This window comes from Pagrus pagrus (genome assembly GCF_965226575.1).
Source record: "Pagrus pagrus genome assembly, chromosome: 14".
In the NCBI taxonomy this organism is placed as follows: domain Eukaryota; kingdom Metazoa; phylum Chordata; class Actinopteri; order Spariformes; family Sparidae; genus Pagrus; species Pagrus pagrus.
The window spans coordinates 21,364,544-21,479,585 of NC_140198.1; the positions used below are offsets into that span (position 1 = coordinate 21,364,544).

The window sequence follows — 115,042 nt, forward strand, 5'->3', positions numbered from 1 at the left end:
TACGGCACAGAGAAATAAGCCTCATCTGGCTTTGGCCGCACAGTCAACACTTTAATAGGATCAGCTCATTCATCTTGGTCTGGTCATAACAAAAGAAATATAAAAATGTGCCAGCCTTATCCTTTAAAACACTGAACTGTGGATAACAAGTTTTCTTTGCTCACAAGAGCTACTGAACTGAATGAAACCACTATGACAAGTGGTATTTTGGCCATGGGAAAGGAAGGTCAGATTAAGCCACCACTCTTTCCTCTCTTGGCACAGACTCACTGAGTGGGAGCGGTGACCTCATCCCGTCCTGCTGCACAGGAAAGGTGGATCAGATAGCGGGGACACACACCTGCGTGGACACAGGGTCGAGCGAGAGAGAGCGACGGAGCGGAGAGACAAAAATTAGAAAGTTAATGTATGTGCAGTACTGTAGATATGACAGGAAGGGGACCGAATCCAGAGAGATGAAGTGATAACAGCTGAATGAAATAAGACATGGTGGAAAAAGACACATTAAGTCCTTTTTGGGACGGAGCTGCCAGGATATACGGAACTAGGATATTGTGTTGCCCGGCAGTCAAGAAATCATTTCAAGACATGTTTTCCAGAGGATTGCACTCAGATGGAGGATACTTGTTATGTTACAGTATTCACCAGCTTTTTTGTTTTAAGTGATGAAATCTTTAAATTAGTTTCAGTCCACTGCACATGCAAACATGCCAATTTGGCTAATTTGCTGCTTTGATTCACATCGGAGGCGTCACAGTCCTGCGGTCAACTGTATGTGTGTGTTTGTCTAGGAGAGATTGAGGGAGAGAGACCCGGCCAACGAGACCAATCATACAGCCAATGTAGACAGGACCCACCATTAGCTCCAAACGATGCATTTCCAAATGACCCCGCAGCTACCACTTGTTAGCTAACCACTGTATCACACTTATTCCTGGGTTGTGTTCACGATGGGTCCAAAAATAATTAAAATGAGTAAAGAATATCAGATGATGTCAGATTAAATCATTTCTAAAGGCTTTCCGAGAATTTACAGCTCTGATTTAATCAGCTCTGTATAAATGCATCGAGCTGGAATAAATACAAGGCTTATCTAAGACTTGACAGGATATAAATCAAGGAGGTGTGCTAAAGGATTGAAATGTGGACCGGGGTTATCGTGGTCACGGCTGTGGAGTTTGGGGTCAGAGGGAGGAGCTGACAAACAGGATAGACACAGGAGCCAGATAAATCCTGGTAATTTACAATACATTTCCTGATAAATGTCTGTATGTATACACATGAGTTTATGTATATGCATGTGTTTGTATTTGACTGAGAGGCAGAGAGAGATCCTTACATTTATGAATGTGTGCGGCAGCGATATAAATCTCGCGCTGGTCTCCTCCGTCGTGGGGAGCCCCACCAAAAGTGTCACTCCTCAGCCATCTGCTATTGGTTAAAGCTGTGTAATTGCAACTCTGTGGCAAGTGTTCACACAAGATCGATGACGAATAAATTCAATCACACAGACTGAAAGCACTGTCGCACACATGGATGAATGCAGGCTCTACAAAGACAAGGACAGGAAAAAAATGTGAGAAAGAAGTATTAAACTACTCCTCTTTCTTCAGGCTTGTGCTTAGCTCTTGTTTCACCAAGAAATGGTGAATTTATTTGTCTATTTATTCTGGTGACAAGCACTGAGGACCAGGGATTTGTGCATTTTAAAGGGACAGTTGACCCCGAAATCAAAATACATATTTTCCCTCTTCCCTATAGTGATAATCAAGTTTGAGAGATGTTGGCCATAGAGATGTCTGCCTTCTCTCCAATATTGTGGAGCTTAAAGCACCAATACATTTGAAAAACTCAACAGCAATGTCTCTTTCAAGAAATCTGCTAGCTAATTAAGTTAGCAAACATTACAGGTCAGCTGAGGAGGATAGTGAGGAAATTAAATGTTCACAGTTTGCATAATCCAGTTGAAAATCGTATTAATTTCAGGCGCTTGAAGATCCAGTCATCACTAAAGCCTCTTTCATGCAAGAGACAAAAAAACAAAAGATATAAATAAAAAAATAACAAACGGAATTATCAACAATGTCATATTGACATTTAAGACGCCATTGCCTAAAATAGATGCAGCAGGACTCAAAAATGACATTAAATTTACCTTGTACCTTGTATGTGCTATTTGATTCATTACATCAACCCATGCTTTGAGTAGGGTAGTCTTTGTGAATGTTTTTCCCCCAGTTTAAAGCTAGACAATGTCAACTAGTAACAGTGAAAAGGCAGCAAAAACATCCTTTCATTTCTTGGAACAGCTAAAAAGGTCAAACTTATTACTTATACTCGTGTAGAATGAAGTACGTGTATGAAAGTAATCTTTTGCCACATCATATTCTCAACATTATGAAGTCAGTCTAACATTTCATCATGTGGTCAGTTATACTTGACTAATGTATGTAAACTTGCCACTGTATGACTGCCGGTTACGTGATCTTCATCATGTAACCGTGTGCTTGTCTTCGCACCCACGTGGTACTTAAACAAATAGCACTACTTCTCCTGGTGATAGGGACAGAGTTCCATTACAGAGGGAAGCGTATCGGACTCACATGTTACAAACTAAGAGTTCAAAAGGTTTGAACAAAGAACTGCTGTTGCGGTTGCTTTTTATAATCTATTTTCCATGGTTATATACTGTATTTGGTTTGTCTAGATTCTTGTTTGTTTTGTTCTGTCATTAGCATTAGTATTTTGTCCATGAGTAGATGCAGCTTCCCTCTGCGCAGTGCTACTGTTGGGTGTAGTTTGGTAGAAAGAAAATAAGTCCACATTAGCTGCTCACATCAACAACTGTGGATTATCTTGAGTAAATGTGTCAGAATTTCTGGAAAAACACAGTTTTTCAAATGCCATCTAGTTCCATTATATTTGAGAGGATGCAGACATTTCTATGGCTGATATCTCCAAAACTATGCAACTCACACAAAAACAACCTAGATGGATAAATAGCACTAAGTAAGAGGAGAGATACTGTGTGTATTTTTTATTTTGGGGTGAGCTGCCCCTTTAAGCTGTCTTTCCTGTCTACCAAGCCTTTTCAAGTGCAGCTTATATTTCCAAAGACATGTAGTACAGTCTTCATAACTCACAACCAAGGAAGTAAAGGCACAATCAACTGCTGGATCATTTTCTTATCTCAACTATAAATTGCATCTTTCATGTTAACCCTTTGGTATGCTTTCTTTTAGAAATGCGAGCGTATCTGCAGGGGCCTCGGGTTCAGTCAGGAGGTGAGAACCAAAGGGTGAGAACAGGAGTTGGTTTACACTTTGTATCCACTGGTAATCTTATCTCACACATGCAATCATCCTATAAAAATAAAGTTCAACTCACTATGATAACAGCAAAGACCGGGAATATAATAAATTTGATGTTAAATATTGTTGGGAATTATGTCGTCAGCCTGTTAAGAAGGGCAACTCAAAAAAAAAACATTGATAATAGCGTATTTATAGCTTTTTCTCAGAAAAGAAAGGGATTTCAGCTGCAGTGCAGTATAGCTCTGCAGTACAGGAAGACCATTACAGATTATTTACTGTATGTTGACCCAGTTAATTTTAGGAAAACAGTCTACTTGAAACGGCACTTCAAACCACTTCCTCTTGCTTGTTGCTCCTCTGGGACTTGATTTTATACTTTGTTAATTCTAAGTATGAGCACATGACACTAATACTGCCATGACTGATGGTTCAATCCCCAAGTGACCATTTTCACAATATTGGGAAAACAGAGACATTATGTTTGTTTGTTTTTCATAGATCATTGCAACAGTTTTTGAAAATGACTTCCCTGCAGAGTTAAATGAGCCTGACTCCACAGTGTCTGGTCTTCCTGTCATGGTCGATCTGCATTACTGGTTAAAGTGTCAATGGACCATTTTCCCCCATTGGCGGCAACGTACACACTCATCCGTCTGGTGGCCTCCTAAAGCCAGAAGGCATGGATTGATTGCTGTCCTTGTCCACCGCCTCCAACACCCACCCACAGACCCCTCCCCATGTTCACACCTCCCACCTCCACACCATCTCTCCCTCCTCCTCCGCATCTCCCCCCTTCTCGCTCTGCTTCAGCGATGCAGGTGGAGGCTTGACCTAAAATCTGGGGTGATGAATGACTCCATCTTGCTGATGCTAGCAGTCCAAAGTGTGTGTGTGTGTGTGTGTGTGTGTGTGTGTGTCTGAAACTCTGCCCAGACTGCTGTGCTGCTTCCTCTCTCAGGTTATAGTCCTAATCTTTTACATCCAGACTGATTTTTTATCAAATGAAATAGCTTGACTACAACTTCAATAATAAAGCTACTTTAAATTACGCTAATATGCCTGACGAATTACAGATAACACTACATATTGAACTGCTTGTAGCAATTGTTAGTTAATCGGTAATCAGGCCCTTTAAATCCTGATGAAATGCTTACATCATTATTATTATCATGTGTCATCATAAACAAGTTTATTGTTGCATTATAAGACAATTTTAAGCCCTTTAAAGACATTTTCATAAAAGTTTATAGACGGTGCAAGAACATTAATAAAAGCCTTGTAAGTTTCTTATAATTACTTATAATAGGATTTCAAAGACAGAGTTTAACATTTTTATTTCTATAGTGCCAATGCACAACAAAGATAAGATAGAGAAAGAAAGCCCATATTTTTTGCTGGACACCACCCTCGACAGCCAGCAGTTGAATGATGACATGCAGCTAGACATGTCATCATTGGTCAGATTTGGCGGGGGCCCAGAGAAAACTAGGGAGTCGGACATTGTCTTAACAGATGTACACACCGATGCAACATTAATTTTAGTGACTTCAGAGAGAGCCAAACGGGAGTCATTACCGCTGACATGTATTACGATCTTACTGTATTTACGAATAAGTTATAACCTTAGCCAGCAGTTTCAAATTTGATTGGTGGTGAACTGTGGGCTTTGTCTGCGGACTATGACTCTTTCAGTCACCTCCCTGGTTTCCCGGCTACCGGCGATGGGTGGGAGGAGCTACACTATGTTGGTCCACGGCAGCTACTGGGGCCCGGCTAACTACAACAGCTAATGATTTGGCATCCATGGTGCTGAGCTGCATCTCCAATTCAGTAAGTATAGTTAGAAGTTAACTATGTTGTAACAACCATTATTAATAAATGTGAATTTAACAGTTACTTACTGTTCACAAACTATACTTTATAAAGTTTGTATTAAGCAATTGTTTATTGCAAAGTTGCAACTGATGTTTATAACACTTTGTAAATGGTTGATTAATGGTTTATGAAGCATTTTTTGTTTAACAGTGTAATAACTATTAACTAAGGTTTAACTAGAAATTATCCATTTATTAATGATGATTATTATAAAGTAACCAACTATGCAGTTATTAACAGTTAACTATTCTCTTTTCGTCTACTGGATCTAAAGCAAGACCACTGCCTTGTTAGGGTTAATAAATCCTTTATTACACACTTATTAACAGTTAACTATGCTTATTCTTGCTAATAGGCATCTTATAAGGACTTATAAGACTTATAAATGATCTCTCCCTGTTTTTACCATTGTCTAAAGGGGTTCTGCAAGGTTCAATACTGGGTCCTGTCTTATTCACCATCTATATTAACAATATTACACCCTCTTTAACAAATTGTAACGCCCCTCTTTATGCTGATGATACAGTCCTGTACTGCTGTGCTAAAACTGCACATAAAGCCATTACAATTCTCCAGCAAGCTTTTGACAAACTGCAAGATTCTCTTATTAAAACTGAAATTAGTCCTCAATGCAAACAAAACCAAATTCATGATATTCTCAAGAAGAGATATTGCAGACATTGATCTGCATGTTACCACTCTAACAGGACACAGTACTGAAAGGGTTTCTGAATACAAATATTTGGGTATCTGGTTGGATCAGAAACTCACATTTAAATTTCATATTAACACACTTGTTAGCAAGCTAAGACAAAAAAATGGTTATTTCCCGAAACAGAACTACTTTCCCCATGTTCTGTAGGAAACGGATCATTGAAGTTGTCTTTTTATCTGTCCTGGATTATGGTGATGAGCTATAGACATGCCTCTGTCTCCACTCCACTAGACTTGGTTTATCACTCCGCCCTCAGATTAATTACTGGTGACTGTTATTCCACACTATGCATGGGCACCTTTAACAGTAAGATGTGACAGCCACTGGTTTCTGTTTCTTTTTAAAGCCTTGAAGGGCAGCATGCCACCATATATCAGCTCTTTATTAAACTGGTCACAGAGTCACTATTCAACATGCTCTAGTGATTGTATCATGCTCCAAGTTAAACACTATTTTGGGAAAACTGCTTTCAGTGTCAGTGCTCTATACACTTGGAACATTTTACAACGTACATCTAAACTTGATACAGTTATACCTATAGGTCAGTTTAAGACTTTGATTTCAAACTACTCAGCATTTGACTGTAACTGTTTTTAACTACATGCTGTCCTGTATATTTGTATGCGATTTATCTTTTATGCACCTCAGTTTTATTTGCGTTTTTTCACGTTTGTTTGCAGTTTCTTATCATTTTCAAGCACTTTTTTCCACTTTATCTGTATTCTGTCATATTGCTTCTTATCTGCAATTATTTTTACGTACCCATTCTGTTTACTCGCTCTGTGATTATGTTCGTTGTTTCTGTTTGTGATCACATTTTTGCACCTATTCTGTGTTTTCAATTTGTGCTCTCGACATCATTGAAAAATTATTTTTCCGAGATTTAAATAAAGGTTGAATGGATGGATGAATGAATAAATTATAAGAGCTTATTGCCTTTTAACTAGCACTCTTTACAAGGACCTTGATGTAAAACCTTACCATTTTTAATGAAGCTTTAATTTTTTTATACCACATAATTGAATTTGAAATCATAATGTTATGTTGCACAGTTTTGTGCAAATCCATGATTATTAAATCCATAATTATTCAAATCAAAACACACAGAGACAGTTACTAGAAGCCACACATCTCAAATACACAATTGTAATTTTTATGGGATAGATGAAATGCAGAATTCCTATAGGGGACGTTTATCGTTTTGTAAGATTTAAGCGGTGTCCTTCTGAATCACATCATAATATTAATCTCAGAAGAAGTGGAATAATAGAAACGATCTTGTTAATGACTCATTTCCATGCATAATGTACCATGCTGAGCTAAACTCCTCTTTGGATGGTGCATGGTGCGCTCCTTTGTCTCAAAGACTACTTCCACTGAACGGAGCTGGGGGGCACCAAAGTCTGCTCTCCAATCTCCTCTCTCCACAGCCTCCCCTCTCCCTCTGTCCCCCCTTTTGTGTAGCTACTATACCCGAATAAATTAGCAACCCAAGTCGGTGAGGGGAGGAGGAGGAGGAGGGGAGAGGGGAGAGGGGGGCTGGGCCTTGTGGCGGAGGAGTCGGCTTTCACTCGGTGAGGTGCGCGGTGCCTTGAAGCGGCTCTGTCTCAGCGCGCGCGCACACACACGCACGCACACACACCGCGTCTGAGTGACTGGATGCTGAGAGAGAGAAAGAGAGGAGAGAATCGTTTCAGATCAAGCGAGAGTGGACCGGGGAGAGCACTGCAGCGCTACAGACGGCTCCTTTCTTCCTCCGTGGAGCTTTTTCCAGCTGATCCAAACGCGCTCACCTGACACTGGGACGGAGGCGCAAAAAAGATAAATAAAAAAAAAAAAGACTACACAGAGCCTTCACTGGAGGAGTAACGCTGTGCGGGATCAGAAAATCTGTGGAATTGGCTCAAGTGTCATTTTTTGTGGATATTATGTAAAAAAAGAAAAAAGAAAAAAAGCCCAGTCCAGCTGGCCAGCGCGGCTCCATTCAAGATTTTGTCCCGGTGGATTGTCTGTCGTTGGGGGGTGATCGGAAACCCGTTTGCATACTAATCAGGTTTGGAGAGGATATCCAGAGCGCACATCCAGAGCTGCGGAGCGGGTCAGATGAATGTAAGTGACAGCTCCTTTATTCTCATCCTCAGTGTGTGTGTGTGATCTGCGATGCATCTGATCAGTGCGGGGTGATAAAGGTGGAGAAACGAGCTGTGGAAGCTTCTGGTTCCCCACATAGATGGGTGCACCCTGCATCTGCACCTTGCATGCATGAGCTGGTAGCCGGTCGGGCTGCTGGAGACCATAGTATAAAAGGGACTACAATAGTATGGCATGATCAATTTATCATGTTGATGCAGCGTTGCCTCATATTGATTATTGATCACCGTTCACAGCCATTCCAGCTAAACAGCCAGATTGGAAAAAGAGAAAAGCCTCTTTTTAGGCTGAACATGAAAGGGAGTTTGGTCTAGTAGGCCGTTATAAAGCCTTATTATGTCTTATGGAACTATTTAATAAGAGTGAGTCAGTGGTTTCCTCTCCGGGGTTGCCAGTTAAAAGCGAATACACTTTATTTTGGAGGGAGGACTGAACCACTTAATGGGAAACACCATGAAGTGCACAAAGTGTGCCAGCATACTTTGGACTATCTCCTGGGGAGACCGACTGATGTGGCAGGGATTTAGGAAGACTGTGAGGCGTCATTAGTGGAGAGAATTAGAAGTATGGTTGTGCGCTTTTGAGCAAGGCACCCTCTCACTTCTTTTTTTTGCGAAGACAGAACCAGAAGACCGCAGAGGGACTGTCTCAGTAGACAATAAAGACCAAGTTACACACAAAAATAAGAAGTCCAAGAGATATTTTATGTAGTTTTGTTATCCAGCAAATAGATTCTGACACAATTGCAATTTTCTTTCCTTCAACATAAAGTGTATTTATAGCAGCCAGTTCTGCCTGTATATGTTTACATGGCCAAAGAGCTAAAAAAGGGAACCCAGGGGCATATTTAAGCACCCAACCACAATAGTTATTCCAGTCATATCTGGTGTCTGCTGGCATCCACATGAGCTCCTGGTTTTTCTCCTTTAAGCAGGGATACGGATCTTTGCATTATTACACTATCCACTTACACGGTCCTGTGTGTAGTATACTGGCCTCAGCCTCTGGTCTGCACACAACCAGTAAGAGTTTGGTTTTTCTCGCTGAGAGATGAGGCGTGCAGCAAGACATTTTCTAACAGGAACCATATGGATATCTGTCGGTGCAGCTGCAACCGAGCAGAGCCTGTGTTTGTGCAAACAACATATGATTACTCACATCAGCTGCTTTACAGGAGCAGGACTGAAAGAAACTCTGGAAGCCTTCAGAAATCATGGCAATTAAGACATTTCTGAAGAGTTTCGTTGTTTCCTTGTTTGATTCTTGAGAGCATAATTTAGATTTTTGAGCCTGGCCCAGCAGTTAATGTGACCTGAGAGTGACTGATTTTGGAGTGTGGCAGCTGGCGTTTCCGCCTTGACCCCTGACCTCCCTGTGAAAGATGTTTCCATTCATCCTCATCCTCATTTAATTATCAAGAAGAGCTGTGATAATTAATGTCACTTCAATTAATACCTGTAATGGGACAAGCATGTCAAGGCAGAGAGAGCGAGTAAACAACCGTGCTGTTTACCTTGAACTTCATGTGGATCAGTGCAGCTGAATGGCCGAACATGATACAGGACCAGGGGATTGATTCTCATGCCATAATACATGCACTTCTTAGACAACAACATCTGCTAAAAGACTTACTATTACAATTCTTGGGGGAGGCTGTACAGTACCCTCTACCCTCCAACCCCCAACCCCTTCATTGTTCATCGGATTTTTTGGGCGCATGTTGGCAGCAACGTGGCATAAACCTTGGCGTGGATTCTGCATCTTATTCCCCTACTTGAATCTTAAAATCTTACATCTGAATCATGCAGGCTTGCTGGGAAATATTGTTGAATCTCTGGTTTAAGCTTTCATCATTTAGACATTATTTTCCCAGATTAAATATAATACATCCATCCACTGTCTCTTTTTTGTGTTTATTCTAATGGTATTACTTTAGGGAATGTCCAAGTTATTCTTCAGCAAATCTCAAACAATCTCGAGAGTTTACTTAAAACTCAGAAGATATACAGAGTAATCAAATTGCGCATTCGCCACCCACATTGACGCCGAGATCCAGCTTGTACTGTATACACCGGTGTCCTGTTCGTGGCTCCCACAAAAACCCACATAAGAAGAAACATTTGTCTTTTTCAGTCAAGTTTCATTACGTGCATGATTTTCCTATAACCCCTTCACAAATTCAGATGTTTGAATTGTTAATTAAGAATACAAAGTCACTAAACTATTGCAGAGGGGACTGCAGAGAGTGAAGGCTTTGGTGTAATATCTGCTTCAGCTTATCAACTCGAATCTCGGAGTGCTGCCAGCAGAGAAATTGAGTGAGGGGGGAAGAAACAGAAAGCATCTTCCCACCCAAATGTTGCAGCTCAAACAAGAATCTGTCTAATTGTATCCCAGAACTGTTTTTTCCTGGGTTTTGTTTTTTGTGCATGGGAAATCAGCGCCCGAGTACAAATATCGGAAAGTGACTCACACACTCCCTCACACCGTCTGTGCCCCCCCTCACTCTCTCTCTGACACACACATACAAGCGTACCCACATGGTAGGTAGGGCATTATATTAAGGTCCTTGTAGTAAACATTAGTTAATAGGTAATAAGGCCCCTATAAGTCCGTATAAGATGCTTGTTGGTATGCTAACAGTAAAAGCATAATTAATAAGTGCGTAATAAATGATTTATTAACCCTAACAAGGTATTTGTCTCACTTTAGATCGGTAGCTACATGCCATTGGTAAACCTTTACTAAGCTTTTTTGTTGCTTTATTAGGATTAATTAATACCTTAATATGTATTTATTCGTAGTTAACTATGCATGTATGCAGCTATTGGATCTAAAGTGAGAACAATGCCTTATTAAAGGTGTGATATGTTAGAAAATGAGTTTAAAACGTCAGATTATCAACAGAATGTGAAGAAATGAATGTTCGTCAAAGACGTCTGTGTATTGTGTTGAAAAGATATCTGCCGAGCTAAAGATAGGGGACATGGAGCAAAGGGCTTTGTAGATGTCTTATAATGTAAGAATGAACATGTTTATGATGGTGTTATTAAACACATATATAGTCAAATTAACACATAATAATGTTAATGAGGACTTACAAGGGACCATCTTCACTGATGATTATTAAAAGGACCTTAACGGGGCACTATGTAGGGAATAATACAAACTGGGAAATATTTATCTTTTCCATAACTGAATAATCAAGCCGTTCTCAGGGGAAAATAAGGTCCCCAGAACACTGTTTGAAGCTAGAAAGGTGACAGGGTCCACCAAATGTAAACAAGACAAAGACAGTCTGAAATTGTGTTGTCCTTTAAGGTCACGTTCGTTTATTCAGATTATTCAGTTTATTCAGTCATGAAAACAAAGAGAGTTTGTTTATTTAGTTTGTTTAGGCATACAAAATCAGCCAGTGAAGATCTTTCTCTTCTGATTAAAATTTCTCTCCCCAAACTGGACCTTGCACCTTTCAAACAAAATGTCACCATCACTCAATTACATCCTAACTAAGACCCTCACCCCTACCCGAACCAAACAACCAAATTAGCACCTTAAAAGCAAGGAGAGCCATAAAGAAACATCGACCCTCACAAGTATAGAAATACAACCCACACACACTCTCCATAGTGTTGAATGGGAAGCTGATGAGAACCACCAAAAAATAAATAGTAACATAAATAAGATTGCTTTCCTCTTCCTGGCACCACAAGTAGCAAGAGGAAATATTTACCCTCCATCTTTCACTCACTACACTACGCTCCTGATGCCTGGGGTTAGTGTTGGTGTTTTTATTTACCTCTCAGACCACCGTCTCAGACATAACATAAACCAAAGACTCAATATCGAGGGGATTTTGTGTGATTTCGGTTTATAAGGCAGCATGTGAACTATAACCAGTGTTAAGCTGCAGAGGGAGTTTCCTGGAAAGCCACTTGCGTTTGCATCATCCATCCACAGGAAGGCCAGGCTGCGGTTATTAATAGCTTTAGTTGTAGAGTCAGAAAAATATGATTCCCATTGATAAGGAATCCCCTCTGCTGATTGTTCCACATTTCATTAACTTCACCCCTCAGGGCCTCTTGGTTGCCATGGCAGCTGTAATCACCAAGTCTGCCATCTTGCTTGTGATTATGATCGTGAAATTTAATTACAGCATTGTAAGATTTGGGTTGTGGTGTGTGTGCTAGAGAAAGTGGTGCCCAAAATCTCAGAGCTTTAACCATGGAATTTCAAGATTTCATTTCTGGAGACCTTTCCCCTTTCCCATTTTCTAAGCAGTTACTATCCAAATGTATTTTATTCTTCATTCTTGCCTCTTCAACTCTTGGAGATAATGTTTGAATTATGAGGCTCATACTTTGCAATTTGTGGTCGTAGTAGTAATATTTTCATACAAATACATTCTGGCAAAATGAATCAAACCTGGTACATAATCATCCAAAGTCATACCTCATCTTTTAGCTCGGACTGAAACCTATTTTCTGACAGTGCACTGTACACTCTCCCCCCAGGGGAAATACATATCTTACCTTCCTACTTACAGTATGAAGACCCATCTATAATCTGCTGCTCTGGAGAAGATATTACTGTACGCCTGACTCAACCAATCAAAGGAAATGACTGGACTCTGCTGTCAGGCGCAAAGTGATTGACTGGCTGGAGGTCTGAGACGGTGCAATTCAATTTTTGTTTGTTCTGAAGCCCAGTTCTGAAGTAACCGCCTTCGTCCTTATTCATGGTCTTTGTCTAGTAGGGATCCTGTTAGTGTAATGATCAGGTCAGCTGAATTGGAAAGACTACAGACACTGGCCAAATAATAAAAAAAAGACATCCATACAGTGCAGGACAGAAAGGGCTGTTTCAAATGTCTTTACTTGCTATGGTGTAATCTTTGAATTTGACAATAGACAATGATCCAAACTAGCCGGCATAGCCAGACCTTAGGATCTGGGATAATGACTGCTGGAAATGGGCTGTTATATTCCTGGATGAAGCTGCAGATGGAAGTCCTCTAAACCCTGGTGTTGTCTCCAGTTTCCCCATCCTGTGCTTCTCCAATGTGGGTTGGACCTGTGACACTGGCTCCTGAGTGCCAAAGTGTGGCTAAATCGTTCGTTGAAAGTCTGTGTTTCTCGTTGTTGCAGTAGATGGATGGAATAAGTGAGATTGTTTCTGTGCATGAATGGATGTACGCAAGCAAGTGTTTGGCCTTTAGATACACTAGTTGTTGATGGAGATATGCCATTAGGGGTGAACGCAAGCCCTGTTTCCATCATTGGTTAAGCCATCAGATATATGTGGTTCTGTAGTGAAGTGTTTATCATGTCTGCTTTACACGCAGGAGGTCCTGGGTTCAATCCCCAGTGGAACCACTGTCTTGGTGTGCATGCAGCCTGTTACAGTACATTGGCTCCTGCTCGGTTTATCCATTTTTTCCCCAAACTTTTAGCTGCCTTTCTTCATCTTACTTGTTTTAACTTTATTAGTAATTTATTTAAGCTGCACCCTTTCTAAACTGCTAGTAGAGAGGGCTCTGTTGGCCTGTTTTGTTAAGCCAAAGATCCAAAAGACAAAGGTATTCTGTGTAAAATTAAGCCAGGCTCAGACTAAAGGAGTATGGGGGTGGGTTTAACCCCAATTTGCCCCTTCCAACAAAGGAGGAGAAATCTGGTCTGGGGAATTTGAGGGTTTTTCCGATCCAGCCTTAAATGTCCTAAACTTCACCTAGACTCATCTGGGGCATTCCGATACTTTCACACATGTTTGATTTTTAGGATTTAAAATGTGGATAAATGCATCAGTACTTTCCAAGCCGGACCACTACAAGCAATGAGAAAGACATCATAAAGCAGATGACCATGCTGCCAAACAAACGTTCTAGCCCTTGAGGCTAATTTTGGCGAGCATAGTACCTTTGACAGATGCTAAACCAGTGTTTCCCACACATATATTGTACTGGGGCAGCCCGCCCAGGTATGTTAATGGCTAGCCACATATATTTGGCGACCCATTTTTAGCATTTTATACTTTTTTTTATCTATCCAAGAGAATGACACTATTCATGATTGAGTAACTAGTAGACAATCTGCCCCCATCTTGTTGCACCACTCTTTCTCCATTTTCTCAATTTTGTTTATGTCTGCTTCCCCATGAGATCATGTGAGGTGGTGCATTGCTGCCTCTGGCGCAAATCTTACTTATACCCTGTAGTGTGTGACGTACTATCATTTTCAAGTCTATAAGTGTGTGCGTGTTTGAGATTAGAAGAACATCTGTGAAGGTACTCTTTATGTGTGTGATGCAGCCTGATTTCAAAAGCAGCCATGATTTTAAAACTCCTGTAGTTGGAGCCCAGGTTTATATAAAACACAGTAAATCTTCATATTTGCAAAGCTACAACCAGCAGGTATTTGACATTTTTGCTCAATGAATGTCTTAATTGTTTTTGGCTGTATTTCTGTCTGTCCACTAATTGGTTAATTGATTAGCTGTTTCAGCACTGTATCCTGGGCCAGCAGAGACATTTCTTCTCTGATCTTTTTATCAATTCTTCCCCATTGAAGGGGCGACCGGCGCAGGCACATGTGCATACACTGCACACATGTTTCTGAATGAAGCGATGTATTAATTTCATTAGTCACATAAAGAGATGAATGTGGAAATGGCTCTGAGCGAAGATGAATGAAATGTGGTAACTTCTGCCCATCTGGGAGCTTGATGGATGAGAAGTGTCTGAGCTCTGAGGCTAGAAAGCCCGGCAGAGAGAGAGGAAGCGAGGGAGCCCGTCTGTGTAGCATCTCATGTGTTTTTAATGAAGTAAGTGAGATGATCTGAGCTCCTGGTAACTTCAAACACTCGCACCGAGCAGAGATCCGCATGTAGGGCATGGCAGCTCAGGTAGTGCAACGTGTTATGCAAGTTAAGGGATTCAGAGACTGGATGTGTGTGGGTGGTGAGAGGGGAAAGAAGGAGGGAAGAGAAAAAATTGGCCAGAAAATAAAAGTTTCTTGTTTCTTGATAACTAAGAGATGGAAAGCGGTGACCTTTAGCAAAGTCAGAAATGTTTTTTGTGAACCGTTTGATATTTCTGTCAGAGAATCAAAGCGCTATTGATCAGTCTGAACGTTAATCTTTCATTTGGAGCTCCAAACACATCTATCACATCATGTCTTTTTTATCATGATTCCCCTTTGCTCATTATTAATGATGAGTATTGATGTCTGTGTTACTCTGCACAGCAAATTAAAACAAAGACAGACAGACTTAATTCCCAGGCTTACCACAAGAAACATAATGGAGTAACATGATCCAAAGGCATTCTCTTGGAGAACAGCTGTCGGCGCGCCACTAACCCGAGAGTTGATGGAGAATTTAATAACTAATAAGCCAAGTCACTGTCCCATATTCTGAGCGAGAGATGAGTAATTACAAATTTTAACAGTTTCCCAGATCTGTCAGCCAAAGAAGAACCTAATTCCCACTCTTTCCTCGTGAAGTTAAGCCCGTAGAGTTTCTCATAGGAAGATACTGACCTCTTTTCAACCTAAAATAAATTTCACCGATAGCTGGCAAACTTTTCAACAAATCATTTAATCACTTTGATTAATATTTATGTGTTTTCTGGAGTAATAACATGACCTGATACAACCTTTTTCCTGGTTGGCTGTTAGGTCATGCCGCTGATTATTTCATTGAGTGGAATGCAGAGGGAGATTAAAGTGTGTGCTCGCCAGTGTGTGTTTAAGTTAGAGGATGGATCTTTGGTTTCTCTGCTCCTGAGCCTGTTTTGGCTATCAGCTGAGTGTTTTGTCTTTGAACCTTTCCCCTATAATGAATTCTGTTATTCCTTTAATATTGTACTGTGCGTGTGTTAATGTAATTATCACATTGTGGGGTCAAGAGTGTGTTCATATTGCCACATGTTGGGACTCAGCTCCCATATGGGAACAAAACAGAAGTCCTCACAAAGTTCAACATTCATTTTAGAGTTTTAGGTTTAAAATTATGAGTTTTGGGGGTTAAGATGGGGTTAAAGGTTGAGGTTAGGCATTTAAGGTTAGGAAAACCCTACAGGGAATTATCGTAAGTCAATACACTGTCCTTAAGTGTGTGTGTGAGAAATACCACCTGATCATGCACAGAAACAAAATGAGTAATTTGGCATAATTGCGGTATAATCAAGTCGATTATTTGCATTGCATTTAAATCACATTAACATCCAAATGTAATGATTCTCAAATGTCATCGCATAAGGCATTCAACTTTACATCGCAAAACATACTCACGCATGCACAATGTCTGATATTGGGCTGCAACTAATGAGTGTTCTAATTAATAATTAATGTATTATTACAGTAATTTGTAAGTTTGTAAACGGTAATTTACAAACCCGACCACCAGAATACATATTAGCTATATACTTTTCTGCAAAACCACAGATAACTTCAAACTGGACGTTCCTCCATGTTGCAACTTTCCTTTTGTTGCAGTTGAATTTTCTATTTCTCTTTTGTCACAACATTGTGCTCATGCACTGGTTAGGTCTACACACAAAAACCACTTGGTTAGAGTTAGAAAACAACATGGTTTGGCTTAAAATACCTGTTTTCCTTACCACAATCACGGCTGGAGATGGTTTGACTTCCTGTGAAAAATAGTAGGTTTTGGTCCAAAATATCCTCAGGTGTCCTGAAAAAACACCCGCTCTCGTCGCCACAAAAACAGATGGTGTCCTCACAAATACCCATCGGTGTGACCTGAACTGCATTCAGCTGTTTGGCAGCCTTGTTGACTGTAATAACTCCACCACCATCCCCTCTGTCTCCCAATATGAAAGTATCTGTAGTTTGCAGAAACGCTAACCCTAATGTTATATCCTGGCGACTGGGCTGTAATATACATAATTCATTGTTTAGTCTATAAAATGTAACAAAAATGTGAAAAATGCAAATTTTTATTTTAATTTGATGTCAAATTGCTTCTTTTGTCCAACCAACAATCTAAAACCCAAGGACCCTTTTATTTAATCTCATAATAGACGAGCATGTGTTTTACGTTTTTGCTTGAAATATGACTGAAACTAATCGATTGACTGACTAGTCGTTGCAGCTCTATTCTAATAATGCGCCACTAATACCTATAACAAAATACCTAGACTTCTACCTAATACATAACCATAAATGCCTGTGTGTGATGGGAGTGCACGTGTACAACAATCTGCAGTCAAATGAAACCACCAGGCGCTTGTTTGTGCATTTTAATGTCTTCCACATTCAACCCTGATAAGAATATTTCCTGACGTTTAATTACTTCCAGTCACTGTCCCGTGTATTGAATCGGGGGTTACCTCCCAGACAGAACTCAAAATGCAAATCATGAATAGAGTAACAGTTAGTTCGGGCCTCTATCAGTGTATTTATTTCAGTTTTGCCATTGAGGTGAGGTAACGATGTTTGACAGAGAGTCATGGACTTGGTTCGGCTCTACAACTCGCCCTTTAGGGATATTAAACATGCTCTGATGGGGAGGGGTGATGAGTGATGGTAGATGGCAGCTGCTGCTTCACCTTCAGGGACATCTCGCCGTGTCTTTTTTTTGTTTTGTTTTTTGACTCTTCTGGCTTTCTTTGTTTTGTTTTATGATCTCGCAACTTCTTGTCCCGGTATTCTTTGAATTCCTCCACACTTCCTCCACACACAAACGCACGTAGAAACAAAAAAAATCACTGCACAATCACTTGGCAGCGTGGCCTTGAAGGTTAGTGAATCACCTCCAGCTGTGTTTTCACTTGTTCCATGGCTTCACCGACGGCCCAGAGGGTACATTATTTATGTGTTTGCGTGAGTCTGCATGCGTGTGTGTGCGTGTGTTTCAACACTCACTCGCACTCGGTTGAACTTCTTCACATTTCTGTCTCCATCGCTGTGGCAGTGTTCTGAAGGAAGCCTCATCCAGAATCAAACTTTTCTTCTTCTGACTGCAACGTTCTCTTTCTTCTTCTGGCCTGTCGGGCAGTAAAATCTAGGACGTTTTGTCACAGGGGACGTGGAGTTTGTAAGTGTGTGACTGTATTCCAGCTTGACAACCTCTGTGCGGGTAAATAAACAAATCTGAGTCATCACACCAGCTTTGAATCGTTATGCTGCTGCTGCAGTTTTGGAGTCTTCTACAGTTGTTTTTCCCCAGCTTATAGTTCCCCGTGGAGTTGTGTAAGAATGTCAGTGCAGAAATGCAGAAATGTAAGTGTAACATGCCTTAAAGTTATGTTGCAGCAGCATAATGAATTTAATCACTTAAACCAGTCGTTACCTGTTAAAGTGACAGAATAAATGAGTCAAACATAGCCCGTAGCTCAGTACTCAGATGATTGAAAATGCACAACCTGTTGCTGTTAATCCAATCAGATGCAGCATACCAAAAATGACTTTATTGAGTAATATTTCAAGTAGTGCTGACCCCAAAATGAGGCCACATACTGTACAACCAGGGCTGGTGTTTTATAGTTGCGAATAAAACAAAATTTAAACAACAAGTCACCACTTTAACCTCATTTTCATCGCATCGTTTCACATCCAAATGAGAGGATGGAGCCAAACCGTGAAAAAATATTTCACTCTCCAAATACCTTTGGATTGGAACACAAGAAAAAAAAAATCATTCAGACTTCCTCAATCAAAAAATAAGTCTTGTGCCCTCTAGTTTATTATGTTCTAGTCTGCCCTTCAGACAAGAACAAAAACAGAAATATGTTAAACAAAAGTGAGCACTTGAGCCTCAAACTAAATCTCAGTAGGCTCCTGGCACAAAGGCTCACTCTCGCTGTGAACTGACTAGTCCCTGCGATGACGTGGTCCCCCCCACCCCCACCCCCCCACCTCTCTGCAGCCTCACTGATGTCACTGACGTGGACATTTATGTAGGAAATAAGTCATAAAATAAAACTCCACAGCAACATTTCATGGAGAGAGTCAAAAACAAAGGCTTTCACAGAGCTGAGGCGAACTTGGAAAAATTAGCTTGGTACAAGAGTTTCACTGACTCAGATAAGAAATTAAAAGATGTACCTCACTTTCCCTTTCCCTGCTATTCATTCGTGGCTGGATTAGTTGTCGCTCTGTATCAGATCAGCCAATGAGTCACTTCATCATAATTAATTCAAACTTAGGTGCTACCGGTCTCTGCAGATAGGTTGGGTTTCACAGGTTGTGAAAGCTTTTACAGCTACTTCCCCTGAGGTGAAGTAGCGCAACTGTATGTCACAGTCATGAACTCTCTCAGCGCATAGTAGTGGTATTAATATTGATTACGTTTGGTGCATGTATATTTTAGTGTGTGTGCGACTGTCCAGACAGCGGTCGTCTGGCTGTTTTAGGGTCTGGTTCAGAGTTGGTCCAGTTATGGAAACAAACTGATACCAATCTTTTAGGGCTGCAACGGACAATTATCTTCATGGCCATTAAGCCCAAGATGATGCTCTCAAATGTCTTTTTTTGTCCACAACCCAACGACATTCAGTTTAATGTCAAGAAACCAGAAGATATTAACATTTAAAAAAGATGGAATCAGAGAATTTTGACTTTTTCAATTAATTGTTGCAGCTGTGAAACCTTTAGTGTAGACCTAAATCGAGGAAAAGTAAAGGAAGAACTTAGGAAACATACGTATATGAGCATATAAAGGGACTTAAAATTACAGACACACACAACACATGCTCACAGCGCTGGTGACAGCTGGGGTTGGAAAACGGGACGTCTATATCCAGAGATCCGGTGAAAGGCAACTCAAGGGGAGACAGGGTTAGGGTTAGGGTCATAGTTGTCGTCCCCCAAAACACACACAACCCAAACGACATGAAAACTGAGATGCAAAGCATTCCTCCACCTTCTACCCCCTCCAGACACTCAGCCCTCCCTCCCTCTTCTCACAAAGCTTTTTACTACTGCAGACTGCTGCAGCCGGTTTCACCACAACCTGGCCTAACCTTTCATTCCCAGTCATTTAAAGATTTGGTGTTGCTCCAGTCACCATGTAATTGTACACTCGCTGTGAACTGTCACAAAAGGAGAAAGATTTAGATTTTTTAATGGCACCAAAACTAGTGCATTAACACCATATACATCCCTCCATAAATGTGATTCTTGCAGTTGGGGTTTTGAATATGCAAAGCCAAGGTTGTAACCACTGTCTGTATTTATAGCAGGCATATTTCTGATGTTAACTTGTGTATTTCACTTTGACAGCTCTCCCTTTATTCCTTCCCCCGTCTGACTTTTGCTGTCAGTCACAGAATCTGGCCAGTGTTTGTTCTGGGTGACACAGAAGCCGTTGCAAGGCTGAGCTAGCGGCTGCCAACTATCCACAGGCGATGCCAGACCTCTCAACCGCTGAGGAACTAGCTGAACGCAACCCCGTGCTGTTCCATCAAAGCATTGAAAACATGGTTGAGATAGAGGCGGTACAGAGTGGACATTTTTTAACTTGGAGCTTCGTGACTTTGGGTCCTGTTTAGCTTGGCCACGGGTAGCTGTGGCGTGCCCGGCTAGATCTGCTCAATCCATTAGAGGGGACGGACGGAGGGAAGGAGGAGGGACAGACATTGGAGGGATAGCGAGATAGAGAAGCCTGTTTAGATTTGGCACTGCGGGAGGAAAATGAACTGTTCCTCCTCACAACTGAGATGCACCAGTGTAAACACACTCAAATGGTCCCTTCCTATAGAAAACACTATGGTCTTCTATTATATGTTAACAGCACTTTAGAGCGGAGGCCCATGCATTTGAGGCTTTGAGGCTTGCGCACAGCAGAGGCAGATTATGGGGGTGCAATGCCAGATAATAATGTGGCTGAGACTGCATGGAGCCCTCTGGGTCTGCCCTGCCTGTCAATGTGGTCGCACAGAGATGATGTCACTGCTCGCCTGCACATGTGTTGTGCAGGCGCACAAAGACAAAGACAAATAATAACCCATGGCACACGTTTTATGTAGTTTTTTCACATTTTAGATAAGAAATTACACTACCTGAAACATAATTGATCATAATTAGCCGAATATTATAGAGAGTGCCACTAGAGGGAGTGAATCAGGCGGTTGTCTTTTACTCCACTGACCACATGTTGAAGCCAGCTCCTTTCAGCACGGGCTATATTTTAGCCCTCGCTCCCTCCATTCCTCGTCAGTGCGTGTTTTCCAGGGTAAACACAAGAGTATTACGGCACACGTCAAAAGGGAGATGATGTCATGGACCAAGCGCTCATTGACAGTGACAGATTGCAGCCGTGCGATCTGTTCATCAATATAACCTTTCACTGACACTCAACCGGAGCAACGAGGACGTATAACGACACACATACGCACTCACACACACACTCTGGAGTACGGCCTCTCTGACTTCATTTTTCAATCATAGGTTTTGCCTGCACAGCTCAGTGCTCCCTAAAGACAATAAGGCCGTTGAGCCAAAGCAAACTGTAATCACTCCCCGGAATGTAACTTTTTCTATTGTGTCCTAAATCCACGTTTTCCATCTCTTTGCTTTGTTCTTTTTCTGTCCTCCCTTGTGTTCTCAATGGCTGCATTATGGTACAGTGCTGTGGGTTCATTTCGTCAGAGCGGGGTCTCCAAGGGCTCTGACTCAGCAGTACAAGGGTTTCTTTTCATCATCACGCCCCTAATTGTTTCTCAAACCTCTTCTTTCAACTTTTCTCTTTCCCTTCTGCTCTTGTTCGAGACAGACGCTCCCATAGACAGCAAACACTCACAACTTCTTTGACAAACAAACAAAAGAAGGGTGTGTGCATGCAGACTGTGAGCTCAGCCTCAGCTTTGATTCCCTCTTTGTGTAGGAGTGCAGCAACTGTCCGGAGCAGCCGTCTGCACCACATGTAGAGGTCAGCGACCGTACCGCAGGGGCCAGTATCAGTGTCCCTCAGCCTGTCCCAGTGGAGCTATAGACTTTATTAATCTCTCCTCCACAGAGGTCTCATAAACTACCGCAGGAGGTCAAGGGTCAGCACAAAGGCTGGAGGGGTGGAGGTTTGCTGGTGGATTCATTAGATATAAAATAATGCTTTATACTCTGTGTACACTCTAAATAGTCTCTCAGGAGTAAATCCAAAATTAATGACAGAGCTCAAGAGTCAACACACATGATTTGAATAATGATTTATGTTACTCATGTTACTCAGATCTACACCAAAAGTATTCATCAGACTGCAGCCTTGAAATGAAACTGAGCAGAAACAAGAAAACTACCAAATTTAGCTTTAGGGCAAGCATTTCTGTCTGTGTCTCTATTATGGAAAGTGATACAGTGATTTTGTCTCTACAGCTAAGTGCGACCTCACCACGATGAACTGTTGTATCTTTCCATCAGCCTGAAAGAAGCTTAGTCCATGCTCTTTTTGCAGGTGCGAGTGTGAATGCTTCAATTCAACATATGCACAAACACTGCAGCCCGGCAGTAGGCTGGCTTTCTCTCTAGAGGTGCAAGACATTCCTAAAGTTAACTGTCCAGATTATACATGCACATAGGGAGTGATTGTCTGGGTGAATATGGCTGGACGGCAAAGGCCAACACCCTCCGCTGACAGCTCACCTCCTGTCTGCTACTGCCCCACACATTTATAGTCTTGATAATTTGTCCCGAATATTAGCTAATAGCTGCAGGACTCATTCACATTCCACTGAGTTTTTTAATGTTGTCTTCATCAGTGTGTAAGTGTATAAAGCGGCATCCCTCTGGTCCCCGAACATGATGAATGGGTTGTGTCAGGGCTAGATGGTCCTCCTCATTGCAGGATGTTTTGAAGAGTTATATGCTCAATAAATCTTCCCCTGTAAATACGAGAGAAACATGCGTAAACAATTGGTCTCATTTCGAATATAATCTAAATATTTGCAGACCTCATCAAGGGGTAAAATGAACATCTATCTCGTGAGAGTTTACTAGAGCAGCCGTGCAGGTTAAATTTGCCAGAACAGTTGTGAGTGTATTTCCAGAATTTGGTTGTAGTGTGCGAAAGTATGCGTGTCAAACTTGGGTCAAATACCATTTGCGAATAATTATTGCTGTTTGTTTTAACTTGCTGGAAAGTACCAGATGGTGGTTTAGCTGCAGGATAGCTCAGACAGTGTCAGGTGAGTTTTAGATTTAGCCTTTTAAACTGTTGTGATTACCTTTCTTGCAAATCAAGTGTCATCTGATGACACACAAGGCATGTTAAAGCACACAGTAACAACTTTTTGCTTGAAGCATGACTTTGTGGAGAGCTATAGTACGTATATCTGTTCACGATTAGATTCAGTTTATGACTGGTAAGAATGATTTAGCATTAGCATGAGGATGGTATTATCTTAAGGATTTGTGAATGATTTAGACTTCAGAGAACATAAAGGATAAGCTTGCAGTCTTAAATGAATGCTTTTCCCCATAAATGCCCTGCTGAAGCAGCTATAGACTTACTTTCCCATGCATTCCTTGTTTTTCTGATTGAGTGTGTGTGTGAGCATTTGCTATCCTGAAACGAAATGCTCACGAAAGATCTTGTTGCCTATTTCAGTGACTTTAATGCGTTTTCTCTTGGGATTCAGTGTGTGACCGTTCCAGACACTTTACAATGTTGTCACCCAGTGAATAAAATTTGTTATCCTTCAGATAAATATAGTTTATGATTCTGTCCTCAGTGTGTTTCCAGCCAATGTGGATCCTGGACAGATTTAGAATTCCATTTTCATGCTCGTTCGAAGCTTCCTGATCCAGGCGAAGAGTTCTTTCCAAAATGTTATATATATCCATTTTATTGGGAAAGAAGCTGAAATTCGTCAGGCAGTGTTTTTAATATAAGTTCTGGATTGTAAAAGTGTTCGCACATTGTCATGTAAGGATTTAAGATACAATTTGTTTTCATTTCATGCTAAGAGAGAAAGTGATTTTTCAAGATGTGTTCAGATGAATTAAATGAAAAAACCTGTTCAATTGCTCAATTCGCACATCATAAAACATATCCGTACTTATAGAAATACATCTTTTCTCTGGCTGATGTTTTTCTCTTCCTCTCTTTTTCTCTCTTACAGGTGTAGCAGTACCCAGCCATGCCGTTAACAAGTAAAGGGTCAAGACGGAGGGCTTGGGTCAGCGGACCCTGTGTGTGCTCAAGTCTCTGGCGACGGAAGTCACTCTTTTATTTCTGCATCGTACTTCTTGCGCAGTCTACAGCAGTTCATGGAGGAGCACTGGAACTCCAGCTGGATGAAGAGCAGCCGGCAGGGACCATTGTTGGTGACATCAGTGCTGGTTTACCACCCGGTGAAACCGCAAGTCTTTACTTTATCTCGGACCATGAGGGCAAAGGCGTCGGCAGCGATCTCAACATCGATGAAACCACGGGCATCATTACCACTGCACGCCGTCTGGACCGCGAACAGAGGGACCACTATAGCTTTATTGCTGTGACAATGACGGGAATCACTATTGAGGTGTCAGTCACTGTCAACGACATCAACGACCATGCACCTGTGTTCCCCAAAAAGAAAGCTGTTCTCAAGATCCCAGAGCACACAGCAGTAGGGACAAGGTTTTCCCTGGAACCTGCGACAGATGCGGACAAGGACCAGCTGACCACCCAAGGCTATGCTATTCGAGAGGGAAATGTAGGCCAGGCGTTCAAACTGGAGACCAAGAGAGGTGCTAACAAGGTGCTGTATCTAGACCTGGTGGTCAACGGACTGCTGGACAGGGAGAAACGCTCATTATACACTCTTGTCGTGGAGGCCTTTGATGGGGGCTCACCCAGAAGGATGGGATCCATGACCCTGGAAGTGACTGTGACTGACATCAACGATCATGCGCCAGCCTTCAATCAAAGCAGATACCACGCTATTATCTCTGAAAGTCTCCCACAAGGCAGCAGCATCCTCCAGGTGAGCTCAAGTCTTGTCAGTGTTCAGATAGTGACCTGTTACTGTCACTCTTGCTGCCCTCAATCCAGATGTTCCAGGGTGATTTACATTTCTCTTTCATCTTTGCAGGTTTTTGCAACAGACGAGGATGAGGGCGATAATGGTCTGGTCCTTTATGAAATCAACCGACGTCAGAGTGACCCGGACCGCTACTTCGTCATGGATATCAAGTCTGGGATCATCACGCTGAATAGGCCCCTGGATTATGAACTGAAGAGGGTCCATGAACTGGTGGTCCAGGCCAGGGACAACGCCAGCCAACCTGAGGTAATTGCATTATGGTTATTCATTAGATACATTTTACTCTGTATGTTTATGTCACCACATACCACAAAAAAAGATTTCCCTTCTTGCAGCATTGATAGCTCAGAAAATAGTTCTGCTTTACAGAGTTAAGAGAAGTCCACTACTATAATGACAAAATGATTTGAGCACTAAAATGCACCATTTTCCCAGGTGACCAACGCATTCGTGACCATTCACGTACGTGACTACAATGACAACCAGCCCACCATGACCATCATCTTCCTCAGTGAGGACGGCTCTCCGAGGATCTCCGAAGGGGCCCAACCAGGCCAGTACGTAGCTCGGATATCTGTCACCGACCCAGACTATGGAGAGTACGCCAACGTGAATGTGTCCCTCGAGGGGGGCGATGGGAAGTTTGCTCTCACAACCAAGGACAGCATCATCTACCTGATATATGTGGACCAGGTTTTGGACAGAGAAGAACGGGATTCGTATGACCTCAGGGTTATGGCCACAGACTCCGGCACGCCGCCCCTCAGGGCGGAGTCATCTTTCACCATCCAGGTGACTGATATCAATGACAACCCCCCTCTGTTCGACCAACAGGCCTATAGACAGACCATACCTGAGGTTGTCTATCCTGGCTCCTTTGTTCTCCAGGTGACTGCCAGGGACAAGGACCAGGGCCCCAATGGGGACGTCCGATATAGCCTCCTTAAGGGCAAAAACTCGCACTCTGACTGGTTTTCCATTGACCCGGTCACAGGGATCATTACCACGGCGACGGCTCTGGATTTCGAGTCAGAGCCGGCCCCTAGTGTGACTGTTATCGCGACAGATAGTGGTCGGCCGCCACTGTCTTCCACAGCAAAGGTGGACATTGTTCTGCAGGATGTTAACGATAACACACCTGTGTTCTCCAGCAACTTCTACAATGCCTCAATCAAGGAGAACACCCCAGCTGGGACCTGCTTCTTAGAGGTAAGAGAATACACTAAGAAGTTTTCTCTCCTTCTTTCCCTCCAGCTCTCTTTTAATCTACTCTTCTTTATTTGGTAGGGGAACTGCCGTTTTTAATTCTCATGGTGCTCAATCTTGCGGCGTGTTGGCCACAAGATTATTGTCCTACTTATGTAGCCAAAACCAAGTATTCACTGTCTCCCTTGTTCTCTCATCTCTTTCTTCACTAACCCTTTTTTCACTCGCGCCCACCCCTTAAGCCCTCTCTGATTACTCCCCTGGAAAAAGCCTGATTTATACATCAATATAAATGAGTCTGGAAATCAAAGTCTGAAGCGAAAAGCTGCCTAAAAAGTCTTATTTCAGAAAGGGATGGTGCATTTGGAAGCGCTGATGTATTTGTGATGTGATTCATAAAAAGTGGGCTACGAGGGGAGAAGCGCAGCCATTCAGTGTGTTCATTTAGAGTGAAAAAGATTTATAAAGGTGGGAGAAAAAAGAAACAGAGCGAGAACGGCAGGGAGGGAGACTTCACCTGCATTCCTGAAGCTACTGCGAGGAGATTTACTCTATGCCGGTACAGTATGTCCTCTCTCTCACCTCGTAGGGTTGCCACGGTTACCAAGCCATCAGCGTAGGGTGAGCCGTCGGTATCGGCCCGCTATCTCGCCACAGCTTCGGCTGTCTTCCTTTTATCTCGGTTCCAGCAGTTCTTATGTGTAAGGAGGACCTCTCCTAAGAAATGAAAAAGGATGACTGGCTGTTTGTCTTCCAGCAAGGTCTTAACTTGGCATCATGCACCGTTTAGACCGACTGTTTTTACAGGTTGGTTTTACCCCTCTGCCGTGAAGAGGATGAGAAGGAAAAGAAGCGTTTCTGGCTCTCAGCACTTTTGAGAAAGCCTGCTGCTAGAACTTAAAAGCGCAGTGGTACTAATAAAAGGCTTTGGACCCCTAATCATACCAACCGAAGTGGAATTAGATAAATAGTTGAATTTCACATGCTTGCAGCTTCATTTAACATGTATTTGGAAAGGATTGCTGGATGGTATTCTGTGGAAACTGGCATGTGGGCCTACCTTTTAGGGAACACAGGCGAGGAGGGAAGTAATGAAGAGAAGTGATATGAGATGCAAATGAAAGAAATAGGAAGAAGAGAGGTGGACCGACTGGTGGAAGGACTGAGGAAAGGAAAAAGAGGGATGTGGATAAATAAAGCTTTAACATGATTTATTTCTGAGGTGTCTTTACAATCACAGATACAGCTTGTCCGTTGCTGAATCACTGAACCCTGTAATTTACTCCTAATTAGGCTGCTCTGTTGAATTATTACATCCCTCAACCAATGAAATGAACCCCCTGGACAACGATTCCAGTGGTTGCAACAGTTGTAATCAACCGTTAGTCGTTTTCCTAATCCTAGCCGGCAGTTACTCTGGCACTAGGTGCAGGCATAATCCCATGCCAGACATCACGGGTGGTTTTCCAGTATGCCAGAGCGAGTGAATAAGGCTTGATTTGCTCATTCCGGCACGTTTCTTAAGGCTCGCTCAGACTGAGCCAAGATTCTCCGGGCAAGAGTCTCCCCACAGGGGCTGCGATTTGCAAGATAATGGTAGTTGGAGTAAACTTTTTTTTTTTATTTCTGGGCCGGTGGACTATGTGGCTACTCAGATTGGACACACACACACAAATGATGTTAGACCTGGCATTATAGCCTAATGGATGCCGTTCCAGATTAGCTCTGTATTTTCTCCATTTGCCTGCCAACCAGCTGTCAAGATCGGGGAGCATTTGGTATTTTACTCTGTCAAGATAGTGACAAAGTGAAGAATTGGGTCAGGTGGTCCAGTCCAGCAGGCCCAGTTTACATTTTTGTGGGATGTTTTCTGGCACGGCGATCAGGTTGTGAGGTTTTGTCACGTTCCTAACAGAGTCGAGACGAAGGCAGAACGTTCTCAGAATTGTACCAATATTTATAATAGATAACAATCACTATTTGGCTTGAGGATTTATTATGCTGGCAAGGCTGGCTCGGTTTGAATTTTGGACACTTTGTTTAAAAATGTGGGAAGAAACCAGCAAGTGTTTAATATCTCAACAACAAAATATGTTATCAGAAGCGTTTGAAGCAATGGGACACGTAGCTACGCAAGGTAAGGAGTAGTTCTCTCTCCTTTCAGCCCAAACTTTTTCTGTTCCAGGTTTCATTTTTTCCACGTCTCTTTTTTCTTTCATGTGTGACCTCGTCCTCCTTATTTGTTCTTTTTCTTCTTCTTTTACATCTTTCTCGTGATGTCTCTTTTGCTTTCTCTCGCTCTCTCCACTCACACATACACACATGCAGCAAAAGTGTTTAGGAAGTTTTCCTTATCAGTCCGGCTACTATAGTAATCTGTAATGTGCTGCAATGTTTATGTAGCCGCGACACAAAGGAGTTATTTATTTCTTGGTTTCCCTGCTTTCCTCTTCCCCCGCTTCCTTAAAGTATTTCCCAGGCTGGAGAGGCTGAGGTGTGTGTGTGTGTGTGTGTGTGCATGCACATCCATCTGATTCAGGTTCATATCCTGAGAAGGTAGAGATCATGAGAACAGCGTGAACTGTGGCTGATGATGAAAAGTGACAAGTGTATTTTACAGTGGAGCTTTTTCATTGTTTAAAAACTCTTACTTTAGGCAAAAGTTGCCGATCTGTGAGGCATCTGTTCCAATGAGTGCTGATGCCACTGAGTTGATTTGATTAATGTCAGTTTTTCTTGATCTTTTTCTTGGGCTTAATCTGTGTTTTTCAAAGTCTGAGCGTATTTTCTTTCTTGTGTTGGTTGTGCCTTGCACAGTGTCTGTCAAATCCAATGACATGCTCACTTCCAGCATGACCTGACCGCTGGGAAGCCACTGCTGATCTCACAAGCACTGACGTGCACCCTCTTGCCAAGACTCAAATGCAGCACCAACAGACATCAACATTGAAGCTGCAAGCTAGAAGAAATACTGCTTAAGGAATAAAGAAAACTAATTTCAAATGAAAGTCAAATAAAAGAAAAGCACAGCAAAAAAGAAAGCTAGAGTTGCATGTGTGCCTTACTGTACTGTATGTGCCTGCCCGTGTATGTGTACACTATTAAGGCCAAGAACTCACTTTCAGCAGGTGATGCATCTCCCCTGTGATGTTCAGCATGTGGTTTCCTGGTCAGGCCTGTTAAACGACACTCAATCATCTCAACAGAACCACAGATGTGCTCGGCTGGGAGATGTACAAAGACATGGAGAATGGCTTGCTGGGATTACGGCAGTATAATGCTAATGCTAGTCCTACATCTCACTGTATTGCTACTGTCTGGGCGACTGGTTGTTAAACTAAGAAATTAGACGAACATACCTGCTAAGATTTTGCAAATTCCTGGTCAAGACAAAATTTTCCTTTCATTTTAGTGTCACCAGTCAAATATGGCGATATCTACCCCTATGGCCACACAGACAGATTATTTCACCCACTGAGCAGGCCTAGCTGGTAGACAGATAAAACAAAAAAAACGAGACAAAGTGAATAAGAATATGTGAGTGTGGTGTGAGTCGACTGATATAGAGCTAAAACACGTAAGAAAAGAGACAGGTTTCTTTTGACAGGTGGAGTTAGTCCTCCTGAACTTCCCGCAAAACCACTTAAATAAACACGACACGTCTGTCTGTCAGAGTGATCAGCCCTTTTGGTGTGAAATCCAAAGTCTGGGACCCCGTGGCGAAAGTCTATACGGCTCTATAAGGAAAGACTAATCGTATTTCAAACATACACACACGCATGCACACACACTGAGACTAATCGCATTTGATAAACCAATAGAGCCAAGGACACAAGGTGACGCACTGAAAACAGGAAGGTGTTCAGCTTCCTGTAACACTGGACTGGTCTCCTGCTGGTGTCGCGAGGAGAAACCAGAGCCAGACCAAACCACAGCTTCCACTTGGAGCTTTCACGCTCTCCGCCAGCCCAGACTCAAAACACACACACTCCAGTTTTTTATTAAGCTTGAAAATGCTGGGAGGAGATGAAATTTATTGCCCGCTTGATGTCTTCTCCCCCGCTTGATCTCACACAGTGGCAGCTGTGCTTTAATTCGCCCCTGCTCTGTTGAAATTCTGTCTTGTGTGTTTTAATTAATCTGTCAGTGTGTTTAATTTGCGAGGATCAATAGCTGCAGGTTGGAGCGATCACTGTCAACACACGCCTCGGTTGCATCTAGCGGGTGATCAGCGCTGACAAATGGTCGGGTTCACACACAAACGGACACCAGCGAGATCGAAAACTTGGTGAATCGTTTCGTGCTGTTAACAGCTGGCCCCCGTTCTGACACGCTTTCGCTCTCTCTGGTTCTGCGTTTCTGCCTCCCGCCGCTCTCGCTCCCCGACTCTCAGCTGCCAGCGATGTTGACAGGATGTGTGTGACGAGGGATCAGGATGGTGTGTCTGCTATGTGAACTATTCTCATAACATCAATCAACACTTACTGAGAACTCATCACCTGTTCGCTACTGGAGAGCGAGAGCCATCTTGGTTTTTACGCTCGTGACCTAAACTTTCTGTACAAAGTGGTGACCTGTATTTGTTCACTTTATGGTGGAAAAGAACAGAAGGTCTGATTTCATGAGTGCCTTTTTTATTTAAGTTTTTTTAAATATCAAGGTTACCATCCTTGAGATTTGCAATATATTAACCCCCATTTTTAGCCATGCTATGGGCATGGCTGTTGAGATGGTAGCTTAGTCTGTTGGTTAGTTGAGCTGTCGATCCACCACTTTGGTCCGGACTAGAATACCTCAACAATAATTGGAAGGACATTCAGAGTGTTGCAGGGATGATGTGTATTTGAGGATGTTAGTATTGCCCTGGTTCCCTCAACCGAGCCGATGGGATTATTCCATTGGATTTTGGATTAGTGCAGAAACAAGCTCCATGGCAAACAAAACTTTGAAATGTACAAGTTTTGTTTAAACTCTTATTTGTAAGAAAAGATGATTTTTGAGTCTCGTTCTCAACTCGTCAAATCCTGACGCTTTGGGAGATGGCGGCTGACTCGACCTACAATCCCAAAGCGCCAGTATTTGACAAGTGTGGAATTAGACTCCAAATCTTTTCTACAAATTGGACTTGCCAGCAGGACAAATTAACTTTTCAGAATTTTTGAAGCGTAAATGCAATGGAAAGAAGTAAAAAAGCTAACTTGAGGCTATAAATGTACACCACAGTTGCATGCCCTCAGCACCATCAATAAGGTTCCTAGTACACTATACTATACACACTTTGCTATAAATTGATAAATCTATATGTTGTAAAGATATAAAGGGTTGTAAAGAGTTAGAATAGTTTGCAAGTAACCAGAGTATGAGTTTCCTTGTTCGGTGTAATGATGTTCAATGTTCCCAACAACCTCTTTGGTTTAATTTAGCCACTTGTTAGCAACTACCTTTCTTTAAGACAAGTAAAAGCTTTAAAATTCACCAATGGGTCATTTACTGTCGTATTTTATGTCACAGTGAACATGAAAATCTATTAAGATTGTGTTAACCACAGATCATATTACCGGCTGACCATAAATCCATTCAAAATACCTGTTGACTTTGAGATGAGGGAACCGTCATTTCCAGGCTTCTGGACTCGCTCCTGCAGCACTCTGTTGTCGTGAGAGGATAAATTCTACTGACTTTAGAGATCTCCTCACCTTCCCTTTAACCATGAGGTTGACATTTAAGGTTTCGAGTGAATCTCTCAACAACTATCGGATGGATTGCCATGACATTTAATACTATGCATTCATAACTGTCCATACAGCTGCAATACTCTGGTTAATGACCAAACACTTTGTGTTTAGAGCGAATTAGCAAATATTAGCATCCTAGCATTCTGAACTAAGATGGTGAACATGCGTCTGTATCCATTACATTATTCACTCAATCAGTATTCAGTAACTGTCTCTTTAGTTTTCACTCTAAAGTGTTTTGTCTGGCAGCACTGCAAATAGATACACAGTTGCTCGTCTTCTGTTGCATTTCTGACTGTTTTCTGACCTCAGTGGTTGATGCTGCGACCTCCAGTAACCACACGTGTTGGCAAACATACCCAGACTGAAACTATTAAATTTTTTTGGTCGAAGCAGCAGTTCAGAGCCCAGATTCTACGCTGATCTCTTTTTCTGCTAGAATATTTTCAGTACCAATCAGCTTCACAATGTTAAACTCTTATCAGACAGATTTCTTTTCTCAGCTCATTGCTGGGTGCTGGATTCGGGCCCGGACAGGGTAAATCACTCTTTTGTCTTTCTTTCTTCCCTCAGAAGCAGTAGTTTGGTTCCATATCACTAGCTGTTGGCATATGCTGAGTTTTAAACCTATCAGAGTGTTCATTCATGTGTGATCAGACTGGCCGATGCCTCTGTGGAGAGGATGGCCTCACGCCTCATTAAGCCCAATACTCTGTACCATATGGCAGCGAGGGCTTTTCTCTCTTTTCTTTCTGTGCCTCTTCCAGTCTCACTAGTTTCTATTCCATTTCTTCATCTCATCTGTTAGTGAGTATCTCGCTTTCCATTCTTTTTTTTCTTACGTTTTTACCCCATGTCTCATGGGCTTTTAGCCTTTTGACTCCTGCACTGGACTCAACATGATCTTTTCCTCTGCTGTTTTAATGGAATCAATGTCCCCTCAGCTAGTGAGTTTATATATGGAAAATGTTTTTTCTTTGGGCTGTGCTGCTTGTTGGTGTTCTCACTTGCTCTGAGCACCAAAACAGTCATCATTTTATTTCCTTTTCCTGGTTTAGTGACACATTTGTCTATTTAGATTTCCTAAATCCTGAGTTCAAAGACAAACCTTTGCATCAGCAGAGCAATTTTAAAGATAATCAACTTCTCAGAACCCACCATGCACGGCGTATCATAGGAAAACAATGGTTTTGCAGGTGATGTGTTTCGAGCAACGCGTCTCAGTGTGATCAGACTCTAAGAAAGCACTGAAAACAGACAGCTAGAACTGTTCTTGGTCGATTAATGACATGCGATTAATTTTTGTTAATAATAATTCTCAAAATTGTTGCAAAATCTTTGACTAATTATTGTTTGACTTATTATACCTAATTAAGAGCCCCTAATGGCTGTTCTGGTTCCTGAATATCAGCAGACAGTTTATTTTCCTTGGTTTGTGGAAGACTTATGTGCACATATTTTTTTTTCATCTTTAATAAAAGTATGGAATTTTGCTTGTTTTTGGACCATTATTATCACCATATATGTATACAAGAAGTTGGAAAAGCTAGAGCAGATGATAAAAAAACAAGACCCAAAAACCTTATTGATAAAACTTGCTAAGTTGCTCTGGCACTCACCTTCAACCATTACAGCGGGGAAAAGTCATACAGTTTTGATGCTCTCTGCATTGACTTTACCCTTTGTCCAAAATGGCTTGGGTTCCACGTCTAAGCCTTATAATGGCAGTAAAAACCCTGCAATGATGGATAAAGGTGTGTAGAAAAGAAGTTTGTGACTTGCAAAGCTTGCCTTTAGTGCAGCGAGTTTCTTTCCACAATCTGAAACCGACAAGGTGGACACATTCAGCTTTAACAAGAACACAACCGAGATAGCTCTGCCAGACTGAGGAACAGACGGATATCAAACAGCTGCAGGCACAGGATCCTCCATCCTCCATGGAGCCACACATGCACACTTTTTCTATCTGTCTTTCCCCTTCAGCCTATCTCTCTATTCCAGCTCTCCTGGGCTGCTTTGGCATTGTGTTTCTTTTCAAACTTATCGGCAGTCCAGACGACCTCTCTTTCTCCGTCTTGGCCTCCATTTTGTCCCTGTCTCATCTCTCATTGCTCCTCATTCTCCCTACTACACTGGAGTTTGAAAGTGAAAGGAGCAAACTCACACACAAGCGCACACAGAAAAACTGCACACACACACACACACCACGCGCGAGCAGCAGGTGATCCTGAGGCTCTCCGCAGTTCATTGGTCACACTAATCTAATTTCATGACACATTGAGTTAAGTTGGTGTAAATTAGTATGCTTCCTGTGTTTCTCTAGATTGTATTTGCTTTGGGAGGGGGCTGTGCAGTTTAGGACAGCAGGTGGTCGATAAGTTAGGGGCGAAGGGCGGTGAAAGCGCTCGTTTCCCAGTGTATCAGATTCTGTCATTTCGGCTTTACAGAGAGACAGATTTGAAGTCATAGTTGGGTGTGACCGAGACGTTTCTCTCTGAGCGCTGAGGTTGTGTCATAGTGTGCGAAAAGATGTGAATGATTTAAGTGATTTAATTCATTCTCTATGTTGTCTCTTTATCCACACTCCAGGGCATGACTTTCAGTTGTTGTTTGTGTGTATGTGTGTGTGTGTGTGTGTGTGTGTGTGTGTGTGTGTGACGGCAGCAGCCTCTGAGCTGTTATCTGGCTGACTCTGCTCCTCTGCTGTTGTGTCTGTCCCAGCTCTCCCCACACTATTTATTTTCCTCTCAGGGGTCAAACACTGTGCAGCTACAGATATTTGTTTTCTCAAATGAATCATCCATTTAATCATCTCACTTGTCTCTCTCTTCTTCCTCCTTCCTCACCTCAGGAACTCAAACGAGGAGTGATGCTGAGCGAGGCAGAGAGGGGGGGAGACATTACTATTCCAGATTCTAGTGTTGCGTTCACTGTGCCAAAGGACACAGTATTAAACAATAGCGCTGATCCTGCCCGCTCTATATATGAGATCACAGACATGGCACCGACTAACAAAAAGCATTTTATACTCAATATGGTCCACATCAGGTCTCTCGCTTTCTTTACATCTCCCAGATGCATTTCTGTCATGCGTGCACCTCATATTGTCTTTTCTTTGGACTTGGGCTTTTATAAGGATAGTTCTCACCATGAGATGTCTATTAAAGGTTAGAGCAACACCAGAAAGAGGGAGAGAAAGTTTCCACTACCCCTGAGTGGAATTTTTTAAGAGAATCTCTTACTACATCCCACCTGCCCGTTTTAACCTTCGCTACTCCCCTTTCCTCCTTCTTTTTTCTGATTGCTGTCTGGTTTCGGAGCCATATGTGGGCTGAAATGTGGCATGTCACTGTACATTATACAGTATATGTTATATGACAACATCAGTTGTGGAAGAAGTATTTAGATCCTGTACTCCACATTTGGAGATACATAGTTGTCACTGGACAGGAAGGGTGTATTCGCCTCTGAGATGAAGTAGATGTATATAGTTGGATGCATAAAATGTAAATGTAAATATTAAAGTAACTAAGTACCTTGAATGACTTTAGAGTACTTGAGTAAATGTACTTGGTTACATTCCACCGCTGGACATATGTAGATGTATACAGTACATTAAAATAAATGTATGTACAGAGAGGAAAAGAGGCACAGCATCAAACCCTGAAGCTTTTGGCTTGAGGGTCAAAACCACAGAAAAGTCGGAGACTTATTTCCACTGTGGGCCTCCGTGCACGTGAGCGTACATTTGTGTTTGTGGTCGCTGGCTGCGGTCTGTCAGACAGGCTTGGACGGACTACAGGAGTGGAAATAACTTGAGTGTTTGCACGGGCAACTGCTGTGATTTGTTTCGTTGAACTGTACAAATCTTGAGCTGCGAGGGCGACGGGACGGGGATGAACGATCGAGTGATGACAGCGGATGGAGGGGTGATCATGACGGGGATAAAAACGTTGGCGTGGAAAATCAATCGACACAAGAAAAATGTATTTATGGCGCTTGATTGTTAATTTTTTTCTCCATCACAAACGCCTGCCCTTTTTCCCTGCAGTCCCATCTTCAGACACGTTGTGGAGGTTCCTCTGTACCGTAGCCCTCTGGACTCGATGAACCCGTCCATGCAAGACGAGCAGAATATTAATTTAAAAGGCAGCCGTGGGATGAAGAATAAACCTCAGTGTTTTTTCCTTTCAAACTGGCCACAAGTGTGCTTATTGCAGTTTCATCTACCCTGTCTCCAAGGTCTCATTTATCAATCATTTCAGCACAAATAGCTATGAGATCCTTTTGAATGAACACTAGCTGTAATATTTGCAAAGCTCCACTGACATTAACACTAATAATAGACCTATAAATACACGTTTTTGAGTTTGCTGTTCATCAATAACGGCTTCGATTATTTCTCTGAGCTCTCTGGTTTAAACATTCTTGACAAGGCAGTCGGCTTAATTCAAAACTTTCCTCCACGCCACTTTCATCCCCTTCAGGGTGGTCTATCTTTTTCTCAGCAACCATACCATAAGTCGTTATTAAGGAAAAGAGATTCTTCATCTTGGCCTGTCACTGTGCCTTTTTCAGTATTCCCACCCTGCAATTTAGATGAAGCTCTTGTAAGGACTATGATAGGACTGTCCCGCAGTCGGATCATGCATTAGGTGTTTGTGTTGGAGTCTTGTAAGGACTCCGAAATGAATCTTTCTGACATGAAACAGTAGTCGCGATGTGTTGTTTTAACCTCACACTGAGTACATTTACAGGCATTTGGCCTGAGCGATAGGTGTCGGCTGAGGTTAGGTAAATCATGTGACTTGGCCTGCGTCCTGTCTGGCTGTTGTAAGTGATTTAACTTGTAGAGTAAGGATGTGTCAGATTTAATGTCAATTTAGGAGAACCAACATTTCTGGTGCATGTGGCCCAAATTCAGCTCTGTGGTTTTGGATCAGATTTACTGCGGCCTAACACACCCTGGTGCGCAGTGCGCAGTTTAGGAAGCTCTTTATACTACTCGGATAAATCTCTCGGTTTTGAAATAACATGCCAGTCTTGCAGAATTTAGCAGTAAAAGTGCTACGAGATGAAGTCAAGTCAAGTCAAAGTGCACAGACAATGTAAACAGGAGCGTATCTCGGAGTTTGGGTCTGGGTTTTGGAGCAGTCAGACACTGAGCTCAGTCTGCTTGAGGATGTAGCTCCGCTCCTCCTAAAGGGATCAAAGGAACTGACTCCAGGAGGGAGTTGCACCAGCCATCTTCGAATGTCAGCATCGGGTGTCCTCACTGCTGTCACTCACCACTTGCTTAATGTTTTCACATCATGGCTCAGCAGAGCGGCACTGTTGTGGCAAGTGGGAGCGGTTGGCTGGCTCCAAGATGAAAAAGGATACCTTATTCATCGAATCTGATGTCCTACTCATTCATGTTCACAGAGAAGAGAGGAAAAAATGGTTTTGGTTCGTGGCCATTTCTTTACAAAGGAGGTTTTGCAAGGAAAGGATTTGCCTTAGTGATTCATCTAAATCCATATTCCTTCCTACACCAACTAAACCTCATGTCTGCATGTAGTAAGATATACCAGCACAAATTTAGACACAAATTAAAGAATTTTAGTTGAAAACATTAAAAAATAAACTGAAATTACAGACAGAATGTTAAAAAAATAACAGCCAAAGACGTCCAAGAACTGTGTTGCAGTGATATCCACCGAAGTTAGCATGCTAACCTGCTAGCCCTGGGGCTAAAAACCTCTTTCTCCTGGCGGTCCAAAGTAATAGATTATAATCTAAACTAATCTAATAATGAATCTAATTCCAGCTTCTTAAAAGTGAATATTTTGAGTTCTGGACAGAATAAGATGTTAAACGGTGTCATCATGGGCTTTGAGAAACACAAAATGACATTTTTCACCATTTTCTGACATTTTATAGACCAAAAACTAATCAATAAATCCAGAAAAATAATCAACAAATTGACAACAGAAATGGTTGTGAGCTGCAGCCCTAGTTTAATCTATAGTTATGTATGTACTGGTGATACACAGTCTCTTTGTATCTCTAGTAGAGGCAGATATTAGTGTCTTGGCCAGCATCCTTCTCTCTGTAGGGGAATATCAATTTAGAAAGCTGGCAGTGCTTCGTGATGTCAAGTGGTGTTCATGAACACACATACGGTACATACACTAACTGCAATGCATACATGCTTCCCCATTAACGTGCAGACACGTGCACATTGACAAACACCCACACCACTGGCGGGCTGTTGAGAGTATTTTGTGCCCTGCCCCAGGGGACGATTACAGAGGAGCTGCTTGATTGCAAGAATCTTGGAGTGCCGGATCCGCCGCTCTAAAACCGGATACAAGGGCTAATGTGAATCCATCGAAGGGTATTTTCTTCTCTCAGGCCTTTGTTTCTTATCTAAAGAACTATTCTTTCAAGTCATGCAGATGGAGAAATCAGGATCACAGGAAGTGCAGGACAGATGATACTGCTTAGTTTGTAACGCAATGTACACTCTGCACTTCATGTTCTAATGAAGCATGCAATGGTAATGAATTGCGAGTGTCTGATCTTGATTGATCATGGCTGTTTGGTATTTTACCATAAAGTGCAATTGTATTTACCTGCATGAAATTATAAGGTGATTCCTTTAGGAAACCAATACATGCACATGTATTAAAGCTGAATTATACGATAAGAACACTTCTATTTCTTTAACTTAATGTATGTGCCTTCCCTCACTCACTCGCACACACATAAAGCAGGATACTTAGATTTTGAAGATGGATTTTGTGGAGCTATGTGAAAAAAGAATTCCCAAGGAATTTATTACTCTTGCACGAACATCTCAATGTTTCATAATGAAGAGCTAAGTGTCGGAAAATATGGATAAATGATAACCCATAAATGAAAAGGCGCGGCAGGACTCAGCACGTTTTCTGACAGCAAACAGGTCTGCATGAAAAAGAAGACGAGGGGCTGATGAAAAGGATGGCTGCATGTGGTGTGAAAGCATGAATGCAGGATGCAGCCGAGGTGCTGATGGTTACCATGACAATGAGAGAGACGTAGAAGCAGGTCAGGGGAGGTGGGGCCGAGCCAATTCATCACCGCTTTTAACTCCTGTGTGCGTGGTCGTGTGACTTCACCTCTATCTGTCTGGGTACGCCCTTGAAACGGGGCGATTTCTCTTTCTCGTACCTCGCTTGCACACACATTTACACAGGTATTTATGAAAGAAGTGGAGCAGCACAGTAGAGAATTGGATGTGGAGCAGACTGGGAGTGGGCAGACCAGCCATGCGGGTCGTCTAGCGCAGCATTTTCCTCAGAGAGATGGAGTAAAGGAAGACAAATGTTTCTCTTGAGTCGTCTTTACACTTAAGCAGCCTGTCATTCTCTCCATCGTCGGTGTAGGACATTATCCTCTAGGACACGAGGCTTCACTACGAGAAGTATTGATTAGATGATAGTGGCTTCAATGAGGGGACTCTTTGCAAATTAAAACGACCTGATGAGAGTGAGTGCAGATGGACTCTCCCCCCCTCCTCTCTCTGTGTGCAGGGGAGGAATCTTCCATCCAAAGGTATCTTTCATGGCTGTCAGAGGGGAGAGTGGGGTCATGTTATTGTAACTGGGCACAGAGAGGAGCAGGCAGACTCCTCATATGAACACTCACCCATGTGAAGGATGACCGCCATTACTTCACTAAGATAGCATGTGTATGCGTACATGTGTGTGGCGGGAGGTGGGGGGGGGAGGAAGCGTGATGGTTTTCAAAAGGGGCTGGAGCCATCGTTCAGCGGTAACCATGGTAACAGGACTCTCAGGACCACAGGGAGGGAAGAGAAGAGGAGGAGGAGGAGGGGGGAAAGAGGGTGAGACAGAGGGAATTATGGGGAGTGGCGTCTGTATCTTATGATAAGCGATGATGTAGATCTGCGCCTCACAGAGCGAAAAATGGGATGGAAAGTTTTTTTCTGGCAAGATGACAAATTGAAGTCAATTTTAGAGCTCATTAAAATGAAAATGAAAATGAAGAGAGGCTACAAAAGGAACGGCTTGACGATTGATCAGAATGAGAGAAATTGGGTGTCAAAATGGGTGCAACCTACTCAGAATGCCTGAATTGATTTTAGATAAAGACAGAGGCAATCATTCTTGGCTAGTTTGCAGTTCTTCATACCCTCCTATGGAAGCATATAGGGGACTTTAATAAAATAATTCTGTACACTTTAAAATGAAATTCCACAATTGCATCATCATTTTCCACATATGTACGTGTTATATGAGTAAAAATGAATCTGAAAGGCAACAATCTATTTGCATTTTCATTTTCACATACTCATATGGGCTGTCCGTGGACTTAACCTGTTCTACAGTGGACAATAATCAAATGCTAATTGGATTATTGCATGTTCACTATCATTTTTATTCAAACAACATATACATATGTAGAAATGAATAATATTAATGTGGAATTACATATAATTTTCAAGTTTACGGCATTATTTTTACAGTGTCTGAACCGGCTCACTGTCAGTGTTGACCAAAGGCAAACAGCAGCTGTATGCCTGTCCTCACAGAGATGTACTCAGACTGTCAAGAAAGACAAAGTCCCAACTTGTGTTGGTTATGATTCATATGAAAAGTTTGAACTTTTTGGATAATGTCCAGATAATTCTCAAGAAAACCTCAGTTTCAGAAATCTTATTTCCTACAAGTCACAACAAAGTAAAATAAAACAAACCAAAAAAAGACTGTCAACATCATCACTGATGAAAATGAATTTGAAAAAAAAAAAAAAAAAACCCAAATTGAATTATTGCATTTTCATTGTTTTACTCAAGTAACACATACATGTGTGGACAACTCTAAGGCTGTTGTGGAATTCTATTTTTATTTTCAAGTTAGCATCATTTTAATAAAAAGTCCCTCATGGGCTTCCATCTCCTTCATCTTGTGAAAACAACACAGATCTACATGCAACTACCCTTTTTAACAGCTCCCACAGTCCCTTATAAGTGGGTACAGAGGTGGATTCTCTCTGCCAAAAAATGTAGAAACTTCTTTATCTACTTGCTACAATGGGCCCTAATACTTCACAGCTCTCCTCGTGTAGGAAACATGCTATGCTTTGTGTGCAGTTTGTTTGCGTAACATAATTTCATGCACATTTGCAAGACAGATAACGTGTGTGTACGTGCGTAAGCCCCCAGCTTGCTTTCCCGACACCTCAAATGTGACTTAACATGAGGTTAACGATCCTCAGCCAGCTGAAAAGAAACAACATGTGCGGTTTTTATTTGCATCACCTTTAAATCCCTGTGGTCTGCCGCTGCTTTGAGGTAAACTGAGGTAATGCTCGCCCCGCTCTGCACAACTGTAAATACTCCGTGCATGAGCCAGATCAACTGGCACAGCAGTAGGTTAGGCCTCGTGGTTTGAATTAGCCGAAAAAGTAAATTCGCGTTCATTCTGTTCATGCCTGCTTTTACTCACGGCTTCTTTTCTCCTCTTGCTTATCTAAACTGACAATTCAGGTTTGCTGCAGCTTTTTGAGGCGGCTTCATCCACAATACTTCCCCTTCTGTCGCTTTCAATTCAGCAGAGAATCTTGACAAGCACACGCAGTATACACAGCCTCCAACTGTGGCTCTAAATGGAGTCCTTTGTTTTCTTAATTGTCAAATTAAACATGTCACTCTATTTGAATGGGACACACATATGCCAGCTGCCAGCTAACCCAAAGGAGAAATGGGGGGTTTAGCCCTTATTCATTAAGGACACGAGCCCCTTCCCCCCCAAAAAACGACTTGAACGTGCTTTAAAAATCTTACACACACACACACACACACACACACACAGTGAAAGGAGGATGAGGAAAAGTCGGTGCAATCTTTTGTCTGTCACAAAGTGAGGCTGGATGGACGGCCCCCCCCATCTGGTAACAATCACCTCACAGGCTGCCTCAGTCTCTTGCTTGTGTGTGTGAGTTTAAGCATGTCTAGTGCTCACGAGCATAGATGTTAGGACAAGCATGTGTATGTGTGTTTATGCGTGTGTTTCTAATCCCCGCGTGCCACTAGAAAAGCCCCATCCATCCCAGCCCTGTCCTTGAAATATGAAGGAGGGAGGGAGGGTCCTGCTTTCAAAATGGAAACATACAACGTGGAATAGAGTGGGCTCTTTCTTTCTTTCTTTCTTACTTTTTTTTTTTTTTTTTTCCTGTGGGTGATTATTCTTTTATATTTATTTGCCCAGCAGACGTCCTGTTCTCTGTCCAATCACACATCCTCCATTTTACACATTAGCCTGGCCTCTCCTCCAGCTGCCTCTGTCTCAGAGTGGAGTGGATGTGAACCCTGTAGCGTTGTCCAGGCTGCCCGCCGCTCCGCACAATGCACACCTACATTTCACGCCGCGGGAGCGAGCTACTTGCTTGTTCCGAGATGAATGCTGCGAGATGTTTTGCAGAGGAAAGACCATTTTGCTTAATTAATGTCCTCCTGCTGCATGGCCCCGAAGACACATAATTAAGGCTTACAATTCAGAGCTGTATTTATTGGTTTAAGACTCAAAAGAGGGAGGACTTGAACCTTGGCTTTGACGTCCAATCAGTGGCTCATTTTCTGAAGCAGGTGTAGGTTCTCTATGGGAAAGATTATGCACGGAGCAGGGGTGCGTGATATACAAATATGGACGATAATGATATTTAGAAATGAAATATTGATATCTTGTTCAGAATACACATGATTTTTTTCTTTTTTCTTAACATTAAAGCCTGTTAACATTTTCTAGTAGACTCAAAATAAAAGTACAGTATGAAGCTGAAAATTAGCATAATATAAAACAAGACAAATGAATCATCGAACCTGGCAAAGGCAATTCTTCAGCGAGCGACTGAGGTAAAGCCAGTTCCGTCAGTTGGATTTAAATTTATTCTGAAAACAAAAACAGGTTCTCCTATTTTTGGAGGTAAGCTTTCTATTTTCTTAACGGCCTTTTTTTAAATGTCATCTCATCTTGGTTTCAGTCATGGCTCCAATACCACTCAGCCTGTGCACTGTGTAATAAAGTAATTTGGCTTCTTCTTCCCCCTGCCATTTCATCCCAGTGATTTAGAGGACTATAGTCAGGTCCACATTTTCACAAGGTTAGGTTTGATGAATAAGACTTCTTCTGGCACAGCTCTCTGGGCGTCTGAGAGTGGTTCTCTCTCTTTCGACTTACATCAGCTAGGCATGATATACACCGGAGAGCATTTGGCTGAAATCCCGAAATGAGATACTGCATTGAGTCACCAGGGTAACAGATAAAATTAAGCCGGCGTCTCTTCAGGGGGAGTGTGAAAAAGAAGACGGTGGATAAAAGCTAAAACCTTGAACATCGCCAAGTAGAAAATCTAACTTTGAGGTTTTAAAATATTCACCCGAGGTAGAAAGCATTCACTTCAACACAAAAAAAAGACAGAGAAGACGAAAATGAGACAGACAGGCGTGCAGGTGGACTGGCAAACAGGCTCTTATTCAGCTATACACAGGATTTCATGGTCTTTCTGTCTCAATATCTTGGTATACGAGGTTAACACGATGCTGGTGGTCTGCATGGAGTTAGCGTGCTGAGTGTTCCATTAATCCTGCTATGTTGCACATTGCCCACTCCAACACACACACACACACACACACACACACACACACACACACACACACACACACACACACACACACAGACACACACACACAAGCTGAACATCCAACAAAGATCTACAGCCAAGATAGCGGAGAGCTGTGGCAATTATACACCTAATAAATCAGTCATTCACTCATTTTTGTATGTATGCGCTCACCGTGCGCCCCCACACACACCTCCCCCCAACACTGCTGACCTTTACACACACATTCATTCACATACAGATGCACAAATGCATGCGGGCTCACAAATATAGAGGCTTGTATATTATATATTGGCGGGAGCTTGCATGCAAAAAAAAAAGCTGGCTTCTGAAGTGACCTAACTGTGGTCTGTCGGGGTTGTCCCCAGGCCGAGACAGACTCCCTCGGATTCCACTGTTGGGTGGAGCGATGGAAGACCGGGTATCCGAGACCTGGATCAGGGGCGTAAACATACAGCCTGGTTTAGCCATCAGTCTCTTCTACTTTTGGAAACCTACAGTAGAAGAAAGGCGGGGTTCTCCTTGTGTCCTGCACTAAGCCAGGGGTTGGGCAAAACAGGATGAGTGTGTCAGATATACTGAGGTTTCTCAGGTGTAGGAGACAAAGGTACATTTACGTCCCAACACCTGTGACAGAATTACAGCTGACAGCTCCATCCTCGAGGCTTAGCCGCAACTTCCACCCGAATTCATATTCATGCTGGACATACAGGGGCATATGCGAAAGAATGCAGACCACAGTTTCGACGGGCATGCAGGAGTTGCCAGGTATTGTGTCTTTAAAGTAAACGCTGTATTGGTTATGACATGAAATGTGGGATATAAGATATCCTGCTGGTATCAGATAGATGGAGAGCTTGCTTGACATTTTGCCAGACATTGCAGTCAGCGTTTATAGAAGAATAAGGAGACCTCTTTGTTTATGGCACCAGACTTATAGAAGTTCAGGGTCTGCAGTGTGCAAAATGTGGTGAGGTAAACAGACAGAGACAGATGGATAGATTTAACACGCTGTAGTCATTAGCTGTTTATTCAATGTAATTACATGGTCCTTGCTCCTTACTTAATTAAAGGACAAATATTATGCTCATTTTCAGGTTCAAAATTTTATTTTGGGTTGCTAATAAAATAAGTTTACATGTTTAGGTGCTCAAAAAACACATCAGTTTTCTCATGCTGTCCAGTGCAGCAGCACTGTATTCCCCCTCTGCCTGAAACACACTGATTTCGCTCCTGTCTCTTTAAGGCCCAGCCTCCCACATACCCTGCTCTGATTGGTCAGCTCACACATGCCCGAGCCAGCACTGCTCGCCATCCCTCTGGTCGGCTCTGTCACGTTTTGAGCTTCCAGTTAGCTTCACTTCTACGGTGAAAATAGGCAGAAATTATGCAAATGTATTTCATGGTGACGTAGTGTGATGTCACAAAGTCACAGAATTAAAGGCCATCCTACTGACGAGGCTCTTCTCTCCCACGGAAAACACAGTGTTCTTACATGTGAGGATTTACTGCTTTTCTCATGTCATTTATGATGGTAGTTGCATTTTGGAATGTTGGTCGGACAGAAGAAGCAAGACGTCACCCTACAGACTGAAATATAAGTGACAAACTCTTGCTCATCTAATTGTGGACCCCTCAGTGGCCCCTAAAGCTACCCATTTTCTGTCTGGACCCCAATTTGGGAACTGCTGCTCTAATCTGAATGCCACCTACTGCAGGAGAGACATTGGACTTAGAAGTCAGGTTTGGTTAGCCAGCAGACCACAGAGCCAGGACAGAGGTAATGTGAGATGCAGGCTGTAGCAGACCTATGGAAACAGAGAGCCGTCCGTTTATAGTCCAGCTATAGAGATTTAATCTGTGCTATTAAGCTGGCCGGCGGCGTCCCTCTCCTGATCCTCTCTTATGGGAATTTTCAAAGAGAACTATTACTGTGATTTACTGTGGACAGGTTTCAAATAGTCTACACTCTGCTGTCTGCATCTCTGGGTCTGTTCTTTTTCCTCTGTTCGCTCTTCTCCCTCACTTTGTCTGTCTTATCGTACCTGAGCCAGACGACGTACACTTGCATGAGTTCAATAATAAACCCCCATATACAGTATAGTATGCGGTGTGTTTATACATGCAGTAAACCTCAGGGTCTCTGTGTACACACATGGGTCTGTGTAGTGTATCCCTGCAGGGTCTCTGAGGTTAGGGTCAGGATCTCATGTAACCCACCCCTCCCCGTTTTTTAACTGCAGTGCCCCCCTCGACCTCACTTCGATGTCCTGATCAATTACAGCAACGATAATCACACGAGGCACCCCTCCCACCACCACCACCCCTTCTCGCTCCATCTCCGAGGACCATTTTGGTCACGGTAAAGTTGGCAGTGCAGCAGTTGCTTGCCTAATTTCTCTGCGATGAAGAATGTTGACAGGAGTGTAGCTGGATGTTGGCTGCCTATCGACTAAGGGTGCTGCATAGCTGCTCGTTCTGTAGTGCTGGTATTTCACTATCCTGCTAATTATTTCCATACGTCCATTTTCCCACTCGTCACGATTCAGAGTAGTCACTTTTCTGTGCTCTGCTGGTTTATTTTCTTAATGAGAAAAAATTCCCTTTTAAGTAACAAAACTCATTTGTGATAAGTAGCAGAATATTTCGGCCATCTTTGCCCCACTTTCTCTTTCGCACTTGGAAGCAATCACACGGAGCCACACGAACTCTCCCACATGTTCCATAACTCAGTGTTGCTGTTCTTGTGTCGAACGGTGGGAAAAAGTGAATTATCAACAATGATCTCAGCGCTGTAGCACCGTATCCTCCATCTGGCATACAGTTTAATACTGACCACCTCTAGGGGTGACTCAGCTGTGAGGAAATGACTCTAATTACTGATTTGAATTTGCCGCAGCTAATTGGAGGATAGAAGAGGGGACAGGGAGATGAGAGGTCTTTGATCTGGTTTAGGGATGGTAAAAAACTTAAAGCGAGACGGTGATTATGTATTAATATTCTCCCAGTTTCTTTTGGTCTTGGTTTGAACCAGCCCTCATGTCAATCTATTTGTCTGTCTGCCTCATCCTCTCAATCCTGTCTCCCCCTAAGGGATAGATTTAGCAGATGTATGTAAATATCCACATATGTGTATCTGGTTTATCCATCCCTTTGATTGGGTTAAGGCCTGGGCCCGGGGCAGAGACCGGGGTGAGAGCTGGGTCTGAGGCCCGCTACTCACGCAAGGTGGTGAGTTCGGACCCTAAGCCATCTGTCAGCCCTGTCTCTCTCACATAATGTACACACACACACAGAGGGAAAGTCCTTCAGACAAAACTGCTGTTACATAATGCAGCTATTTACCGGCAAAAGTTTGAAACTCCGTTTTTTCTTGGATTAAAACATTGCACGGTAATTTGATTGCTGATTAGGATTTCATGGCCATAATTCATGTGTAAACTCATTTAGTAGAGGATGTCATGTATTGGCATCAGTGAAATTTCCTCTCTCAAATGTTGGGTTTCATGTCTCATTAGCATTTAGCACATTCAAGGCTGCTCTGATGAGTTGTTAACAGAGGACTTAACAACAGTGAGCATAACAAATACGCAAAAAAAACAAAAAAAAACAGGAAAATTCACAACCAGAGCTGAGCTTTTGACACTTTTGACAAAGTGTCTCAGATGCTTTGAGAAGACGAACATGTGCTTGTGTTTGTGAGTCCCTGCTGGAGGGCGTCACAGGGTCACGCGGGTTAAGAGGGTTGCAGCAAAGAAGTCCACACATTGGGAAATACTTGGACATGAGCAGCAGGCAGGGTTACACACGCTCACTTTTCTACTAATTCTCAGGTTAAATGCGCAGTATGTAATTTCTGCGGCTCACGTAACCTCTCTCTCAGTCAAAACCAAACAAAAGATGTAAGTAATGTGGGGTCATGGGAGTTGTTTTCTCCCTGCACCAATTCTCATGGACGAGGTAAGGTTGTCATGTTTATTTTGCTACTGTTACAGACTTCTCTGGGTTTGACAATTGTTGGAAACATTTAGGACGAGGGAAGTAAGAAAACTCAACGATAAATACAACAAAGGTCTGGTTGTTTTCAGGCATTTTAATGCAGAAATGTTATACGTCTTTATTGGCAAATGTTGCTTTATTACAACTTGGGTATCATTTTCACAGTTTATTGTTGTTGTTGTTGTATTGCTAAGTTGTATTTCTCATTTTCAAATAATTTTCATCAACCGTGGGGGGGATTGTTTATAACCTGCAAAAACAAAAAAAACAAAAAAATGTCCAATATCCTGATTCAAATAAAATGTTGAACACACTGTTATTTGGATTACCTTTGATTAACCAGGGGGATTGTTTATAACCCGTCTGCTCGTGTTTCTTGCCCTGTTAGACTTCACTGTAGCGATGTCAAAAGTTATCATAACCAATATAAATGATGGCTGAGACCCCAGAAAACAAGGATCCAAGTTTTAATGAACCAGGATTTCCTCCAAGTATTCCAGTTTTAATCTCCTCATTTCCCTCTGCCCGGCTTCCTACTGAGCCAAGATCACTTTTCCTCTGTCATCTGTCATGCCCGGTTGTCATTTAACACCCAGCGTAACCTGAGGTCAGCTCTGCTTCCACATAATTGGTTGAAGTTACCTGAAGTATATATGCGTATATATGCGTGTACGGTGCAAACAGTAAGTATATAAGCAGGCGTGTTTGGGTTTGAGCTCATTTTGTGTATATACATTCAAGTAAATCATGTGGAGCCTGGGCCGAGTGGAGTGTTTGTAAGTGTGCGGGAGGGTGGAACAGGAGTGGTTAAACGTAATCGCTCATGTCATCGGTTGTTGAATGAGTTTGAGCAATGTAATGGTTTATATGTAAACAAATAATCTCCTTGAATCTCATGTGTTCCTGTGAGGACAGAGACAAGTGTTATTGATGAGACGGTAAAAAAGAAATAAAGTTTATCTTCTTATCAGGAAAGTCAATCGCTTGCCAACTCAAAGATCAATGTAAACTAGTTGAGGAGAAGTTTTCAGCTAATTGTTCAGACAATAACAATCTCTCTTCCCTGTCTCTCTGCGCACAAACACTGGTGTAGAGTGACTGATTGGGTAGTTTATAATGCTGACTGGCTCTCTAGTGTTCCCCCCACCCTCTCCACACTCATGCATACAATCCCTCCTTCATCCCGCGAGGTTGTGTTTCACTCTGTCGCTTCAATATTTTATGCCCGTTGTAGCGCCAGCGCTAAAGCATTTACAGACCTATTGATCACGTGTCGGCATGAAGGGGCAGTTTGGAGGACCACCGTCCCAAATCCAGACATCAAGGCTTCAAAGCACCAACACTGGATGTTTACGCTACGTCTCCGCTTGCTGTAGCATCTGTCTGTGTTATGCAGAGTGCATTGTGCATTGCGGTGCTCTAACCTTGGCGAGTCAAGCGCCAGGATTACTCTTCATCTCTCTGAACTCAACCACTCTGGCAGTCATTACCTGGAAATGCCCTTGCTTCAAAGACTTCTTGACGACAAATCGACGTGTTCACTTCCTTCTGGTTCTGTGCTGCCTGAGCTGATAGGAGGGGCTCGACTTTTGGCGTCTGAAAAGAGAGCTTTCTGTCGGGAGCAGTTAAGCATCCCCGTGTTCCGAGATTTGAAATAATCCGACGAAATCAAAGTTGCGTTACATTTCTGTTTCGTATCTCATTCCTTCACTTGCGAGCCCCCATGCTGAGGGAGGCTCTTTGATTTCGTAGTTTCATAACTGTGAGGATCAGTCCTCAAACAACCTCGTACTTCCTTTGAGTGAGTGGCTGAGGAGTCCAAGAATATCGCATGCGGTGAGAAGCTGTTGTACATTGTGCTGTGCATTGTCGACAGAGCAATCAAAATATTTTCCCAAGAGGACACGCAGTGCATAGAGAAGTGAATGCAAACAAATCTTCTACTTTCCCTGTTAACAAAACAAGAGGGAACAAGGAAAAGAAAAGCAGCTACATGGAGCACAGAGCCTGTTTTTGTTGCTAATAATATTGAAATCCATGTTGAGTACGAGATTCTGATTTTATCTCATCATGACCATCTAAACTGTGATTTCAAATCCCTAAATGAAATATCCTCAAATTTCTCAAGTGAGTCTTTAAACCCATGTGGCACCTATGCGAGGTAAAACAAACAGCAAAAAGGAAATGTAATAAATTTGCTTATAGTATCTGACCCACTTCTCTCCCATGGCTCCTGCAAGTGGGACTTTCTCTGTGTGTGACTGTCATGTTGCCATAGTAACAAGCAACGAGACGACCACATCAGGGGGTCTTCTCTCCCATCTCCAACTTGTCTTTCCAAATAAGACAATTAGCCACATTACAGCATGAACACGCCAACACATAGTCATGTAGTCTCCTTCTTAACCAGCCGTTACTCACGGCCAGCTGTTTGATTAAGGCTGTATGAGTAATCCAGATGTGTTCTCCAGTGAGTTGGCTCCCATAATGAACCAATGAAAGGCCTATTTCATCTCTGCCTCTGTCTGCAAAGCTTTTCTTCTTTATTATTTCACAGAGCCTTGGTCACGGCTGGTAGAGATTGGTTTTCGTACCTATTCCCCGACGCCTTGTACCGTCTGGCTGTCACTGTCGAGCGCTCACTTATACAAATACATCCATGCGTTCGCACACACATGTGCACACACAGTTTGTCTGGCGCTGCGGGTAGCATGCCGAAATCCCTGTTTAATCAATTTGTGATTGACAAGCATCTTTTTCTGTTCTTGTTCATAATGAGGTTTGTCTTGTGAATAGAAAGAGAAAGACGCACAAAGAGAGCACGCTCACTGTTGCAAAACATCACATCGCTCGGAGCCAATTGAAGGCTCCACGCTGAATGTGCCAGTTATATTTTGCTACATGCATGTCTCTGTGTCTGTGCGAGAGAATTTGGGATGTTGATAAGGAGTTCAAGCATAGCTCGGATGTATAAATCAATGCTATGCAACATAGAGACTTGAATGCAAGAGAAGAAACATTCGTGCCACCAATCGTTTTATGTGTGTACCAGGAGGGGTGTGTTGAAAAAAGAGGGATGTGCGTGTTTCTCCTGGGGTGTTACTGTAAAAAGGTTTAATTGAATCTGTGGAGGAGAGGTGTGAAATGCGTTTGTTGAGTCACGCCAGCATAACGGCCGTGTTGTCATCGTGATTCTGGAGGGTTAAGTAAATAAAGGAGTAATTGTTTGACTGCATGTGACCCTTTTAAGAATCACGGTGTTGTGTGAGAGGAGGAGAAATCCAATTTGTGACCTGCTCATCACAGTCCACCAAACTCAGCGACGATCTGCTTCACAGTTCAATATCACCCACATAGATCATTAAAAGCACTCACACAAATCATTTCTAATTGCCCTGTAGAAGATGAACGTATTATTTCTTGGCCATAAACCACAGGCCTTTAAAGGGATTTTTTGTGTATTTGATCATCTTCTTATACTTATGATTCACACTTTCCCAGCAAACATTGGTCCGAGACCAAAACTTCCATGTGGTTTTGTCTTACAAACCAGGAAATATTGATCACATCTTTGCTTTTGTTGGGACTTTCACAGAAGAGACTCTGGTTTGTGTCCCTTGTGAGTTTTTACGCTTTCTTTGCACATAGTTGACTTATTATTTTCAGTTTTTGTGATGCATAAAGCTGCTGAGTCCAAAGTTTGTACAGCTGGGAAAGCCGATTCGTATTAATGTCATATTTCAATGTTGATAGGACGTCCCTGCTGATGGCCAGGTTTCATTTTGGATCTATTATTGAACCATTACGTCACGATTGAATGATCACACAACAGTCAGCAGCTTTGAACTGTGTTACTGTGGTGATCAACTCATTGTTGACCTTGTTTATTAGTTCGTTAAGTTATGACCTCAGTGTTTCCACTTCACAAAGCATCAGGAATGTCAATTAATAGTTCACCCATAGCTGCCGTGGCAGTAAAACATCTCTTTTCATCAATCAGATACATCTAAAAGCAACCACAGACGTGTTGTCAAATGTCTTGAAGTTCACAGAGGAAGTTTCTCGGAGGATACATCACTTGTATCTCAGAATTATGTTGAGAAAGAGTGTGTGAAGGTGTGTGTGTGTTTGGCGTCTCCATGTGCTTTCCTTCTGTGATTTCTGCACAGAAGTCCAGCTCCTGAGCATATCGTTCCAAGCAGAACATCCGTTGCAGGTCCTAACAATAGTGGCAACTTCCTGGTTTATCGCATCATTTCCTGTCTCGGTTCTAATACCGTCTCACACCGCAGCGTCCGGTCCAAGAGACTGGAAATCCACCCCTAAGCCACCACAGTGATCAAGGACAGGGTAAAAGTTGAAGGATCAGGCGGAGCTGATTTAATTTCATAGATTGAATTTGGTGATTTAACACACCATAAATAACATCTTCTCTTTCTTCAATGAACTAAAGGGACGCATGAACTCATGTCACATTACAGTCAGCCCTTGGAACATAATCTGGTCATCTTCATGGTGTTCTTTCACCGTCACATTCAAATGTTTCACTTATTAGGCAACAAATTCCCCTGTATCTCACATTTGAATAGCACGTGGTGTTATAATTCAGCGATTTAGGTCAGCAACGGCAAACGGACAAATAGAGATAGAAGATAACGTCCACTTTTTTCCTTTTTAAAGCCACATTTAGGTATCACACACGCAGGACTTAGGGACATGTTATATTTGTTTCATTGCATTGAAATAAAAGAATAAAATGTAAATTATTTAAATTGTCTTTACTTATGAAACATACTAGCCTCATCACTGCAGAGTACATGCCTGATTTTGAAGTGTGACCAGGTACAGTGAGGTTGTTCTTCTGTGGTGTGCTTGCTTACATCTCTGTTTGCAGAGGAGGGATCACAAGAAGGGCTTTCTCATCTTCATGTTTCGTGGATCAAAGACCTCAGACCGGGTGGTCTCGTGTGACCAGAAGAGCGCCTGAATCCTCTAGTCCAAATCTTCCTTTTCTCCCTTGTCTATGGCTTGATTTCAAAGCCCATGTAAGGCAAGCATTCAATAATACTCAACAATGACAAAACCATGGCGCTCCCCTTGGCTGTGTTTCATCATTGTTGAATTAACTCATGCCAGTAAGGCCGAATCCCTCTGTAGGTTTCGTCTGGGAAGACACCTGATACACCTGGCCTGGAGCCTTGTTTACTGCAGCTGTGGAGTGCGATGAAGGCAGCAAAGACTAGCTGTGGGCTGCAGGTCAGAGGAGGACAGGCCTACTAACGCTCCGCTGACAAGTTAATCTAGTCCTGCTCCTCATCCAGCGCTCTCATGCCAGGGATACGGAGCGAAGTAAACCCAGGGGTAATGACAAGGACTTAAACCTGAGCAGGAATGACTTATTATTGTGTTGTTCTGCCTGGAACTTTCTTTTTGTCATACGTTTCATCCTGCCCGGGGACACGTGTCTAATGAAAACCTTCTTGTAGTGCCATGTAGCAATGATGCACTGATTGTGTGTAATCTTCCTGGATGATTTTAGCTTCCATATACAGTATGTAATCATGATGTTTGGTATAATCTAAATCTAGAATTACTTCTTTGTATTTAGAAGATTGGGCCCTATTGTGTAAGGGCTCATCAGAATCAAGTGGCAGGCCTGCTATCGAAACGGCTCATACAGTATGAAATATGTTTTAAATCAAATTCAGTTTCGCTTTTTCTATAATACTATAAACCAGGAATGTTTACTAAGTAAAGGCTGGAAGGCTCTCTTGACATTACCCATACTGAACTTCAATTTAAAGGTAAAATCCAAGAAAAAAGAATTTACATTCTGCTGTTGCAATTATTGTGGACAGAAAATGAACATGTTCTCACTCCCAACTCATCAAGTTTCAAAGTATGACACTCTACTTACTCCTCCTTACTCCTTACTAAAGTGTCAGTTTTGCACAGCGCAATTAAGCCAAAAATATGAAATATGCAATGTCCGGTTGGACTTTTGAAATAAACCTTGCTGACAATTAAAGGTGCAATATGCAAGATTTTAGTTGAAAACATTCAAAAATAAGCTGAAATTATCAGCAGAATGCGAAGAAATGCCACTTTTGACGATATGATTTATTGCATCGGAGAGACATGTACTGACGTTAGCATGCTAACCAGCTAGCCCCAGCCTGTCCCAATCCAAAGCTCCCGTGCTAGCAGTGTAAACAACGATAATCCCCCCCACTGGTGACCAATTCCTAAATATTGCACCTTTAAAGTTGTCGCAGTTAGGTTTAGGCACCAAAACTACTTGGTTAGGTTGAGGAAAAGACTTTTGGTTACACACAGGACTTGAACTAAGGCCTCCTGGGTGGAAGTCCTGATGATCAACCCACCCAACCACCTTCTGATGTGGACTTTTCTTGCCTTTTATACTACTTTGCAAGAGGGACCAGAATTTACACTAGGGGTACCTACAGCGTCATAATTTTAAGCGTCTGGCCATTGAACAAGCTGGCATGTCAAGCATCAAGCATGTCTAGGGAGAACGGCAAAGAATTTCAAGCAGCTATAAGGAAGTTTCGTTTTTGTTGATTCTGGCTCAGATAAAGAGCGTGAAACAAAGCAAACTTTGTTTTAGTGTTGTACAATAGCACACTATAGTGGAGCTTCTTTAATCAGACTGTGAGACCCCCCAATTCATCCTCAGCACTCAATTTTTTTACTTATCCAACCCCTTGATCTTGTTTGTTTGTGTCGGTCATACCGATGCATCAGTGTTAAATTGATTGGAATTTTTCTAAAAAGGTTGAAAGTTCCTTGTCGTACATTCAATATCTACTCCTGTCTGCCAAAGAGCAAATTAGAGCATCAAGACTTGAACTGAGGATGTCATCAGGTGACACTTTTTGTGTCCATTGGCACTGAAATAGTGACTCATAGCATGCTCATAGTTTCTGTTTCAGAAAAATGCATTTCACTTCCAGCTATGACAAATTTTCCACATATTCCAGTAAAACCAGTACTGTCATGGTGTCCTAGCAGTTGTTCCATTATTCACAGCAATAATAGTCATACATTTATAGGAAAGGGTTAGAACTACAACAGAACTCTTTAAGTCCACATCTATCTTTACAAGAGGGGAGAAGTCTGAGTGAGTGTCTTCTACTTTGTAATGTTTCAGTCTGTAGAAATGTGCCATCTATGTATATGAGATGACTCAATCAGAGACATAAAGATGAACAATCATCATCAGCAAGTAATCAGCTGCGTCTTCCAGTTTGTGTCCACTCAGCCTTTCTTCATTCTTTGTTTTCTGAACCTGACACTGCTCAGTTCGCTGTTCTGGACGAAACACTGAGCGAGGGAAACACAGTATCCACTGATGGAGCCAGGTTTTTAATGGGAGGCGCATTGCAGTTGGCGATCTGCTGCTGTAAGCCTAAATATGAGTTGTCCATATGCATTATGCTGATGGAAAGATCAGATTTTGCTTCATTGTTTCGCACAGACATTGTTCTTGTTGGTGAACTCTGTGTGTGTCTCTGTGATCGTGCTCACTGTACATACTGTACAGCCTGAATCTGTTTGTATCCTTATCCTTTGTTCACAGCACTTGTGTGTGCACAGGCCAGGCATGTATGCATGTGTGTAGTCACAGCTTGTGTAGCCCTGTGCCAGTATGTGCCACAGTGAGTGCTGGAGATTAGCGAGAGCATCAAAGCAGCGAATCAGTGAAGCGGTGTTAGAGCGACGCCTGAGTTTACTGCCCCCTAGCCTTCTGTCATCGGCCACACCTAGCGGAGAACAAAGGGAGCGGAGGCTGGCACTGACTGGAGTATGGAGAAAATGAGGGAGGAGTAGAGTGGGAAGCAAAAGACAAAAGAGGAAAAACAAAGATTAAAAAACACGGGGGATAAAAAGTCCTGGCAGGGATAGGAGTGAGAAAGGAATGGAGGCTTAACACGGTTTTTCCTGCCTTAAAGGGGTTTTTTGGCTGTTCCTTGTCGATTAGGACCAGATGATGTCACACATTTTCATATTAGTGATGGCATCAGTTGCACCAGTGTTGGCTTGCGTGCTACATAAAGGTAAATCTAAGCCATTTCACAACCTTGTTAATGTCTTATAGATTGAAATAAAACACCAATGTAACCATTAGAATGAAATAAAATGCTCACATGAGTCAAGGCTTTCGATTTTGAGCAGCTTAACAACTGTAGCAACTGTAACGCTGAAGCTGCTGCAGGATGTTTGAACCGGAGTTTTGTGAGGACGACATTAAAACAAAGCTGGAATTTGTAGAAAATCTGCATCTGTTCATCACTAACATCCATAGCGTGGTGCATGTGTGTTTCCTTTTTTTAAAACAGCAGAGGTTGTAGTTAATTTTGGCTTGTGGTCCATTTACAAACCACATACCAAACCCATTTCCACTCTCAAAGCTGGCTGCAGCCCAGAGACACAACAAGCTTAAATGTTTATTCAGATTGAAGTACACATACAAGTCCTTCGCGTGTTTCCGGGAGGACACTGAAGATTGTCGGATCCGATTTTCTTAAAACTAAAAGTGTTGCCCAGAATGTACAGCAGAGGAAACAAAGTGCACCCAGAAGTAGCTGAAATAAAATAAAAAATCAACCAGAAATATTTTTGGGTTCTCTTCCTGGTCAAAACCAAAATGAGAGTGGACTGTAGCGGAGAACATCCAGAAATGAATGCGACACACCCTGTCTGTGAAGTAACGGACAGTAAACTGGAACCAAAGCGGAAAACGGAAAAACAAATCAGAAAAATGCACATACCTGAGATGCAGATTCCAAAATAGAGATGGACTGAAACCAAATTAGATTAACGTGAAAAGTGGGGGGAAAGGAAAACAAATCATTGCAGTTCAACAGGCAATTACCCCGCTTTCCGGATTTTACCCTCAGCAAAGAATATTGCACACGTTGCCTTGAGACTTCAGACAAATTGTCAATAAGACGGGAGTGGTTGAGACAGTAGAGACAGCAAGCGGCCGCGAAGATGAGATCGAGGTGACGAGGATCGAACAGCGGGGGAGGAGGACGTGATAAGAGGGAAATGGAGGTTGAAGTCGGATTCAGGTTTAAAGGGGAAACACCCTGTCAGGGCAGAGATGGGCCAAGAACCTGGGGAACGTTTTGGTTGGCCCCCACACACAAGGCACCATTGTGCGTCCACAGTGGCCTGCTAACAGGGTTTGACAGGCCTGTTTTGACGTGCCCCTTGGGGAGCAATGTGTTTGAGATAGAAATTTACAGGGGCATTTTGTTTCTACATCGTCCAAGAAGCTGCTGTCTTTTCCTCCTTTCATGCTCCATTCATAAGAGACGCAGGAGGGATGTTTGCCGTCTCACATGGAGGCAAATCTCTGCATGCTGTTGGTTTGCTACCATCCGGTTCATGTTGACGCCACTTTTTCTTTTTAATTGCAGTCATAAATGAAAGAGGAGCTAAAAATCACTGCTGTCAAAATAGTCAGTGTGCACATATACGCTCATGCATGTTTCAGTATGTATGTTTGAGTTAGAGCTCGATTGTATGTGTGAAGGCAGTGTAGTTAATCCACAGGGGGCGAGCAGTGTGCAGAGTCAACACGGTGTCTGTAATGAAAGCGAAAACCAATAAGACTAAAGACAACAGGGACCCCCTTTTTCCTCCCCCTCCCCAACGCTTTGTATACCTCCATCCCTTTGTCATCCCATCCCTCCATCTCTATCTTTCTCTTTCTTGCAGTTGTATCAGTTGTCCTTTTGTCATTCTCTCCTGTAAGTGCTGAGCTGGGCTAAATGTGACCCCGGCGATGGGGAGCTCTGCTGCTACCCGAACTGAAAGGGGGAGGGCGAGTTTAGGGGTGAGAAAAACATCATGATGTGGATGCCTCTTGGAGGTCAAGTAAATACATTAAAGGGTAGGCAAACAGACAGGATACGGGGGCAGAAGCCGTTTTTGGCAGCAGCAGATCAAAGTGGGGGTTGGGAAAAAGGGGGGTGGTGGGATGCAAATCTGTCATAGCAGGTGCATGCTGATAGAAATGGTGAAGGCCGAGTTACAGTAGGGCGAGTGCAAGATTATTTTCATTTTTGATTAAACAACAATTAATCGTTAAGTCTATAAAACTTCAAAAAACTGTGAAAAATGAAATGAGGAAAAGAAGCAAATCCTAACATTAAAGAAGCTGCAATCAGCAAACGTTTGACATTTTAGCTTGAAAAATGACAAAATTTTCTTTAGATCAATAAATCGACTCATTGTAATCCCAAAGGAAAAGAAACATTTGTAAGACTACTTTCACTTAACAGTTTAGGGTCATAATGACCGAATACCAACATTTTGCTAATAATTTAACGAGGCTACTTCAACCCCTTTGAAATGCTGTTTAGTGTATCTTGAGATCTCCGCCCTCCCTTCATCTTACACTCTGCCCCTGCTCTCCTCCCATTTGTGAAACCCAAATCCACTCAAACGCGGCTTTGATCTGGGTAATAATCTACGCCACCGCCCCCTCTCACCCCTACTCCCAGGCAGCCTTGGTGTGACCGGCCATGTGATAGCCGGGACCCCATCATTTCCCATTACTGTGTGGCTTAGTGCATCTTAGTCAGCGCCTCCTACCTTGAACCCCTTGGCTCACAGTGTTGGAGGTCTGTTTACCCCGTGACTTTAAGCTAATCTCCCCTCTAACTCCCAGCTAAACCTCTCAACCTTCATCGCCTGTCCTCCCCTCCTTTATGAGCGAAAATGATGCCAAAATATACATCTGACATCTAAAGGAGAGTCACAGGAATACAACTCATATTTTCTATCATGCAAACTTCAAATTAAACTGTGACTGCCACAATATTCTGTCATCGTCTTTATTGGGCGGAGTGTTAATTCTCTTTGACTTTCCTTTATATCCCCTCTGCTTTGTCTTCCTCAACCCTCTGTTTCACATCTCCGAAACACCACATTAGTCCGGCACCCCCTCTCCCTCCCTCCCTATCCGCCTCTCCTCACGCACACGTCTTATCCTAACAGTTTCCAATCCCCCCGACACATGTTGTACGCAGCACTTTCACTGGAACATCATCACCTCATCTCTCGGCGTCGTAGCCATTAGCGGAATCTCTCTTTCATCCCTTTTAGTCCGGACTTCTGTTTACACCTCCTTCTTTCTTTCTCTTCGGGACGGCAGTGACAGGTGCATCAGGATTTAGGCAGAAGAGTGCAGCTGATCACATCCATCAGGGCCCACAGTGACGTCCTTAAAATGCTTCTTATGGAGGATGAAATGAAGAGAATCAGCAAATCCTTACATTTAAGAGGATGGAGCCAACAAGTGTTTGACATATTTGCTCAAAAAGTGAACGAAACAATTAATCGAGAATCCAAATAGTTGCCAGTTTTCTTTTGTAACAGCTAAGCAGTTCATCAGGTTATCGTTTCAGCTCTAATGCCCACCATGTGGACATCTGCGTTGCTGCTGATCTGCTGATTTTTTTTTCTCCATCGCAAAATCTGTCCAACTTTTACCACCCTATTGTGGAAAGCATTTAAATCCGCTCAAACTTCCTGCGTGAGGCAATCAGCGCCGTTTTTTTTCTCTGCTGCAATGACGTCAGGGGCGCCGTGTTAATGAATCAGCACAGTAAGCGCACGCAGCCGAGATGCAGATAGCAGGAGAGATGGAGTGATGAAGATAGAAAAGGCCCCTCAATTAATCAGAGTCGCTGAAGTCTCATTATTTCTGTCTTTCACGCTAAAGTCCCTCTTTGTGGGGACTATTCAGCTATAAATTAATCTTCATCCCGGCTTATCTCTGCTTCTTCGCCTCTGTTCGAGCAATTAGGATTTTCAGTTTTTCCCAACATTCAGATAAAGCGTTCGACATTCCTCTGAATACCTGTGGTGTGCTTTTCTAGTGTTTTATTAGAGACAATGGAGTAATCAGTGGCTCAGGCCCTGTCTGCCCAGTTCACGTCTGCAGTGTTTGTGTTTGAAGCTACTACTGTGCTGTACAGTGCCTGCACTGGGTCTTTGTGTTGAGAAGCCATTTCCCAGTGAGCTGACTGATGAAGTGCGGACGTGCAGCTGATTTAGGACTTCTTTCCACACGTCTGTAGGTGTGCAACGCTAACCCCCTTCTCTTTTTTCACGCTCACATTCTCTCTCTTTCCTTCATCCCTGCCTGATTTGCTCCCTGCAGGAGTTGGCTGTGTCTCTGACCCCAGGGCTGCATCATGCCTAGCCAACCTGTTTTTCTTGGAAATTCCAGTTGGCTGAGCTAGCCGTGGAGGATGGGATGATAATGGGGAGGAAGGCTGCGCACATGTGCACTCGCCCTGTGCACATGAATGTGTCTTTAATAGATGCTCTACATCACTGACAACCTGGTTTACCAAGTGTGTTTTGGGTTTTATGAGGCCTCCGGTGCTCGCTTTAATCTGATAGGTTCCCTGCTGCTCGGCTGAGCCATCGCTGTCCACACCGACTGTCTTTTGTTTGTGCTGAAATCAGAGGGACGGAGAAACAAATGAGAGAGAGAGAGCTGCCGACCCAAAGGAACAATTACCTTTAATCCTCTCTGTGATGAGAGCAGATGAAAAGCGTGAGGACCAGAATACAAGGGGAAAACAACAGAGAAAGATGATTCAAACAGCTAAAGTAGCTTTAGACAGAACAGTTTATCCAGAGAATAACTTGGCTGCCTCCTCTGAAGCACAGTCAGACATTGTGGGTATCAGGCTTTGGTCCCACACGAACTGTGATTTAACAGGTGCTTTAGGAATCAGGACTGTGTTTCTCACCACTTCCTCATATTCACCTCACATGTGCAGAGTCAGGAAATTAATATAAGAAGGATAAGCGAGTTTCTCACCCCCTCAGGCTGTGTATGAATATGTAATCGCAGTGTCTAATATCCTCCCCCCACACATGCACATGCAAGATTTTTGTGTCTCTGTGGCTCAATTAACCAGAACGTTGTTATACTGTAGGCACGTGTGTGTGTGTGTGTGTGTGTGTGTGTGTGTGTGCAGAGCAGACAAGCGTTTGGCTCCTGACCATTCAGCAGAATAAAGTCAATCAATAGAATTCATTAAGATGTGATTGCTTCGACTGCGAGCTGACCGAGCAGTTAGCGTGTTAGTATGAGTGCATGTTGGGCATGAGTGAGTGTGTGTGTGTGCGTTGATGAGAATAATGTGTTTTAGCAGTAGCTGTCGGCCTTTAAAAAACTGCAACACACACCGTGTGTAGCAGCTAAAGTTCATGACCTTCAGGGTCTTGCATTGGACCCAAGTAGTTTAACCTTCTCAACATTAAATTTACTAACTATGTTAAGTATCATCTCGCCGTCGACCCCGATGCTAATGAGCATTAACGCACACAGAAGAACCTCTATATGTTTCTCTCAACAGTCACCGAGCGGGTGACCCATCTCTGACTCTGGCCTTGGTTCAGGCCCAGGTCAAAGAGAGGCTAATCCAGTTATCATAGCTGCCTGTTACTCCTGACTGCACAATCAACTTAGCCGCATTGTCAATCTGAGGTTCAGTATTAACAGCCTCTGTGTGACCCTTAACATGCACATGACTACAGCAAATGCACAAGGTCAAGGCGATGTACAGTAACTGATCAGATCAGATGTGCGTGAATGCACATAAGTTTTGGTTGTACAGTATTACTGTTACCTTTCCCAGATGTCAGAATACAAACATCTGTAGGGGAGCAACAATACTGAGGCATCAACAGCTGCAGCAGCAGGCAAGAACACCTTCAAAAAAATGTAAGTGTTTATATAGTGCAGAGAATCATTTGAGTAATCGTGTCACACGGAGCGACAGAACATATGGTTATCTCTCACAGTAACATCCAGTGGGTCATTGTGTGCAATGCCACTTGATTGGCTTATTGTTTCTAACAGTGGCCCTGCTTTGAGTACTGCGCGACATCTTGTTATTCTTCATTTTACCAAGAAATGTTTTGAAATCTTCTCCCAAATGGCCGTTCAGGCCTTAAATTCATTGTGAACATGAGCGTCACCAAAAATTAGAGCTGCAAGTTTCTTTTCCGTTTTTTCCCCTTGCCAACAAATTTAATTAGCTAATTTAAATATCTCACATTTAATTAACATCTGTTTTGGTGTAAATCTGCAATTTTTTATTCATGGGGCTCTCGATTCATCTGAAAATCAGCGTGTTTGGGTTAAAATATGCCTGTGGCTGCATGTGGACACTGTGCGTGATTGTGAGTGATCATATTTAGATTTAAAACTGGCTCTGACTTAATTTGATAGATTGAATTATCTAGAGCTGACCACATAAGACTGTTTGATCTAATTTAAGTAAACGCCACTTGCTTTGTCTCAATAGCAGTTTTGGTTTGACTAGAGTCTTGCTTGTTTTTTATTTTGACACTAACGTCATTTGAACTGATTTGATCCCCCAGTATTGACTGTTAAATAGCATTTCATTTCATTAACGACACTAAGCAAGAGTTCCTTGAAATCAGCCCTTCTGAGGCTTGTGGTAGACTTATTTTAAGACATCATAAGTGAAAATCACTTACTGCACTGGCATCTAAATTTGCTCATTTCAAACAGGACAACGCTTTTAACTAAATGTTTTCACTTAAATGTGATTGGGTGCCTTTACAGGGGAAGCTATAACAGCAGCTGTCATATACGGGCCTGTTAGCGGTTTTGCTTATTTATACTGACCTGTGTTTCACCCTTGTTTAAGACACTTTTATAACGCTTTACACAGTGTACCTTCTACTTTGATACACAGACACTATGGGATTACTGCTTTACTGTTTGAGGTAAAGTGAAGCAGACTTAGACAAACACGCACGACGTGGACCCTCTGGTTCGGAGCTGCTGTGCCTCTCTGCAGTCAACAACAATCAAAGTAACCGAACACCAGATGTAAGCTCAAAGCTCAGAGGGTGCTCCTGCTATCTTTTATTATTGTCACTTCCCTGAGGTGGAGGTTGCCAACTGCGTGACCTCAGGCAGAACGGGGGAAAGAGTGCAGATGTTGACGAGGAATTCAGGTGTAAAGAGAACAAACAAAGAGGAAAGAGAATGCACGTACGCACTGCTCGTTAAATCTGTTCCGTGTGCTGATGTGCCGTTCATCAATAAAACAAAAAACATGTCCGATTAACGCCCACGTCACACAGGCCGCTCGTTTTCCTTTTGCACAAAGATAACAGGTGTTACGCCCTTTTGTTCTGTCAGTCATACATTCGTCTGCTATCATGAATGACCCGTTACACACACACAAAAAAGCCCCACGCAAACTCGTCTCTAGGGGTCAAAGAAAGCGAGGAACAGCTGGCTCACCTTTGACCTTTAAGACCTCTGATTCGATCACACATACACAGACCCTCGTCCTTGAAACTAATACTGTCGGAGGAGTATCGGCCCTTTGTGGGACCGTTTCTGAAGGGCAGAAAAAGGTGCTTTACTCTCTCCCCAATAAAGCCTAGCTTACTTATAATGATAAACACACTCTGCCTTATTAGTGTGAACCTCCCACACAGCTTGCGTGTTGGTTTACAGATCGAGAAATAAAATGACACTGAAACATAAATGTTTATACAGAGAAAATCAGGCTTCAACTAGCCTGGAAGCCTGAACGTATGCATCCAACAGAGCCTGCTGCTCCTCAGAGGGGACTTGGTTTCAATCAGATTTACTTTATAAACCCGTGATTTAGTTTGAATTGGAAACATGTCAGTGTAGAATCCTTTAACTCAAGTTTGGCTAGATTTATTGTATTCTTAGCCTCTGGGCGGAGATAGAAATAGATAAATAATGTAATAAGTCTTCGAGTTAAAGGCTTCCATCTGGCAACATACAACAATGCCCTAACCGCGGCAGTGCCACAGGCGTGAGATACAAGGAATCATTGTGGCAGTGACTAATCATTCTTGGAGTTTACCTCCGTGTTTGGACGAGGTCAGACGTTTTTATCTGCCATGCTTTGAGCTCTTAGGAGTGGTGGAGAAACGTTTGTGGTTTCTTCAGTGAGTCATGTTTGGCTTCACCTCACAAGAGAATGCTACGTCTTTTGTCTCGTGGCGCGAGTCAACCGATACATTCGGATATTCCCAAGTTGCTTTGACGTTTTAGCAGCCAGTTATATTTTCAAAACAGCATATTTATATTTCACATGAGACCAAACTCTTCAAATGTGCAAACCAAAACCTCCAGTGACTGATTTGCTTGTTTTAACATGCAATTTGCTTTGACTGTGGCCAGCAGCAGTAAACAAGATGATCATATTATCACAATATGATATCACTAAAAAGCCAGTCAGTGAGACTATCGTATTATGACCTAGCCCTAATAAATGCTGATGTTAATGTGCCAGTTTCAGCATTATTTGACTGAAATCTGGTGTTAATTCACTTATTAATTTGGAGCTCACTGTTGACACGCTGACTGACGAGGCCATGACGAAACTGTCCCCTGGCCTCGGGGATCACATCCAGGAAGCATGACTAGCTGGGCGGAGGGCTTCAGAGGCTTACAGACACTATTTTGGTTAAGTGGAGCGAAGCCGTGCAATCAACAGGGATAAGCTTGAACCTTTGTGCAGCATGTTTGGAAGGTATTGTCTGTATCTCTATTTGTGTATCAACTTGAACCATGTTATTGAGAAGGCAGCAGTTTCTTTCCCCAGTTGGCCCCAGATGGGAAAACTTTGTCAAAACATCCCAGAATAATATCGTGATGGCAGCGATAATGTTTATTTTAGGACTGTTGAACATGAGCTTTATCAGAAAAACTCACCAACAGAATGTAAACATGACCATATCAGACATTTTTCTTAACAATTTACTACCAGTTCAAAGCTCTAACTTTCAGTTCTGTCAAACATTTCTTCTTCACTTTGATAAGACTCGCTGATGACAGAACCTTATTTAGAATATTTTAGATCTCTGGAGGAGGTTGACATTGACTTTCTCCACTACTTCAGCAGCCGTCTTGGTGATAGATTGTTCGAATCGCACCCATCGATCTCCCCCTTTGTGCACTTTTTGCTCTCGCAGATGGACTAATCAATACTCATAATCAGAACTGTTCACTGCAACTGCCCGCGGAACACACGCAGACACACACAGATATCAATCGGGAGTCGCAACGCAACGCACACAAACAAACAGAAAAATGTCCAACAGAGCAGATGAGTTAATTCTTCCATCTTCTCCCCCTTTTTCCTCCCCCCGAATTTCCGAGCAGACATGCTTTAAACATAAAACGCAAATTAGAAACAATAACCGTCAACAAGATGCTAACCCTCAAAGTGCCCGCGCCCGATAGTATACACTTAACAGAGTCACACACTCGTCAAAAAGAAAATAAAAATCCTGTGGTGTCCCAGTGGAGGCGAAAAAGAACAGCAAAGATTCCACACTCTCTCTGCGTCTTTGTCATGTTTGTGTTGGATAAACCACCGAAATGCCCAAAATTTATATATATATACACACACACACACACACACACACACACACACACACACACACACACATGTCTGCTTCCATCCTGGGAGGAATGCTGCAGCTGAAACACAGATGCACCCTCCCAAACACACACTACAGTTTCAGCGGGTTAGAGGATTTGAAATTACCCAGAGCGGTGTCCCCGAGGCTACAGTGGGCCGCTCGCTCTCAATCATTCATCCTCTCATTCATCCATAAACACAACAGTCTCAGGCAGCGGTCCCCTGTCTGAGGTCCGTCTTTGTGCTCGCTCACTCCTTAATTACTGTTTTCTCTTCATCTCTGGAGCTAAATTACGACGGGAAGACAATAAGTGACAATCACTGTGTAAATCAAAGATGATGACCTAGAGAAAACTTTTCCTTCATGCACTTTGTTCTCTGTTTTAGCAGTTTTTGTTGCACGTTGATATTTTTAGGATACATAAAACAGAGCAGTTGCACTTCTCATCAACAATGTAACAGCGCTGAGCCTCATTAAGCTCACATTTGTCCGAATTTGATTGTTGACCAAGGATCACTTACGAGGGCGCAATGTTGATTTCCCTAATTATGCTTTTAAAAAGAACAACCCGGCTTCTCAGCTGATGTTGAAGACTTTTGATAATTGTGGGCCATATTGCTTCTATCATTTGCAGACTTAAAGCTGCTGTAAGTGACATATTTTTATTGAAATTAGTGTTAATGAGCTCTATATTCCAACAGTAATCACTGTTATAGAGTGTTTGGTCAGTAACCCATGTCTCTCCTCCAGCTGCTCATGCAGTGAAAGAGAAAAGAAATTCTGGCATTTCTGCCTACTTTATCCAATCAGGGCAGAGAACTCTATGACAAAGGCGGTCCTGTCTGCTTGTAAACCCATAGAGCAAAAACCTCACTCTCTCAGTATTTGACCAGGTGTTTCCGCAAACATTGCAACGAGTGTCGTCTGCGTCTAGTTTTGAAAATTGTAACCACACGTGCAGCGGTTTTCAGCTCACCATTGCGCAGACTCACTGTCACTAGAACAAGCTGTAGCCGTGACATAGTCTCAGACCAAATGCAATGGAAATATTTGCGTTGCGTTACTCGCAAGTTTGATTGCAGGGTTATTAATTTTCAATCGCGTCCACTCGCGTCACAAGATAAAGGTGACAGCGAACAATGAATGTTTCAAAACTAAAATTCCTACATTTTGCACCTTTATAATTAGAGTTGGATACTTTAGCCCTCATATAAAGTGACATTTTTTATTCGTCTCTGTGGGTGGCGAACATGCACATCCACCCGTCAACTTTGGCACCTGACCTCAGACTCCTCATTAGCTTCGCTGTTAGCAGATAGCGGCATTAAACCCCCTGGTATTTCACAGATAGTCACTGTTGCTAGCAGCTGCCGCACCAGCCAGAGTGAGCTTCGCTGAGGCCTCGGACACAGACAGAGAAAGAGAGACGGGGTTTAAACGGCTATAAATATTTAACAGTAGGTAAAAAATAGGGCTGATTTCTTTGCTGATTAGGCCAGCTGTCAGTCAGGGCCCATAGGATTCACTTTGAAAAGATCCTTTAACAAGGGGGCAGGGAGGCACAGACACACACATACGTAGCAGTAGTATAGCACACACACACACTATTGCATCCCTGGGTTAAGAGTTGCCACACCGCAGGGATTTGCGCAAGATAGGATCGAGACCATCCAAATCCCCCGCGTCTCTTATCAGTCTTCGGAGTCCAGTAAGGTGATGTCATCCCTCATTGTGTTGCCCTATCCTTCTGTCCATCCCCGTAACCAGCTTTTTATCTCCCTCCGACCTTACTTTTAACCTCCATTCACAGTCGAGCCCCTCTCCTTTCTCCCTCTACCCGTTTTCAGAAAAGAGATGACAGCTTTGTTCCTGATCTATAGAGCTAATAGTGACTGATCTGGTATAATTGCTGGGTGTGTTTTGAGGTTAAAATATATCAAATTGAAAAAAAAAATGGGAAAAAACAAACATCATACATAAATGTGAGATCATTCAACTTTGGAACAGACTTGTGAAAATGCCTGAACAACAGCTCCCGTGTCCTTTAACATGAGATGCAGCCCGAAGATAAACTTCCTAACACACACCACATGGGCCGAAGCTGTAACTCTACGGTGTAGTTTACTCTTTAGCTCTGAGTGTGGTACACATGTCCCGCTGTGTGTATATGCATTAAGAGTATGCACATTTGCGAAAGACAGAGGGCACTTTGAGTGGCCATCACCCCTCATTATGTTCATTAATAATATTAGCATTCTTTCTTCCAAATATAGAAGTCAATCTCTCTCGCTCCGTCTCCTCCACCTCCCTCCCCTTCTCTCTCCTTCAGTGGTTTGATGTTCCTAATCATTTCCAGCCGTGAACTCCACATGAAAGACAACAAGCACTTGCCGTAATAGGGTGCTGAAAGAACGAGCGAGGGAGAGGACAGAAAAGGGAGAGGGGGGACGCTCGAAAAGAAAAGGGGGAGGTCAAGGGAGGAACGGAGATTGAACGAGAAGCGAGATGAAGCCTCGGCCCTCCTCGTTCACATTTCAAGGTCTCATGTTATCATTAGCCCTGCCTTTTGTTCCTCTGCCAAACTATTTCCCCCCTCCTCTCCCACTCTCCCCTCCCTTCTCTCCTTCCCTGCGATATATCTTAATTGTACCCATAGTGCCTCAACTCATCTGCGACAGAAAGGCAGAAATTGATTTGGAGACTTGAGAATGTCTAATGTGAGGATTGCAGCTCACTGGAGAGCAAAGGAATGTGTCAGTGGAAAAATTAAATGAATGTTTTCACTCTATCTGACACTCCAGCACAGTTATTGCCTTTAAACCCAGACTCCTATTTCAGTTTGTTGTAAATAACTTCAGCTTGTGTGCAATTATCCAACAATGATGCATTCAGTTCACCAGCTCCAGGTCTGTCATGCTCTTTTATGGTCATTGCTGCTCCTCTAAAGGGTTTATTACAGCTTGGGTCTTACTCTTGTGCTTTCTGGCACCAGTTAGGTCCGTAATAATAAGATTTTGATCCTTAAGTTAATTTCTGAGATCTGCTAATGCAGTGGCGTCCCCTGAAAATAAGTCAGATGGCGAAAGAAAGTATGAGAAGTCATGGTAAACAATCGTTTAGGTTTCAAACAAACGTGAAACAGAAACTGCAGGAAAACTGCAAAAGAATGCAGTCTGATCATTTAAATGAGCAACTATCTCATCAAAGTAAACACAACTGAGAATCAATGCCAAGTCAATGCAAGATTGAAATGTCATCACAACTGCATAAGCTATAGAAATTACTGCCAAAACTGTTAAAGTAAGATCCAAGTTGTAATAAGCTGGAATTATCCTTTAATTCAGCATATGGTTGGACAACATTTGCATTAATATTAGGTTTCTTCTTGGCCTGCTTGACCTCGGAGATGATGATTGCTTTATAAACATCAGAGGAAGAGTGGATCAGACTGGGACAACTCTCTGCATTTTACAGGTTTTGCTCTGAAAGCCTATAGAATCTCTCCCCTCGCTCGCTTTCATGAGAAGCTATAAAAGTCCAGAGCCGCTGCAGAGCTGCAGCTGCGTCCGAGGAGCCGTGCGCAGACTCCCTCTGACACTAACTGATGTTTTACAGAGACAAACTGCAGAGAGCAGCAGGATCCACCTGGACCAGCGCCCACATCTGGAGAGAATGAGCATAGAGGAGAGGAAAGGAGAGACGAGATAGAGTACAGCAGAAGGGGGAAAGCAATGAGGATAATGAACGAGGGAGGGACAGAGAGGGAGAGGGGTGACGAAGGACTGAAGAAGGAAAAAAATCTAAATTAAGTAATCTGATGTCATACCTGTCAACCTTGAGGTTTTGGGGTAGAGGTTGGCCCACTAGCATCATTATACACTATATGTTTATCTGCACCCCATTACAGACAGGAGAGCATTAAATACCTCTGACAGACGTCTCTGGGTGATGCGTGTGAGCCTTGAATTGCAGATAGGAAAGGTGTGTGTCTGAGATCTAAGTGGACCCTTGGAGAGCCATCTACCCATGCCTGCAGAAGGAGCATACGGTAGAGGAAGGCTAAGTGGAAAGGTAGAGAGCGGTTGTTAAGAAGAGTGAGGCAAATGAATGATGAGGTCTGGATCTTTGCTAATGCTCCAGTGAGTGATCGCTCCTCTACTGTCCCGGCCAGGGATGAATGGCTCTCCATGGACAGAAAGCTCCGGGCCTGCAGTCCTGGCTGAAGCCGACGCTCGGCACGCTCTTCCTGGCTGTTTTTCACATAGTCCTTACCAGGCTGACGTGGGCTGAGCGAGACTTAGACTGTGTCTTTTAACAGATACGAAGTCGTCGGTCAATGCACTACATGATAGGTAAATCAAAGGACTGTATGAAAATCTTAAGCTGGAAGCATGCTGGATGAATTTATGGTTCATGTATTACAAGTTCAGATGGCTGGCAGATGCTTAACAGAAGCAGTGCATGATGATTTTTCCACTGATAAACGCACATGTTCTCAGAATCAGAAAGGAAGCTATGCAGCAGGTACATCAGGTAATGCATATTAGAATGATCAAGTCTAAATGATTCCTCTGCAGGTCAGTTATCATTCATGTGCAATGTTACTGTCATGAGCGTGGTTCTTCTTTTATAAAAAGCTGAAAAACAGGTTGACATTCCCTCGGCTGATGACGTAGTTGCCTCCACTAATTTAACATCCACATCCAAAAGATTTTGTATTTGGGAATTTAAAATGGATTACAATAACGCTTAAACCCCCTTTACATATGCAGTCTATCCCTGAAATGTTCAGGAACATTTCCTGCATTTCCGGTATTGCTGCGTTGCAAAGGAAAGCATTAGCATTGGAGGAAAAAAGCATGTAAAGGATAACGTCCATCTGACAAAGACGCTTTTTGAATCTCTAAATTATTTACAGTCTTTGGTCACAGAAAACATTTCTCTCTAGGGGTGTCATGATTATTATTTTAAATCAAAAATCAATCAAAAAGAGCTTTCAAGTTTGTCTACTGACATCAATCATCTGGAAATATCAATGACATAAAAACTAATGATCTATTGATCTTCCCAAATCAAGAATCGATAGTCCAACAATAGCTGAATGGTGGATTTTGAGACTCATGACACCCCTAATTTTCCTCACAAACCTTTTTGAATATAAAATACATTCCAAGGTTTCTCCCATGTTCTTCTTTCTATGGCGTGAATACTGTCTGAATGGTTCATCAGTAATTTACCCAGAACCATGTGTGAAAGCGGCTTAAGATGGATATTACCTAATTTTTCATCATTGTAGTTAAATGTTCTTAAGTGAATATATCATTTTGACCCTTTTGATTCTTGTTACCTCAGCCTGCTGGCATCGATGCTTTCCCTGCCGTGCATGTTTCACCATGTTTCCTCCACACGCTGCTGCATTACGTGATCCCATCAGGTGGGACATCAGAGCTCCCACGGAAAAGAACCACATTGGTGGTTTTTCCACGTTTAAGCCCATTAAGTACAAATTGTGTGTACTTTGCTTTACTGCAGAGCGTTTTGTAAAGTGAACCACACTCTAGGCATTCACCACCTTCCAGGCAGCCATTAGTTTCAGTTCATGCCTGCAGAAACCACTATTATGGTCCTTTAATATGATAATGACCACCATAGGATGTGAATGTTTTTCTCAACTGAAGCCCGTATCTGTACATGCTGCATCATCCAAAGCAACCTGATGCGAACCAAACTTTTGACCCTTCAGTTAGACAAGTAGACCACCCTGCCATCGACAAAACACCTGTGTCCAAAAATCTGTGTAAATGTCGTTGTAACCACAAATATCACGGAAACGAGCGCTACGCAAGCTTGTACTTGAGTGCCGGAGAGATTAAGATGTTGAAAGGTATGGGCTGCTGTCCGTGTATGTGTTGCTATGTAGTTGTATGTTTACCACGGCGGGATACCTCCGGGGAGTGAGATGAGGAATAGGTGAGCAGAGCTGTGGCTGGCTGGCTAGTCATGGATCAGAGAACAGACTCCGGCGTGGGAGGAATTCCTTGTTGGCAAACACCCTCGTCTGGCCTACCAGGTCTCTTGATTTAAGAAGACACGTCAAGAGGGTGTGTTTACTAGATTATCTTATTGGCTTTAAAACTGTGTTACTTATTTGAGTCGAGATAAGTGATGTAAATGTTGAATTTGCCAACAGACTGGGAGTTTTTGCTGTTGAGTCGGCTTGACAGTTTGATCCAACCCTCTGGCCTGCGCAGTGTAAACTGAACATTGGTGCCGTGCTGTCAGACGGATTGACAGGAAGGAAATGTTCTGATGACAGAGTTGATCCTTACAAGCTCCTGTCTCTTCAGGAGGGCTGATGTGATTTTCTTCTGCTACTGTACACATTTCAAACTGTTGTGCTTTGACAACGCTGTCATGTACTCCACCCATGGAGGTTCGTCTCCATCTCTGTTTTGTCCTGTTTTTTGTCCTGCTTTGACGTTTCAAGCCTGGAACCACATAACCACTGTGCTGTATGTTGCAGCAGAAAATCTCAAATCAGTACATCTTTTATTTTATAGCTCCCAAGGTTTCCATGAGAATGCGCTCGCATAGACGTTCTCTTCGTACAACCGTATGTTTTTCTTGCATATTTTTTCCAGCATGAAGAATCCATACCATACTGCGGAGGGTTTTTAAGTTTCAGAGCGTGTGGAGAATCAATGTCGTGCTCTTCTTCTTGTTCCCAGCCTCTAACCAGTTCAAAAACTACTTCCAAAGTTATTTATGTACACTGTTTCCAACCCCTGTATATCATAAAGCTAACAACCACGGTCATGTCTGAAGCACCCTTTCCTTTGTCCTTGTTTGTGATCTACTCTTCGGGGTAAAGATAGAGGTGAGGATGAAGTCACCCCTATGACCAGGTGGGCGGTCATGGCTGTTTAAGCCTCTTTAATTAGATTTACTGAAAAGGATGGGGTCATCATATATGCAAGTGTCAATGTGTGTGTGTGAGAATTTACACGTACATCCAGTCCTCATCACCACAGGTGGCTAATCCATCACAGACAGTCAGGAAGATATGAGGAACAGCCAGACGCGAGCCTGTAGATCACAAAGATAGCGTTAGTCTCAACACTGCACTCTTTAGGAAGTCCCAGCAATGATCTAAAGTCCCCACTGACCAAAGAATGAGGGACAGTATGACCCCTCAAAAACCACAGCCGTCTAGCCACGGTAATGCTCTGACTAAAAACCGTGAAGGATGTGGTTTAATATCTCATGTTTTAATATCCTAGAGGAGCAACAGTATGAGTCAAGATGATATGTTTCTGTCTATCTGTCCATAGCCAATAGGTAAATGTAATGGTGAAGACATGTGTTGGACATGTGACGGAAGGAAGTCGTCGGCGGATGTCTGCTACGGTGGTCCTGTGCTCTGTGGGGGTCTGGGCCAGAGCAGGCTGTGGTTCATGATTCAGACATAAGATGAAATCATTAAACAACAAGCACAGACAATGCAATGGATGTGCATCTTCAGAAAAGGATCCTATATGAGGATGTTACAGTACAATATCGGGGCCACCATTGAAAAAGACAACAGAATGTAACAATATTCATCTTATAGTCATCATACTCATGTAGAATAATCATGATAGCAGCAAAAAGGACCCATATGAGACTCCAGCCACATAAGCGATTGAACAAAAAGCGAGCTTTAATGACAAACTGATATTTATAAAAAAAAAAAAGGAAAAACAAAACAGGCAGGCAGCTTAAACTGAGAAAACAATCAGGAGGACTAACCAAGAACCAAGGAAACACAAAACACACAAAAACTAACAAGTACAAACCAAATAAAGCGTGAGGAACACAGGCTGGAACACAAGGTACAAACACCGACAAACACAGACCAACTGACAACATAAACAGGGAAAACACATGGCTAATTGGGGACAGGTGAACCTACTCAGGACAATCAGAAGGGAGGGAAAACAAGAAAGGACATTACATTACACATGAGGATGAAGCTTACAAAATATTTTTTTTATGACAAAAACAAGTGTATCCTCTACATATTTCTGACTTTTTCCAAAATATTCTTACATGATGGCACTACTTAAAGATATGATACATAACATATCGACATTGAAAAGTCTAAAAATGACTTCAAACCCAAAGAAATCTGCATTTTTTCCCCCCAAGGTAATGATCCGTTCATTTGGTCGCCTGTTGCTACAACTTTGTCAGAAGCATCAAATGATACATCAGAGAGTGAGGATGAAAGTCAGCGAACACAACTAATGTAAAATGTATTAAACTCATCCATGAACATATCTGCCTGAGTAACATTAGATACATTTTCATCGGACTAACTAAGACTATCTGCCATGATCGCACGCTACTTCACAACATCATCAGACTCTTTTTTATTATTTCTTACTGAGAGACCTCTAGCAGCAGAGATAACAAACTTTGCATTTCATTTTTGAAATATTAAAAGTTTTTGTGTTAAATCATTCATTCTCATAACACTGCGACTTAATTCTCGAATTCTCAGATCATACAACAAACAACTCTCTGACCATAATACTCTCTGACTGTAATGTCTGTTTATTGCATTCTGTATTGTCATATAGCATTTATGGTGTATCATTTCAGGTGGACACAACTGCCGTGCAGACAAAATTGTAACTACTGTAAAAGTTTCTAGGGAAACAAAAACGTTGCCTTATGAGGAGAGACTGTACGACAGAGAGGGAGTGATGTCATGAGGCCTCCTGGGTCCTGGCTCGCATTCAAGGCTTCAAGATCTGAGGGGGAACGCTACTTTTAACAAGCGTCATAAACGCCACCAAACAATGTTATGGACCAGTGTAAAACTTCTGTCAGAGGCAGGACCCGGGAGCTCAGGGGACATTTCCCTTTTGTGTTTTGCAAGGAAATCTTTGTTGTATTATGGGATTTCTGAATGTTTTAATAGATTTAGTCAGCGCGTACAATGTATGTGTGTGCATGTGTGTTTTTAGTAGAATGAAGGATGTTAGGCAGATGTGACAAATGAGGTCAAGGGTTGGGTCAAGCCCTCTGTCTGTTATGAGTCTATGCGTAAACAGTTTGAAGTTTTGAAGTCCTTTTGTAGGAGAAATATGGAGCAAGGATTAAAGTCTGAGGTGCGTTTTTAAGTGGCTCTCGCAGTCAGTCAGTCAGTCAGTCAGTCTGTATCTTATTTAAAACCCAGTGAAAAACCAGTTTGTGTCACTCGACCTTCCAACATCCTTTAAAGTGCCTCTGTTGACCCTTGAACCAAACTCTGTCAAACTCTCCTCTCTTTTACTCAAGGTTGCCTGTCAGTTCCCTCCCTCTGCATGCATGATAGCACCTGTCTTTTTGCCAGCTTTTCAAATGCACCACAGGGGAGATCTATCCTTTCTTTTTCATACCCTATATCTGTAATCTATAAAAGCGAATTGCTCTCGCAGATGCTCGGTTTTTATAGCACCCTGGAAATCATAACAAGTAGTGCTATGGTGTGTGATATTTGGATAAGTGCAGATGTATGGGCCTGTGAGATGACTGTATTACGGGACATTATTGTGATAGCAGAAAGCCCCTTAGCTCGTATATAATAATCGTGACACATGTAGGTTTTCTTTCACACTGATTCCTGGACATGCTGGGTGTGTTCGTGTGATGCTTTTTTGAAATCCTTATGTCTCACAGGCTGTTTGGCACTGGTGGACCGACCACGTCTTAACCTCATGTTTCTTTTCCCATCAGGTGTCCGCCACAGATGAGGATCGTGGTTCCTTTGGTTCTATATCCTACACCCTTGGTTCTAGTTCTGGAAGCACAGCACCGTCCCTCTTTACCATTGACAAGGAATCTGGCCAGCTTTGTACCCGCACAGCTCTGGACCGGGATGAGGGATTGGACAAGTTTGACTTGACCGTCACTGCAACAGATGGAGTAAGAGCACTCTTATCCTAAAACTCTTACTAATAGCATTTCAGTAGTTGTAGCCTAATACTTATCTCTCTTGCCAAGAGTTAGACAAGAGGATCGATACCACTTTTACATCTACGATAAGCATGAATATGAAGCTACTGCCAAGAGATTTGCTTATCTTAGCACAAAGATTAGAAGCAGCGTAAAACAGCTAGCACAGCAAGCTGACAAACCCCCCATAAAAAAGGAGTGTGTATCACAGCAACGCAGTTGCACACAGATAAAGGGTGGGAAAGAGACAAAGACAGGAAGTGGAAAATCACAACAAGACACATGAGGATATAACTACAAAATAAAACAGGAAATAACTAAACAAAAAACCCAAACCAGGACAGTAGGTGAATTTTGTTAGTCAGACAGAACCAGATTAGCTGTTTTCACCTGCTTCTGGTTTTTGTGCTAAGCTAAGCTAACTGGCCACTGGAGATAACTTCTTATTTTTTAATAGATATGAGACAACCAACTCACCAAATGATTGTTTTGTTACACAAAATCATCTGGGAAATCATCTGGGTAATCATCCTTAGGAAACTGTCTGGAAAAGGGCAAGTATTTTCAGAAAAATACTTAACATGTGATTGGACGGTCCATCTGTTTGTCACCTCGATCACAGGCTAACTTGAACAAATCTGATCAACAGTAGAAGAGCGCAATCAGCGGAGCAAGTTGTGAAACAAACTCTTAATAAAGCCAGTTGGAAGAGAGCGAAAACATCTTTTCCACTGAGAAAAGCCTTCAGTGCCGTTCTTTCATTTTCATTCAATGAAGAAACACTCTTCAGTTCTCTTCATTTCTTAATACACTAAATTCTTTATGAGCCGCCATTGATTGGATGCTGATTGGTGTGCATCACTTAAAGCCTGGCAAGATTAATTCTCGAGATCACATGGTCACAACTGCCTTGCAAGGTAACATCAGTCGCTTTGTGCAACACCAAAGTACGCTGAAGCCAAAGAGCTATTTCTTTGTGTTGCTCCATGACCAAACACATTGCTTACTGAGTGTGTAATGCATCTTCCGATCAAAGCTTCAAGCTAAAGGCAAATTAAAGATGTGTACAGCTGCACTCAAATAAATCTGATCAAAGAGACATGTTTGAAGAAGACAGCGTCCTGTCTCTTACTGTGCGTCTTCAAACAAATCAAGGGGGAACCACAGCAGCATGGCAAAGCAATCAGAGCAAACAGAGAGGTAAAGAAGTAGGAAAACAGATCCACTTGAACAGTCAGTTCAAAATAGGTCCTGCTGTAGGATACCTTTTTAGTTAAACATGATGATTTACTTGACCACATTTACACACTTGTTGCTCTAACATCATCCCAGTAGACCCATACACATTTGAAGTATCAATTAATCTCATTGGCTGAAATTTAAAAGGCACTGGAACTCCACACGAGCCGTTAGGGTTACATAAAACCCTAACGGCATAAAAGAAATAACACTACAACTATTGTTTGGTATGTTGATTGGTTAGTATGGGTAGTGTTCAAACTTATTATTCTCTTTATTTACCCCAGCTCAGGTAAAGATTGAATTCAGGTCTGTGATTTACCACCCAACCCCAAGAGTGTATCTTCACTCCCACCCCCCAGCACATTCCCAGCTCCGTTCAGCTGGTGTCTGTTCCCTCTGTCTCGGCTATCCTTGTCTTTAATGGGCCCGTAAAACTAAGCCCGCAGATTCAGTGTAATGAATGCAAACTCTTCCCCTCACTGACAAATGCATACTACGCTTGATTGGCTCCATATTTCAGGGATCTTCAACAGAGAATCCATCCTCTCTCTTTTACAGCTGCTTCTTCTTATCATAAATCTTTTGTCGCAGTTTCGTAACATGAAAGTCCTGGTCTGTCGCTTTTCACCAAGGGTTAGGAGACAAATTGAAAGTTGTCTTCGGGGATATACAGTGCAGGAAGGGAGGGAGGATGTGGTCTGACTCAAATACCTATTCTTATGATTTAACCTCCCTTTGCCTCAATAAACTAGTCAGTTAAAGTCCTTAATTCCTTGCAGCATTTGTGCCTGCTCTGCTTATGTTATATTGAATGCATCTTGAACCAAATCTAATCAGAAGAATCTTTCCTTTTTTTCAGGGTGGTTTGACCTCAGTAGCCCGTGTGCGGGTCAAAGTCGTGGACATCAATGACAACAGGCCCGCTTTCTACCCAGTCCTCTACACAGTCAGTCTCAGCACCCATAGTGCCCCTGGAACCTCTGTTGTCAAGGTAACGGCGAATGATCCTGATGCTGGGGAAAACGGCAGGGTGACCTACCGCACGGTACCTGGAGGAGGCTCAGCGTTCTTTACTCTCAACAAGGACACAGGTATGTACTCACCATCCATCCCCAATGCTCAACCCAAAGCAATCCCGATTGTAATGGCCACATCTCGCCCAAATTCAGGGTGCCACACATTGGCCATAGCTGGTTCAAATGCAGGTAAAACAGCCCAAGCCATAACACCCAAAACCTAGTAAAATCGGGCAACCAAGCTTGCCTGCATTGGAGTGTTTAAAGGGTTAGGGGTTAGGGGTCAGGGGCAAGGGGTTAGGGTTAGGTTTAAAGGATATGGAGTAATTTCATCTTCTCTACTTCTCTGTCTTCTTCCACAGGTGTGATTTCTCTCTCTCGCTCGCTCCATGGCAAAGCCAACACGGTAATCTCCATGGTGATATCTGCTGAGGACGGTGGAGGTCTGACGGCGCCGGTCAATGCCAGGGTAAACGTGAGCGTGGTGGCAGGCTCGGTGGCATCTCCTGTGTTTGAACAGGCCCAGTATTTCTTTACGGTGCCCGAGGACGTCCTCAGGGGGACGCTGGTGGGAGTGGTCCGTGCTTCTGTCAAGACAGGTGAGTCTGTGCTCTCAAGTCATCTGCTGAAGTCTGGCATTAATCTGTTGATGTCTATTTGTCATTTCAGGCTTAATCAATTTATGTAACATGAGAGAAAATGTCTTCAAAAACAAGTAAATAAGCAATGAATGTTAGGTCTTTCTTAAAAAAAATGTCGTGAAGTGAAAATTGTCTAAAAACGTCACTGTATTTGTCTGAAATGTTCCTTTCTCAGATTTTGAGTTTTTGCCGTGAACCTGCTTTATGTGACTCACACAGGTTTCATCTTTCTGACAAATAACAGTACAGAAATGCACTAACGGGCTGGAGAGCGTGTGATGTCTTACCTTTCACCCGAGCAGTTGCACAAATACACGAGAGCATGCACTCCATTAAGAAATCACATCCATCACACAGCATGGGCTTTACTGGGGATTATTTTCACTGTGGCCAGACTTTTTATTCTCTCTCAGCATTAATGATGGAGAAATGGATTTGGACGGGGCTGCGGTTCTGAGTGGGAGTCAAAATAAAGTGTTCTCAGCGGTGCAGTGGGCAGAAGATCACTTATATCTGTCTGTGTTAGTTCACAAGGCTTTCAGTGATTCCATCTCCGCACCCTCTTTGAGTGAATCCAGCCTTTCATTAACACTTAGACGAGAAATAAACACACCACATTGCTGTTTGCACGAAGTGGATATGGATCTGTCATCAGTGTTTTTTATGTGGCAGCAGTTTAACAAGCAAAAAAGGCCTCAAATTGCTTGTTCCTGCATTTCAAAAGTGATAATTTGATGCTTTTCTGCAACAATGACATGCCTTTTAAACTACTTCATTAAATTACAGCTCAGCTTTTTCTAACACTTTCTTTTGCCGTCTCCGTCTCTTCCATGCAGGTGTTTCGAAGGATATCTTATACTCCATCTCCTCCGGTGACCCTGATGGTTACTTCACAGTGGACAGTGCCTCTGGTACTATCCGCAGCGCCCTTCCTCTGGACCATGAAACCTGCTCCAGTCTTGACCTGGAGATCCAGGCACGCTCCGGCTCTCCTCCGGCGTACGGAACCAGCCGGGTACGAATAACCATTTCAGACATCAATGACAACGCCCCCACCTTCCTCCCCTCCTCTTCAGAGTCCCTCCTTTTACCTGAGATCACCAAAATGGGGACTGTCATCTACACTATTCAGGCCACCGACAAGGACTCTGGTCATAATGGTCAGCTCAGCTTCGACCTGGTCTCTGCTGGAGCTGCAGGCAGCAGCGGCCAGAGGACGTTTGGTGTTGACCGTGGCAGTGGGGAGGTACGTCTGATTGGGAGTCTGTCATACGAAAGTGTCCCACGCTATGACCTTCAGGTGGTTGCCAAAGATGGTGGAGCACCTCAGCTTAGCTCCACCTTCACCCTCGTGGTCCACATCCAAGCGCAAGACGCACAAGGCCCAAACTTTGACACCCTGACGTACCGCGTGGAGCTGCGAGAAAACACACCTCTCAACACACGCTTCCTCCAGGTTCGAGCACTCAACATAGAGGCTTCTGGGAACGGTGGAAGCTCCTCCTCATCTTCCTCCTCCTCTATTTCCTACCGCCTCAGGCCTGATGGTGACGCTGCTGGTTTTGGCATCATGCCAGATAGCGGATGGCTTTTTGTTCGTAGCTCTCTGGACCGAGAGGTCAAAGACATGTACCTGCTGACTGTCCTGGCCACTTCAGGCCCAGGAGGAGCAGGGAGAACTGGAAGTGCGACGGTCAGGGTGACAGTAACCGACGAAAATGACAATTCCCCAAGACTGAGTCAGGAGAGGGTGTTCCTGGCTGTCAGAGAGAACCTGCTGGCGGGGACAGGCTTTGGCAGGGTGTCTGCAACAGACAGAGATGCGGGACTAAACGCTCGACTTACCTACAGGCTGCTGCACACTGACAGACACTTCCAGATTAACTCACAAACAGGTGAAGACTTGTATTTGAATTGGAAAACGCTAATAGTACACTTCAAGCAGTTTGTTGTAATTGTGTTTCACTGAATGAAATGTAGTTACTTCATAAACAGCACTAATACCAGCATGATTTCCCATGAGGAAATAATGATTTGCTGTTTGTCAATTAAATGATTGTGGCAATTACCCCCGAGCTATTGCAAGTAATGTAAGCTAAGGCCTTCTCCCCTGCTCTATTTCCTTAGGTGAGATTAGCACTCGCCTCGCCCTAGACAGAGAGCAGCAGTCCAGCTACCAGCTTGTCGTGGTTGTACACGATGGGGGTACGCCTCCTCGCAGCGCTACTGGCACCGCTCATATCACTGTGCTGGATGAAAATGACCACGCCCCCAGTTTCACTCACGCCAGGCCAGACAGGGAACTGGTCCTTCAGGTGAGAATGACGGATTAGGTTTACAGTAAACTTTTCACATTGTGTCATGATATCGATTCATTTTTCCTTGCTGTTAAAGACAAGGTAGGAAAAGGATAAACATAAATGTAAGATGCTGTATGTAGAAAAGGCATGGTGTTTTGCAGAAAGACATCAATATAAAGAACAATTTCCCTTTATTGTAGGTAATGGAGGGACTTCTATCTGGAACAGTTGTAGCAACAGTGACAGCTAAAGACCCAGATGAGGGAGAGAACGGGACTGTATACTACTCTTTATCAGGTGAGTGCATTGCTGCAAAGCCCCCCATTTAACATTTCCATACCCATGCAGCTGTTAGTATGTTTATTTAGTGTTTAACTTAACTTAAGGTGATGTCTGTATCTGTTGCATCCTCTGAAGGCCACAGAGCAGAGCGTTTCTCCCTTAACCCGACCTCTGGCGAGCTGAGAACAGCATCCCCCCTGAGAATGGCTGAGCGTTCCGAGTACACCTTCACAGTGACCGCTGCTGACCACGGCACACCAGGCCTCAGCTCCACCTGCCAGCTCCAGATACAGGTAAACATAAACTGAACATTTTCATATCCTCATTCATCCTACAGCTGCGTGCACATTTGCCACACATTTGTTGTGTCTCCAAATTGTTTCGATGGCATTAGGCGATTGGAAACAAAAGCCAATCTGCTGACCGAACCCAAAACTGTCACATCCACACATTACCTCAGTCCTTTTGCATTCCTCGCAGCGAGTAATTTCCTCAAACTGTGCACAAAGAGAACAGTATAACTGTCAAAGGAATTGGAAAAGGAGGTAAATATGAGAAGGAGAGAAACTGAACCTGTGCCTGAACAAACAAAAGCATCCATCCAATCTAGTGTGTGTTTCCTGCTCTGAAAGTTTGTGGGGTAACCAAAACCCAAGGTGAGAAACCCTGAGCAGCAGGAGGGAGCTGGTCTGGACTGAGTTATTGTTCTGAACTTTCTGTCGGAGGGTCAATCCCGCATATCAACACACAATATCAGGAATTCAACAGCACAGAGGCATGTAGCCAGAGAAGGGTGGTGGTTTGCTTTGACTGTGGAGCTTTGAGCGCCGTGTTTTTATGTGATGTGATTTCAGAAAGGAAAAGGATGCTAATTACAGCGGGAGTGCTTGCCTTAGATTTCGCTTGTGCAACACTGAGATTAGACAGAGGGGAAACAGGCACCTTGGAATCAAATGCTCCCAGATGAGATTTGATGAGAGCCAGCTGCATCGAATCACACACAGAGAGAAAGGGAATACACCGCCGTACGGTAGCAGGCGGCGATACGTACACACACGCACACACACACTCGCTCACTGTAACGACACATTCAAACACTCTCATGAGCTAACATTTCCAGATAATGATTTTGAGATAACATTTCACATAGCTGTGGGTAAAATCAGACACAGGGATACTGCTGTACACCACAAGTGCTACAGTACTACAGCTTGTAAAGGGAACGTGCACTGGGGAAAAGTACAAATAGCATCAGAGAATCACATTCGAGATAATTGAAACACTGGAATGTACTTGAGCAAATGACTTTAAAAACATCAAGACTCCTTGGAGCTGCAGTCCTGTCAACCTCTGTGCAAACATTTGTAGCTACATCACCAGAAAGCTCAATTAAATGCATTCAGTTGCTGAATTTCACTCACTGCAGAGAAAGAGACGAAAAATAGGACATGATTTTTTCCATGGGAGTCAAATGTCTGCACATAGGGCCTGCGTGTATGGGGCTAAATAATGCACATTATCCACATTATGTTCCTCTTCTTTATTTTATCCTTGCTATTCATGTTTGATAAAGAAAAGATGCAATTCACTGCAACCGATCTTGCTAACGAAAGCGAGGAATGCTGTGTGTATGGATTTCTTTTTTTGATGATGAAACCAGAGCTCGTTAAAATCGGCTTTTGTTTGCTGTCTTCAGAGCGCTTTGATCTGTCCGAGAGCGATGTTGAACCCTGAGGCTGTTGCTCAGAGTGGCGAAAACCCTCTGGCACACGCTCGTTTCCCTTCTGACCGGACTGCGGCATATGGAGGCTGTGCTTAATGCTCCGCATTATTTGAACTGGAATATTTACAGTTTTCCCTCCCATTACACCCTTCATTATTTTGTCACAGGTCACAAACTCTGATTCTCATCTTGAAGCCAGAATGCTGCAGTGTCGAGATATTTACTGGAAGGATCGTACATGCACAATGGGAATGCCTGTGAGGGTTATTATAGTAATAGCAACAAAACAGAAACAGACTACAGCCCAAGGTTTTGTTTAGGGATAGGCTGGGAGAGAGCCATATAGCTGCATTGTCTGCAGAGTATCAAAGGAAATCAGATCCAGTCATATTCCCCTTGACACTTTTCTTCTATATTTGATATAACACTATATATATCGAAAGGTTTTCACAGAGAGAACTTAACATGACCGGAATCAATATGATAAGATGAAGCCCTTTTGACCCTGGTTTGCTTTCCTTCAGGTTCTCAGCTCCGCCAAGTCCAGCCCAAAGCCCAACACGCTCTCCATGACCTTGAACACAGTCGAAGGGGCCACTCCGGGGTCCATCATTGGCTCTGTACGCCCACATGACCAACAGGAATCTTTATTGGAAGGCCAGGTGACCTACCTGGTAGTGGGGGGCACTGACCGAGATGGGACCTTCATGGTGGACCGTTTAAAGGGCGACGTGTACCTGGTCCGCGAGCTGGACTACGAGAAGGGGTCGAGCTACACGCTGCACATCGAGGTGTCGGACTTCACCCAGGCGTTTCCCAGCAGCCACCTGGTACGGCTGGATATCAACGTGCAGGACAGCAATGACCACGCCCCCCAGTTCACAGAGGATCCTGTTACCATTGTGATCCCAGAGAACATCGAACCAGGGGCTTCAATTTATACCTTCCAGGCTTCGGATCAGGTAGGAAACAGATAATATCATCCGCTAAAGAAGAGTTATAATGTTAACCAGTGATTGATAATTGTTGCAATTGTATACGAGGGATATAGCCACACAATTAAGACCACTGGCAAGTGAAGTGAATAACACTCAATATCTAGATACAGTTAAATGTTCTGCTGGAAAACATTGGGCCCTGGAACTCATGTGGACGCCACTTGGCACTCCCAATGGCAGTGTGCCCCACTCCCCACCCCTGAAGACATTGACGCAAGGTCCAGCTCCAAATTCCCCCGATCCTAATCTGATCAAGCATCTGTGATACCATGTATCAGACTTGGCCATCATCCATGGTAGCCTTACCATGGATGGGACTTGGCTCTGACCCATTAAGGCACGACACAATCCTGTGGGTTGTGAGGTGGGGCCTCCATTGATCAGACTTGGTTCGTCCCATGCATGCTTGATTAGATTGGGATCTGGGGAATTTGGCGGCCAGGCAGGAGCCTTGAGCTTTATGTTTTGTTCCTCAGGCCATTCCCTAGCAGTTTTTGCTGTGTGTCAGGGTTGTCCTGCTGGTGCAGTGGTGTTTGGGTGGGTGGTGTCTGTCATCAAGACCCAAGGTTTCCTAGAAGCACATCCATCATCAAAATTCTCCACTAGCTTTGTAATTCATCTCTTTTCTCCTTTATAGGATGGCAGTGGACCCAACAGTGAGCTACATTACTCCATCGAGCACTACTGGCCAAGCACGCCCGACCTCCTGACCCTTGACCCCTCCAGCGGAGTCCTGACTCTGGGGCAGAAGTTAGATCGTGAGTCGACGCCATCCCTCTACCTCGTGGTGCGGGCCACGGACCAGGCAGTGGATCCCTCTCAGAGGCGCTGGGGTTCAGTCACCGCCCGGGTGTTTGTGACAGACGAGAACGACAATGCTCCGGTCTTCAGCTCACCGTCTGCGGTCAGCGTCATGGAGGATCAGCCTGTAGGGTGAGTGACTTTGGTACCTTAATGTACATTATTGTCATTGCTTTGATGATTTCATCCATCAGAAGAATATTGAAGTTTAAAACTTGAAGCGGTTGTCATGTTTGTTACAATCTGACATTTGTTGGTATCTTTATCCATAGGTTTGTGATTTTGTACGTGATGGCTCGAGATGACGACGAAGGAGAAAATGGCAGAGTATCTTACAGAATCCAGGCAGGCAACAGCGCCGGTCGCTTCAGTCTGAACCCAAACACTGGTGAGCTTATTTTTAGGCTGGGACACATCATCTAAAAATATAGTAATGTTCCAGTAATCTAGGAGGGTCTGTGCAGACTGGGGCTTTCCCATAAATACCCAATTTACACCCCATCAAGAGATGATTAGGGCAGAATTCACATCATTTCTTGCGTTTACAATCCTGCTTTGAATGATTTAACACAGCAGGAGTAGTGTGGCCTTTTTCTGTTGGGTTTTATGATTGATAGATAATCAGCGTCCCACCCGTAGAAGCCCCCTGAAACAAAACTTTCCAGAAGATCGTAATTACCCACTGAAGTGCTGCGTCTATGGGGTCTCAACTGCTAAAACACTCATAACGCTCATAACCCGCTTTACTAGATGATCTTTCAGTGCCTCGGAGCAATATTTCACTTGAATAATGCTTTGGTTTTCTTTTCTTGACGGATTTGTTCATGGGAACCGATTTGGGACTATGGACGTGACCGGCCTTTGATATCTTATATATGTGTGTGTGTATGTGTAATCTCTTCATCGTCAGAGCTGGGCGGTGTGGGCGTGCTCAGATCTGGCTGAGATGGGATTAGGAGCCATAAGACAGACATTTAATGCAGCTTCCAGATGGAAGAAAGTCTTTACTTCATTACTGTCAAGTGTCTGGTGTATTAGCAGGGGCTGACTTCACTTCTGGTTTGTTTCTCAGACTCTGTGGTGTTAAGCTTACAGTTAATAATAGCTGTAATAGCAGATTAGCATTGTATTGGGAAGACATTTACCAAACTGCCCCGCTAATGTGGGGGGTATCATTAGCCTGATTACCACCTATAAATTATACGTCTGCGCTGCCAACATGAACTTTCTGTTATTTCCCAGTACAGCTGCTTTACTGCTGGTTTTATTGACCCCTTTAAACCTAATGTTTCTTACATGTCCATCCCTTTTTTTCACAAGTAGCTTCAAAATTAGATAAAACATTTAATGCATGCTGTTTGAGAGCATTATCTGCCTGTTCTATCCTTAAAGCTATGCCCTTCTTACGGTGTTAGGTAAAATAAAATCCTAGATCTTTATAGCCGCAAAATGAAAAAAATCTGTTTGCCTTGTGCAGTATATTATGCTCATTTCCATGTAATTCAGTATGTTTTAAATCTTTGGAAACCTCGAGATCTTCGGTAGCCTCAAAATAGAATTTCATGTGAGTTTGAGCAAAGCTAATCCAGTAAGAGCATCTTTATCATATGGTTGGTACTGTATCAGTAACATTGAATTGGCTACAGAGGAGGATAAAATAGTGCAGTAAATGTTTTGCATCTGTTTGGCCGAAACACGGGAGCAAGCAAAACCTCACAGGAACATCTGAGCCAACAGTCAACACACGATGTATGTGTTTGGCATGCTGTGGCATTTATAAATTACACATGTCTCTCAGGCACAGCATGCCAGCTGAAGTTGTACACCGCTGTGAGCAGTACACACACACACACACACACAGAAACACACTCATATTTCCTCTCACTTTGGCTGACCCTCCTTGTAGTTGCTAGTAAGAGAGGAACTGAAGCCAGAGACTGAGAGGTAGTGGTCTGATTCAAAGCCTCTATCTGAATCAACTCGATTTACATAAAACACACACACACAACTAATGCTAACTGATACATCTATGCTTATTCAGTGTTGTAAAAAGTACCCAGGTACCCAAGTCATACTTGAGTATAAAGATATCTAAAATATTACTTTAGTAAAAGTGAAAGTCACCCGTATAAATATAATTGAGTCAAAGTCTTAAAATGTTGGATATTAAATGTATCTAACTATCAAAAGTACAAATAAAAGTAAATATTATACGCATATTTACATGTATGCGGATACTGTAGACTGTGGTTGACAGATTATTGACCGCTTGACTCTATCATACCTGATATTCAGCATTTTTCTGATTATCAGAATCATTTTTTTAATCCAATTGCTGATTAAATAATTTAATTTATCTAAAAATGTGCTACTTTGTCTCTGATGCTGCAAAGTTACTAGTAACTAGTAAGTTTTCAAGTAAATTTAATGGTGTGAAAAGTACAATATTTGCCTCCAATTGGAGTGGAGTGGAAGTATAATGTAGCTCGAAATTGTACTTTAGTACAGTACTCGAGTAAATTTACTTGGTTCCATTCCATAACTGTGCTTATATGATATGATGCAGTTATGTATCAAAAAATCTACTTAATGGCATAGACTGCATCTAAAACCAACTCCACATTGATGAACTACAACAGTATAATGCTAGAAGCCATTCAGCATAGTGAGTACTTACTTAAATACTAGTAATACTTCTGCACTTTGACTTACAGTGAGTTACATTTTGAATTCAGGACTTTTACTTGTAACAGAGTATTTTTTGCCTGTTGTATTTTTACTTTTGCTGAAGTAAAAGATCACAGTGCCTCTTCCACCCGTGCAGCACACCCCTGATTCACATTTGGGAGCCAGAATAGAATAGCTGGTGTGAAGTCACCGTGGTCTTTCACTTACTGTGGAAACTCTCATAAAGCAAAGCTGTAAGGGTTTAGTTTTTACTGGTCCTCTAGGCATACAAATACTGCCTCTCTCGGGTACACAAGATTACATGTTCACAAAACACACATTTCAAGAACAAAAAAAAAAAAAACGAAATAAGAATAGAGGTTTTAAGTGAAGTAATCTGGAAAGTTTTAGAAAGTTCCTCACCCACTGCTCACTGACTCCTTTTTTTCTCTTTTGTAGGCTCTCTCTCCATCCTTAAAGCCTTAGACCGGGAGGAGCAGGAAGTCTTCAATCTGACCATTGTAGCAGAGGATCATGGGATACCTCAGCTGTCCACCTCTCAGGTGCTGTCTGTGCAGGTGATCGATGTGAACGACGAAGCTCCGGTGTTCCAGCGAGCCGAGTTTGAGGCCCAGGTGATGGAAAACCGAGGACCAGGCACAACTGTATTGACAGTTACTGCCACTGACCGGGACCAAGGTTGGTTTAAATGTGTCATTTCAATAATTACAATAAGTAGAGTAAGTCTGCTTGTTAATTCAACAAAATATTAAAGTAATATCATATGAACCTTCACAGGAACATATTTTTTTCTTTTGGCCAGTAAGAAGTATCTATAATGTCGAGGCGGATGGATGTAGAAAATAAAGAAAGTTTTTAAAATTCAATAAAGGCAGAATGAGTTAACTTGTACAGCTGGTTTACAGTACAAGTGCTTAAAAAATGAATGGCCAGAGAATTAAACAATAGAGACATTTAAATGGTTTGGAGAAACCAAATCACTTTAAACCAAACCACAAGCTCACGCTAATGAAAACGTGTGGTCACAGTCAATCGTCCAGAGCATAATATTTCTGGCGCTTTCATTAGGGCTTGCCAGCGGATTTATGCAGCTTTGGATTCATTAATATCGCTGCTTTATGTCACTGAATGTGGCCTGTTTTCTTTATTGCTTGTTCCGTAGTGTGCGCAGCCATTTATTTTTCTTATGTCTGTTTTCTGTTTCAATGCAGGTTCTAATGGCCAAGTGACGTATGGAGGTGTGACAGAGGAAGGCTTCATCATCAACCCTGTGACGGGAGTCATCACCACCACCAAAGAACTGGATGCTGAGCTACAGAACCACTACACACTCACCGGTACTTGTCTCAGCTCAGTTATTTCCACATATAGCCACAAATCTTTGTATGGGATCCAACATCTCATCCGCTTCACAATTTCCATCTCTCATCAGTGTATGCCAGGGATAGAGGGCTGCCTCCTAACTTTGCCAAGGCTGTGGTCCGTGTGGAGGTGCAGGATGTGAACGACAATGCTCCGGTCTTTGCAAAGCTGTGGTACGGGCTGGAGGTGCCGGAGAACCAGGCCCCTGTAGAACTCTTCTTTCTCAAGGCCACAGACCCTGACTCTGGTCCTGGTGGAGAGCTGGAGTACAGGATCACTGGTGAGAAACAGTGTTGTGTTTCATTAGAACGGGTTTACAGAGCGATTTGGCTCACCACAATTGCTGTAATTGCCGTTGCAGGGTGTGTCGGATGTGAGAATAAAAATATCTTGGGAGAGACAGTGAATTTTTGTCATTTCTGGTGTTTTCCAGGCTTAAAGTGGTCAAGTTTAACAGATTGTTGACAGATTATTACAATTTGCACTCAGTTGCATATGTATGTGATCACACTTCTTCATTTTTGGTGATATGTAAAGTTGTGCAGAGTTATTTTGGTCTTCCCAAGTCAGGATTGGATATATCCAGCACTCGGATCAGTGTATTGCTTTTGACAGAGCTCTATATGAAAGATCAGATCTGCATGCAGGCCCGTTCTTGACATACTTCTGTATTATTTCAATTATAGCTCATTCCATACACCTGTCTGGAGCACATTCAAAATTAGTCTTAAGTGCAGAATTGGCACAGTTTCACTCTCTAGTCTTCTTTTAACAATCAATCCACAGCAATTCTTGACAATTTTTTCTTTTCTTCCAATTCAGCTGGGGACCCTGATGGAGATTTTCACCTCCACACCAGCACAGGGGCCCTCTCAACCTCACGTGGCCTCGATAGAGAGACGAAGGCTGTGTACACTCTGGAGGTAGTGGCCACAGACCGAGGCAGCCCTGCTCTCAGCACCACCGTCACAGTGGAAATCAAAGTGCTGGATGTCAATGACAACAGCCCTGTCTTCAGCAAAAGTACCTACACTGTTGACGTATCAGAGGACGCTGCAGAGGGGTCCAAAGTTCTAGAGGTTAGTGGAAACAGGACTGTATACGCGCTTTGTTAAAGTATCTCATCGACAAAATGTATATCTGACTTTTATAACAAAATATTTCATATGTCAATCATTAAAATGTGTTTATCTATTTCCAGGTGTCAGCCGTAGATGCTGATGATGACCTGAATGGGAAGGTTCTGTATTTCCTTAGCCGAGAGGCACACGGAGCGTTTACAGTGGATGAGAACACTGGTGTTATCACAACAGCAGCCCCTCTGGACCGGGAAAAATGGGCGTCATACAGCTTCCAGGTGTTTGCTGTTGACCTGTCACCTGCTGCTCCCAGGAACACCTCTGCTCAGGTAAATGAAGGGTTAGATTTTGAAAGTGTTCAGTTGTCTGATTGTTGTGTTTTTTTTAAGTATTTGTATTTTTTTTAATCTTCCTTCTAGGTGACTGTCACCATCCTAGACGTCAACGACAACACTCCCTTCTTCATCCAGGACCCGCTTGTCATTGAAGTGTCCAGTAGGCGTTCCCAGCGCGTTCTAGCCACCATGAAGGCTGAGGACAAGGACTTTGGAGCCAATGGTTCTGTGTTTTACCGTTTCGCCACTCCAGTGAAGGGCTTCAGCATCAACTCCCTGACCGGTGAGATCCAGGCAACCGAGCCCCTGGGGGATCTGACCCAGGCTCAGAGGACCCTGATAGTGGAGGCCATGGACCAGGGCACGCCAGCTCAGTCTGCACAGGGGGTGGTGGTGATTTACGTGAAGGAGGTGGAATACAACGGCATTCGCTTCTCTAGAAATGCCAGAGATGTCAGCATACAGGAGAACGCTTTGAAAGGTGTGACACTGATACAGTATTTTTTTAAGGATTGGAATCATCGTCTTAGTGAATTTGTCCCTCCCTCTGCTGTCACAGTTATATATATATATATTTTCTCTTGTCTGCTTAAAAAATTCAGGCACAGCTGTGGCTCAGGCTCAGGCTCAGCACCCAGATGGCACAAGAAGAGGTATCAGCTACAGCCTCTTCAGTGGGAACAGAAAGCAGGCCTTCATCATCAGCTCCTCATCAGGTGAAAGTCACAATAAAACACTGTTGTTTTTAGGTTTGAATAACAGATTGTTAGTGTGATGTGGTTATATAAAGTCAGCGAACACAAAGTTTAATCTGCTATTTTATGGTTTTCTGATCCTCATTTTCCAGGTGAAATCAGGGTGCAGAGCTCCAAGGGGCTGGACTTTGAAGACACCCCCAGACTGCGTCTAGTTGTGAAGGCTGAAACTATGTCCTCCACATCTTTCATGGCTATCAACCTGATCCTGCAGGATGTCAATGACAACCTTCCTCGCTTCCAGCTGCAGAATTATGTTGCCTACATGAGAGAAGCACAGGGATATGAAACACCAATCATACAGGTACCTCCATATATAAAAACTGTACAGTAAATAATACAGAGTCATACTGACATTTGGTCTACTGGAGTTTTAGATAGATCCTCAATATTCTCCATTTTTCTTCCTCCTCTTCCACCTTTTCCCAGGTGATGGCTGAGGATGTGGATCAGGGCCAAAATGGTCAGGTCACCTACTCCATCCAGTCATCAGGCATGAGCGGCCTGTTCAAGATCGATCCGGTGACAGGAAGCATCACCACATCGGCCATCATGGACCGTGAGATCTTTACCCAGACCAAGTGAGAACAGATCTGAAATTCAGCAAGAAACTATTCTGTGTGCACATTTTGAAGGGGGGCATTTATTTTACCTGTACAGTTTGTACAGAGAAGAACATAACAGTTTGTATTCACAAACAAGTAAACGTGTATAAAAAGACAAATTAGATGTAGCACATCATGAATCATATTCACTCCGCTGGCTTGTATTTAGATAGCTTGTCAGGAGGTTTACATAGTCTGCTGAGGATAGAAGCACCAGTGCAAAGTGATATCTGTATGCCAACTCTGTGAATCACCTGCTGTTCATTTTCACAACATTTTGCTTTTGTGACAATATAAGAATGAAAAACAAAGTAGATGTGCATCATTTTGTGTTCCTTTTTAATTTTCTCTAAAATTAAAACCCCCCACAGACTGGTAGTCACAGCGACTGATAGAGGAAGTCCACGATTGGCTGGTTCGGCCACACTCACAGTGATCATTGTTGACCAGAACGACAACAGCCCCACAATTCCTTTGCCCAAGGAAGTCCGCATCCCAGAGAGTAAGTACTTTAATTTCATCTGGAGTTTTGTACTTAATTAACAGCAAATATTTTAAAATCGCAAAATAAATTCTGTCACTGTACAAACCAAGGTCATATAGTTTAGCATCATGGCTATGCAACAATATAAAAAGACCAACAGTTTTATGTTCAATGTCTTTCTCTTTCAATCAGACATGTTGATCGGCACAGAGATCACTCTTGTGACGGGTAATGATGTCGACTCCAGTCCTGCCCTCTCCTACTCTTTGCATTTGGACCCAACAGCCTTAGGCAAGTTTGGGATTCACCGCTACAGTGGAGGCGTCTCACTCACCGCCCCTCTGGACTTCGAGGAGAAGACGTGGTACACCCTGACTGTCAGAGCCACGGACACCCAGCACCATACTGAGGCTAACATAACGATACTGGTGGAAGATATTAATGACAATGCACCTGCGTTCACCCATGATCTCTATCAGGTAGGATGGCTTATAATTCGAGCTGGTCTTCTTTTTTCTACGTACATAGTACATTCGTTACATTCATTGTGCCTAATTAAATGTGTGTTGATGAAGTTTGATAAGGAATTCAATAAATACAGAAACAGTGTCTCTCTAGTAGACTACTTCATTGTGGGAGGAGAAAATTGCACTCTACACACACTGTAAAAAACACATGTGCATTCCCAACATGTGTACACAGTGTGGGTGATAAAAGTTAACTGCCTAATATTGACTGGGGAATGGTTGCAGAGATGAGCATGTGCAATATTTACTTCTCTGTCTCAGGAAATGACCTCAACATTAGCACAAGCTTAAGAAAAACAGGAACTACAGTATAAAATGCAATTTTCTCCACTGTGAGTTTAGTGCTTGTTGACTTCCTGAGCTTGGGAATACAGTATACAGTATTTCTGCAGTCTGTTGTTGGCTTATTTGTTTGTTTTGCCCTAATGTTCTAATGTTGTTATTTATATCTCTGCACCCCAGGTAACTCTGCCTGAGCACACGCCACCAGGAAGTGCAGTTGTCACAGTAACAGCAACTGACAGGGACTCAGGAGAGAACGGAAAGATCACCTACCGAGTGATGTCATCAACACAGGAGGGTTTCTACATTGACCCCAATAATGGTGAACAACCTTGGCTTGCTTTCCTGATATAGTTTAGCTCAAGTCTCAAAAGAAAATCATATTTAACTGATAAGATTTTGAAAGTAACTCCCTCTCATTGTCTTCCTTATCCAGGGACCCTGTTCATCAATCACAGAGCTGAGTTTGACCCTGAACGCCCGTCAGTCAGTATTGTTATCGAAGCACGTGATGGAGGCTCGCCTTCACTCTCCTCCCTCACCACTGTCCAGGTCCAAATCTCTGACGTCAATGACAATGCGCCTGTGTTTCACCAATCAGAGTACAGGTCAGTCTACATTCATTAGATTCTGGAAGTATTATGGTGTAACCACAGCTGTTCTTACATATGTAATCGTCCTTCTGTCTGCAGAGCCACAGTTTCTGAGGACACCATCCCAGGCTCAACAGTTCTGACTTTTGAGGCCTTTGACAGCGACCTTTCCCGAGAAAACTGCGGCTTTGACTTTGCGATTGCCAACGGCAATGAAGGAAATGCATTCCAGATTGAAAGCAGCGTGCGGTTCATAGAAGGACGGGGCTTTCAGACAGTTGGGACTCTGCTGTTGGCGGAGGGGCTCGACTTTGAAACCAAACCGCTTTACAACCTCACTGTGGTGGTGTCAGACCGCGGTGTGCCCCAGAGGAGCTCTAGTGTTGCTGCAGTGATAACCATTGGTGATGTGAATGATAACCCTCCGGTGTTCAGCAGAGCAGAATATACTGTGTCACTGAGTGAGGGAGCTGCCTCTGGGACAGAGATCATACGACTGACTGCTACAGGTGGGCCAAAGTCCAGTTATATCTCATTTTTATTTCCCTTTTTCATTATTCCTTTCTTACTATGTACCTCAGATACTTCATTCTACTCTGTTGTTGTCTTTTGCCAGATCCAGACTCAACGCCCAACGCTGAGATCCAGTATACCATCAGCTCTGGTGATGAGGTGAACTTATTCACCATGGACCAGTGGACTGGAGCCTTGCGACTTCAGCAAGCACTCGATCGTGAGCACCAGTCCACACATACTGTCATCATCCAGGCAACAGATGGACAGGGTCACTTTGCACTAGCTCCAGTCTTTGTTGAAGTCAAAGATGTAAATGACAACCATCCATTCTTCCCTGTGGATGTCCTCACTGCAAGTATCAGAGAAAACCAACCAGCAAACTCAGCTGTGACTGTCCTACATGCCATAGACCATGACACAGGAGTTTTTGGCCAGCTGAAGTACTACATGGTGGAGAGGTCTGGTGCAGGAAAAGACAGCTTCAATGTGGATCAGAAATCAGGAGAAATCAGAAGCAGAATTCCGTTTGACTTTGAGAAAATCAACTCCTTCAACTTTGTAGCAGTGGCAGTCGATTCAGGCAACCACTCAGCCACTGTAACTGTGCAGGTGTTTGTCACAGGAGAAGATGAGTATGACCCACTCTTCACTTCCTCTGATTTCTCCTTCGAAGTCCCAGAGGGAGCCAAGAAAGGCCAGAGCATCGGCCAGGTCCAGGCAAATGATGAGGATGGAGGGGTGGATGGTATTGTTCTGTATTCTCTTCCCACCAGCTCCCCGTTTTTTGATGTCAACAAAACCACTGGGGTGATCTTCCTGAAGTTGGACGGTTCAGGCAGCAGTAGTGGCAGTGGATCAGGCCGGAACAAACGGGAAGCCAGGCTGATGACCCTGGATGTGAAGGCTCACAGTCCTCTAGAGGCATCTCGCACCACTACAGCCCAAGTCTCCATCGATGTCACAAACACCAACTTTGGCCTGGCCCCTGATGTCAACATCCTGCTGATTAGCATCATTGCTGTATCACTTGGTTTTATTGTTTTGCTTGTGATCATGGCTGTGGTGGTGTTCCTTGTCAAGTCACGCAGGAGGAAGAAAGCCCAGGATGCAGGAAACAGAACTGTTGCCTCAGGAACTGCTCTGCAGAAATTGGATGATTGCAACTCAGGGCAGGGAGGGGAGAGGATCTACCACCAGGCATTGCCAGGCTATGCTGGAGATCAGAGTGCCGGTGGTGGTCCCTACACTAGAGGGGGCTCTCTGGATCCTTCTCACTCCAGTGGAAGAGGGTCAGCTGAAGCAGCGGAGGACGATGAGATCAGGATGATAAACGAGTACCCCCGCGTCGCCTCCATCACCTCGTCCATGCAGGAGCACATCTCGGCCAGAGGACCAGACTCTGGAATTCAGCAGGACGCTGACCAGCTCTCTGATATCTCCTGTGAGCCTGCAGCTTTGGAGGGCAGCACCTGGTTCAAAGGAAAGAAACTAGGAGGCAGTCTCAGTGGGACCTTGCTCTCTGGCCAGCTCCCAGTCTATAGGGATGAGGGAGGTGGGTACCTCGGAGTAGGTCGCGGCCTCAACATTTCCCTCCCCAAGGATTACGCCTTCCCTGAGGATGGTAAACCGTCAGTGGATGGTTCCCTCACAGCTATCGTTGCCAGTGACGAGGAGCTACGTGGAAGCTATAATTGGGATTACCTGCTTAACTGGTGCCCTCAGTTCCAGCCTCTGGCCAACGTCTTCACAGAGATTGCCAGACTGAAGGATGAGACTGCCCAGCAGAGCCAGAACCCTCGCCAACCCTTCCAGCCCAAGCACAAAATGGATCCCAAACCTAGAATCGACCCTCCACCACTGATCACATCAGTGGCCCATCCAGGGGCCATGTCAGTTCCCCCGAAGGTCCCAGTGATTGGACGGACATTCCCGCACTTGGCGTCACTTCGCAGGTCCCCTATCAGTCATGAGGGGTCCATTTCATCAGCAGCAATGTCCCCCAGCTTCTCCCCTTCTCTGTCCCCGCTGGCAGCTCGATCTCCAGCTGTTTCACCCTTTGGAGTCAACCAAGGGCCCTCAGCATCCATGATCAGCACCAGGGAGCCCTCGCTGGACCAGAGTCCCGATCACGAGATGAGAATATGAAGGAAAAATTTGAAAATTATTTAAGGACGAACTTAGAGACAGACAACATAAACAAGGCATGATGGAGCATCCTTCTGGCTGTTCTTTTTCATGGAACAAAAGAAAGAAAGTGGAGGTATCAGTTGTACTGTCATTCTCAGAAATCGTTTAATGAAGGTCTCACAAATGTCCAGATTGTGACATTTGTGTCAAGTGTCCGACCATATGAATTTTTGACAGTAAAGACCCCCACAAAAACATACTTAACCCTCTCCTGGTAGAATATTTGCATTCTTTGAAGTACTTCTGTGGGTCGGCAGTGTTACAGGAAAACACAAACAAGGAACATGTGCCTGGGTTGACAGGACCAGCCCACTCAGTGTCAACAGAACAGTGACGCAGGTCTCCATGAACTGAACAGGGTTAAGAGGAAACCGACCTCTTCATGGGAATGTGCACTTACCATGCCCTGCAGTCAGAGATCCCTTAGTGTGTAGATAGATAGATGTGTAGTTTTCTTGTTACCTCGCTGGCTGGCCAGAGAGCGAAGGATCCTGTTCCTCTCTTCGTGTCTGTGGACATTTTTACACTCCAGTATTAAACTCATCTAGTGGCTGCTTTTAAAATGGCCTCTGGACGACATGTGTGTGTGTGTGTGTGTTTGCGTGTGTGACTCCCATGGACAGAAAACTGTGTTCACAAAGACACTGATTCATTGAATTGCCAATGCATCACAAAGTGGACGAGCAGTGGAGACAATTGTTTTTCCTCACCGATTCAGATGACACTTCTTTTGATTTTTACTTTTATTTTTATATATTTTTATATGAAATTATGATTTCAGATCCAGAAATGCCATTATTCCACATGGAGAGGTTATTGTTTTTGTGTATTTGCATATATGTATATTTGTATGTATGCAGGCTACGCTATGTACTGTCTCCTAGGTTTTTAGAGACTCTTGTGACAGTTCTGATGTGAGTGAGAGGGAGACTTTTGTGTTTCTAGCATTATTTATATGAAAAGAGGACTTGCTGCCACATTTTGACAGTAGGAAACCAAACACAGCTCACACTATGCTGTGTTATTACCTTAAGATTTTCTTTTTTTTTGTCAAACTGTAGATCATCCCAAATCCAGAGCAGAAATCTGATGAAAACCTGTGATAAATCTAAATGCCTGCTTCTCCAGCAGTTCAGCACTCTGCTGTGGTTTGCAGTTATGCACAACAGCACATTCCCCTTTGTTATTCAGGGATGACTCAATTTGCTGATCACCTCTGTGTCTTTGAAAGAAAGTGCTTCCTAAAAGTCAAGTACATTACTCACTAACTTAAATGCATTTTACTGTGAAGTTGTTCATCTCAGCACAACAAAAGTAGCGTGCAAAGAACAGGCTTGGACTCTCGTAGGAAGGTGGCGTAAGTGGCAATGTAGCACATGAGCCAGAGAAGCGGGAAGCAAAAGCCTGAATGCATGAGCCTTGATGAATGTACAAGGATTTCGAAACCGGTGCAGTATTTATTTCCATGTTAACTCTCTGTTCTGTGCATTTTATTGCTATGATTCACTCAAGATTGTCACCAACATGATGAGGTGTTTTCAGGTTCCATGTGTTAAACTCATCATCTGCACCTTCTTTCTTTCCTCTCATCACTGAGATCCAGTTTTAGCTATCTGCTTGTGTAGCATGAGGCTTTAAAACTGTCTTTTTCATGGGTTTTTATCCTTCTGGCCTGTTTTTAATCTTTCGGAGGTAATTACAGTGATTGGAATGTCCTCTTGTTTTCCAAAAAGATGGCTTCTACCTCTGTTCTTTGTTCAACAAAACCCTACAAATCGCCTGATGCAAAGCTGGCACTGCAGCTAAAAGCTACACATGCCATGAGCCTAACTTCAGCACAACACGCTCTGGACTCATAATTATGCTGTTTTCAGAAAAATTTCGGCGTTGGAGGACGTCCATTTGGAGTTCAGTTTCAGATGACTGCCAGTGACTGATCAGTGGAGCGATGGCAGGATAAAAAAGAGCTGTACATGTATTTAAAGCAAATAATAAATTCCTACTGATCTCTTTTGACAAACTGGAGTCAGACTTCATCTTTTTTGGAGTTTAAACCAAGGCTTTGAGGGAAGAACTGAAATGCAATTAAAGTTTAACAATGTTCCTGCTATCTGCGCTGTGAGTGGCAACTTCGAAGAGCTGGAGTTCACTTCAGTCATTTATGAGAAGAGTATTATAAGGGAGGGGCAGACTTGGCTTTGGGCAGAATCACAGCAGAGCTTATGAGGACGGTGAGCCAGGAGACAGAGACCTACATCCAGGTCACCATCTGGCTTTCAGCAAATTTTCTCCTGAAGGTAAAACTACATGCAGGATCGGTTAATACTATATATTATCATATTAGCTATTTCTTCTAAGTTTGGTTTGCTGTGGTTTGGTGAATCCAATTGATAACATTTTAAAGTGGGGAGGCTGAGGATGATTGATGACTTCCAACATGGTTGAAAGGTGCTTAAGGACGACAAGAGAATTCACAAATTGAAAAGAAAATAATAATGTTGAAAACCAACATTTCGTATTTGAACTGTAAAATGAGTAGATGCATTTAAAGTATAACTTAAAAATACAACCATGGCTGATATTATTTGTACACTGAACCCCTGATTTGACAAAATGTGTAAAGTTTGGCACAAATATAGAGAGACAAAGACACGCTCCTTCCGGTGGACCACCATGGGATCTCATTCCATAAATAATGTATATGGTAGAGAATGGCGATGGACAAATACGTTTCCGAACCAAGTTGAATTCTGCCATGAATCATATATTCGCCTGGATTGTTGTTATAAAGAGACTTTGCCTCTTTAAACTACAATACATATGACATTTACTCATATATTCCATATATTATTACTCTTAATTCTGATTTTACCATTCTGAAAAATGCTCACATCCAACACTGTCCTGAATGTGTTTTTAACTAGAATGTGTCTTTGGTAAATCCGTGGGAAAAGCATTTTTTCTATCACAGGATAAAGCAAAGGTTTGCATCTAGTGGTAATGACAAAACCTGAGATGGGGCCAAGCTCCCGTCAACAGTGGGTTTCAGATCTTCCAGCTCTTATGAAGGCGTATGATGTTTATGTAGCTGAATAATTGCAAAATGTTTATTTCATGTGGAACACAGACATGTTTGCATAGCTGCTGTGGATTTCTGCCTCATTTGGTCATCACACACAGCCTGCACAGTTTCTCTGTTATTGTTATGTACAGAAAGAGCTGGACATTGATTTTGACAAGGTGCAAGAGAAAGAGACAGAAGCTCCGTTTGTTCACGTCTTGCAGATTGAGAGATGATGATGAATGGCACATTTGAAATACAAACATTTTGAATATAGATTTTGTTCCTTGTACAGTGAACTGTGTGACATTTGAAATCACCTGAATTACACATGCATTTAGAGTATATTCTGGCTAATTTAGGAACATATAGTCTTGCCTGTAAAAGAAAAAAAAAACCTTGCTCCCCTCTTACACTCTCACCTCAACACACAGCTGTGTTTACAGCCTGCTGTCCCAAGACTGCTTTTGCAGCGTACTCCTTCACTAACCTCACACAACTCCAAAAAATCATGAGCACACACACACACATACACACTACATAGCTACTACACAGTGACACACATGGCCCACAACAATCTCCCCAGCTGATGTTGGCCCAGGTCCAGCTCCTACAGGCACATACTTGGCAGGTTCTTCAGTTGCAAAATCTGGGAGAAATCTATCTGGAGCACAAGTCTATCCCCTGAGGAAGTTGTAAGCCACATATGAAATCCTTGTTGGTACACTATGATATGTGTGTGTTTGTGGGTAAAGTCTGTGAGAGAGTGGTGGCCCCTCAAAAGACCCAACGCAGTGAAAATCTATGTTCTCAATCATGCTCTAACTCTTTGATGGGCTCTCTGTAAAAATGTGATGCCATATAGAGTTCAGCATCATTTGAATCAGAAACTGATGACAGTTGTAGGATCATTGGTTTATGTTAAAAGGGTCCTGTCAATAGAATCTGATCAAACCACACCCACACTGTTCTGATGAAGCAAATTGGCCCACTTATGTGCATTTAACTATTGATTAATGATAATGAAGGAGGTTTCTCATTCTTATTTTTTTTAAGTTTCTTTTTTTGTCATGAACATATAATGTAATAGATAAATACTTAAGATTTGAAACCAGGTTTGTTGAGTTTTAATATGATTAAAGGTCCAGTTTGTAAGAATGTTGATTTTTGAGTCTACTTCCAAACTCAACAAATGCTAACGCTTTGGGAAAGTACAGTACGTCAGGTCGGCCACCACCCCAAAGAGTTTGTATTTGGAAAGTTGGGAATGAGACTCAAAAATCAACTTTCTTACAAATTGGAACCTTAACATCGTCCTCCTGAGCGCGCTGAGATCTAATATCGCATATTTGGTGCAAGTCCCCAAACACAGAGACTTGTTGCTACAGGTGCGTTCGCTTTAAAACTGCCTTGGAAAATCCTTTTGGACAAAACAGTGTGGTGGATTCGGGCCGTGTGCGCAAATGGCCATCATATGTAAATAATGGAAAAGCAGTGATACTTGCACTGAAAGGTTGAAATGTATTCCAACTTCTAAAAGCCACTAGAAAAACACGACACGTGGCGCAAGAGAGGAGCGCGGAACAGACACACTCTGCCATAGGAATACAATGGTTTCACAGCTGGTGATGTGTTTGCGACTCAGTTTGATTGGACTCGAGGCTCACATAGAGAATTGTATCATAAACATTGTTAATGGTGGATGAAGACTTCAAATGACAAACAAGGGAGCGTTTTAATTTATCACTGTTTGCACTTTCACATTGGAACACAAATACAGGACTTCAAGCATCGCTTTCTCACTGACAACGTTTGGAATTTGTATAACTGTAAATGCCAGAAAAGTCATCCTGAGAGTTTGGAGAAGAAGTGAAGGCTTTTTAGAAACACTATTATGTACTCTGATAAATCTTCACAAATGTCAGTCTTGAAAAAAACAAAACAACTTTCCATAACAGCTCACTTTGTTTAAGACCGTTTCTTTCCAGTGAGGCTGGATAATCTGCAGCTGCACTCTCTGGGAATCAAGCCTGTAAACATCGCATTAGACTTGGCCCACGCTGTAGTTAGCATCCAGGTGCTCTTTTCTTCTGACTTTGATGACGTTAATGATGAATCAGTACATGCACATTAATGTACAGCTCCTAAATCAGAAAACATGCATGCAGCTGTTTAGTATGAAGCATTGTGCACTGTGTACTGGAGACAAATATTGATGCACCGCACCAGATACAGTACTCAAGAATGTAGGTCAGTGCACACACACAGAGGGAGAGAAAAAGAGAAGAAAATGGTTAAAACAAAAACAGAACAGAAATAAGAACAGCTCTGACTGTTGCTCTCACTGTTGCTGTTGTCAGAGAAAGAGTGAAGTTTCCATTTAGGCAAATTAATGAAAAACTGTTGTTAGAATAAGACCCAAATATGGTGTCTGTTGCACACATGTGGCAATCTCGTGTGTGTTCTGTATGAGAAGACTGAAAAGCGTCTAAAAGATGTGACTAATTTCGCCTGGATGATCCACCTCTTAATACTTAAAATCAATTCCTTCTGACAAAAGACAGATGAAAAATTAAGTTGCTGTCATGAGTTGGCGGGTGATTTCCAAAGTATGAAAAATAAGGATGACACACAGTTTGGGCGTGAGATGTATTTTTTTTTTTTTTTTTTATCAGAAAGCCTGCATTAAACCCTGGAGGTGTGGGACTTAAAATAAGCATTTTGGAGGCAGGGAGGGCCTCATTGCATTGTGGGAAATGTAGGATCAGAATGATTACTTCTTTAGTGGGTTAGGGTTAGGGTTAAGGGCTAACTGTATCTGTACTCACAATTAAACCCTCCAAGTCCTCTGAAATGCTGCAAAAAGTCAAAATATCTCGGCCTTTGCAACAGTGACCATTCTCACAAATGTGTCTCTTGTCAGTCCACCTACTTTATGGATGTACAATATTAAATCGACGGCGTAATCTTGAAAGTGTTTCCCACAAAGTTAAGACGTTTTATTAAATCAAGAGTATCAATTTGAACTCTGCTGACTGCATTCACAGCCATGAGATCGTCCTTCATTTTGCATTTTACTTCATTTGAGTCAACAATGTTAAATTTCCATGTATGGAAAGATAAGAGTAACTCAATTCAAACATCTATTCAAAATGTCCTTTTCACCCATAATTCTCTTTGAAGAGATTCCCAGAACTACAAACAGGACCTGTGGAAGTTGGCTAAGACAACTTCAACTCCAAGGTCAGTCAGGCCCCAGTGAATCTGTTCCCCCTCTCTGTTCTCCCCATCCCAGGAAATTACCATGAACACATACGTCCCTACGCACTGACATCCAAAGGCTCTCAGCAGTACCTCTGGTGCCAAGATCCAGTTTCACGCTGTTTGTCAGTTGTTATCTCTGCTGGCGAAGGAAAAGCTTCTCACTGTTCTCCATTGCTGTGTTGTTAGCGAGATGTGTGTTCTGTAAGCGTGTTTTTGATGTTTGTTGCGTGTCTTTTTGGTCCGTTTGGACATTGATACTGTCATATGGTAAACGTATCAACTTTTGAGAAGCAGCCTTGATTTTCAGCTGATTCCTGTGATCCAACTGCTTTTCTATTAGCTTTGAGCACCAAAAGAGGTGCAGAATTCTCTCAAGCCGAGGTCCAAAGGTAAACTGTAAAATTTACCAAAATTTAAGCAACATAAACTGAGTTAATTTCTGCTTTCCTTTGGTGCTGGAGCACATGTGTGACCAACAGTATTCATGGAGGAAAAACAGTCAATGGGCCTCTGACTTTCTATTTATAGTGATTTTTAGTTTTTTTTTTTTCTTCGGCGTCAAGCGGAGAAAAAAATGACAGGAGAAAGGAGCCAGCTGAGTCAGTGTGAGCCTGGTTCTCATTTGTGCTGACCTTGCGTTACAGGGCTCCCTCACTAGTGTCACTCACACTTCGCACTGCAGGAGAACAGAGAGTGTGATGGAGTGGAGAATGGTGGAGATGGCAAGGTAAAACAAAACGTAGTTCACCACAGTACTTGTCGGGATTTGGAAATGCAGTCAGACTCTGCTTTCTAAAGCCAAAATAACTGGCCGGTGTTTCGAACTCCGCTACAGATATTAATTAGTCAGAAATGACAAGAATTGAATGGAATAATTCCACTGAGACTTTGGTGCCGTTTTAGCCTTTCTAATTGCCATTTTGACAGATTGTTTAATGCACATTGTTTGTACTTGGTTTAAAAATAGCACCATTAATCAAGTATTTAAATCTTGAAAAAATAAATTGTTCTCTGGATTGCAGGGCAGAGCAATCAGTCAGCAAAGCAAAGTATGAATGTATGAAAACGCAACACACTTCCAAAAAATGCTAATTTTCCCAAAGCTCCTGAAAGTTTCCCTGTGAGAGAGTGCAGGTGACAGATGCTCTGGTGAGAGCGCAAACTTTTCAGTTTATGGCCAGTCAATCAATCTGTTGGCTTTTTACGGGCTCAAAATACCTCAGGCAAGACATGAAATATGGACTACATACAAGTTGTTCCAAGAACTTTTAACAAATGTAAGAACTTTACAGTTCAAGTCAGGACTACTGCTCGAATGCAAATATCAAGTAGTAAACTTCACAACAATGATAGACTCACTAACATTTTGGCCACTTTGACCACTTGTGATCAGAGCTCATTTCCCCGTTCTACATATGAATAAACACATACAATATTTCAGTTTGCAAAGACCAAATGCAATGTTGTTTTTAACCAACGGCCCAACAGTAGTAAATGCTGGAACAGATGGACATGCACAAAAAAACAGTTATGGTAATCTACAACATTTGCCAAATTAACGAGGCCCAGATAATTCTGAATGTGTTGCAGAGTTTATAAAGTTCCTCTCAACTCAACAACTCACAAAATTGCACAATCTTTCCAGGGAGCCTGGGTGACTTTCTCCACAGGGGACAAAGAAACAGCCTCTATTGGCTGGCGTTTACTGCATTTGTAAAATTTGACATGTGTACCGCCAATAAAATGTTGTGTTCTTTCATAAATGTAGCGTAAATGGTGCATCTGTCTGCTAAATGTTGGCAGGCCAGATGTAAGATTTAGACACAGAGTCACACACTGGCCAAGGAAATAAATCTTACCGTATTGCATTTAATGCCGAATATACAAGAAAGACACAAATGAATAAGAGTTTGCCTTTGCCGTTCCGCAAAGTTTATTCTCCCCATACAACATCTTATCAAATTGCACAACTTAAGAGAATCTGATATATTGTGACTACTAGTTAAATGGGGCAATCAGTGTAAACATCTGCTGCTCATCTCGGTAGGTAAGACTGTCCAAACACATAATTTGTATTAAAATGAATGAGATGGAAATCAGGCAGCGTGTTTATTGTGCTCTTATGGAAAGGATTCCAGTTGAGTAGGAGGCCCCTCAATGTGGCCCGGGATTCATTCAAATACACATGTGGCCACCATCTTTGAATGGTCTGAGTGATCGGTTTGGATCTCAATATTTTGGTTGCACTCACATCTGTTCTTTGAGCTGTCCACTTGCTGATGCCAGGTGAAAGCGCGGCCTTCGTTGCATGGGAGTCATATAGTTACTAGACTCCATAATATCCGTTACACGGTGATATCCATTTCCTGTTTGCTAACAATAGCTATCATTGACTAAGGATGATACTAGCCAAGTGAGGCTGTTAGTTTATTACCTAAATTTAAGCCTGCTCATTATTTTAAGATCAGCAATTACTTGGTGATCTTAAAATAATGAACTTGAAATTAAATTATTAGCAATCAAAGCCACTCACAGCTTCCATGGTCACTGATAATGAGGCTTTAAGTGCTTGGTAGCACTTTGAATGTATCACTGAACAAAGTTCTGGTAGAGTTTCTTGATGATTTACATCTTATATATGGTGTAAATTAAATGTAACAAGGTCAGCAACAAAACTACATCCACCACCACAGTGCAGAACCAGAAACAAACTAAACTTTTGACAGCAAAGTCCTGTGTTGCAGCCATCTACCGCTTTTACTGATTGTGAAGAATGAAGAGCAGTAACATGTATTCATGATCTCATGCTCTGAGCCTGAATGAGCCATTCAGCCCTGCACAGGTTGTGGTGTCGCCTGCCAACACATTTTAGGGTGGGGTGCCTTTTCTTTCTAGTGATTCTTTATTTGCATGAATTACAGAGCATGGTTACTGAGGCAGAGTTCAGAGGTTGTGGATGGCACCCAGTTGGAAGGTGCGGAGGAAAAGGAGGAAAGCTGAGCGAGCCAAGGTTATTCAATCATTCCTGCTCTGCAAAAGTCCTAATGGACTCCATACCTCTCTCTCCTTCATCCCCTCTCTTCTGTTTTCTCTCTCGATCTGTGTTTCTACAGTAGGCGACTGCAGCGGGGGAGCTGGTCCTGGTCCGACTGCCTGTCAGCCTGTTAGTCCGTGCGGATTGTCGGGATGTCAGCAGAAGCTCTCTCGGAGTTCAAGATAAGGTTTAGAGTCCTGACATGCCTTTTTCGTACTTTCATTTATCCTTCTGCGTCCAGTTTTGAAAACTCACCATTTCTCCATTTACTACTCAACAACACCGCCCCTCTCTCTTGCGCTCTCTCCTCTTTGCCTTCTTTATTTGTGTCCAAGATGTGAGCCAAAGGTCTGACACAGATACCGAACTTAAGAAAACACTCGTGGCCCTCAATCAGGAAGGTTAAACCAACACTGTAGGCAGTGAGGAAAAGTAACATGACAACAAAACCACTTCTTTCCAGCACTGCAAACAAAATCTGAGCTAAACTGAGCCCTTTAAAAGAGGGAAAATTGTGATTGTGGTGGAGGCAAAATATGTTTCACATTACAAGCCATTATGCTGATACATGATTGATAGATTGATAGAGACAAGCTTTTTCTCAGATGGAAAATGTCTATATTCTGCGCTGAGCATTTTCAGCATTTTTAAAACACAACCGTTGCCTATTTATTTCCCCGTGGCTCTGCATATCACGTGCACACCTGATGTTTTTCCGCTATGTGTGGAGCATATCCCAAAGCTCTGTAAGGAGGTGTAGGTCGCTGACCTCTCACTGTCAAGGAAACATCAGGCATTATCCTCTGCAGATTTTTCAAATAAAAACAATAACGGCAAGCTTTACTTGTGGGGTTACAACAGGCATTCCATCCGGATTATTCGTCTGCTACTCACTCCTGAGCAAACTCTCACGCATGCAAACTTTCATAATGGATTCAATAAGAGCAGAGCAAATCAGCGGAGACATCCGATCTCAGAGCATTCACTTATTGTTTTGTATTTGGCCATACGCAGTGAAAACAATAGCAGAAAGTCGTTGCTCAAAGTCACAGCGTTCTCTCCAAGTTCATTTTTAATTAATTTTCCATTTTATTCTAATCTCCCATGACTGCTATCTGACAAGAATGTATTCATAGAAACACAATCCATGCATAATAAGCTTCCAGTAATGAAGCAGCTTACAGTGTTGTTTTGTAGCTACTTCTGTTCACTCAGTTCTATTATGATTCCTGTCTAATTATTTGATTTATTCTCTCGCATTTGTAAACAGCTTCTGTCTTCCTAAACATGTAAATTTTCCGACATGTGCCCGTCAGCCTGATGCAAGAGTCTCTCCATGAGACTGTCAGAAGTACAGCTGTTTTATGATTTGCATTACAGTACATGTTCTTAGAGACAGTAGCAGTCAAAACTTAGTTAACCAGAGACACAGCCAGTAGGTCACCCTGGAATCATCATTATTTCCGACCAACAAGAAGGTTATGTTTTCATGTTTTCTGTTTGATTGTTTTGTGGTTGGTTGGTTGGTTGGTTGGTTGGTTGCTTGGTTGGCTTGTTAGATGTCTGGTTGGTTGGTCGGTTGGTTGGTTAGTTGGTTGCTTGGTTGGTTGGTTGGTTGGTTGGTTGGTTAGTTGGTTGCTTGGTTGCTTGGTTGGGAATATTGAATGGAACTTGATGAAAAAATCAGGTGAGTTTAGGTTGCTGGTATCTATGCACTAGGACAATGTGGTGCAGATCCTTAATCTGGGGATCTTAAATTACAGCATGGTTAAGCAGTTATGGTTTAAACTTTAGAGTGATACAAGGCTCTTGAATTTGATATTGGATTAGGCTTGACTGAATTAAAGGGGACTGTTGGGCCTTGGTGGAGGTATGCGCTCTACTGATTGCCATTCTAGTTAACTTTGAATATCCAATTCTTCAACATCAGACCACTCAGTGTCAGACACAGAGATGCCTTACATCAAACCACACAAAGCTTAACTTTGAAACTATCTTATTTTGAGGACTGCCCATTGTTCTGACAACCCAGTATTCAGAAACCCCAGTAGTCAGAAAAAAGCACCCAATGTCCCTTCGGTTGGTTAATGTACGTAGCTTGGTTAGAGTTTGTTTTAGATGGTTGGTTAGATGGTTTGGGTAGGAAAAAGAATGTCAGAGTAAATCAGAGTCAAAGCAGGGGGTCATGGTTTTTGTGGAACATGGGTGATAAAAAAACAACACAGGGAATCACTGGCACGACATCCCATTTTTGTGTGTTAATTTGCAGTCAGATTTGCTGTGCCATTACAGCCACATTTGTCAGTTGGAGCAGATGCCTTTTTGTTCCCTACCCCTCTCCCTTTTTTTTTGCACATTATTCATGATATCTCGCTCCTTCGCCTGTCTTTCTCCAAACCATGTCTCATGTGAGTTACATTCATATGCAGCTATTTTGCAGCAGTGATTTACATTCGATGGCTGCGTTCATTGCCAGCAGCAAGCAGTAGTCTGATATTCATACAACCAAGAGCAAGAGTGAGAAGGCTGTACAGGACCAAGTGAGTAACAGTTATTGCCATTGTTCATGTGCTATTTTGTCTTTAACCCAAGCAAAACAACTCTAGACTGTCTAAAGTTATCGCAATATAATTGAAGTCCTGTGTATGAAAATGAAACAAACAACACATACACAGTAAGTTTTGTTTTTTAATAGCATGCAGTGTAGTGCATAAAAGTGTCCTTTCTGTGTTGATCACAGAAACATTTGCTGTAGATGACGTATAAATTTAGAAATTTGAAATATTGCTCATGTAACAAAATGAATAATTGTTGTTTTGACTAACTTTACAGATCAGAATGTGTTCCAAAACTTTTTCTCACTCACTCTGCTTGTCTTATGACCAAAAAGATAATCCCAGCAAACCTCCTGTGGCTGATTGGACAAGAACTACTCCATCTTTCTGTCTTCAGTACGGACGAGTCTTATAGCTTCAGACGAGTCTTCCCAAAGTGGAGAAGTAAAACAGGGAATTAGGGAGTATTTACAGTAAGAGGGAGATCAGTTGTATGGAAGGTTTTGGACAAGAAGAGACGTGGATCAGGCTTATCATTGAGACAAGCCAAATGCTTGTCGTCTCAGCTTAAAGCATTGGACTCCTTAAGTACTGTAGGCATGAAAAATGTGCTCAACACTTTGTTTAGATTAAGTTGGAGGGAAAAAAGAATTGCTAAGCATGATGGCTTATATCCACATTATTTGCACTTAAATAAATTGACATCAAGTTCAGTAGGATTTTTTTTTTTTGACAGACACTCTTTCGAGCGGGAGCATCGTGCTCCTTTGAATGTCTGAGTTGTCAGCTGAAGAGTGTGAACTGATGGCTGGCGTTATAAAATACGAGCTTTATGTGTCATTTTGAGCCATGGAGCAAAATCTAACTTTATTTTTCACTTCAAATATTTTTATATTATTTATGTGGGTATGTATAATGACAGCAAGTCTTTTCTCTTGAAAGTATTTAACAAAACTCCAACTTCCAAACTCACAGCATGGAACACATTTAGTACAACCAATGCTTATCTCAATGGATTGGTCAGTAGGATATATTGATCAGCCAATTACAGCAAGAATGAAAAAGTTATCCGTATCGTTAATGAATATGTTTAATCTAGCTAAAACTTATTTATAAATGGTGCTTGCCTTTCTACAGAACTGAAAAAGAAAAATGTTGCTCTCTATCAATAAAATCCCAAATTTTACGATAGGCCACAGACACACAGCAGCCTTTTTTAAATCGTTATCATTTCACAGCTTCCTAATTGATCAGCAACTGAAAAGACAACAACTAACATTAGCATTCAACCACTTCTTCGCTAACATTACCGTTTACACAATATGATAGAAAGGATTAATTCATCCTGAAAAATAACCCACATCTTGGACACATTTATTTAAAGGGGCTCTATGCAACAATTTGTAGTAATTTCCATTTATGAACCACTTTTTTATTGGCCATATGTTGGCAGATTGTAATGTGACCAGAAAAATTAGACCCTCTCCGTCTCTCTCAGTTGCTCATTCAGACCCTGTTGAACTGTGGATTTCTTTTTTATAATTAGCATTTTATTGAATTTTTGAACATTTACACCTTCTGGTTGGCAGATCAAAACATTCTAATATGTAAAAATAAAAAAATGATAATAACACAGAGAAATAATCCAAGCTCAAATAAAAATATGAGAAAAAGGAAATGCACCATATAAAGCGAACAAATGAATACAAATAAATGAATAAAAAAAACCACCTTGGTGAGTCACATTTACAGTACACCAAGCATTTCTACTCCATAAAAATCAAGAGTGTAAAAACTTTCTGTTTTCCAGATAATTTCCCCACTTTGCCATTTCTCTGTCCTGTCCTTCATGCTGAAAAAAATGTGCTCATATGGACTTTGGATTTCTATGTAAAGGACTCGGCTTGGATTTTCAGTAACAGTCCAAAGGACATGACTTCATGCACGTTTTTGAGTTGAGTTCACCCACATAAACAAATGACTGGCTTCCAGTGCAACACAGAAGTTCCACAGAGCCCCTTTAAGTCTGGAAGTAAAACACACTGAATGTAATCAAGCTTGCAATGTAGCTAACGTTATCTGTCTTTTTCCCCCGGACCTCAGAAATGTTCTGTTAGCTGCTGTCTAATGCTAGCTAAAGGGTTAACAGATATGTTGTTTTACCTTGAAATATGGCCAATATCCCTCTTGATTTCATTAACTATCGTCTTTCCAGTTGCTGATCAACCGAGAAGTGGTGAAATGATAAAGATTTCCTACAACTTGCAAACTGTAACACAGTGGGAACAACTGAGCTTCCCACTCTGAGCAGTAAGTGAAAAGGAAAATGGCTGCCCTATGAATATGGTCTGTTGCTGCCATTTTGTTGCCTTGTCATATTTTTGTGTTGGTGGCAGCAGTAGAATTGTTGACAATTCAATCAGACATTTGGGAGCCAATGGGATGGCTGGTCCACATCCAGTGAGTAGGTGTGGTCATGATTCATGGACTCTAAACCCAGGCTAGGTCTGGTGAGTATTATCAAAGCCCCCACAGTTCTTTGAACATTTTGTTTCTGTGTCACTATTGTATTGATTAAGGTAAGACTGATGATACACTGGAATGTGGCACCACCTTTAAGAAACTCAGCAGGGAAACTGAGTAGTCCAGAGTGCTCATTATATAATAAATCATTACCGTAAATGGCAGCCAAGTGTTTCTTTGACAGGGCTGAGTCACTGCAGCTGTCAGTAGTAGTAGCAGCTGAGTCAGGATACTGTGGTTCCTGTGTTTGATTATAAGCCAGTGTCTCAGGGCTCCACATGTCTCCCAGGGTGTCTCTCACAGGCTGTTTCTGTGAGTAAAATACGAAAAAAAAGGACAATCTGTTTTGGCCCGTGTGAGTAATGAAACCACATTTCTTCTCTCTTGCACGGAAAGGAGTGAGAGAGGGAGCAGAGAGAGAGAGAAATCATATTAACAAGGTTTTACGGTTTGCGACTTCCAAAAATGTTGTTTTCTGGCTGATAAAAACCTGGCTTACTTTCCCTGATTTATAGCGATGCTAAGCTTAGCGTGAGGCTTATTCCGCAGCCGGGTACGCACCTGAAAGGTCAAACGATCAGAACGGATTGTCCCGGTCAAAGTGGGTGGCGTAGCTGGAGATTAAATGAGTCAGATTTAAACGAGGTTGTTTTGTTTCAGCCTTATAATGAATGGTTAACCTCCGGAAGAATTGGTTTGGCTTCTTTACTGATGACAGCCGCAGACCCCATAATAGAGATATCAGGCATAGCGAGCTGTGAATGATGAAGATTTACGGGGGCGCTGTGGATATCTTGGAGGTGTCCCCCATGGCTCCCACATTTCCTGTCATGTCCAGAGAGCAGACTCCCTCCGTAACCTGAGCATGAGAGTTCACTCTCATCACTGCCACCTCCCCTTCTGTGTCCTCTGCTGTTGACTCCCTTTACCTCCCCTCTCCCCAGACTGATAGTTATAGAGATTTAGATAGATGCATCAGGGTATTGCACCTTTCCAAAGCCCTTTTCTATCATACTTACAGTGCACTGTCATTTTGAATTATATCGAGCGAGGAAAAACACAGCCTGAAACACTTGCTGATTGAGGAAAAACAAGAGCTATCTGAGTCTGGTGGCAGGGAAGGAAGGGAAAAAAAGAAAAATGGAGGTATTTTTGCAAGTCACTGTGCTGCTGGCGATGTTTTGATCCATTCTTATCTCCTTCTGATTCACTGCAGTCGCTCAACACTGGTTTGTTTTTTCTCGCCCATAGTTTATTTTTAAATCTTCACATAATGAAACATGGTACCGGTCAGTGCTTCAAGGTTTGTTTTCCAGTAGTGTCAGTGTGAAAGATGGCAGCACAGTAACTCTTTTCCCTGGAAAGACAGGGGAGATTTGGATGCAGGTTTCGTTGGCGTAATCGTTAGTAGTAAAGCATAAATATGTCTTAGTGCCAGGGGAGTGGACACAAGGTGCTCAGAGGTCCACGTAACTATTTTATACTTGATTAAACCATTTTGTAGGTCAGGCTGACATGGAGAAATTTGGAAGAATATTAATTTACTTTCTCTCGAGGGAACCATTACTCTTTCGCCTCATCAAACCCTGTCCTCAACAAATCCTGTTTATCAAAAGGCTTATTTAGTGTATTGATTTATGATTACAGTCCTGAGGCCTGTACGATGAAGCAACTTCAATTTACCCAGTAAGTCCAGGTTTTCAGGTTGATTTTGACTGGTACACTTCAGCTCCTTCCGGTGCTTAGAGGCAGTGCCAACCGGGGATTGTGAATTGTAGTTTCCCCAGTAAACACTTAGACCTCTTCCGGTGTTGCAGTCTTGCCTGACCGACCAGTGGCTGCTCTTCTTGGGTTATAATCCTCATCCAGAGCCGCTCTTCCCGGGTGGTGTGTCTCTGAGCTACAGATGGTGGACAAGGGCGGGCTGCCTCTCCATGAGCAGCCAGGTGGCAAACTCTGCCTTGCCAAAACCAAGTATCCTGTGTCCAAACTTGGTGTTATGGAGGGTCAGAAATCCCTGTAGACACTCGACCAGTCCACTCTGCCTATCCTAGAGACACAGCGGTGAGCTGGAGAGGTCAGTGTGTTTACCGGGTAAAGTACAGCTGGCAATCCGCTGTATCACCACCGCCAGCAACGCGGACACACATGTATAAATGCTCACAATTTAGGTTATCGCGTAGCCTCTGCATAGAGATTACACACATAAGCACTGAGTTGACATGCAACTATAAATCAGCCCTTAAAACACATAATCCAGGCTAAAAGCATTTGCAGCTGCCAAGTGCAGGAGGAACAATTGAAGACTGTGTGAAGGCCAAAGTTAAGACTCATTAATATCATTGCTCCATCATTAGAGCACGAGTATATCAGACTATAACAACATTTTTGTATTCCATTAACTTAATGCGTTGCTAAGATGTATTCCTACAGTTTATATGACAATTTTAGTCTTATTTAAGTATGCAAGACTGTAGACACAGATAAGTCAGTCCCTCTAATGAGAATTGATATTTCTCATGATAAAATATTGTCAGGGAAAGCTATAAGTCATTGCTGATATCTGACCACTCTTCCCATTCTAAGAGACCCTCTAACGAACTACGTTTCAAGCTCCATGGGATCTTCTACAAGTGGTGATGTTCTCTTTCCAAGAGAACTGGTTAGCCAGTAGGTGGTGCTTTTTAAGTGTTGATCTGTTATCTCAAAGATAACCGAAGCAGGTTAGGTGTGCAGCATAAAATACCATGACGATGTACCCGGTAAGAAGTGCACCACCATCATCATAACCCTGAAAACTCAGGGTTAGACCTGAAGTTACATCCTGCATTGTTGTACAGGCCTCTGGTGTTAAGACAAATGAAATGTAGCACCTTTCAAATGGTGTAACTGAAGGAGTCAGTAACAGTGTGTATAACTTGATTCATGTTCAGATTTGTCCTGACAAAATTGTCAGTTTTTGATGTACTCATGAGGAGACAAATCTGCTGTATTGAAGGGTCAGAGGTTTGAACCTGAGATTCTGAGACCCTGAGTGGATAACATTTACCGAACCTCCATGCTGACCTGCCCAAAGAAAAACAGCATGATCTTGAAAATCCATCCTCATGGCCAAGAAAGGGCACCATTTGTTTTTTGTAACATTCAGTGTTTCCAGCTTTAAAGCAACATTGACTTTCTCTGTCAGCCTTGTGACATTCCTTTAAGCTCTCTCTGCTCAGTGGTTGGAACACTCAGCACATGCGGTTACTATTTGTAGACATACAAGTAAATACAAACCACTATCTCCCCGAACATTTCAGAGGAACTGCAGGGGGGATTTTTGACAGGGGGCGAGTTTAGCTTTGGCTCTTTTACCCCCGCTTTCTCTTCTCGCCTCTCGTGGCCCCCGCTGTGAGAGTCATCCAGGTTGTAAAGGATACGGTTTGTGGTTGTACATAGCTCAGATGAACTGAATTCCTGGCAGCGCGGCATGTCACTCGGAGGAACAGTAAGATGTCAAGGCCAGCGAGCCCTGAATGAAGGAGGGAGAGAGAGGCGAGAGAGAAATGTGCCCAAGAGGTTGAGTGTTGGAATAAGATGGATGAGGTGAGAATTCCATTTCATTACAGAAGCTGCTCAGAGCGAAACTGTTTAGGTTTTTTTTCTACTTTTTTGACATAAAGAATTTTCTGCTTACTATGAATTCTTTTCCACATCTGCAGGTAGCGAATGTCTCAGCAGCTTTGTTTCAGCATCATGCAATTTTAATCAGCTTTCTATGTACGATGCAAGATGCAACCTATTCCACTGACTGATATTTATAAAGCTTTGACATGTTGAGAAATATATGCTTTTTTGCTTCACTAATGTACTAAGTACTCCAAACCAAAAAACATGAACTATGTAGTTCTCTACCGCTCCTTTGTTGGTAGTTATGTTTGATAATTTCAAAACACAGTGGATTTCTAAGATGCTACACAACTCATTACCCCAGCTTTGTTGCTCATACTACACCCTGTTATATTTGGATAGGTACCACCCACCTTAAACGTTTGAATTCTTAGTCTAGAATCTCAAATTATTGCTCCACTTGTTCCCCACCAGCTACATCTTTTAAAATGGTAGAAGTGCAGAGTCGCAGCTAAAACCAAGGCTGGCATCGCACAAACTCTGGCCTTTGACACGGAAAAAATGATTGAGGGTGAGGGACAGTGTAATCCTCGGGGCAGCAGACGCTGGGATTTGTGAAAAATGCATATCATGAGGTTGATGCTTGAACTGGATCCAAGTCTGCGGACCTTGTGAATAGTACACCGTGTGAAAAGAGTTGGTCTGTATGAATTCAGACACGGCTACAGAAATACTTTATTCTTGTGCTCTTGTTTTCCACTGAATAATGGGCAAATGGGGAGGCTGCTCACAAAAGAATGGCTCGTGCCATTAATCACTGGCTAAAAATAAAACTTGCACAAGCACAACTCTAAGTGATGGAGAAGGTGACCAAAACAGTGACTCTCCAGAGAGTACAGCTAGAGATGTTGAAAACAGCTTAATCATCCCCGACAGTGTGTGTGTGTGTGTGTGTGTGTGTGTGTGTGTGTATGTGTGTGTGTGAGGCTATACAATGCACATACAGTAAATGTGTGTTTCAAAGACCTAAACTTCTAGAGTAGGACTATCACTCATGGCCCAGCATATGTGTGTTTGGAGAACCCAACAGCCGCTGATTGTACTTTATTTACAGCCGGCTATAAATACATATATGGATCTTTTTACAGTCAGCTCAAAACTGAAGGCCGACTCTGAGACACCCACACACTCTTCACTCTCAGGCGTGTTAAGTGAATGGGAGTATGGCTCGCCTGTCAGATGGAGGATGCAGACGGAGTACATATAGTAGATACTTGTTTTTGGGATCTCTGCGTGCTGAGATCACGCACTTGGCTCGCACACATCGTGCAGCTTGATGCCAAAGTGCGTTGTGCATTTACACAAAGATAAATACAAGGGTTGGTTATTTCCCCGACTTGCTCGTCTGTGTCCCGTTACAGATGTTCATGTTGCAAACATCATTC

General features: G+C 42.7%; 1 protein-coding gene across 1 annotated transcript; it reads left to right on the forward strand.

Moving 5' to 3' along the window:
- Positions 1 to 7,470: 7,470 nt before the first annotated feature.
- Positions 7,471 to 97,651, forward strand: dchs1b (dachsous cadherin-related 1b). The gene is made up of 29 exons (XM_084374103.1): positions 7,471 to 8,013; positions 24,131 to 24,976; positions 25,085 to 25,282; positions 25,472 to 26,245; positions 74,914 to 75,102; positions 77,234 to 77,465; positions 77,753 to 77,989; positions 78,868 to 79,926; positions 80,159 to 80,346; positions 80,532 to 80,628; positions 80,749 to 80,906; positions 82,861 to 83,298; positions 83,972 to 84,267; positions 84,408 to 84,523; positions 87,262 to 87,501; positions 88,035 to 88,160; positions 88,256 to 88,465; positions 89,008 to 89,264; positions 89,387 to 89,593; positions 89,684 to 90,080; positions 90,202 to 90,315; positions 90,447 to 90,658; positions 90,784 to 90,935; positions 91,331 to 91,461; positions 91,636 to 91,922; positions 92,433 to 92,574; positions 92,689 to 92,860; positions 92,945 to 93,354; positions 93,462 to 97,651. Exons 2-29 carry the CDS (start codon positions 24,149 to 24,151, stop codon positions 95,504 to 95,506), a joined length of 9,912 nt encoding a protein of 3,303 aa, XP_084230229.1. The 5' UTR covers positions 7,471 to 8,013; positions 24,131 to 24,148; the 3' UTR covers positions 95,507 to 97,651.
- The last annotated feature ends 17,391 nt before the right edge of the window (positions 97,652 to 115,042 follow it).

Excerpts from the sequence above, each read along its gene's own strand:
- dchs1b (XM_084374103.1), top strand. The coding sequence starts at position 24,149 with ATGCCGTTAACAAGTAAAGGGTCAAGACGGAGGGCTTGGGTCAGCGGA. Across the intron at positions 26,246-74,913 it reads CTGGGACCTGCTTCTTAGAG|GTGTCCGCCACAGATGAGGA; the intron begins GTAAGAGAATAC and ends TTTTCCCATCAG. Across the intron at positions 89,265-89,386 it reads AGGGGTCCAAAGTTCTAGAG|GTGTCAGCCGTAGATGCTGA; the intron begins GTTAGTGGAAAC and ends ATCTATTTCCAG.